At 26.9% G+C, this 119,134-nt stretch overlaps 14 protein-coding genes across 32 annotated transcripts; 10 read left to right on the top strand and 4 right to left on the bottom strand.

Annotated features, from left to right (window-relative positions):
• Window positions 1–5,066: 5,066 nt before the first annotated feature.
• Window positions 5,067–8,552, top strand: LOC122858337 (lysosomal acid glucosylceramidase-like). Of its 2 annotated transcripts, XM_044161166.1 has the most exons (6): window positions 5,067–5,232; window positions 6,518–6,620; window positions 6,719–7,034; window positions 7,119–7,896; window positions 7,969–8,246; window positions 8,323–8,534. In XM_044161166.1, the coding sequence occupies exons 2-6, from the start codon at window positions 6,572–6,574 to the stop codon at window positions 8,426–8,428; spliced, it is 1,527 nt and encodes a 508-aa protein (XP_044017101.1). In that variant the 5' UTR covers window positions 5,067–5,232; window positions 6,518–6,571; the 3' UTR covers window positions 8,429–8,534. The 2 variants fall into 2 exon arrangements, with proteins under 2 accessions (XP_044017101.1, XP_044017111.1); XM_044161176.1 differs by lacking the exon at window positions 5,067–5,232 and having other exon boundaries at window positions 6,527–6,620; window positions 8,323–8,552.
• A 1,025-nt stretch (window positions 8,553–9,577) lies between these two features.
• On the top strand, window positions 9,578–11,484 carry LOC122861124 (lysosomal acid glucosylceramidase-like). Its single transcript, XM_044165310.1, has 4 exons — window positions 9,578–9,912; window positions 10,054–10,834; window positions 10,902–11,176; window positions 11,478–11,484. The coding sequence occupies exons 1-4, from the start codon at window positions 9,578–9,580 to the stop codon at window positions 11,482–11,484; spliced, it is 1,398 nt and encodes a 465-aa protein (XP_044021245.1).
• On the bottom strand, window positions 11,406–13,491 carry LOC122858329 (28S ribosomal protein S30, mitochondrial). The gene is made up of 4 exons (XM_044161154.1): window positions 12,929–13,491; window positions 12,253–12,845; window positions 11,769–12,162; window positions 11,406–11,697 (listed from the first exon to the last, which is right to left on the bottom strand). The coding sequence occupies exons 1-4, from the start codon at window positions 13,384–13,386 to the stop codon at window positions 11,490–11,492; spliced, it is 1,653 nt and encodes a 550-aa protein (XP_044017089.1). The 5' UTR covers window positions 13,387–13,491; the 3' UTR covers window positions 11,406–11,489.
• A 1,347-nt stretch (window positions 13,492–14,838) lies between these two features.
• Window positions 14,839–17,605, top strand: LOC122858321 (glucose-6-phosphate isomerase). The gene is made up of 5 exons (XM_044161140.1): window positions 14,839–15,117; window positions 15,311–16,433; window positions 16,495–16,723; window positions 16,801–16,867; window positions 16,946–17,605. The coding sequence occupies exons 1-5, from the start codon at window positions 14,987–14,989 to the stop codon at window positions 17,067–17,069; spliced, it is 1,674 nt and encodes a 557-aa protein (XP_044017075.1). The 5' UTR covers window positions 14,839–14,986; the 3' UTR covers window positions 17,070–17,605.
• Window positions 17,606–17,666: 61 nt separating this feature from the next.
• LOC122858348 (dolichol kinase) lies at window positions 17,667–21,060 on the top strand. Its single transcript, XM_044161189.1, has 5 exons — window positions 17,667–17,859; window positions 18,065–18,318; window positions 18,439–18,848; window positions 18,920–19,129; window positions 19,191–21,060. The coding sequence occupies exons 1-5, from the start codon at window positions 17,780–17,782 to the stop codon at window positions 19,650–19,652; spliced, it is 1,416 nt and encodes a 471-aa protein (XP_044017124.1). The 5' UTR covers window positions 17,667–17,779; the 3' UTR covers window positions 19,653–21,060.
• On the bottom strand, window positions 20,200–24,552 carry LOC122858357 (synaptotagmin-4). Its single transcript, XM_044161202.1, has 5 exons — window positions 23,981–24,552; window positions 22,804–23,507; window positions 22,545–22,703; window positions 22,169–22,486; window positions 20,200–22,086 (listed from the first exon to the last, which is right to left on the bottom strand). The coding sequence occupies exons 1-5, from the start codon at window positions 24,042–24,044 to the stop codon at window positions 21,967–21,969; spliced, it is 1,365 nt and encodes a 454-aa protein (XP_044017137.1). The 5' UTR covers window positions 24,045–24,552; the 3' UTR covers window positions 20,200–21,966.
• A 243-nt stretch (window positions 24,553–24,795) lies between these two features.
• LOC122858363 (arrestin domain-containing protein 17-like) lies at window positions 24,796–27,771 on the top strand. 4 transcript variants are annotated; one of them, XM_044161242.1, is made up of 8 exons: window positions 24,797–25,014; window positions 25,117–25,278; window positions 25,867–26,022; window positions 26,108–26,319; window positions 26,401–26,583; window positions 26,681–26,895; window positions 26,961–27,106; window positions 27,321–27,672. In XM_044161242.1, exons 2-8 carry the CDS (start codon window positions 25,164–25,166, stop codon window positions 27,446–27,448), a joined length of 1,155 nt encoding a protein of 384 aa, XP_044017177.1. In that variant the 5' UTR covers window positions 24,797–25,014; window positions 25,117–25,163; the 3' UTR covers window positions 27,449–27,672. The 4 variants fall into 4 exon arrangements, with proteins under 4 accessions (XP_044017159.1, XP_044017177.1, XP_044017167.1 ...); XM_044161214.1 differs by having other exon boundaries at window positions 24,799–25,014; window positions 26,961–27,253; window positions 27,321–27,467; XM_044161224.1 differs by having other exon boundaries at window positions 24,796–25,278; window positions 26,681–26,892; window positions 26,961–27,253; window positions 27,321–27,771.
• Window positions 27,772–29,185: 1,414 nt separating this feature from the next.
• Window positions 29,186–31,403, top strand: LOC122858299 (arrestin domain-containing protein 17-like). Its single transcript, XM_044161103.1, has 7 exons — window positions 29,186–29,610; window positions 29,702–29,842; window positions 30,005–30,216; window positions 30,308–30,490; window positions 30,569–30,777; window positions 30,865–31,004; window positions 31,092–31,403. The coding sequence occupies exons 1-7, from the start codon at window positions 29,496–29,498 to the stop codon at window positions 31,223–31,225; spliced, it is 1,134 nt and encodes a 377-aa protein (XP_044017038.1). The 5' UTR covers window positions 29,186–29,495; the 3' UTR covers window positions 31,226–31,403.
• A 6,889-nt stretch (window positions 31,404–38,292) lies between these two features.
• LOC122858285 (T-complex protein 1 subunit gamma) lies at window positions 38,293–42,738 on the top strand. Of its 2 annotated transcripts, none has more exons than XM_044161089.1 (4): window positions 38,293–38,433; window positions 38,594–38,655; window positions 40,787–41,924; window positions 42,012–42,738. In XM_044161089.1, exons 1-4 carry the CDS (start codon window positions 38,400–38,402, stop codon window positions 42,422–42,424), a joined length of 1,647 nt encoding a protein of 548 aa, XP_044017024.1. In that variant the 5' UTR covers window positions 38,293–38,399; the 3' UTR covers window positions 42,425–42,738. The 2 variants fall into 2 exon arrangements, with proteins under 2 accessions (XP_044017024.1, XP_044017016.1); XM_044161081.1 differs by lacking the exons at window positions 38,293–38,433; window positions 38,594–38,655 and adding exons at window positions 39,936–40,104; window positions 40,259–40,320.
• A 279-nt stretch (window positions 42,739–43,017) lies between these two features.
• On the top strand, window positions 43,018–50,465 carry LOC122858263 (death-associated protein kinase 1-like). Of its 4 annotated transcripts, none has more exons than XM_044161060.1 (14): window positions 43,018–43,282; window positions 43,724–43,819; window positions 44,024–44,102; window positions 44,212–44,324; window positions 44,451–44,611; window positions 44,689–44,809; window positions 44,892–45,192; window positions 45,274–45,322; window positions 45,797–45,913; window positions 46,024–46,786; window positions 46,862–47,106; window positions 47,901–47,990; window positions 48,409–49,592; window positions 49,676–50,465. In XM_044161060.1, the coding sequence occupies exons 2-14, from the start codon at window positions 43,777–43,779 to the stop codon at window positions 49,836–49,838; spliced, it is 3,429 nt and encodes a 1,142-aa protein (XP_044016995.1). In that variant the 5' UTR covers window positions 43,018–43,282; window positions 43,724–43,776; the 3' UTR covers window positions 49,839–50,465. The 4 variants fall into 4 exon arrangements, with proteins under 4 accessions (XP_044016995.1, XP_044016987.1, XP_044016978.1 ...); XM_044161052.1 differs by having other exon boundaries at window positions 43,521–43,819; XM_044161043.1 differs by having other exon boundaries at window positions 43,390–43,819.
• A 1,096-nt stretch (window positions 50,466–51,561) lies between these two features.
• LOC122858240 (tropomyosin-2-like) lies at window positions 51,562–53,298 on the top strand. 2 transcript variants are annotated; one of them, XM_044161019.1, is made up of 6 exons: window positions 51,562–51,779; window positions 52,030–52,349; window positions 52,428–52,750; window positions 52,822–52,897; window positions 52,970–53,102; window positions 53,205–53,298. In XM_044161019.1, the coding sequence occupies exons 2-6, from the start codon at window positions 52,110–52,112 to the stop codon at window positions 53,285–53,287; spliced, it is 855 nt and encodes a 284-aa protein (XP_044016954.1). In that variant the 5' UTR covers window positions 51,562–51,779; window positions 52,030–52,109; the 3' UTR covers window positions 53,288–53,298. The 2 variants fall into 2 exon arrangements, with proteins under 2 accessions (XP_044016954.1, XP_044016946.1); XM_044161011.1 differs by having other exon boundaries at window positions 52,006–52,349.
• Window positions 53,299–54,141: 843 nt separating this feature from the next.
• LOC122858254 (tropomyosin-2-like) lies at window positions 54,142–55,729 on the top strand. Its single transcript, XM_044161032.1, has 4 exons — window positions 54,142–54,503; window positions 54,613–54,935; window positions 55,016–55,224; window positions 55,301–55,729. The coding sequence occupies exons 1-4, from the start codon at window positions 54,264–54,266 to the stop codon at window positions 55,381–55,383; spliced, it is 855 nt and encodes a 284-aa protein (XP_044016967.1). The 5' UTR covers window positions 54,142–54,263; the 3' UTR covers window positions 55,384–55,729.
• Window positions 55,730–55,972: 243 nt separating this feature from the next.
• LOC122858192 (Down syndrome cell adhesion molecule-like protein Dscam2) lies at window positions 55,973–109,763 on the bottom strand. 10 transcript variants are annotated; one of them, XM_044160929.1, is made up of 30 exons: window positions 109,440–109,731; window positions 109,312–109,366; window positions 80,254–80,604; window positions 76,979–77,143; window positions 74,626–74,772; window positions 74,428–74,545; window positions 71,946–72,107; window positions 71,430–71,710; window positions 68,786–68,930; window positions 67,858–68,009; window positions 67,493–67,765; window positions 66,996–67,280; window positions 65,203–65,502; window positions 62,432–62,551; window positions 62,144–62,317; window positions 61,864–62,014; window positions 61,633–61,781; window positions 61,087–61,519; window positions 60,655–60,833; window positions 60,404–60,573; window positions 60,158–60,296; window positions 59,914–60,031; window positions 59,366–59,817; window positions 59,100–59,281; window positions 58,620–59,013; window positions 58,245–58,532; window positions 57,831–58,039; window positions 57,607–57,757; window positions 57,427–57,529; window positions 55,973–57,242 (listed from the first exon to the last, which is right to left on the bottom strand). In XM_044160929.1, exons 2-30 carry the CDS (start codon window positions 109,337–109,339, stop codon window positions 56,999–57,001), a joined length of 6,063 nt encoding a protein of 2,020 aa, XP_044016864.1. In that variant the 5' UTR covers window positions 109,340–109,366; window positions 109,440–109,731; the 3' UTR covers window positions 55,973–56,998. The 10 variants fall into 10 exon arrangements, 9 of the variants coding, with proteins under 9 accessions (XP_044016864.1, XP_044016872.1, XP_044016880.1 ...); XM_044160937.1 differs by having other exon boundaries at window positions 109,312–109,763; XM_044160945.1 differs by having other exon boundaries at window positions 55,973–57,227; window positions 109,312–109,737.
• Window positions 109,764–117,779: 8,016 nt separating this feature from the next.
• LOC122858181 (transcription elongation factor SPT6 homolog) lies at window positions 117,780–118,800 on the bottom strand. Its single transcript, XM_044160917.1, has 4 exons — window positions 118,713–118,800; window positions 118,522–118,567; window positions 118,026–118,430; window positions 117,780–117,864 (listed from the first exon to the last, which is right to left on the bottom strand). Exons 1-4 carry the CDS (start codon window positions 118,716–118,718, stop codon window positions 117,854–117,856), a joined length of 468 nt encoding a protein of 155 aa, XP_044016852.1. The 5' UTR covers window positions 118,719–118,800; the 3' UTR covers window positions 117,780–117,853.
• Between the last annotated feature and the right edge of the window lie 334 nt (window positions 118,801–119,134).

Here is a 119,134-nt window from a genome sequence, read left to right as displayed (position 1 = left end):
GAAAATATATTTTCACTAAATAAATGGTTTTTTATTTATCACCCAAAATCCAAATAAACATATCAGAATAAAAAAAAAATTAAAGGACTAAAAATAAATGGCAATTGATGTTCATTAAAAAAATTCTCATGAGTAAATAACGTAACAATTAATTTGTAATTAATTATTATAATAACTAGTTATTAATTGATTTAATAGTGTTATCTTGACAATAATGAAAATTAATGAAAATGTATAGGAGCTGTGTGAGAGAGTATACAGTCATGTTGTATATTCATTTTAATCAGGAATAACATGAAAATGTGATTCAATGAAATAAATCAGTCAACTCAAAGTCTGTTGCTCATTGGTATTTACTGTTGAGTGAAAACCGCCAATCCATCTGTTTCATCCTCTCATTCGCTTTTCAGCGTCACAGTCTTTATATTCATTTATTTATTTATCTATATTGCACATAGAGGCTACTTGGCATTACATAACATCTAACTTTGATAAACTTTGATGAATAATAATTTATAAAATAAATGTGAATGTCATTGAGACTTCATCTTGATTTTCAATTGGTAATTATTGGAAAGTCATGTAATTTAGTATACAGGATAAACGTTTCCGTTGGTTTCAAAAAGCCAAATCTTCTATCGAAGTGTATAACACCCTCGTAAATCATGAGAAAAAAAAAAATACTTTCAAGATCCTCTTGAACAACGAAAGAAAATTTACAAGAAATAATAAAATTTTTTATCAATTAAAAGTAATTTATATATTTTTTTTTTTACCATTTTTCAATAAAAAGAAAAAATATATATATTTAATTGATTTTTAATTATACTCTTATTATTTATTTGAAATTTGAAAAATATAAAGGGATTTAAATTTAATGGTAATAATTTATTTAATGAATTCGTAAAATTTGAATGATAATTAAAATATTATTGTAATTTGATAGATATTTTTTAAGTATACCAGTGTGATTGATGAAATTAATTGATGATTTTACAATGAGCATTAATTTAATAAACAAAGTTAATTATATTGAAGTATATAATTGTTTATATGCATGTTAAAATGATCAATTCAATTTTCTACAATACTTGATTTACAATAATTTATTACGTATATAGTTTGTCTATTTTCTGTTTGATTCCATTATTGATCTACACACACACACACGGTATATATACCCACAAATATTTGTCAACGGAATTCCCAAGTTTTGCTTCCTAAATTTCAATTAAAGCCATAAGTTTTCATTAGTCTTTAATCAAATATCCTTGTCATAAATTTTGATATCCTTGAAAATTTTTAAACTAATTAAATAGTGATTAAAATATTTTTTTTTAAATCAATAATATCTTTTAAAAAAATTTTCCAGTGTATATTTTATTTTTATTTTGTTTTACGAAAAAATGATATTGATTTAAATATAGATGTTTCGAAGGTACTGTCATCTGTCAACTTGTCATTTACGATTTTTAAATTTTTCTTGATTTTTTATTTTTTCTTTCAAAGAGCAATGTGATATCTGTTGAGAAACATATCCAGGCAAGTGTTGAATACTACATTTGTACGAAAAAAAAAAAATACAAAAATACACGAAGAGAAAAAACACTTTAGATTTTCGAAGACCCTTGTTCGCTGTATCCTTCCTTTCAGGCACATCCATTTCTCCATTCCACTAGCTTGTTTTTTTTATTTTTTTATTATTTTCATCCTACAAATGCTGTCTTCGTAATGGAACGTCAGCATGAATCGTCTATATAGTACGTAAGGCAAGGTGTTATTGGTTGTCAGGCCATCAGACGTGCATGACTTTGAATATATTTTTTTCACTGATATAACTCCAAGCTCGTACACGTCCAAAGCTTTTCACTTAAATTTTTTGTGTCATTTTCGTTTTTTTTTTTTTTTTTCGGCTTCGTTTTTTTTTATACATGACATTTTTTGATAAGTTAATTATAACAAGGTGGTTATTCACACATAATACGAAAGCATAGCTGCGGTTAAAAAAAATATCTTTCAATTTTTTCCTACGTTTAAAAAAAACCATGTTACCATGAACCAGGAAAACCGAAAAAAAAAAGAACTGGGTCTTTTGACAAGTGAAAAAAAGCTTAATAATATTTTAGAAAAAAAAATGATTAGTAAACGAAAGATATAAAATAACTTGGCTTTATTACAAGCGTGAGAAAATAGCAAAAGATAACGACATAATATTAAAAAAAAAAAAAATAGCAATATAATAATAAATAAAAAATAAAAAATAAGCATAAAAGTATAAAGAGCCTTCAAACTTCTATAGCCAGTGTTTTTTTTTTTTTTTTGTTTTATTCACTAAGGTGTTATTAAAAATTCTCAATTTTTTTTCATCAATATCTTTCTTTTAGTTTCATTCTCATACCATTTAATTTTTCTTACTCGTAATTTAAAATACTCTGAAGAATTGAAAATAAAATTAAAAAATATTGTTGAATGTAAAAAACGAGGAAATAAAAAATTTATGGATATGAGATTCCAATGAAGAAATAATAACCGGAAAATATTAATTTGTTATTTTATTCGTTTTTATACAACAAAACGTAATATCCTGTACCACAGATATTGAAAAATTTTTTAACATTGTAGATCGAAAAATAATACAACAATGAAAATAAATTTTATATAAAAATCATCAAGTTAAAAAAATAAATACCAGTGTTTTAAATCAAGAAAGAAAAAATACTAATCAAAATGAAAACAAGATACGAAAATAAAAAATAATATTGAGGTATAAAATTTTGGCGACAGCACCGATTTCTCGTAGTGCCAAGTGTGCTGGAGAGTCTCGAGTATAATGCTCAAGTGAAATGGTAGAAAATGGAGTAAAAAAAAAAAAACGAGAAAATAGAGGTAATAGGGGTAAAGACATCGAGGAGATGGCTGAGTGGAAAAAGGCGAAACCCTTGGCTTCAAGAGTAGCAGTTGGTAAAACGAGAGGCAGTTTTGTGGAAAAATAAAATAATAAAAATACCAGATATGTAAAACAGACGCTCCAGTAACTGACTGAATCTTCAATGTTTCAGGTTTATTCAGCCTTGGCTTCTACAAGTATTCAATTACTATTTTTTAAGCTCTTGAAATTGTTTTATTTTTTTTTTTTTTTATTTTAACTTTAAATTATAAATTTATATATACTAACTAAATTCATTTATTTTTATTTTTAACTTTTATTTATTTACATAAAAATATAAATAAAATATATATAACTTTATTTTTTACAAGTTATACTTCTAACCCCCCAACTTTATATTCAGTAAAATCAGCAGTAATCAGTGCATATATTCCTAATTGCGGCTAAACACTTTGTCATGTACAGCACGAAATTGTCGCATTGTTGACCACGAATTGTAGCTTGTGTATGCTTGTTTATATTTGAATTTATCCTTTCTCTTTACCTCTGTCTCTCTTTCTCTGTACTTTGTCACCTCAACTTTCTATCGAATCAATATACACGCACGAATATTATTTAACTAATAATATAAAATCATTTAATGTTTAACAATGAAAATTAAATTTATACTCTGACATTTATGTGTGTAATATATATATACTGTTTTATATCGTTGTTTTTATTATTTTGTTTTCATTCAGTGCACTTGATATTCAATGCTAAAACGTCTCAAGTAAAAAAAAAAATATCGTGGGTTCTTGTACAAGGTGACATTAATGGGAGCCTTTCAGCGAAAAAAAAAGGTCATATATTTTTTTTCTATACATAAAAATCCGTATCTGAAGGTTTAAAAACGATCTAGCTATTGATGACGAGTACTTTTCTTAAAAACGAAAAAATATAAAAATTTCGAAACCAGAAAAACTGCGTAATAAATAAAAGAAAACTTTATGTCATAAAAAGCTCTACAATCGATATACTTTTTTTTTTTTTCTTAAATTTGTAATTAAAAAAAATAATACCTTTTTTTTGTAGTCTGGTATTATTAAAAAATTCTAGGTTTTTTTGTTGTTAAAAAACAATGTAAATCTATTTGTACATGAAGTTTAGATAATTTAAAAAAAAAAAAAGAAATTACTGGCTTTAAAAGTGATTTCGGTAAAGCTTAAAACACAAGTTTCAACCTCTTTTATTTCCTCCGGTAAAAAATAAAAAACAAAAAAAAAAAAATAGTGATGAGTCGTAAATTCGTTTTTTAAGTTTTTTATTTTTTACAAAAAAAAACACCACAAAGGTTTTTCACTCTCGGGCTCAACGTTTTTCCGGAAAAAGATACGAGTATATTTATTTTCAAGTTGTATGTATACGTTTGTATTGTATACAAAGGTTGACAAAATATAAGTGAAAATAGGGAAAATGTTACTAGTGAAAAACATGAAAATTAAATTCAAACTCGACAAAAAGTCAGTCACTTGATAAGAATACAAGGACTTTCATTATTTTCTACAAAATTTAATATATTCCCTTTTCATTGTAATTTAACCTAAATATATTTTCTTCATATTCAACAAAATAACAGTCACATATTGGCTAGAAAAAAAATACAATTAAATTTAAATTTCATATTATTCGTCAACCGGAAATTTAATTTCACAATCCTTCAAAAAAAAAATAATAATATATGTCTTTAGCCTATCTTTTTATACTCGTTTAATATATTTTTTTTTTTTAATTTCAGAAATATAAAAGAAAAACATGTGTGTAGCTGTTGAATCAAAATATTATGTAAATAAAAAAAAGAAAAAAAAATATAGGAAATGGAAAAAGTTTGAAGGATAATATACCGAGCTGAAGGTAATCATAAGAAACCAAAAATATAAAACGAATTTTTGCATCTCGCTCTTGTTACTTTTTTAAAAATTTTTTCTTTTTTGTTGGTCTAGAATATAAGAATGTGACAAAACGCATATGTTTATGTATTTACAAGTAAAGGAGAGATACATTCAACAGACCAATAAAATTTTCTCTTACAAAATTCAGTAGAATATACAAACTAACACACTATATATATTTCCCCCTTCTTGTTTGCTCTAGATGACAACACCGGCTGCCAGTTTCTATACCGCATTACATTATTCCCCTGTGCAATGTAGTTTTATCGTGTCACTGAGTTTTCGTACTATATCAAAATGTATTTAACTTGCTTAAATTTTAAATAACGTAGTTTTGATTATTTGAACTCAGTTATAAATACACACAATACATGACCCATAAATTCATTGTCAAAAATATTTAATAAAAATAAGGTATATGTTTTTTATTTTTTACTCTAATCAATTGTAACTTTTATAAAAATTGTACAAAAATGATATCGATAAATTCAATATATACGTGAAGTAAAAATAAACTTCCAACACTATTATTTCATGAAAAATTAATCTGTCAAATGAAAGAGTGATTTTCTGTAGAGTTTCCATGATTCAGGAAGAAAAAATATAAAGAAAGAATATTAAAAAAAAAAAAACAATTTAGAGTAATGGTAGTACTATTGTTTCGATCGATGAGTATCATTATATTTAATGGAAAAAGAAAAGATTTTTCAATGACGAATTGATAAAAGTGGTGAGCTTGAAAAAAAATAAAAGTATATTAATCAAAATGATGATGAGGGTGTACAAAAAGAAGCAACTGAATTGTTACATTTTTAGTTGAGCGACGAGGGGATTATTATTCACGGTGGTGAAAGTAAAACTGGTTAAAAATTATACAGCACTTGCTTTCTTATTTTCTCATGTGTTGTCGATAATATAATAATATTTAATATAAATTTATTACATTAATATCAAACTAGTAAGAAATTTTTAAAATGTTTTTTATTTTATTTTCATAATGTTATGATGAAAAATTTAATTTATCAGTTAAAAAAAAAAAAACATGTTACGTTTGAGATAATTTTAAAAATTTAATATTGAGTTTGTTAAATTTATACTCGTGTTTATTTTTTAACAATACTTTAATTTGTTGATAAATTTAGCTCGTTGATTGTAATTATATAAAGTGGGTGCTACATGTCACTCAGCATTTAAATAATATTTCAATCAATTAACCCAAAGTTAAAAGTAGCATACTAAAAATAAATTGTTGATTGTCCAGCAAGTTGAGATTGTTTGTGAACATTAATTATTCCTAACGTTGTGTAAACTTTCAAAGATAAGAATAGTTCTTACGAATTTTATAAAAAAAAAAAACTTTATCAAGTAAACAATAATAATTTATTGAAAAACATGAGTTTTCATAAACTTTTATTTTATTATGTAATAAAAAAAATATTCCTCGATTAAATTATGTATTATATTGTTTATGTGTTGAATATTTAATTTTGATGTTGTCATAGTGAGCATTATCACCATGATGAATCATAAATGAATCAGCTTATTTAAAATTTATAAGTCTGATACAATCTGGACGTATTAAAAAAAAAAAAAAAAATATTAATACATATTCAAATGACTAATGTGACGGAATAGATAACGAAGATTTTGTTAATCTTTTAATTTACATTTAAAATTTAATATTTAATATTTTTTTAAGGTAAAATTCATAGCAACGTATTGACGAAAACAGTTCATTTTATTTCAATCATTTATGATGGATGTTTTGCTGCTCATTTCGATTTTCTGCATCATTGAATTTAGTGAGTATATAAACATATTGAAAAAAAAAAGAAAATTGAATTCTTTTAAAAAAAAAAAATATAAATTTTAAACGATAAAATGCATTATTTATTTTCAGGCAAAGCTGACGACTGTATACCTCGAAAATTTCCAAATGGAATAGTTTGTGTTTGTAACTCGACATACTGCGATTCCATAGAAATTGATGTACCACCAAAAGAAAAATTTCGAAGCTATATATCGAGTAAAGATGGCAAACGATTTGAGGTTGAAGATGGTGATTTTAGCACTGAGATAACAAATGATAGAATTGTATTTAGTTTAAGTTCAACAAGAACTTATCAGACAATCAACGGATTTGGTGGTGCATTTACCGACTCAACAGGAATTAATATCAATAAACTAAGTAATGCTACTCGAGAACAATTATTACAGTGAGTTATAATAAATTAAAAATAATTAAAATTATATTTTTAAAAACCATAACAACACTGTAGCTATTTTTTTTTTTATTTCAGAACATATTTTAGTAAAAAAGGAAGTTCATATTCACTTTGTCGAGTTCCAATTGGTGGTACAGATTTTTCAACACGACCATATACACTGGATGACTCACCAGATGATTATAAACTTGAAAAATTTTCTCTCACAAATGAAGACCATGAATACAAAATACCATATATGAAAAAAGGATTAGAAATAAATCCACAATTAAAATTTGTTTCTGCTTCATGGTCAGCTCCAGCTTGGATGAAAACAAATAATAATATTCGTGGGTTTCTTGGAAAACTTCAAAGCCAGTATTATCAAATATATGCCAATTATTTAATTAAATTTTTAGAAGCTTATAAAAATCAAAATTTACCCATGTGGGCAATATCAACAGGCAATGAACCACTAAATGCAGCTATTCCATTTATTTCAATAAACGATATGCTATGGACTCCAGCAAGTGTTACCGATTGGGTAGTAAATAATTTTGGACCAACACTTGAACACTCAAATTCTAATGAAACAATTATTCTAGCACTTGATGATCAACGTTTTCTTTTACCATGGGTAATAGATCAAATGTATAGAACAAATAAAAATATAGATAAATATATTTCTGGTATCGCAGTACATTGGTACGGTGATATGATATCAAGTGTCAATGTTTTTGATGAAACTCATGAAAAATATCCAAATAAATTTCTACTAATGACTGAAGCTTGTTCTGGTTCTTTTCCACAACGTAAAGGTGTTTTATTAGGATCATGGGAACGAGGAGAAAATTATATTAAATCAATCATTGAAGTAATTTATCAATTGACTAAATTAATATTAAAATTAATTATTATGAAGATTATTTTTTTTTTTTTTTTTTAGGACATGAATCATTGGATCACCGGTTGGATCGATTGGAATTTGGTTCTTGACAGAAATGGTGGTCCAACTTGGGTAAATAATAATGTGGATTCTCCAATTATTGTTAATCCTGAGACTGACGAATTTTTTAAACAACCAATGTACTATGCTCTTGCTCACGTTAGTAAATTTGTACCACCTGGTTCTGTTAGAATAAAAATTGATGGACTTAGTTTATGGGTTCAAGCAACAGCATTTAAAACACCTGACAATAATATTGTCATTTTACTTCATAATCCGTAAGTCAATTTATAAATTATGTTTAATAATTATTGATAAAAAAAATTCTAAATTATTTAATTTAATGTTTTCCAGAACTAATCAAAAGAAAAAATTGAATATTATTGATAAAGATGAAAATAAAATTATTGACATTGAAATGGATCAACGATCAATACGTACAATTATTTATAAAAAATAATTTTTTCAATAAAAGTACTAAATGAGTTATTTAAAAAATTAAAAAAATGTTTTTTCTTGTTTGTTATCTTAATTTATAATTGCACAATAAAATGTTGAACTATTAATTACATTTAAAAAAATTATTTAATCATCTTTCATAATTTTAATTGATAATTTTAATCAAAATATATATAGACACATTTTGTCATTTAATTTACTTGACTGTATAGACCACAAAACAAATGGTTTTCGTCTATTTTATATTCGAGCATTAAGTACAAAAAAATATAGGAAAAAACGAAACCATTCCTCTTCAAATGATTAAATACATTATTTATAAACATTTAAGTCACTGCGCAAGACTGTCTACTTTTGCAATTCGAAATACTGCGACTCAATTGAAGTAAATATATTTTCAAGAGAAAAAAAAGAAAAAAGAATTGATGAAATATTCAAAGCAACATATTTTAAAAATTCAACACACAGTATAGAAAATAATTTTTGCAAACGTTATACACTGAGAAGCAATACAAAAAAAAAAAAACTTTGAATACGAACAAAATTCAAGCACTTTATTCGTACAATTGAATGAGATTTTTTAATAATTTTCAAATGATTAAAAAATCTAAATAAAAAGTCTCTAATGTCATTGATTTTAGATAAAAAAAATAATGTGTATATTTAATGAGAATATTTAAATTGCTACAAATTTAAATAAAATAAAAATTATTATTCTATGACCGAGTGTGAATATGTTTATAAAAAAAATCATATGCAAATGTTAATATTTGTTTTATTACTGATTTTATTTTTTAATGTATATTTTACCTATTGAAAAATCAATAAAAAATAATATCTGTTATTTAAAAAAAAAAAAAGCTATTATTGATTTATCAACAGAATAATTTAGATAATTTATTAAACAATTTGAAAAACAATTAATTTAAAAGAAAAATAATTTAGATAAGCCTATTTATTATTTGCTTTAAAAGAAAATGTTATACTTCAAGAAAGTTAGTGTCAATTTGAATCTACCAGCAGAATTTTTACACAACATTTTAACTTCCATACAATGAAAATCGTTGTACTCATTTTTTTCTTTTGCATGATTGGATTGAGTGAGTATTTTATATATTTATTTAAAAAAAAATTTATTTACTTTGATAAAATGCATGATTTATTTTCAGGTACAGAAAATGAATGTATTCCGAGAAAATTTCCAGATGGAATAGTTTGTGTTTGTAACTCGACATATTGTGATTCAATAGGAGTTGATGTGCCACCAAAAGGAAAATTTCGTAGTTATATATCAAGTGAAGATGGAAAAAGATTTAAAATTGAAGATGGTGATTTTAACAATGATACAAGTGATAATGAAATTATATTAAATTTGAATTCAACAAAAATTTATCAAACAATCAAAGGATTTGGTGGTGCATTTACTGACTCAGCAGGCATTAATATTAACTCATTAAGTAGTCTCACTCAGGAACAATTACTACAGTGAGTTTTAAAAAAAAAATACTACCATTTAAATGGACATAATTTTTTTAATTGAAATAAAAGTAATATCAATTTTAAAATTTTAAAAATTCATTAAATTACGTTGATGAATAATTTATAAATTAATTTTTTTTTTTTCAGATCATATTTTAGTAAAACAGGTAGTGCATATTCAATTGTTCGTGTTCCAATTGGTGGCAGTGATTTTTCAATAAGACCCTACACCCTAGACGACACTCCAAATGATATTGAACTTTTAAATTTTAATTTAACTATCGAAGATAATGATTATAAAATACCATATATAAAACGATCACTCGAAATAAATCCACAATTAAAATTTTTTGCAACATCTTGGTCAGCACCAGCTTGGATGAAAACAAATAATAATCTTCGTGGATTTTTAGGAAGATTAAAAAAAAAATACTATCAATTATATGCTGAATATCTTGTTAAATTTTTAGAAAGCTATCAAGATCAAGGTCTATTTATTTGGGGTATTTCAACAGGCAATGAACCAACAAGTGCACTTATACCCTATCCAACAATTAATACCATGTACTGGACACCAAAAGATGTTACAAAATGGATAATTAATAATTTAGGACCAACAATTGAAAAATCAAATTCAAATGAGACAATTATTCTAGCTCTTGATGATCAAAGATATCTTTTACCAGATTGGATTGATGAAATGTACGAAAATAATAATTTAATTGATAAATATTTATCTGGTATTGCAGTACACTGGTATGGAGATTCATTTTCAAATGTCAATGTTATTGATCAAACTCACGAAAAATATTCTAATAAATTCATACTAATGACTGAGGCATGCTCAGCTGATTTATCTTCAACAACATCAAAAGTAAAACTGGGCTCTTGGGAACGCGGTGAAGCTTACATCAAGTCAATTATTGAGGTAATTTAATTATTAACTCGCTTTGTCGTTACTCAATATATCGTAATAACATTATGTATTTTTTAAGGATATGAATCACTGGGTCACCGGTTGGATCGATTGGAATTTAGTACTTGATAAATACGGTGGGCCAACTTGGGTTGGTAATAACGTTGATTCACCAATAATCATAAATTCTGATTATGATGAATTTTTTAAACAACCAATGTATTATGCACTTGCTCATGTTAGTAAATTTGTTCCACCAAATTCACTCAAAATTCAACTTGATAATAACAACACTGATAATCAAATTCATGCAACTGCGTTTAAAAGACCTGACGACAATATTATTATATTATTGTATAATGAGTAAGTATTTATAAAAATAAAAATATTATTTCATTTAAAAAATAAATAAAATTAATTAAAATTAATTTTTCTTAGAAATGACCAAGAAAAAAAAATTAAAATTGTTGATGAAAATGGACAGGCGATTAATATCAATATGTATTCACGTTCTATGCAAACAATAATTTTTAAATAATCATGGATCATTTGTTAATGATAAAAATTAAGTACCACAATTTGACAAGTAATAAATTCTTATTATTTATTCTCAAATACATTTTTTTAATTTCCATTTTATTTAACATACTTACAGCAATTAATGTAATTATTGAGGATAGAAAGTATCTTCCCATTTTTTTCTGTAAGCACCTGGTTTTCGTTTGGCTTTTGGTATGTACGCTGGAATATGTTGATTGAGTCGACGAAGGAATGGATTGACACCAAAGTCCCATGGTGTTCGTTTTTTTTCCATTGGCATTGTTTTGAATTGATGCTTGTAAATTAATTCCCAATGATATAATTCTGGCATCAATCTAAAATTAAATAAATAAATTAATAATTGATAATTAATAAATATTTATAATTATATTAAATATAAACTTACAATTTTCTGGGTCGATTTGATACAAGCATCTTGTAACGATCTTCTAGCCAATTTCTTTTTTCATCATTTTGAATATCTGCTATTACTTTTTCATCCTCACCAAGATAAGGTTTCATATTAACACCAACACGTTCTTCAGGTGCATTTGAATATAATTTTATTAAATTTTTAATGACTTCATCATTGAAACCAATTAATTTATTTCCCTCAATAGATTCATATAATTTCATTGGTTCAGGCATCCAACAAAGATTACGTTTTGGATTTTCATCATGATGCCAAGTGTTAACAAGTGTTGTATTTAATTGATAAACACAAAAAGACCACCATTGACCATTTGTAATAATAGCTTGATTAACTAGTGGATACGTAACATCATTAAATGTTGTAAAACCTAAAAAAAAAAAATAAATTATAAATTATTAATTTCAATATAATACAAATATTTTTTTAGCTTTAAAAAATTAATAAATAAATTATTTACCAAGATTACATGCTTGTGCTAAAAGCCAGCCATAATTAGCAAAAATTGCTTGAGCTTTAAGAGCATCAGAATCATCATTAAAAGTTCTATCAATCATATAACCACGTTTGTGATATGACATAAAGCCAAATTCACTTTGTGCACCAGGCCAAAAACCAGGTATATTAGTCATGTGTCGTCTTTTTAATGCATGACCAACAGTTCTTGGATCAAATTTATATTTTGGAACATCAAAATCTGGATTATCACATTCTGATAATGGTATTATTTCTTTTAATGGATGAATATGTCTCAATTGTAATGATGGTTTTCCAATAAACTGAAATGGTCTATCAGCTGGTTCATGTAATACATCATTCCAAAATCTTGCTTTTCTACCTCTAATAATATGTTCATGTAATTCAATTCCACCAGCAAACCAACCAGCCTCAATTCGTGGCTCATAATCAATTTCCATTTCATTAAGATGTTGATTATATTCAGCTAAGTAACCAAGCATTATTCTGTTGACTGATTTAGCAACAGCAGAACAAATTATATCTTCCACTGCTCTTGGTGCATCAAGAATATTTTTAGGCAACTCTTGAAGTTTTCTAGGAATATAAATAAATAAATTAATAAACAAATCATTAATTCAAATGTTATTACTGAATTTGTAATGAATCAAAGAACTTACTTTCTCTGATCAACTTCAAATACAATTGCATCTTCAATGGATCCTTTAATTTCTTGTGTTAATGAGTCAAGTGTTTCAGATGATACAAGATTATCATAATATGATGGAAGTTTTGGCTCTTTCATAACGTGTGTTAGTGTTATGTATTGGGCATGTGGTAATTCATTGTAAAAAATTTTATCTTCTTCATACATCATACATTTAAAACCCCAAAAACGAGGCATATTTATTTTAATCATTTTTTCCTCAACTGTTTTGACTTTCTTAACTTGTTCATGCCAATCTTCTTGATATCTTCTAAATTTTCCAGGAAAACTAACATCTTGAATTGGAGGATATTCAACATAGTCTGTAAATTTATTATCACTTGCAGTAACTGCACTACTTGATGCACGTATTTTTTGTAACAACGGTATACGCTTTATACAAAAGCACGTATTTGCTTTTGTTAATAACATTTTTAAAAAACTTTGTTTATGTCTACTTATTTAACATGTAGAAAAATAATTAAATAAATGAGGTTACGTCGTACACCTCACGCCGCCATGTTCCCGGTGGACAAGATCACCAACAATCACCAAGATCATCTTGTCAAGATGACGAAAAAATAAACAGCTAGTGTATCTTGTGTTGATAAAAGTGATGGCACACTTTCAACCAAAAAAATATATTCGAATTTATAAGCAGCCAATTTTCTCAAGACGCTTTGTAAAAAATTAAAAATTAAATTTCATATATTGCGCTCTAAGCAGCAACGAATGAAAAAAAATATTAACATAAATAGAAAAAAAATAAAAAATCATAAATAATATTAATTATTAATGTATTAAAGAATTAAAAAAAAACTCAACAAATTATTATTATCAAAAATAATAAATGCTGTCACATTATTTAAAGTTTTAATATTGTTAAATTTTTTTTTTTTATAAAAAAAAATTATTGTCAAATTCATCAATTGTTGTTCAAAATAGAATTTGAATTCGTTGCTAGAATGGCGCGCTTTTTGACCGAAGATGGCGGCCTGGCCATCTATCGAGAAAAGTTTGCAACGTACATTATTTGTGAGCATTTTTGTGGGGGCAGGTGGGGGAAAAAAAATAACGAAAATGATGCTGATAAATGCTGATGAATAAATAATGATAAAAAAATAAATAAAAACCAACGAAATATATAATACCATCGCAATAATTTTATAAATGATTTTTTTTTTTTCATGAAAAATAAATAAAATCACCGAAAAACATAATGCGCAATTAGTCGAATGTGGTGGGGAGAGAAAAAAAAAAAATGACGCCGGTAGACGCCGGCAAAAAAAAAAATGCCATTGTCACGGTTCCGCCAACAATAAATTCATCCGACTTTCATTATAAATTAAAAAATAAAATAAAAATGATAAAACAAAATAATAAATAAAACGGGATTAATAATGAATTATAATAGTAAAAAAAAAAATGAAATAAAAAAATAAATTTTCAACGCATTAGACGGTCGGCCATTTTGAGAGCGTCCATACAACGCAAAAAAAAATATTGTAAAATAAAAAATGATAAATAAAAAATTGTTGAAAATTTATTTTTATGATGAATAAAATAATAAAATGAAATGAAAAATGCACTGTACCAGAAAATCAGCTAAGCGGGAAACAGAAGCTCAGTGTTTTAGTTTCAGATAGAAAAATAATGAATAATGAAATGATACGTGAAAAAATAATAATTGATGACGGGTTAAACACAGTTAGACACACAACATGACGTCCTTCGGCTTCAAGTTCACAAACACAACTGAATTTCATTTCCCCGCAGCCCCAAAGTTCTCGATTCATCCAGTGGCGCCACTGCAACAATATGGCCGCACATTGAAGCTATAAATCTGGAGGGGAGATAATAATAATATACCGACTGTATTATTACTATTATTATTATTATTATTAATTTTTTTTTTTTTTTATCTTGAAGGACAAACCAGGGACATATCTGGACATATCAGGCACATCAACGAAAGGCCTCATCTAGTCGTGATCGTAAAATTTTTTTTGTGTATACATTTTTGTTATAAATCATGGCACAAAAAGCTAGACTAACTGACGAATCTGCCTGGAAACAGCTGGATGATTATTTTAACACAACTGGATCAAAAATAAACATTGCAAATTTATTTCAACAAGATGCAAATCGTTTTAATAAATTTAGGTAAGTTTGTAAGGGTTAGAGATATTTCATCATGACCTTGAGGTGACCTTCAAAATGACATTTGATCTATCACATGTGTTAATCAATTCAATAATAAATAACAAGTTTTAATTTAACATTTAATTTTTTATTTTTTGTTTGTTTTTAATTTTAAAAAATCAATATCTAATTATATATTTTTGTTGATTTTTAGCTTGAATATTGATACTCCAAATGATGGACCAATTCTTTTGGATTACTCCAAAAATCGTCTTGATGAAAAAACCATGTCTCTTTTGCTTGAATTAGCAAAAGCAAGAAATATTGAAAAAGCACGTGATGCAATGTTTGCTGGTGAAAAAATTAATTTCACTGAAAATCGTGCTGTATTACATACTGCTCTTCGTAATCGTGCAAATACACCAATTTTAGTTGATGGTAAAGATGTTATGCCAGATGTAAATAGTGTATTACAACACATGAAAGAATTTACAAATCAAGTTATTAAAAAAGAATGGAAAGGTTTTACTGGTAAACCAATTGAAGATGTTATTAATATTGGAATTGGTGGATCTGATTTAGGTCCATTAATGGTAACTGAAGCATTAAAACCATATCATATTGGTCCAAAAGTACATTTTGTAAGTAACATTGATGGTACACATATTGCTGAAATATTAAAAAAACTTAATCCTGAAACAGCATTATTTATAATTGCATCAAAAACATTTACAACACAAGAAACAATAACAAATGCAACATCAGCAAAATTATGGTTACTTGAAAATTTGAAAAATGATGCTGCTGTTGCATCACATTTTGTTGCATTATCAACAAATAATGAAAAAGTTAAAGAATTTGGTATTGATGAAAAAAATATGTTTGGTTTTTGGGATTGGGTTGGTGGACGTTATTCATTATGGTCAGCAATTGGTTTATCAATATCATTATCAATTGGTTTTGATAATTTTGAAAAATTATTAAGTGGTGCATATTTTATGGATCAACATTTTCGTACAGCACCATTGGATAAAAATGCACCAGTTATACTTGCATTATTAGGTGTATGGTATTCAAATTTTTTTAAATCTGAAACACATGCATTATTACCATATGATCAATATCTACACAGATTTGCAGCATATTTCCAACAGGGTGATATGGAAAGTAATGGTAAATACGTTACAAAAACTGGATCAAGTGTTAATTATTCAACTGGTCCAATTGTTTGGGGTGAACCTGGTACAAATGGACAGCATGCATTTTATCAACTTATTCATCAAGGAACAAGACTTATCCCAGCTGATTTTATTGCACCTGTATTATCTCACAATAAGGTAATTTATTTTATAGAATAAATTTGTTTTTTCATATTTTTAATTCAACTATCATCAACAGGTTCAAGGTAATTTGCATCATAAAATTTTGCTCTCTAATTTCCTTGCTCAAACTGAGGCATTGATGAAAGGAAAATCATCAGAACAAGCTAAAGCTGAATTAGTCAAATCTGGATTAAATGATGAGCAAGTTAAACTTTTATTACCTCATAAAGTTTTTGAAGGAAATCGTCCAACAAATAGTATTCTTGTCAAGGGTGTTACACCATTTACTCTTGGAGCTTTAATTGGTAATTGTTAATGCTACTTAGCCAGTATTGTAATTTTTATTTATAATTAATGTAATTTTTTTTTTTTTATTCGATAGCAATGTACGAGCATAAAATATTCGTCCAAGGAATCATTTGGGATATTAATTCATTTGATCAATGGGGGTAAGTTTGAATATTCATCAATTGCTTATTGATTATATGTTGTTTTAATTGTATGCTAATTAAATTATTTTTCCACAGAGTTGAATTGGGAAAACAACTGGCAAAGGCTATCGAGCCTGAATTAAATAATGCTGATAAAATAACCAGCCATGATTCATCAACAAATGGCTTAATTAATTTTATAAAAACCCACAGTTCTTAAATACATCACTATAATCTATTTTATTATTCTTTTTCATAGAGTACGAAAGAGAATGATACCTCAATTGAAAATACAAAAATTTCAACAATGGCCTAATTTTATTAATTAAAAGCCTAAAATTTTTAGATAAAAAATAATGTTTCAATTGTTATTTAAACAAAATAAATAAAAAAATAATTACCATTTTAAATTTGATCCTAAAATGAAGCAATTGTTTTAATAAATTTTTATTTTACAACAAAAAGGTAGCTTCTTTTATCATTCCTCAGGTGAACTACCAATAAATTTAATTTAAAAAAAAAAAGTAATAAGTTTAAATGTATATTCAATAGTTAAAAAATATATTACGTTTGTTTGATCAAACTTTTAATAATAATAAAAAAATGTACTAATTATGACGTAGACAAATGTTGACTTGATATAAACAAAAATATTTTACAAAGTAAAATGGCATAAATAAATGTAGTTTTAAAATGACAACTTGTCACTTGTTTTTTTTCTTAATTATAATATAATAAATAGTTAATGTTGATATTAATTTAATTACTGATGAAACACGTCATGAATTTATAATCATTTAGTATGGGGAGAGGAATCTGCGACACAAAATATCATCAACAACATTGGTGATTGTTAAGTGGGGGAAAGTACATGACGAAGTTATTTGGTGTGAAAGGCGGTTGTTTTTCTTTGTTGTTTAAAGAAAAAAAATGGAGATGATCACAACAACGTATGATAGTGTTGATAAAAAAATATTAAAATCATTGGATAATAACAAAGTATTACACAGGTAATTATTTAAACAATTAAATTTATTTTATCCTTATTTAAAAATAAACATATAACCCTACTTTCATCATCAATTTGTCATGATTTTTTTGTTTTTTTTTTTCCTCATAATGAATCTAATCAAAGGTTACACATTGATTTCATAATAATTTATTATTTTTTGTAATTATGTGAGATGATGTATTTTAAAATTGTCGTATTTTCAGGCCAAATGCAAGTGCAGGATTATGGCTGATGCCATTAGTAGGTATCAGTGCATTAGCAACAATACTCAGAGAAGATAATAGTTATTCAGAAATATGTCTTCTCATTGGAATAACAGGAGTTGGTCTAGTCCTAAGTTCAATATGTCTTATTGCTCAATTGACAATTGATAAATCATCGATTAAAGATTTTCAAATAATTTATTTTTTACCAGCAACAATTACCTCAATGTTATATCTTCTATGGGCAAGCAAAGGTATGTTTGTCAATCATTTATTTATTGTACAAAACAGGTCCAGTCTATCTATGATAAATTGATACAACTGGACCTTGTTAAACAACTTACAAAGAATATATTTTATTAAATCAAGTGCAGGACTACTTGTTAGTGTAAGCTGGGGACTAAGTGTTGGTTCAATTGGTACTTGGGGTGTTCTTCAATTGATGTCATTATGCCCAAAATGTTTTACACTTGGTGAAGCAACAACAGTCACTCATGGAATAATTTTATTTTTATTATCAACTTGTACAAATCTTCCTCAACGATATCATCTTCCTCCACTACATGATGATGATATTGCTACAATTATTTTACAAGTTGGTATTATTTTTGTTGGGCTTGTTTGTGCTTTATGCATGATAATTCCTAAAATTCGGGAAACAAAATATTTTTATATAACAACATTTGGCATACTGATAATTGGAGTTGTTCCTTTACTTCATATTTTGTTGGATCAAAGTCCATTGCTCTGGATGATATATTTTATTTTTGGTGATCTTCAAAGAGTGAGTCTTAAATGAAATATAATTAAACAATTGATAAAAAAACAAATATATAAATAAACATTTTGTTACAGATGACATTTATTATTTATGCAGCAACATGTTTACTTGTTGGCTCTGGTTTTTTGATGAATCAAATTTCATCTGATACACATGCAGGAACTGCTGGTAGAAAAATATTTCATTTATTAGCAGTGCTTGTTTACATTCCAGGCTTAATGTTTGAGCCAACTTTGCTTTATTTAGCTAGTGGTATAATCATGGGTATTTTTATGATGCTTGAGGTATAAAATTTGACTATATAATTTAATATATAATGCTATAATTTATTTATTTATTTTTCAGCTGCTTAGATTTTTAAATATACCACCATTTGGTAAATTTCTACAGCTTGGATTTTCAGTATTTGCTGATGAAAAAGATTCATTAATTTCACTAACACCAATTTATTTATTAATTGGTATGTCATTTCCTCTCTGGATGCCAACAACAAATCTTGATTTACTTACACTTTTAAGTGGTGTTTTGACAATTGGTATTGGTGATGCATCAGCAAGTTTAGTTGGAAGTAAATGGGGAAAAACAAAATGGAATGGTTGTGAAAAATCAATTGAAGGTACAGTTGCTTGTATATTAAGTCAATTAATTGTAATTTATTTATTAGCTGCATCAGGATTTATTTATAACTTGTTTAGTCTTATCAGAATAACTCTTGTTGTTATTGGCGTATCATTTATTGAAGCACGTACTGATCAAGTTGACAACTTAATATTACCATTGATATTTTATATTTGTCTGATTATTTAATAACATTCGTTAAATTATTTAAAGTCTGATTAATAATGATTAAGGTTTTTTTTTTCATTTATTTATCAAACTTCAAATATATGACTATTATTTTTTATCCAAGATAATAATTTTGAAAAAAAAAGAAAAAAAATATATATACGTTTCCAAATGTACTACTAAAAATACAGCATTTAGCTGTTGACTTTATTTTTTTTTTTTTTTAAATTTAAGTTAATATTTGCATATCGTTGATACGATATTTATAATTAAGAATAATATTTTCCATATTAAATATAACTAACGGGATAATAATATATAAGTTATTTTTTCTAATCGTTAAAAATATATGTACATGAATTGTTGAAGTATATACTTGTCGTTGATATTGTCGTTGAAATGGGATTATATAGAATTTTTTTTTCATTTTTGTTTTTGCATTCCCAAGTAAGTTTTTGAGGTCTTTTTTTACTTGAAATGTATATTGAGACTAAAAATATTTAAATAAATGTATTTTTCTACGTGTATAAAAACAATAACATTTTTTTCTAAATAATAGACATTTAAATTCATTTTTAAACATTTTTATTGACTGCACAGCCTTTAAATATTTTACATCCACTGCAACCACTGCGTCGTCATTGAAATACGTATATATAATGTCACCGTCTTCATCAAAAATATATTAATTATACACACAAATTAGTTAAACATACAATATATTTTTTATTATTCTTCAAATAATAAATAATAAAATAATCAATCAAGGAAAGACAAAGACACAGCCAATCAAATGAATAACGTAATTACGTACAACTTTTCTTACAAATAGACAACGAATTTAATCGATGACGGTGCATTTATTTAATAAAAAAAAAAAAAGTCTTAATTATATTATCAAGAATTTATATATTATATTACACGTTGAATTTCTTATTTCCATTTATATATATATTTTTTTTGTTATAATCGATGAAAACAAGTGACATAATAATAAGCATTAAAAATTTTTTTGCAACGCGATTAACTATTTTATAATTATTTCTTTTTTTTTTTTTGATAATTCATTATTTATTTATTATGATAGTTTAAGAAATAATCAGACACTCTTGGCTACAATGTCATTCTGATTAGATCAAATTATCTAATGATAGATTTTTTTTTTTTTATATATTGTTTTTTGCTGTTGATTTTTTTTATTAATAATAATTTATTATTTCTTTTATCAATGAGTGTAATCAATAAGTCTTGATGATATATATTAATATATGTTGAGTGTATTTAATTTTACGTTTCAATTACTTTCAATTCAAATATTTCAGTTGTCCAGCTAATTTTTGCAATCACATGTGTTAAAATTAATCAAAATTTGTTTTTTTAAAATCCTTGTTTATTGACTTGCGTAATGATCGGTATTGTTAATAATATCTGTTCTAAAAAATTGCATCGTTGCATTGATTTACGTGTGAGCTAAAAGTTTTTATTTGTTTTATTGATTATAAAATCAACAATTTACTATTGTAAATAAATTATTATATCGTAATAATAAAAAACAAAAAAACAAAATTAAATAACAATTTAAAAAAATAATAAATATTTTCTCAGTGAGATATTTACAATTGCTTACAAAGAGATTGACCCTCAAATTTAAATACTGTTTTTCTTTTTTTTAAATAAATAAATTTAATAACTTATTTTTAATTAATTAGAGTAACAGGTGCATTATGAGTGTAATGTCAAAGAAAAAATTTATCTTTTCATGCTGATAATATATTCACCATCGTGTTCCATCCAGTCAGGCAAATCTTCACATCTATATTATAATATTTTCTTTTTTTTTCTTTTTAATCATTTCGATTTGTCAAAAGAAAAAAAAAAAAAAAAAAGATTTTGAAGCATCACAATTCTGCTTTTTTATTTTTTCAATAATATTATTTACGAGACAAGTTATCGAGTTATATGAGGTCGCGAAAAAAAATAAAAATAAAATAATAATAACAATATAAACAAAAAATGAAGAAAATTTTTTATATTATATCTACTTTTTTCCTCGATTTTTTTTCTTATACCTTGTCTGATTAAATTTCAAATATCTTTTTTATTTTGTTTTTTTTTTTTTTTATTTTTTATAAAATTGATAATCTCATCTTACAGTTGTTCGATCCATCTTGTCTCGTGGTTCCACGTAGCTGGATATTTAACGATGAAATAATATACTGTTCATCTTAATTTTTTTGAGGATACCTTTTATGGATCCAGATTAAATTGGGTCTGGGGTTTGTTAGTCTGTTTTTTTTTTAGTTTAAATTAATATTTAAATTTAAAATTAAAGATGTTACTCTCGAAGTTTATGCCAATCGGCAATTTGTCGACGTGGTGAACTACATACTTCATTCCAATGATTTAGCGCTGAACCTTGACACTTGGCACCACCAAGTTCAAGTCGTCCAATCACCTAAATCATAAATACAATCATTATATACCTGTTTGAATATTTTTTCTATTTAATAAATATTAATTTAAGCAATAAATAATACCTCATTTTTTGTTACACGATCCCAATCAAGAAGCATAAATTCAAGACTTACATTCGTAAGACCATCAGTACCATTTGGTATTTCAAATACAAATGATTCATTAAATACTGGACTTAATGTACGTTTTTTAACATGAGTTTTTTTTTTAGCAATACGTTGAGAATTATAAAGCAAATAAATCTTAACATATGGATCAGCAAGACCAGTTACATCCATTTTTGGTAAATTTCTTGCTTTTAATACAACAACAGTTAGTCTATTTGCTGCTGGTTGCCAACAAAGTGATACCAATAATTCACCTCTACCTTGTGCTTGAATCTAAAATACATTATCATAATTAAATAAATTATAAAATTATATAATTAGATAATTTTACCTTGAGACTTCGTGGACAAATTTCTCGACACAATGATAATTGTTGATTATCAGCATTTTCAATATTAGCAACTGATGACAATGGACAAATAACTTCACCAATCATATCATCTCTCGAGTATCTATCAAAACTCAATACAACAAAGTGTAAGCTGATTTTCTAAAAAATATATTAATTCATATTATTAATTGTTTTTGAATATTTAAAATTTATTTTCAATCTAAAAATATTAATAAAAATACTTAATATATTTATTTACCTGCAGCTGTGATTGTGATATACCAAAAAATGTAAAATCTTCATCATAAATTGGATCTCTTGTGTTTCTTAATACACGAGTTTTAACACGATCCTGTTTATCTGGTAATAATTGAAGTTTAACATAAGGATCACTAGTTGCATTTCCTTGACCTCGTGCTGGTAAACCCTTGCATTTAACAACAGTAACAACAAGTGCATTTTGATCACATTGATAACGTAATTTAAATACCAATTGTCCAAGTCCATCATAATTTGTATTTCCATTGACAATAGTAGCACGTTCAATTTTTTCACTTGTTTCCATATCAGCTTTATCTTTTTCATTTTCAATATTAAATGTAACATCAATTGATGGTGTTTGTGCTGGTGTACCATTTTTAATTGGTGATTTAATTTGTGTTATAATATTATTTGAATTTGGTGATGATGGCTGTAAACCAGTTGGACTTGGTGTTAAACCACCAGAACCTGGTGGACTTTTAGCTGGACCAGTTGGACTTGGACTTTTTTTTAAATAATGACCAGTACTTCCTGGACTTTTAACTGCTGTTGGTTTACGATGAGGTGGTCTAAATGCCAATGATTTATCCATACTTAATTTAACATGTTCTCTACGTCGTTGACACAGCCACCATATCAAAGCGGCGGCGCATCCCAAAGCTGCTGCTCCGACGCATATTTCAATGATGTTGCTTGTCCATACTAAATTAAAAATTATTATTTATTTTTTTTTTTTATCAATTTTAAATTTTAATATCATATAAAATTAAACATTTTATTGATTTTATCAAAAGTTCTATTTATAAAAAAAATGAAACGAAATGAAACAATCGAAACGATTCATCAATTATTATTACTATTATTATTATTATTATTATTTAAAATTATATGTTGAGCCACAAAGAACAATATACAATCGTCACGATTCATACAATAATGTACGCAGTATTAAATTTTAATATGAAAAATAATAATTAAGTATTAAATTATAATTAAAAATTTCAAGGAATACGTCATATGGATCGATGCACTTTGATAAAAACTATTTTTGTAAAATTAAAATTAACAAAATAATTGATAAATATTGCATTGAAGAAATAATGCTGTAAAATTGATAAACGAAAAAAATAAAAGTAAAATATAATTAAAAATAATGAATAATAAAATAAACTCACCGGTATTCATATGTGTTACCAATGGTCCATCATCAAAATCACTTTCACTGACCATTTTGGCCATTTTTGATATTTTATTTTTTAAATTAATAAATTCAAAAATTTGTCTTATTAAACTGTATAATTAAAATTTAATTTTTTGGTAATTAAATTTTATAATTTTTGAATGATGGATAAAAAATAAAATAGGGCGTTATTTACGATGTGCAACCGTGCACCTAGTGCCTTATGTTAAGAAACACCAACTGGAATATGGATCAATAGCTTGAACGAAGGCGAGACTTGCGCTGAAAGCTTTTTATTTTATATACATTTAGAAAAATAAAATAATAATAAAAAAATACATATAGGATAAAGAGCTTTTTTTACATTAAATAAATGTTCACGTATTGAGGGCTAACTTCTAAAAGCTATAACATCAAGAAGCATCAAAGATTCACGTTTAATGATACAAAAATTCAATTTTAAATACGCAATACCATAATGACTTTTTAATGATAGTTAGCTTTTTAAAAAATATGGGTCATCTCTGGATTTTATTATTTTATTTTCTGATATCAACGATCGATCATAAATTACATATTATTAAAATTTAAATCTACACAGTAGTAGAAAAAAAAAAATTATTTTTTTCTTGATAAATCATTCAACACACATACGTGTTAAAAATAATTATAAAAAAAAAAATTTCTAAATAATATATTCAATCAATAATTAATTGTTTATATTTATTTTGATTAATTATTTATTTTTTATAAATGATTTATTATTATATAAAATTCAATTCATTATACAAAATTTTAAAATGAAAATTATCTTAATTTAATATTTAAAATTTGTTTATTAAATGTGGTAATAAAAATTGATACTATGACATCATTTATCATCGTATTCATAATTGCAAGACATGCGCAATCGTAATACATAAAATCGAATGAAATAAAAATTGTATATATAAAATAATAATAGTAAAAGTAAGTAAGAACTAAGAAGGGGAAGATGAGTTTACAACGAGTGGCTGAATATAGAAACAAGTAAGATATTTGTTGGTGAATAAAAATAAAAACCATACATGAAAATTCTTAGTGTACAATGTACATAGTTAATTAACTGTCTTATAATTATTATTACAACAGTGATTAAATTTACAATTTACTTGAGATAAACAAGTACATACGTTAACATGGGTTTGGATGATTTTAAAATTATATTTGACAATCCATGGAGCACGTATTACCCTGGTCAAACAGTAACCGGGCGTGTTGTCATCAAAATTAATTCAGCCAAAAAAATACGCGGTAAGTTTATTTATTTTTTCAGTAAATTAAGTGTTGATAAATTGTATAATTGTTGGTAGTAATAATGATGGAGTAAATGGAATGTTTATCAATTTATTTTATATATTATTTTTATTAAATTCAAGGCTTTGTAAAGTTGTTAAATTTCCAAGTGTAATGGTGTATCAAGTCTATATATATGTACACTAATAAAATATGTTGAAAGTGTGCAAATCGAAAAAAATACCGAGGTCAAGACTTCCGGAAATTTTTATCCACCCACAGTAAATTAATATAAAAATCGAAAAAAAAAAAAAAAAAAATTTACCTTCTTGATTTATATGAGAAAAAATAATAAAATAAATAAGTAATTTATTTTTATAAAAATATGAAATATATTTAACTTTAAACAAGTGTAAAAACAAGTTCTTTGTAAAATTTAGTAGAGTATAATTTTAGATTAAAAATAGCTTCATAAAATATAAGTTAAAAAAAAATAAATACACCCTCGTATATTTAGTGTTGTTGAAAAATCTTTTGTTTTTAAAACTTATTGTACACTTGGCCTTGATTAAATTTTACTTAATGAATATATATATTTTTTTCTAGGTATAAATTGTAAAATAAAGGGTGAAGCAAATACATGTTGGGCAACTGACAGACAAGAGCAAAATCATGAAGGAAGATATGAAAATGAATCACAAACAGTTACTGGCCATGAAGAATATTTTAACATGCAGTATTATCTTCTTGGATCTGCAAATGGTAAATGAGACATGACAATAAAACACTTGTACTAATTTTTTAAAACCTTGAAAGACATATTAAAATAATGAAATTTTTTTTTCAGCCAGTGAAATGGAATTACCACCAGGTGAACATGTTTATCCATTTACATTTTCATTACCACATAGCTTGCCAAGTTCATTTGAGCATGATTATGGACACATAAGATACACAGTCAAAGCAATTATTGATCGTCCATGGAAATTCGATCAAGAAACCAAAGCAGCTTTTAGCATTGTGGCTAACTTGGATCTCAATTGTGAAGGACGAGCAATGGTTAATAAATTTATTTAATTATTTATTTGTTTACGTTTAATATTATTTAATATCTAAATCATATTTGTTTACAACATAAAGGAGCCACTTCATCAAGAATTAAGCAAGACATTTTGTTGTTTATGCTGTGGTTCAGCACCATTAAGAGTCAATGTAACTATGCCTGTGAGAGGATACGTACCAGGTCAAGCAATGTCAATACGTGTTAATGTTGATAATCAATCGGGTGTGATTATTGAAGTTGTTAAATTAATTCTAAGAAAGGTATATATTAATTTTAATGAAATAAAAATTAATAAATTATTTAAATTACTATAATTTAAATTCATGAATAATAATATGACATTAATAAATTTTCTAGATTGTTACATTTAAAGCAAATAATCCAAGAATATGTTCACGACGTGAAAAAATTGTCATAGCTGAAGTAAGCAAGGGTCCAGTTGAAGCTGGTGGAACATCTGATTATGAACAAACATTAGATATACCAGCATTACCACCATCAAATCTTACAAATTGTGGTTTAATTGATTTGGAATATAATTTAAAAGTTGAAGCAGTAGCTCAAGGATGGTGGTAAATTAATGATTATTTTTTTGTATTTAATTATAAATTTATTTGTGTATTATTTATTTGTACAGGCATAGAAATTTAAAAGGCAATAATTTGGTATTCATTGGTACAGTACCATTGGCAAATTATCAATCCAGTATTATACCACCAGTTAATAAAATTGATCAACAAAAAGGAAATGATTATCAAGACAAATTGGCTGATCCAACATACGGTGGGTATCCGAGTGGATACCCTGCCTTTACAAACACAACTGATGGTAGCTATCCATCAGTCCCTCCAACAGCACCACCTCCACCCCTTGATAATAACACTGGCAATCCAACTACTCAACCATCCCTTAATATTTATCCTAACATGCGTGAGTACCTAAATGTCATTTAAATATTAATACAAATAATGATTAAATTTTTTATTTATTTAAATAGCTCCACCATCATATGAAGAAGCTGGATGGGCTGTACGAAGCCTTCGTGAAAATAATGAAAATTTTCATGTCATTGGAAATAATAATCATTTTGCACCACGTTATCCAGTCTATAAATTTTCATCGTAAACATCATGTGTCTCAATTAAAATATATATTTATTTACGCACAATATTAATAAATTATTCAAGTCAATATTTTAATAAATACGCTTTTTAAAAAATATTATTATCATTTTATGTTTGATGTATTTTTGAATTATATATATATCTATATTTTTTTGTCAATATTTGTTGTTTTAAAATTTTATTTTATATATCTACAAAATAATAATAAAATTAAATATTTAATCATTTGTATTTTTAACGATTTTTATTTTAAATATATTATTATTGTTTAGTTATTTTTATTTATTTTCATTATGAATAATCAAGTAGTTATATTTATAAAAATATTATTTTTATCTTTGATTATTGTGTCATCTTCAACCTTCCAATAAATAGGAATCCCATCACTTTTTTTTTTTTTTTTCTAAACCTGTTTAGAAAAAGATGGGGATTAGTAAATTCCTTGACCCATTTTGAATTTTCTATCTCGGCATAATTTTGGTAAATTGATAAACAAATTGAAATATTTTTTTTTTTTTTGTTTAAATAATAGTTTAAAGAAAAATTAATGTTGATGATTATGGATATCAATTTTATATATTTTTTTTAAAGGTCTTGTTATTAAAATATCACCTGGTGATATTTATAGCCATTTTCATGTGATGTTTAACAAACTACGCAGCAAATTTAGTAAATAGTAATTTAAAAATCAAAAACAACCTTCACTATCGTATCTAATGTTGACCTCATCCAAAAATCGAGAGTATTGGTATTTAAAAAAAAAATCTTATTTATTTCTATCATGTCGAAATTTTATATTTTATTTATCAAAATATTATTTTTCTTTATAACATAAATACAAAAATTTGATGAACAATAATTTAGTAAAACTTTTAATATGTTTTACAATAATAATCTGCAATTAATTCTTTTTTTTTTTATCATTTGCTTCGGGCTAAATAGTATTAATCAGATTTTTCGTTGACAATCAATTAGTCATTTTTATTCGACAAATTCAATTTACATTTTACAAATAAAAAAATAATAGAATTAATTTAGATTTATTTAAAATTTGATACTGAGAAAAAATTAGTATTTATACTATTTTAAAAACTAAAATAGTCATTCAATAATCCTATTTTTATTATAATATTTATAAATTAATTATTAATTTTTAAATATAGATATTTGAATGTTAAATAGAACACACCAATTTAAATTTAGAGAAAAATATTCCCTTTGTTAATTTTATGTAGACAAACGAACAAAAAAAAAACCAAAACCAAGTGATAATTTTTCAGGTAAAATCAGAAATAAATTGATTCCATCAACACCTCCAATTACTTAAAAATAATTATCAAAAAATTACATCATCAAAAATTAATTTTACTTTTGAATTGAATTTAAATTTATAAAAAAAAAAAAAAAAATTAAGTTTTAAATAATACAAAGAAAAATAAATAATTATAAATAAATTTCTATAAAAAGTTTGGCCACAAAAAAATAAAAATTATCTTATCAGTTATCACTAAAATAAAAATAAAATATACAAATAATTTTGTTACTAAGTTGAAATAAAAATAATAATAAAACTAATAATAATATATATATATATAAAAATAAATATTTCGAATAATATAAAAATAAAGAAGTCATTAGAAAAAAAATAATATTTTTTCAAAAGCATTGTGTAAGTTAAATTTTATCAGTGACGATGTTATTATCATCATCATTTTCTATTCCTACTCCAGTAAGTTATTGAAAGTCAACTTGAAACAAATATATAACTAAAACGTCTATTATTGGTTTAAACTAGCCTATTATGTTGAAGATTCTCCCACTAAATTTTGCCAATTAGATGTTAGGTTTAGTGGACTTAGTTCTCTAGCAGGTATACAGGTGTTCTCGTGCACTCGTGTGCCCACGTGCATCAATAATCATCAACTATTTCTTCTAGAAAATTGTGAAAAATCTTGCAAGGTTATATCGTTGATTTTCATTTAAAATATACTTGAAAAAAATTAATATATAGTTTAATTATTTATTTAAAAAAAAACATAATCATCAAAATGGGTTTGACAAAATTTAAAATTGTATTTGATAATCCACAAAATACATATTATCCAGGACAAACAGTAACTGGCCAAATTTTATTCAGTGTTAATTCAACAAGAAAAGTGCATGGTAATATTATTATTATTTTAAATAAATCAATCAATTGGTTATTTGATTATTTTACATATATATTAATTATTATTATTTTTTATTATTTAAGGTATTAAATTAACAGTAAAAGGTGATGCTATCACAACGTGGGCAGTTTATGAAAGTGGTGGTACCATGAGTCGAGCAGTCACCCTCACTGGTCAAGAACAATATATGCATTATAAATATTATATTCTTGGTTCAGCATTTGGTAATTATTATTTATTAAATAATTTTTTCTATATAATTTTAAGAATAATAATAATTAAGATGGATAATTTTTTTGTCCCATCATTTTATAATTAATATTTTATTGGCTTTTTTCAAAGTTAAATTATAAAATTAAATATTTATATATTTAATTATTTTTTAGGTCCAACTATTGAATTTTCAGCTGATGATTATTCTTATCCATTTACATTTGAACTTCCAAATAAATTGCCCAGTTCATTTGAACACAAATGGGGTCGTGTACGTTACACTGTTAGTGCAACTCTTGATCATGGATTAAAATTTGATCAAGAAGTCAAAGCAGCATTTACAATTTTATCAGATTATAATTTAAATACAGATCAAAAAGCATTGGTAAAATATCTAAATAATATTTAATCTATCATTGTTATTTATCATCCATTTTGAATGACAATAATATTTGTATTTTCTTTTCAATAATTAGGAACCTGTTGATCAACTATTAAGCAAAACATTTGGCTATTTTTGCTATGGATCAAAACCAATGAGAGTTAATATTAAAATGCCAGTCAAAGGATACGTACCAGGTCAAACAATACCAATTAGAATTAATATTGATAATGATACTGGTGTTATCATTGAAAGAATAAAATTAAGTTTGGTAAAAGTAAGTGTAAAATTTTTTAAAGCATCATAAATATTATTTGTTTAATTATTAATAATTGTTGTTTAATTTTTGTTTTAGAAAGTTACTTTTCGTGTTAGAAATCCAAAAAAAGAAATTCGACATGATAAAATTGTTGTTGCTGAGACTGACATTAGTCCAATTGAACGAGGTGAAAATACATATGAAGAAAAAATTCTTGTTCCACCAATACCTCCATCAAATCTTACAAATTGTAGCTTGATTGATATTGAATATTATGTTAAACTTGAAGCATGTGCTCATGGATTGTAAGTTGACAATTTTAAAATTAATTTATATATAGTATTTTTAATTTTCAATTGTATTAAATTTAATTTAATATTTTTACTTAACAGGCATGCAAATTTGATGAATAATACTCCAGTAATTATTGGCACAATACCTTTGGAAAAATTTCATTCAAAAATTTTACCAGTCTCAAATACAAATGATGCATCACCATTGTTTCCAGCATCTGATAATTATCCAAATTTACGTGAGTATTAAAACAATTAATATTTATTATTTTACAATAATAAACAAGTGTAATTGGTGCTAATTGATTTGTTATTTTATTCAACAGCTAAACCATCATACGATGAAACAATATGTATTGTTAGAAAAAGTTTCAAAGAAGCTGGAGATGGTGAACATGTTATAGAAAATGATCAACATTTTGCACCAAGATATCCAGTATATAAATTTAAAAAATCTTAAAAAATAATATTTGATGGTAAAAAAATTATATTGTATATTCTAAAAATAATCTATCTTTTTTTTCGATTTTTTTTTCTTTTTTTTTTTTTGTTCAATTATAAATAGTGTTTATTTAAAAAAAAAAAAAAAAAAAAAATTATCATTGAAGTTTATCACCAATAAATATATTCATTTCAACTTTTTGTTTGTATATTTTTCTCAATTTATTTATCACTAGCTGTTATCTTGTTTTTTTTAGTTTTTATTTAAAATAACGTTTGTTATTTAACGCATCACGTTATGAGTGGCCTTGATTTAAAAGTGTTTCTTATGAAAATTAATTGGTCAATCAATGGATGATTCTAACGCTTGCGGCTATTGTCAGTACATACAATTAATTCATATGATGATTACTTAAACTTTTTAAAAATATTTTTATCATCCACACTTTAATAAAATAGGAAATTATTTTCTTTTTTTTATTTTTTGACTGCATGGTAATTGTTCAATTAAATAAAAGTAATTTTTAATATAATTTCGTCAATAGTCAATCTTGGTGTTCTATAATAATTTTTTTTTTGATTTCTCGAATATCAAGAAAACAGGAATGACTGGGGGTGATTTATGAAATAGATAAAATAAACCTTGCATTATTTTACTCTCTCCCCTATTTTTTTTCTAATTGATTTCACGAAAATAAAATTTATTTTTGAAATATCAGGAGAACAAGTAAGGGGAGAGGTAAACTGGAAATGAAATAAAATACCCCTTTGCCTGTTCTGTAGTCCTGTGAAAAAATTAATCTGCCCCTTATTTTTTTTCTAATTGATTTAACAAACCCGTATGCGGTGACATAGGAAATCCGTACAGTGTATCAAGAGTATACTGTATAGAACATGCAAGAAAGCCAAGAAAGTATCATGCACAATTTATATAAAGAAATAAATTGGGTATCACAACTTTCATAAATGTTTTAACCTAGACTACATTGTTAACCGTTGATAGAGTTGATGGTACATTTAATTTTTGAATTAATTTGATGCGTGATGATCCGTGGCTGCTCAGAGTAAAGTTATCCATCATTAAGTACACTTAAAAAATGAAAAATAAAATAAAAAAATGATCACGTGGTATAAATTTGAATGAGAATAAAGAAGAGTCATGTATTTTATCTAAGTAAATTTGTTTTCTTTATTAAAAATACAGTTTATTATTAAACAGTTGGTAAATTATTTTCATTGTTAAAAGTAAATTTCATTATTAATTAATTTAATTTTATTGTTATTCATAATTTAGGCTCAATTTATTATTGAATAGCTATTTCAAAAAATCAATAGCTATCTTAATTTATGAAAGAACATAAATAATATATTTTTTATGAATTTCAAGGAATTTTTTTAGATTTTTTTTTATTCTAATATCTACTTGTGATTTGAATTTAAAAAAAATATGTACAAAGTATACTCGTATTTTATTTGATGTATTAATAATAATTTGTATAATTAAAATAATTTTATTTTTCAAATTTATAAAGAGAAAAAGAATTTAAGAAGATGTTTTTGCACATGGTTTTTTTTTTTATCTGAAGGTTGTGCTGTTTAAAATTTTTATCTTTTACATATGGACAGAATGTTGTGCAAAGCATATGTTTTCCAAATTTTACCTGTCTCATAGAAACTCATAGCGACCTCTAGCAATCCTAGACAAGTCAGTTCGTCTTTGGTCTTTGCGGGGTAAACGTTCTTTAAGAATTCATTCGTCCGGAATTTTACGGTTTGGTTAGAATCATTTAACATTATCGCGTACAGACAACCTCGTGGTTTTCACTGTAAAAAAAAAAGTACAAGTATTTAATTAAATTTGTTGGTTGGAAAAAGTTTATAAAATATAATTTAATTAGTTGATTTATTTTATTTGATCTTAAATTTCGTGTATGCAAAGTGTTTTTATATCTTCTAAAAATTTTCAGTTCGTTAAAATAGCTTAGTTAAAAATTTTTAAAATTGCCATGTGAAACTTCTTCGCGATTTTCCATTATAAAAAAAAAAAAGTGAACGTGTTAAATTAATACTTGTTGGTCGGAAAAAATTTACGAAATATATTTTGATAAGTTAATTTATTTTATTTGCGATTTTAAATGTAATAGTGAATAAGTGTGTATAATTTTACTTTTAAAATTAAAAAAGAAAACGCGTTTCAGAAATTTATTTTCCACGCGGTTTTTTTTTTTTTTCACTTGGACATTTTGCGGTGTTAACTTTTTCTTTGTCATTTGCACGTCAGCAGATGAGTCATAGAAAATAGCGACCTCTAGTCATCGTATAAAGTCGACAGTCCTAGACAAGTTTCGTCAGTCAGTCGACAGTCTTTGCGGAGTGAATAGCACAAAGTTTGGTTATTCCGTATACTACTGCACGTGCAGCCTCGTGGTTTATCGGTAGAAAAAAAAATTGCGGTTATTAAATAATTGTAAATGATTTCTTCGGTAGATTAAAATAAATAAAAGTTTAATTAATATAATTTTAAAAGTGTAGCCTCGTGGTTTTTTTATCATTAATAAATTTTTTTTTGGTGAATTAAAATATCTTTTAAATAATATTCGAAACGTGCACGGTATTTCGTCATAAAATTTTTCTTGATTTTCTAAGTTTTTCATCCGGTAAAATAATTTAATAAACTTCGTTAAAAATATTTTAAAATACTACTTGTTTTTTCGTGATAAAAAAAAAAAATTTTCATTTTTTTTTACTCAAATTTTAAATAATTAATTTAGTCATTTTAGCCTCGTGGTTTTTAATATCAACCGATTCGTATTTTTAAGGTGTAATTTATTTTATCGAAAAACTTAAACATACGGAGTACAATTTAAAAAGTACATATCAACTATGAAGGAGCTTCACACGGTGTATCCTGGATAATGCCAGGAAAATTGTACACATTTTTTTTTCCGTTATGGGTATCACAATGAATGAGTTTTTAAACGTTTTACAAGGAGAGCAAGATGATGAATTCGATGACATAAAGGCGCCTATGTCATTTAATTCATGATTTTGCTCTTCATGTAAAACGCTTCTAAACTCATTCATTGTGATACAAATTTCTGAAACGACAATGTGTACAATCTTCTTGACATTACCCAGGATACACCGTGTGGAGCTCCTTCATAGTTGATGTGTACTTTTTAAATTGTAAATCGTATGTTTTAGGTTTTTTTATAAAATAAATTACTCCCTACAAATACACATCAGTTGGAATTTTTTAAATTTGTCATATAAATAGAGTTTTAATTTTTCAATTAATAGCTGAGCTTTTTTTTTGTTTTTTTTATCATGAAATAACAAGTAGTATTTTAAAAGATTTTTAATCAAATTTTTTTTTTTTTTTAAACGTCGTTTATTCCGGGTTAAACTGAGATATTCGTTCAATCGTTCGGGTGATCATCGGGATATAGTGAGTTCGGTTGAAAATCATGAAAGTGTGATTAATGAATTAGTGAATATAAGTGTTTATTGTGAAAAAGTGTATGAGTGTAAAGATAGTGGTAAAGAGAAGAGTTCCTGCTGCTGTTTTTTGGGATTATCGGTGCATGGATCATCATCTTCATGGCTATTTGCTGAGAGGATCATCAACCAGGCTGGGATCGGATTATTGCGGAGACTACCTTGACAACTTCTTCATGGATTTGCTGAGTGGATCATTATAACTAGATTGGAATTGGGTATTGGAGACTACTTTGACAATTTCTTCATGGCTATGCTGAGAGGATTATTGGAGACTACCTTGCTGTTTTTTTGATGATTTTGCTGTTGCTGTTTGCTGTCATAAAGTAAGTTCCTCTAGATCACAATACTGACTAGTTGTAATTTTTAACCTATCCCGGAAAAGTGCTTCGATATCCTTGAGGTTTCAAAAAAATGTATGCTATATTTTTTTGAAGCTTCTTGTCGTTCCAACATATTATTTGATTTGTGTTGTTTAGATTTATTTTGACTTATTTTTTTATTAAATATATTTCATTTTTTTGAGCCAAATTAAAGGGCAGTAGTGTAACAGTCAAAATGAATCGACCCTGTCTTGCTCAAACCGAGTAGATAGGGGTGATTAGGATTTATTATTATCTATCGTGATAATTTATAATAGATAAATTATCACCCTATTTTCCATTTGCGATGTATTTTTTTTATTTGATATCGAATGCACGTTTCCAAAAAAAATAATAATAAAATTTTCAAGTATGTTTTAGGTTTTTTTTTTGTTTCAGGATTTTATTTTTTTTCAGAGTTTAGTGTTTTCCAGGTTCATAAGGTTGTCCGGATTAAATATTTTGCAGAATTTTAATATTTTCATGATTTTATTATTTTCAGGATTATTGTGTTTTTCAGATTTTTATAATTGTCAGCATTTTATTATTTTTACGTTTTTAATATTTACAGGATTTTTTTATTTCAAGTGACCCAGTGAAAGCGGAAAATAATCATCGTGCGTGATAGTGGCATAGTGAATTAAGTTTATAAAATGCCCTATCAAATTAAATAATTATATTTTAAATATAAGTGTATGCATGTGTGAAAAGTATGTGTGTGTATATATATATATATATATATATTTAGTCGACTATTATTGGATACAAGGATCACTGGATACTGACCTAGGATCATCGGATTTTCATTGACATCGTTATGCTGACAAAAGACTACAGGGTGATTGCTGCTTTTCAAGATCTCAAGATATTTTATATTTTCAAGACTTGGTCGTTTGTTGTTTTCTGTGGGTCATATTCTTTTCGTCGACGTGCGTATGCTGATGGAAGATTGCCTGGACAACTTTTTCTCGTGATTTCCGCTTTTCAAGACCTCAAGATATTTCAAGATTTTCAAGACTTTGTTGTTTCCAGCTGTCGTTGAGCAAGAGGATCATCGGGTTTTCATCGATACTTGCTGATGGAAGACTGGCTGGACAACTTCTTGGTGGGATTGCTGCTTCTTTTATAACATTTTTTTTTTACTTATATTTATTAAAACTATCTGTTTAGTTTTAAAAAACATCAATATCATGGGGATAAGAGCAAGTTTTTGCCATTTTTCATTAATTTATAACTGTAGTTTTTTTTTACGTTAAATTATATTCGCCGAGTCGAGAGACGGTAACTTAGTACTAGGTTCATCAATACTGAAGGCTGTTGGGGACAGGACCGAGTTTTCGCGTAGAGTTCGTCACCCGTGGAAGTTACGATTTCAGGCATTGCCGTCACTTCGTCTAGCTTGCGGGGAGTCGGAGCAGAGTTGACGAGGTTATTTCAGTATTGCTTGTTCAATTTTACTTTGTTATTGTTTGCCGATAAAGTTTTGAATTACACGCTATTGAAATGATTTATTTTACTGTTGGTTCGAGTACTATCATTTAGACCGTAATGAATAAACAATCGATGTTAATAGTTATATTTCATAGTAAATAGCGTTTTTTCACGGTAGTAGCTTCAACGGTAATCATTTTTCAAGGGGCGATTAGGAAAAAAATTTTCTTTTTATATTTTTAATTACGTATATTGACTTTGGCAAAACTATCCGCATGATGTTTTATATCTATAATAAATAAAAATTTATAAAATGAAGAGGGACTACTTCTTGAAGGAACATCTACGTCACTATGCTGGCTGAAGAATACCTGGACAACTTCTCTGTCGTTTGCTGTTTTTTGAAGGTCAATTTTTGGATACAAGAGGATCAACTATTTGGAGCTATTGGATTTTCATCTACTTCAAGATTTTTCAAGATTTTCAACAATTCATCGTTTGCAGTTTTCCCAGACTTCAAGATATTTTCGGATTTGCAAGACTCAAGATATACCTCAAGATACCTCAAGATACTTCAAGCCTAATATTTTCAGGAATTTTTTATTTTCAGCATTTTAAAATTTTCAGCACTTCAAGATTATCAAGACTCAAGATTCCTCAAGATTCCTCAAGATACTTCAAGCCTAATATTTTCAGGAATTTTTTATTTTCAGCATTTTAAAATTTTCAGCACTACAAGATTATATCAAGACTCAGGATACCTCAGGATATATCTCAGACAGGATATACCTCAAGACACTTCAAGACATTTCAAGACTTTAATATTTTCAAGATTTTATAGTATAAGCGTGACACAGTGAATCAAAATTAGAAATGTCCTATCACAGCAAGTGATAGTGACATAGTGAATTAGGCTAAGAAATGTTTCATGAATAGATAAGTATATATATATATTTTTTTTTTTTTACGTAAGCGTCGACTGATCAGTACTTGCTGCCATAATGAGCGCAATCGAAACGAATAATTCTAGCTGCAGTTAGATAGCGTGCGGAAAACGAGCGAAATGAAAAGCGTAAGCGTGCGAAGACGAGCGAAAAGCGTAAGCGTGAATAGAGTGGATTAGGTCTACCGGAGAAACCACTGAAAAAAAAACGAGCCAAAAATGTCTTACCTCTTGGGTGGCTGGGAAAAGACACGTGTATTAATGACATTAATTATTTATTTATCTCTTTATAGTTGGACTCTGATTTAATAATACTCATTATATTTTTTTGCTTATAACTAATACATTTTCATTTAAAAATTTAAAAACTTGAGAATTTCTTTTGTCTCTGTTTTTTGCCTTTTTTTTTCATTTTTTTCTATTTGTTTTTGACAGTTTTTGAAGAAATAAGATTTTTTTTTTGGAATTTCTGAAATACCAGGAAAACAGGAATGATTGGAGGGGATCTATGAATTAAGTAAAATAGCTTTTGCATTGTTTTACATTCCTGATCAAAAAGAAAGATTTTTTTTTATTTTATTTTCTCTATTTGTTTTTGGAGAAACAAATTTTTTTTTTAGTTTCTGAAATATCTTGTATAATACTTTTTAAATTTAAACGGATATTTTCATTATCAACATCATGTCGATAAAAAAATGTTCGTGTAAGTATCACATCTGGACGCTAGATTTGCTGATATCATTATAAGCATTATACATACCCACTCTATATGATATGCCAGTTCTGTCTCAATTTTGGAAAACCATTTTCTTATTCAAAGAGTCTTCTGACTTCTGACTTCTCTGGACTTCTCTCTGTGTCTCTCTGTTCACATCCATAAAAAGTCATCAAAAAATTATTTGCATTTATTGCAGTATTAATTTCCTTTTAATATTCATTGAAATCATTCAATAAACGAAATGCACAGAGGAGGCTCAAACATTATTGTGCTGAGTGAGTTATTTTTTTAATGTTTTAACTTTTTAATTAAAAAATGCCAAACAACTTAAGACAAAAAGAAATTTTTATGTCGTTTTTTTAATCACGAGTTGTTTGTTAATTTTATTTATTTTTGTGTCATTATTAAATCTAATATCTATTATTTTAATTACAGGCCAGAACACCAAACGTGAATCCGGTAGAAAAGTCCAGAAGGAAAATATTCAAGCAGCAAAGGTAAAATTTCTTATATTACTACAAGTTTTAACACGTGTTTTGTAGAAAAATTTTACCTTATATGGCGTCAAACCGGTGACGCCCACGTGTAAAAAGCTATTTTAATTGAATAATATAATTTTTTTATTAAAAAATTATTGAGGTAACAATTTTCTGCTCCAAAATTGAAGCTAGGTTATGTGGGGGGTCATTAATGGCTTTTTCCCAAGATAAATGCCTAATCTTTAATATTTTTGGTTAGAATCAACACTAATTAGTTTTTGTTCATTAATCAAATGATTAATCATTCATAAGATTAACCGGTTCAATTTGTTTTATATTTTTTCGTCAGTTTGACAGCTATGTATGACATACTTACTTGTCATATATGTATGAATCGTTCAAGCACCATCTTGATAAATTAATAAAAATAAAAAACCTTAATCAATTGTTTTTATTAATAATGACAATTTTTAATCTTGTCTAGAACGTTGCTGATGTCGTCAGAACAAGCATGGGCCCAATGGCCATGTTGAAGATGTTGATGGACCAATGGGAGGAATCGTCATGACAAATGATGAAAAAAAAACGAGCCAAAGATGTCTTACCTCTTGGGTGGCTGGGAAAAGACACGTGTATTAATGACATTAATTATTTACTTATCTCTTTATAGTTGGACTCTGATTTAATAATACTCATTATATTTTTTTGCTTATAACTAATACATTTTCATTTAAAAATTTAAAAACTTGAGAATTTCTTTTGTCTCTGTTTTTTGCCTTTTTTTTTCATTATTTCTATTTGTTATTGGAGAAATAAATTTTTTTTCTTTAATTTCTGCAATATCAGGAAAACAGGAATGACTGAAGGTGATCTATAAATTAGATAAAATAGCTCTTGCATTGTTTTACTCTCCTGATGGAAAAGAAATTTTTTTTTTTTTATTATTTCTATTTGTTTTTGACAGTTTTTGAAGAAATAAGATTTTTTTTTTGGAGTTTCTGAAATACCAGGAAAACAGGAATGATTGGAGGGGGCCTATGAAACAAGTAAAATAGCTTTTGCATTGTTTTACATTCCTGATCAAAAAGAAAAATTTTTTTTTTTATTTCCTCTATTTGTTTTTTGAAAAACAAATTTTTTTTATTAGTTTCTGAAATATCTTGTATTACTTTTTAAATTTAAACGGATATTTTCATTATCAACATCATGTCGATAAAAAAATGTTCGTGTAAGTATCACATCTGGACGCTACATGCGCTGATATCATTATAAGCATTATACATACCCACTCTATATGATATGCCAGTTCTGTCTCAATTTTGGGAAACCATTTTCTTATTCACATCCATAAAAAGTCATCAAAAAATTATTTGCATTTATTGCAGTATTAATTTCCATTTAATATTCATTGAAATCATTCAATAAACAAAATGTACGGAGGAGGCTCCGGCCCTATTGTTGTGCTGAGTGAGTTATTTTTTTAATGTTTTAACTTTTTAATTAAAAAATGCCAAACAACTTAAGACAAAAAGAAATTTTTAGTCGTTTTTTTAATCACGAGTTGTTTGTTAGTTTATTTTTGTGTCATTATTAAATCTAATATCTATTATTTTAATTACAGGCCAGAACACAAAACGTGAATCCGGTAGAAAAGTCCAGAAGGAAAATATTCAAGCAGCAAAGGTAAAATTATTTATATTACTACAAGTTTTAACACGTGTTTTGCATAAAAATTTTACCTTATATGGCGTCAAACCGGTGACGCCCACGTGTAAAAAGCTATTTTAATTGAATAATATAATTTTTTTATTAAAAAATTATTAAGGTAACAATTTTCTGCTCCATAATTGAAGCTAGGTTATGTGGGGGGTCATCAATGGCTTTTTCCCAAGATAAATGCCTAATCTTTAATATGTTTGGTTAGAATCAACACTAATTAGTTTTTGTTAATTGATAAAATGATTAATCATTCATAAGATTAACCGGTTCAATTTGTTTTATATTTCTTTGTCAGTTTGACAGCTATGTATGACATACTTGTCATATCTATATGTATGAATTGTTCAAGCACCATCTTGACAAATGAATAAAAATAAAAAACCTTAATCAATTGTTATTATTAATAATAACAACTTATAATCTTGTCTAGAATGTTGCTGATGTCGTCAGAACAAGCATGGGCCCAATGGCCATGTTGAAGATGTTGATGGATCCAATGGGAGGAATCGTCATGACAAATGATGGTAATGCAATTCTTCGTGAAATAACTGTTCAACATCCAGCTGGTAAAACAATGATTGAAATAGCAAGAACTCAAGATGAAGAAGTTGGTGATGGTACAACATCAGTTATTGTTCTTGCTGGTGAAATATTAGCAATTTCTGAACAATTTATTGAACAAAATATGCATCCAACTGTTATAATTCGTGCTTATAGACAAGCACTTGAAGATATTGTTGAAATATTGGAAAAATATGTAAGCATTGAGCTTGATGTTAAAGATCGTAACAAACTTATTGAAGTTGTTAAATCTTGTGTTGGTACAAAATTCATTGGACGTTGGTCTGAATTAGCTTGTCAAATTGCTCTTGATGCTGTTGAAACAGTAACACTTGAAGAAAATGGTCGTCGTGAAATTGATATTAAACGTTATGCCAAGGTTGAAAAAATACCAGGTGGTAGTATTGAAGAAAGTCATGTTTTAAAAGGTGTTATGTTAAATAAAGATGTAACACATCCAAAAATGAAACGTCTTATTAAAAATCCAAGAATTGTATTATTAGATTGTACATTGGAATATAAAAAAGGTGAATCACAAACAAATGTTGAAATTATGAAAGAGACTGATTTTACAAGAATATTAGAACTTGAAGAAGAACATGTTAAAAAAATATGTGATGAAATAATATCTGTTAAGCCAGATGTTGTTATAACAGAAAAAGGTGTTGCTGATTTAGCATCACATTATTTTTTGAAAGCTGGAATTTCAGTTGTTCGTCGTGTACGTAAATCAGATAATAATCGTATTGCCAGAGCTTGTGGTGCAACTGTTGTCAATAGAACTGATGAATTACGTGAAGAAGATGTTGGTACTGGTGCTGGATTATTTGAAGTTAAAAAATTGGGTGATGAATACTTTTGTTATATTACTGATTGTAAAGATCCAAAAGCTTGTACAATTGTTCTTCGTGGTGCTAGCAAAGATGTATTGAATGAAACTGAAAGAAATCTTCAAGATGCATTACATGTTGCTAGAAATCTTCTCATTGAACCAAAACTTGTACCAGGTATGACAACAAAAAAAAAAACAAACATTATTACTGTTATAATTTTCTATAATTTATATATAATTTTCATACTAATTATTTTTTTAGGTGGTGGAGCTGTTGAAATGGCTGTATCAAGACAATTAAGTGAAAAAGCCAATACAATTGCTGGTGTTGAACAGTGGCCTTATAAAGAACTTGCCAAAGCTCTTGATATCATACCAAAAACACTTGCACAAAATTGTGGTGCCAACATAATTCGTACCCTAACTGCTCTTCGTGCTAAACATGCAACTGGTGGTAATACATGGGGTATTGATGGTGAAACTGGTGTACTTGTTGACATGAATGTTCGTAATATTTGGGAACCATTATCAGTTAAAATGCAAACATACAAGACAGCAATTGAAACAGCAATTTTATTGTTGAGAATTGATGACATTGTTTCTGGTAGCAAGAAAAAGAGTGATGGAAATGAAAATTCTGGAGCTGGACCAACAGCTGAATCTATGATGGAATAAGTTCTATTATTATTTTTTTTTTTTTTTCTTTGTGTAATAGAAATATCGTCCTGATATTTTTATACATTAAATAATACTTAACATAATGAACAAAATAGGAAGATTCTCATGGTTAAAAAAAAAGTAATAAATAAAACTCTTGATTAACGAATTATATAAATAATTTAAAAGAAAAAAAAAAACTTTTGTTTAAATAATGAATTAAACAAATGCAATACTCATTTCAGAGTCAAGTTTTTTTTGTTTTTTTCTTTAAACATGAGAATATTCTGTTAATTTTGATCAAAATATTTTTAACCCATTGCTTCTTATTACATTTATTTTTTAATTTTATCAAGCATTTCTGTAATCTTGACATTTTTACGTAATAAATAAAATAAATTTATAAAAATCAATGATAACATTCAAGTGTCAAAATTACGTTATTTTAAATAACTATTTTAATAAAATGAATAAAATAAAAATAAAAAAAAATAATAAAACTTCCTGTTTATTGTATGGTAATAATATAATTAGTAAAACATTGATGACTGATGGGCAAACAGTCGTAATATTATTATAAAATTAATTTTAGCTGAGTTTTAAAACCGTTGGAATTTATTTATATTTATTCCATTATTTAACACTGACTTTATTGTTTAAAGTGAAAGGAAAATAATATTAATTTTTTCAAAACTAAGCTCAATCTTCCCACGCATTTGGGAAAGGCGAATAAACGAGTTTCTATGGGAAGATGAGTTTTATAGAAACTGATAGAAACAATTGGCCTCGAGTCAGCATCGAGTGTGGATATCACTTGCTTATCAATTATACATCTATTTTTTAAATCTAAACATCAACAACAATTAAGCAAACCAGGTAAAATGATTAAAAAAAAAAAAAACTTAACTGGAATTAAAAAATTATTGTTTGTCAATTTGTCATAAACATTGTAAATATAAATTTTCCTTTTTTAAAAAACTAAGGTGTGTGAAGTTATCAGGTAGCTCAAGGTGGCGTCGTGTATATTGATTCCCACGACTATGTGTATTAATTTTTATTAATTTTTTTTCTATTTTTTTTTCCTACTGTTTTTGCTTCCTCCAACACAAAAAAGCTGACAGCTCAAGATATACTAGTCGTCTGTATGTGTGTGTCAAAGTTAATCATTATATAGTGTGATATCACTTATCAGTGTGGAGACACAGAAAGAGAGAGAAACACCGGCGTGGTTCTGAAAATCATAATAATATTTTACAAATGCTAAACAAATATATTTGTTAATAATAATAATAATATATCTATTTTTTTATATAAAAGTGTAGTGTCTATAAAATGTTCAATTAATTTGGTAAACACAAAATGTGCGGGAGATGATGCCTGGAACTTCACGTCAATTGACAACTTCCAATGGGGGTAATTAAATAAACAAATTATTTTTTATATAATTTATAGTTTTGTTATTGTTTAAAACATCTCGATTATCATTATTATTTGACACAACATTGAAATACATTGACAGATACTTTGTTTGTTTGTTTGTTGACAAATTTATATTATTTTTTTTTGTTTATCATATTGTTTGTTGATGGTTAATAATTGTGTTGTGTTTTGTGACAGGTCCTGAATACGACACCTTGATGGAGGTACATCACGAGGATATTGAAAAGAATTATGATCTACTTGAAGAAATTGGCAAGTACGTAGAATGTGGTATTTATTTATTAATATGTGACGTGATCACAACTGATTTGTTATACATATATGCGCTGATTAAATTATTAACAATAATTATTTAAATATTGTAGAGGTCAATTTGCTGTTGTACGAAAATGCGTGGAACTCAAAACAGGTTCTGTTTACGCAGCAAAAATTATGAGAAAAAGGCGAGTTGCCAGGGGTGTTGCTGCAGCTGACATAGGTATGAATAAACAACTCAACTATTTCATCATAAATGAATGTACTTAGATGAAAAAATAAAACAGCTAATATCCTGTTTTGAAATGATTATTATTATATATTTAATTTTTTTTTTAAATTTATTTAGCTCGTGAGGCAGGTCTATTGGCACGTCTACGACATCCAAATATTGTATCACTATACAAAGTTATTGATACAGGTAAAACAGTTGTTCTTTTATTGGAATTAATATCTGATGGTGAATTATTTCATTGGACTCCATCGAGTGAAGCTGAAGCTGCCCATGTTGTTAGTATTATTCAATTAAAATTTATATATGATATTTATTGATTATTTTATATATTAATTTTAAATTACCACAAAAGGTCAGGCAAGTTTTGATGGCTCTAAGTCATTTACACTCTCATCAAGTTGCTCATCTTGACATTAAACCAGAAAATATTTTATTATCATCACCTCCACCTATGCCAAGCATTAAATTAATAGGTAAATATATTTTATTTAATAATTACTATTTAGTGAATTAATGATTATCTTTATTTTTTTTATATTTAAATATTCTTTTTAGATTTAGGATTATCTCATCGTTTGGTGCCTGGTTCTGATTTACGTGCATTATTTGGTACACCAGAATTTGTTGCACCTGAAATTGTTAATTATGAACCATTGAGTTTAGGAACTGATCTTTGGGCTGTTGGAGTATTGACATATATATTATTAAGTGGTGCATCACCATTTCTTGGTGAAGATAAACAAGAAACATATGCTAATGTTGCAGCTTGTCAATATCAATTTGATGATGAATTTTTTGGTAATGTCAGTGAAGTTGCCAAGGATTTTATACATTCATTATTGGTTAAAGATCCAAAGTAAGCTTTTTTTAATTATCACTAATTTGTTTATCGTTTATTTATGCATTTACTTGAATGTTTTTTTTTTTTTTATTTTAGGGAACGAGGAAGTGCTGATTCGTGCCTTAAACATCCTTGGATCCTCACGGTGTGTCCAAGTCTCAATTAATAAATTATTATTATTTAATTTATTATTATTTATGATACTTGAAACATTCTACAAACAAATAATTTTTTTTTTTTGTTACTCGTTTTGTTTGGTTGTATATTATTTTACTATACATAATTATTGACTGAATAATATATCATTACGTTTTTTTTTTTTTTTTTTTTTTTTTTTCTATTTACGTATGAGATATTTTTTTGTACAGACCTACATTCCTAAGTATTTAAAAAAAATTTCCTTGTTTATTTTTTTTTTTTCCTTATTAATTAACAATATATACATGGTTTTTTCAAGACAACAGTTAATTATTATTTTGTTTTCAACACCTTCACAACGTTCCTATAAGACAATTTATTATTTTGTATTATTTTTTAGTTGCATTATATTGTAGGTGATAGATAAAAATTATTATAGGGTTGTTAAATGTAAACAAGCATTGTGTTTGTTTTTGACTAGGATACTGAATCTTCTCAGGATCTTAGTGGAGCAATGATGAGTGCTGTAAAACGTGGCTGTATTCAAGCAGTATCGCAATTATTACGTCAAGGTGCATCATTGGATATCAAGGACTCTGTAAGTTTTTAATTTAAAAAATAATAAAAACTGACTATCTAATTGTTTATTCAATTTATCACGTTTTCATTATTCATATATGCATACTTGTGTGTTTTTTTTTACTCTAGAAAGAAGATAGTCTATTGCATATATCATGTGCATCAGGTGACGAATCAATGACATCATTGCTCATTGAAAATGGTGTAGATCTTGATATATCAAATGAAAAAGGACAAACACCACTTCATATTGCTGCAAGATATGGTCATATTAATATTGTACGTTTACTATGTTTATCTGGCTGTGATGTTGATAAAACAAATCGTGGAATTCGTGCTGATGTTACAGCAATAAAATATGGTCATATTGATATTGCAAATTTACTTGATAGACTTAGAAATATTAATCAACGTGATAATTATATAAAACAATTACAACCAAGTCATAAAATTATTGATCGTTTACATATACGTTTATTGGGACATTGTGCAAGTGGTAAAACATCATTAATAAATTCATTAAAAACAGGTATATTTAATTTTGGATTTTTTCGAAGATCAAAAAGTCAAAATTATACATGTAAAAGAGAACCAAGTATTGAGCTTGATGTTACAAATAAACATGGATCATTAAGTTTTGAATATAGTGATAATGAGTATGAGGGTACTGTTGGTGTTGAATGGAGTCGTGGTAATGTTGGTGGTGAATGTGTATTTTGGGAATTATGTGGTAGAGAAGATTTTCTTGCATCTTATCATCATGTTTTAACATTTAATTTACCAGCTGTACATTTAATAACAATTAGTCTGAGAGAACCATTGACTGTACAACTACAGCAAGCACGTTTTTGGCTACGTTTTATTATGGATAGAATACCACCAAAAAACATTGGTATATTTTTTAAGATTTAATAATTTTTTTAACATTATTTAAAAAAATATTAATAATATTATTAAATACTTACAGGTTTTGCTGGTAAATGTCAAGATATTAAAGTTATACTTGTTGGTACATATGCACCAGAACCACAAAATCCAAATTTAAATAGTAATTCAAATTTTCTTGCTCCATTATTACCATTTTTAAAACAATTTACACCAATTCTTGGTGATGAGCCACAAATGGTTGCACTTGATGCAACAAATTCAGCTAATCCTGGAGTTAAACAACTGAGATCTTTATTGACAAATGCACGTACTGAATTTCTTGAGGTAAACAAATTTATTTTATTTTTTTATTTAAATAATAATTTAATTAATCCCATGGTAATTAATATATAATATTGTCCTGAGTGTTTTATTTATTTTTATTTTTATTATTAACGTTGTTTACTTTGGCCCAAAATTCTTAAGTCGAGTTTTTTTTTATTAATTATTCAAATAATAAGAAAATATATCAAATTAAAATATTAAAAATATATGCTAGAGATCGCACGAAATCATAGCATGCTATGAAAATAATAAAAAAGAAAATATTTATATATAAAAACAGCTGATTTCAATATTTAAAAAAATATTGTTTTTAGACTTTTTATAATAAATAAATTTAAGAAAAATAATTAATTAAATTTTTTCATTCAATTTACAATTTTTTATTATAAATTTATAAATAATAATTTTAATCATAAAGATGTCCCGCATGGTTTGGCCTCCAAAAAAAAAAAAGAAAAATTACATACTATTATCCATATTCAATGTCAATGCATGTTCACATAAAATATCATGTGTGTAAAGATAAAAAAAAACCCAACAAAAGTATATTATCATATTATCATCGAAAAAATAAAAACCAAAAATAACAATTCCTCGAGTATTACGAATTAATTTATAATACTCGAAGATTGTTTAGTAGACAATAATCAAGGTAATTTATTTAACATAAATTTATTTCATGTATAGATTGATTTGTGAAATAATAATTATAAAATTGCCTTGAGTGTCAAATTTGGTCCCATTATTTCTTAACCAGAGCAGTGCCTTATAATGCATGAAACGCATGATAATAGGACGGAGCCGATGTAGCAGAAACTTTTCTCCATCGTGACATGCCGAAAACTGCGGCTACGTACGTGCCACTGGCGAATCATGATAACCAGGTCGATCCATTTATCATTTTTAATTTTTCATATATTTTTTTTTTATTTAAAAATCAAACATATTATTTGCTTTATTTATTTAATCACTGAGTATTTTTGTTATTTAAATAAATTCAAAACTAATTCCTTGCTTGTGTTCACAAAAAAAAAAGAAAAAAGATAAGAAAAAAAACAAAACATTTATTGCACAATAATGCCTTGAGTAATTTTTAAATAAAACAAAAAAAAAAAAAAGCTTTTTTTCTGTAAAAGTCAATTTTTTGTTTATTTTTTTTTTTCAATTTTTTATAAACGTTTATTTATTTATTAATTTATATTTGTTTATGTATATTTTGTTGATGTTTTATTGTATAAAATTATATAACAATGGTGAGTGAACTTAGATATCTTGTTGAAGAATTAAAAAAATATTTTTTAGGGTGCAATTATGTGGACACCATTATTAGAATCATGGAGAAGTCATGTACAAGGAATTGAAGATCCACCAGTTTTAATGACAATTGATGAATTATTAAATGAAGTTCGAAGATATTTAAATCCTTTAGTAACAATGGAACATATAATATATTTGGCACAACAACTTCAAGCACTTGGTGAATCAATATTACTTAATGATAATTTAATTGTATTAAGTCCAGAATGGCTTTGGCGTGATGTTATAAGTTGGCAATTAAATCCAGAACAACGTGGTAGATTAGGTGGTCGTACAACTGGTGTATATGGAATTGAAGATTTTCAATCAAGATGTCCATGTCCAGCAAGTCAAGCATTACAAGTATTACAAGCAACAAATTTTTGTATACCTTGTGAAGTTGATATTGATGAAATTGAATATGAAATACCATGTTTAAATTTAGTTGAACGTTTACAAGGTTTATGGGAACCATGGAAACAATGTCAAGTTAATTTACCACATTGTGGTTTACGTTTATTTACTGAAGAAGCATCAATGTATCATTTAACACCAATATTTCCACATTTACAAATACAATTACGTAAAATAACACAAACATGGGATCCACGTGATTCAGATTTATATCAATGGTGGAGAGGATCAAAATTATGTATTGGTCCATGTGAAAGTATAATAACACTTGAAGAAGAAGATCAAGGATATATTGAAATACGTGTAAGAGGACCAAAAGGAACTGGAGGACAATGTTTTGAATTATTAAGTGTTATATTTGATGCTATTGATACAACTATTGATCAAGTTGCACCTGCTTTACTTCTTGAAAAACATTGGCTAAGTCCAAGTCAATTAGCTGATTATGATGATATTATACATTCTTGGAAACCATCACAGTTACTTACAGCACTTATTGATCAAGGATTTGATGAAGTTAAATTTAAAAATCCTTTCAATGGACGTTTAGAGAGTGTTTGGGATATTGTTGGTTGTGGAGCAACTGTTATGGAAAATTGTATTACTGGAACATTACAACCAGTTAAACTTATCAAGCCAGGAGTTAAAAGAAGACTTGCTCAAATGCTTGATCCACCTGATCCACATGGTAAAGATTGGTGTTTATTGGCTGTTAGACTTGGATTAGGAGATCGTGTTGCTAATCTTGATAGTACTATTGATAGTCCAACTTTAAGGTAAAAAATTTCTACGTAAATATTAAATTAAATTATTTTTGACATTTAAAATTATATAAATTTATTTATTTTTATATGAAAAGATTATTGTCTTGTGCCGGATCTGGATGTACAGTTGGCTCACTTGTGAAGCAACTTCGTGCACTTGGTCGTGACGATGCCGTCCATTTGTTGCTATCACATACTTCTGTTTTTTTATTGTCAGTGTCAATTGATTCAGAAACTGGCTCACATTTATCAAGATGACGATGCTGTAATCATCGACGATGGATAAATACTTTTTAAATATAAAAATTCAGCTAAACAGGGTGATTGATTTGTAAATATTTTGTTTATCTGGTTCATATATTTTTTTTTTTTGTCTAGTTTATTAGTTACATTATTTTTTTTTAATTGACAATGAATTTTAACACCAATTATTTATGCCACAAAGTACTTATCAGTTTTATTTCTAATTATTGTTAAGGTATCAAAAGTATACAATCGAACATTTAAACAAAAAAAAAAATAATTACCAACATGCGTTAAATAATGTTTTTAAATGAAATCTAAAGACTGCATGAACCAATTAATTATTGTGTTATATTTTAAATTATTTATATGAGTGAGCATTATAACAAAAAAAAAAAACAAAAATATTCACTTGCCATTTACCAATTTCGAAAAAAAAAAAAACAATTTTTCAATATAAAAAAAAAAGCAAAAAAAAAAAACAAATAAATGTTTTTTTATAAAATATATATTTAATTGTAGAATTTGCACATTTTACGCTTATGAGCTTTTAAACACCGAGTGATTATTTTAATCTTTTTGTGAACGAAAAAAAAAAAAACAGCGTTCGATAAAAATATTTAGATAAAATTATTATTTATTGGATTGTGGATCAAATTTTAAGTCATATTAATAGAAAAAAAATTTCTAAAACAAAAAATACAAAGCTAAACTAGTCTTGATTGAAAATTTTTAATTTTAAGATACAAATTTGGTTGTGCTACAAGGAAAGAAAATAATTAAAGCAAATCTTATTGATACAAAAATTGCTCCTCAAGCAAAACAACGAAACAACAAAATAAAAAATTTAGCCTTGTTTAAAAAATTTGTACTTAAATAATCAATCATTAGGTACATAGAAAATTAAATTTTTACCTTAAGAGTAAATTAAATAAACGAAATATAATATAAATAAAATTATTCTGAATACTGATTCTACAGTAAAAGTCTGAAGCGTCCATTAAATAAAATATAGAAATAATAATAATATAGATAATTAATATTTGGCTCAATAATTAAAGACACACGTTTGATATAGCTTGGAATATTTTACACATATTCCATTTTTCTTTTTGAAATTTAAATTTATCACGCCATAAAAAACAAATGGAATTGAAAAAATTATAAAATAGATTAAAACATTTTTAAAAATCTCTTTAAAACCAAACAAAATAATATTTAATAATATAATTACTTACCTGCAGTGCGTAATTTATTTTTATTTAGATTTATTAATTATAATTCATCACAATTTATTATAAACAAAAAAAGAAATAATTTATTTTACATGTTACAATAATTTACATTTTATTTATTATCATTATAAATATTTAACTGTATTATTATTTATGTCATTCGGTCAATCATCAATCAAGATAAAAAAAAAAGAAACAACTTATCAAAAGAAACTCGAAAATAAAATGTTAATTTTGCGCCAAAAAAAAATAAGAAAAGAAAAAAAATAACAAATACAAACAAACAAACAAAAAATCCACTGGAGTATTTATTATTTAATTTGTTTAAAAATAAATTGAAATAAGAATAAATAAATAATAGTACATTATTGTATTTAATTTTATGAATTAATGACCATTGAAATTTTCGAAACAATGGTTGAATTAAGTTACGTGTTACGATATAAAAACCAGGATTGAAATTCTTTATAATCCTAAGAATAGCATGGGAAGGTGGAGATCGCATTTCGGCCAGAGTCAGTGCAGTGACGGGGATTGATCAGTAAAGAGCCAAAGTGTAGAAAAAACGGGACGATAGCCAAAGTTTGAAAAGCAATTATAGCTATTGAATTTTCAATTGAAATCTTTCTAGGAGATTTAAGCATCGAACATTTAGTTTTATTTTGGCTCATCGTTCAAACGGTATCCAGTCGTGACACCACATCATCTTCTCCACCCTTGAGTGAGTAGTCCTTTTATTTTTGTTTATTCAATTTTTTTTTTTTCTTGTAGTAAAAAAAAAAAGAAAAAAAAGAAAATGTAAATAACTACAAAAAAAAAAAAAAAAAAGGAAAAGACAGGAAAAAAAAAACATAATACGTCAAGTTTGAATATGTCGTGTTAATTTATGAGTCAGTGTTTATGTTGTGATTGGTATTTTTATTTTATTAATTTGTTTAATTAAATAGCTTTTAATTTTTATTTTGGACAAGACGCTTCGATTTTTTGTTGGGACAAGTAGAGTGTCCTTAAATTTGTTGACAAGGACAATAACAACAAACTACTTGTCATCATGGAGGCAATAAAAAAGAAAATCGCAGCGTTGAAGATGGAGATGGATAGAGCTAATGAAACTGTTGAAACTAATGAAACAAAAGCTAGACAGGAAAATTTACGTGCTGATTTAATTTATGATGAGGTACGTGATTTAACAAAAAAACTTACAACAATTGAACATGATTATGAAGTAGCAAAGGCAAATCTTGAATCACAATCAGCTGCTCTTGATGTTTGTGAAAAATCATTTACAAAGGTATTAAATATAATTTATTATATTTCATTTTATATTTATTTAATTTACTAATAAATTTTTTATAAAAATAACATATAGGCAGAGCAAGATAGAACGATACTTACAAAACGTGTTCAAGATATTGAAATATCATTAACAAAAAAAGAGGAACTTCGTTTATTAGCACAATCAAAATTAGAAAAAGCAACAGAGCTTGCTGATGATGCAAAAAGAATGTGCAAAGTATTGGAAGAAAGAAGTCGACTTAATGAAGAAAGTGTTGAAAAATTAACACTTGAATTAAAAGAAGCAAGACTCATTGCTGAAGATGCAGATACAAAATCCGATGAAATTGCACAAAAATTATCATTTGTTGAGGAGGAACTTGAAGCTGCTGAAGAAAGAGTAAAAAATAGCGAAGCGTTAGTATTTAATTTTTTTTTTCACTCATTTTTAATTTAAAAAAATATTATATGTTTTTTTTTGTACATAGGAAAATTGTTGAACGTGAGGACGAGCTTTTTATTGTCCAAAATATCGTTAAAAGTTTAGAAGTATCGGAGCAAAAGGTAAATAATTTATAAACCATAAAAAAAACGAAAAAAAAAGTAAATAATGTATTTTTTGAATTATAATTTTAGGCAAATAATAGAGTAGAACAATCAAAGCTTCAATTGAAAGAATTAAAAGGACAATTAAAAGCTGCTGAAAGACGTGCAATTCATGCTGAAAAAACAGTTAAATTATTGCAAAAAGAAATTGATACCAAAGAGGGTAATGTCACAATTTAAAATATTGATAATGAAAAAAAAAAAAAAAGAAAAGAGCAAAACAATAATAAACAAATATTAATGAAATATAAATTTATATTTTCAGATGAGCTCAGAGAAGAAAAAGAGAAATTCAGGGCGATTTGCGATGACATGGATATAACATTTGCTGAAATGTCTGGATTTTAAAAAAATAAATGCAAAAAAAATAATCAAAACAAACAATATTGGAACCCACCAAAGAACACATAAAAGTGCTGATAAATTTTTATTTTCTATAAGCTTCAATTGGCTATATAAAAAGAAAAATATAACAAAAAAAAAAATACAAAGCTTTGTGCTTTATTTTAGTTGCGGCCTATTGGCTTTAATCGAGTGCACGCAATCTAACGTGGAATACTTTTAATTCGGCCTTTTAACACTTTTAAAAATAACCGACATGCGTAACCCTTTCGAATTGACTGAGTGAGGATTGCGTACTATAATGCTTATTAAAAAAAAAGAAACACTTTATTTATTTTAATTGATTTTTTTTTTTTCTTTTATTGCATGCCAACTATGCAATTTAAAAAGTAATCATAAAAAACAATTATAAAAAACAAACAAACAAACGAGGTTTGAGAAAATTTATCTTTGTCTATGATATATTTTATTTTATTTTCAGAAAAAAAAAAAAAAAATGCTGATCGAATTCATTATTTATTGGTAGATTTTTCTCTGCTATCATTTCATTTTTTTTTTCTTTTCATTTATCATTATCATTATAATGTATAATATGAAGTCATTTGTTTTCAATAAATGGTCACCAAATAAATATTATTGTTACTTTAATTGCAAAAAAAAAAAAATCCTCATACTATTTTTTTTATTTTTATACAGCAGAGTATATTAGTTTGCTGTTCTCGATTTAAAATTCTCAATTCGATTTGAGAAAGAATTTCTTTGAGCCTAACTCAAGACAGTTTTAAAATGTTTTAAGCTATTTTTTTTTTAACTTTTTTTTTTTTTTTCAACTTGGCACGGTATAAAACGAATGTCGATGTACGATCGTGGTTACAGTCACTCGTGAACACTGGATTTCGAAGGTTCTTCAAGTTATACTGAGAAGTGTTTTAAATAAATTTTAATTAACTTGTGATTTTAATAGTGAATAGACAATTAAATAATGAATGCAATAAAAAAAAGATTGCAAACATTAAAAATTGAAAAAGATATTGCAATTGATCGTGCTGATGTTTGTGATCAACAAGCAAGAGAAGCAAATAAACGTGAAGAATTATTGAGAGATGAAGTCCTGGAATTGGGAAAAAAATTATCACAAATGCAACATGATTTAAAAATAAGTCGTGATAATTTGAAAAAATCAAATATGAGTCTTGAGGGAAAAGAACATGCTTTATTAATTGCAAGTATTTTTTTTTTTTTAATTTATTATTAAAACAATAAATAATTCGAATACTATTTTATTTTGTTTCACTTATTTGTATATTTTTTTTTTTCGTTTGAATAATTAGACTCAATCAGAATTGGCAATTCTAAATAGAAAAATGCAGACGTGTATGGCAAATTTAGAAAAAACTGAGGAACGTCGTGTAGTTGCACAGACAAAACTTGCACAAGCATCAGAAACAGCTGATGATGCTAAAAGAATTTGTAAAGTTTTAGATAATAGAAGAAAAGCTGATGAAGATAAATTAGATCAGTTAACAAAACAATTAAAAGAAGCTCGTGTTATTGCCGAAGATGCAGATACAAAATCCGATGAAATATCAAGAAAATTAGCATTTGTTGAGGATGAACTTGAAGCTGCTGAAGATCGTGTTAAAGCTAGCGAGTCGTAAATTAAATATTTCTGAAATTAAATATCATTTATAATATTAATAATTATATTATTAATTTTAAATATTTTATTTTTAGTAAAATTGCTGAAAGAGAAGATGAATTATTTATTGTTGGTAATTTTTGTCGGTCTCTTGAAGTTTCTGAGGAAAAAGCAAATCAACGAGTTGAAGAATTCAAATTACAGCTTAAAGAATTAAAGGTAAAATTTAAAGATGCTGAAAGACGTTGTGGTGTTGCTGATTTTCAAATGAAAACACTTCAAAAAGAACTGGATCGACGTGAAGGTAAACTATATTATAATAAAAAATAATAATTAAATTATAAAACAATGATTAATAATTTGGACATTTTTTTTTTTAGATAAACTATTTAGAGAAAAAGAAAAATGCAAATATATTTGTGACGATTTGGATTCAACTTTTGCTGAACTTACTGGTTACTAATTAAGATGATATTGTTTTTTTTTTTTTTAAATAACATTAATTATTTTATTCTTTTTTTTTTTACATTATATCAATTTATTTCATTTTGACTTTGTTGATACAATGGATTTAAATGACTGTCCTCAGATTAACTTGAGGCCGTTGCATTTATTATTTTTCTTATTACATAGACCATTGAAAAACACGTTTGAACATCATTTAACATGCCTCGGTTTATTTTTATTATATATATATTTTTTTTTTCCTTACATTAATATTTTTTTTTCTGGTTTAATGTACATCATAATAAATTATCGTTCATTTGATTAGTGACCCTTCTCGTCCATTATAAAAAATAATCAATAAATTCAATAATAAATTTTCACGAAAATTAAAAAAAAAAAACAAAAATCTTTTTACACTTGTTTTACACATGTGCGTATTGAATTGATAATTAATTTTTTTTCCACAAGTAAATACAACAAAAAAAAATATATTATTTATATATAAATATAAAAGTTTTTAATGTACAAAAAATTTAAATTCTTTTTATTTTTAAATGGACATTTTCGAAGGGACTTTCATTCAAAATATAATAATGAATAAAGTGTTTTTTTTTTGTCAATGATTATTCATTTATTATTATTAGTAAAAATTATAAATTAAAAACGTTTGATTGACGTTGCTTCTACCTATCATATATACATCATATCGTGGCCAAATGCAGGCGCAGTTCTCACTTACGTCTACAATTATATAACACGCATTTAATCATATTTTAATTTTTTTAAAAGTCTTAATGTAATAACGTACTTAAATTAATTAACGTTTATTCGTACGTTTATTATTTCTTTTATTTTTTTTCTTTATATATATAAACTTTACAATGCAACAGAGCCCAGCGTATACGCATCAAGCAATACGACTGAAAAATGCCTATCGAATTTTAATTTTTTTTTCATTAAAATTTTAATAAAATCTAGTTAAATCAATATTCATTTAATTTTTTTAATTTTTCAAGACGCTGAAGCACTCGTAATTTTTTTTTTTTTTTTTTTGGAATATAAGTCTTTTGGTCTCGGATGGGTCGTCCGCTGTAGTTTTATCTTCAGCGGTCTGAGCAAATTGTCGTTTTGGCACGCATCAATTTATTGTATTATTATTATTATTATTTTAAATTATATTCCACGCATTTGACTAGATGCATTCAATTGATCACAGCCATGCGTACACATTTATTCATGCAGTCTCGTCGTAATGAGCAAATTAAAAAAAATATATTAATTAGATATTTAGTTGGTTTTTTATTTTCTTTTCGAAATCCCTTGGAGATGGTTTTTTTTAACAAGCTGGCAGTGAAGTATGCAAAGTGTGTAAAATATTAAAGTTCAGTAAAAAGGAAGACACTGGTTTTTGCAGTCGTTATTATTAATATAATTTTTTATTCAAGACTTTCATTTTGTGATGAAAAAATAAACTAGAAAAAAATGTATCTCCAAGGGATTTTTAAAATAATGATAAATAAAAAAATGAGAAAAATAAATAAATAAATAAATCACCCACGACGAGCGTTTTTGGATTAAATTTTGTTTTTTTTTTTTTTTTGTTAATCTAGCAATGATCCAGCTAGATAAATTTAAACTGCAATTGAGTAGTCTGATGATGGATTATTTTGAGCACCTGGTCTTGTCCACAATGTACTTTTAAGTCCTAATTTTGGCTTCTTCAGTGATCCAATATCGCACTCGGCTTCACTAAGTTCAGGTCGTTCATTTCTATCATTTCCTGACACGCTTCCTTGAGTACTAACAAATGCTGTTTCTGCAATTGACATTGGTGGCAGCAACATCCTCAGAGAACTCCTGCTGGGAACGTGCCATCTTCATAGATAACCGAATTTTGGTTTTTTTTTCGTTTAGAATTTGCCACTTTTTTTCTGTTTCAATTTTTTTTTGGAGTTTTTTTTTTTGTTGTTTGTTTTATTAAAAATTAAGGGAATTTTTTTGTTTTTTTTTTTTTTTTTTAATTTTTCGCTGGCAATTATTTATAAAAAATTAATCTTACCTGGAACGTCCTCGTCTTGGTAGTGATTTTTGTTCGCACATTGGTGAAATGTCGGAAGATGTGCTCGACGTTCCGTGATAAATAAAGTCTGAGACTGCTCGAACTTGATAAATAATAAAATTTGAAATAAATTAATTCAATACTTTAATTAAAAAATAATAATAAAAAAAAAACACATACTGTGCTTGAGTTTCCCCGCATCCAATTGATTCGCTGATTCTGTTCTCGAACGAGTATGCTGATCTGGATCAGACTCACTCTCGTCGCTGTCGTCTCCGGGAGTATGTTGCTTCCTCTGCTGACGCCTCCTCGATGATACACTCTTCATACTCTAATAATTAAAAAAATTATCAGCATACTCTTTAAATAGTTAAATATTAAAAGTTCTAAGCAAAAAAAAGTACCGATGCCATCGGTGGGGGACTCGCACATCCCTCTGTCATCGCATGCTCGTGATACATGAAACTGTGAAGCAGAGTATTGTTCGGATGAAGACCCGCAGCCGAGGCCTCTGCCATTCCTAGACTGCCCAATCCTCCCAGCCCTGCCAGGCCTCCCCCTCCCCCCTCCGAAAGCTGGAACGTAGCGTACGGGCTGATATCTTCGCTGTTCTCTAGAATCAGAATAGGAAACCTGTAACCCACCTAAAAAAACCACCCATTTTTGTCATTTTTATTTTATGAGACAAATTCTCCAGCGTCATTTTCTGAATATGACATTTGTTGGCAAATACCACTGATTGATTACTAGTTTTTTAAATTTAAGCTTATAAATTATATTAAATTTTCAAGTATTAAACGATTGTGTTATATATTCACCTGGAATCTTGTCCGTATCTCCGGCAGCTTGTGAGAATGCGACTTTGTGAATAGTCGCGTAATACCGTTCCCTCTGTGTCTCCGCGTTCTGTTGATTCTCCTGTGTTTCTTTCATTGGTCGCGCGTTCCGGTCCCCCAAATGTTGATTTTTCCATCGCATTATAACAACAGAAAAAACCGCAAACAATGCAAATGCTGCGACAATAATTGGTAACATTATTTTCATATCAGCATAGAATGGTAATACTGATATGATGCCACGTTCAGATAATTCTGGAGGTGGTGCTTCTAAAAAAAAAAATTAAATTATTATTATTTAAATAATAATACAATTATTTTTATTCAAAATTAATTATACATATAATATATTCTTACCACCATCTTTTGTTAGAGTGACAAAACTAAATTCAGCTTGATTATTTCCAGCAATATTGTATGCTTCAATTTTCAATTGGTAAACAGTACTTGGTGATAAATTTGTGACTAAGAATCTTCGTTGCATTTTAACATTATTAGAAACAAGAGTCCAGTGATATTCATTTATCGGACGATATTCAATGACAAAATATACAATTGGACATCCATTGTCTGGCCACATGTGTAAGCGAAGAGCTAGAGTTGTTGAGTTTGGTGATAGGAATGTAGAAGCTGCAGGAATTCCTGGTGGTTGACCCTGGGTTCTAACTGAAAGTACTGGGGATGGTGGGCTACTACCAATTTTATTGTGCGAGGTCAGGTACAGCTGATACATGTTGCCACATAGTAGATTCTGTCAATCAATATATTACACAATTAAAAATTTAATATTTAACAAATCATTTTATTCATGTATTATTATTGAGTAAAAATATTTACTTTTAATTCGTGATTTGTTGCTCGTCGGGGCAGTTGAAGTTCATCCAAGTTTCCATGAGTAGTTTTATAATGCAAACTGTATCCAGTAAGTGGTGTACCTCCATTATATCCTGATTTCCAGTGAAGCAAAACACTGCTAGATGTTGAGCTCGTAACATAAAGTACAGGAGCATTTGGTGGAACTAGAAAATGGTAGATCAAAGTAAACAAATAAATAACAGCACAATAATAAAAAATTACAAAACACATAGTCAAAGTGGTATTACCTTGTACAGTTAAAGTGTAATGTAATCTATCACTTCCTAAGGCATTTTCAACTTGACATGTATAATTTCCACCATCTTGTAGCTGTAGATTTGATAAAATAAGTTCTCCAGTTGGTAAAATTTGTATATTTCTAGCGGAATCACTGTGAATTTGATCAGAAAGACCTTTGAACCATTCTCGAGTTGGTTCACCAACAGCATGACATGCCATTGTTATTGTTCCACGCCATGGCATTACAGTATGACCACCAAATGATGTTATTTTAGCTGCAACATGATTTTTTGGCATTGCAGCAGCAACTGTTGAACTTTGTCCTTCACCACTACGAGTACTTGCTGTTACCCAAAACTGATATTCAACGTGTTGTTGAAGACCAGTTACTTCAAAAAATAAATTTGTCGCTGGTAAAACTCGTTTTCCATGATTTAATTCTTCTCGACCATCCATTATTCTAATATATTACAAAAAAAAAAAAATTAATTTAAATATTTATTCTAGAAATAATATTGGAAGCAAAAAAAAAAATTTAATAAATTTAATTAGTCACCTTGAGTAAAGATTGTATTTTGTAATATCGCCATTGGGCTCTAGTGGTGGTAGCCATGATATAAAAAGTGCTTGAGGCGAACTCACGACAACTTTAATATCCGCTGGACTTCCAGGCACTAAATTAATATTGTTGTTTTTAATTAAAACTTAAATATATACCTTTCAAGTTTAACAAATCAAAAACTTGATAATATTATATTATAACTATTATTATTATTTTTCAAATTTAAAATTTAATTTACCGTCTTCTTTTGTACGACAGTACATTGTTCTTGTTGGTACACCATCACCAACACGTGTATATGCAAGTATTTGAATACTATAATTTGTATATTTTCTCAGTCCAGCAAGTGTCATTGTCATACTTCCAGTTTTACGAGTCTATAAATAATATAAATAAATAAAAAGAATGAAAAAAATTCCAAAAATATCAAATAATAATTTCCCTCATAAACATTAATGAAAAAAAAAAAAAGAATAAAACTCACTTCCATTTCATCACTACCACTCCAAGAATCTGGTAAGACAGGTTCGTAATTTAATTTGTATCCCTGTATATTGCCATTGGTGTAAGCAGCCGGAGGCGTTTTCCAAGATATTTGTAGTGATTGCGATGTTAGTGGTGCACAACGAACATCTTCCGGTGGTCTACTAGGTACTAATGTAAATAAATAAAAAAATAAATATTTAATTTTACCTGACAAAATAAATAAAAACATTTAAAAAATGATAAGCTTACCATCTTCAAGTGTTTGTGTAGGAAGAGGCTCAGACAATGGTCCAGATCCAACTTGATTGTAAGCTTGAACAACAATAGTATATCTTGTATAAGGTCTGAGCCCCATGAGATGTAGATCACCGCCTCCTTCTTCACCATCTCCCGGGACTGAAGTAAAATTGTACGATGGATTTCCACCACTATGAATAAAAAATAAATGAAAAAAAAAAAAAAAATCAATAAAGTAGGTAATCTCTTTGTGTTATTGATTACGTTGGGAATAAAATGATAAGTCAATGCCCCAGACGATTACTTAAATAATTGAGCTGAATATGATATTTTAAATTTAAACTACGAGTTAATAATGTTCAATCATTTGATTAAATAATTAAAATAATATAGCAAATATTTAATGAGATAAAAAAAAAAAAGTAATGGAATTAATTAAATTACCTAGATTCTCTAAATCCAACGTTGAAGCCTTGAACATCACCATGACGAAGTTCAGGTAGTGGTGGTGACCAAGTTATAATAATTTCATTTGGTGATATTGGCTTTGCTGAAATATTAATTGGTGGCCCAGCAGGTCTTTGTGGTTCTGTTTTAACAATTAATTCAGCTGATGGTGATGATCGTCCAGCAGCACCTTCAGCAATAATTCTTATTGTATATTTTGTTGCTGGTTTTAAATCATCAATAAGTGCAGCATATGGTAATGGTGGTCCAGTTAATTCTTGTTGTTGCCACATACCACTTTCACCCTCTTTCCATTGTAATATATATTTTGATACTTCACTTGTATCTTGTCCTCTGTGTTGCCATTTAACATTAATACTACGGGCTGCAATCATTGCTGTCTCTAGGGTATGGGGTGGTTGTGGTGGTTCTGTAACACACAAATTAATCCAATAGAATAATAATATAAATAATTAAAACAAGGGTCAAAAGTTTTATTGGTATTTAGTGTTAAATATTTTATATGTGCGTGTAATTAAATACCTTGAACTAAAAGTTGAACCAACTGTTGATCTCTACCATAGAGATTACTTGCTTGACAAAAGTAGCCAGCACTGTCAGATGCTTCCGCTGAGGATATCTGCAACTGTGCTTCTACACCGTCTGGTATAATTTCTGTTTGTACAGTAACTCTGTTGACAATTTATTAACAAAATTATTATATTTAAAAGACAAAAACAATATTGTTAAATTATTTTTTTATTTTCTTTTTACCTGTAATTTGTTGAAGGATTCAACTCAATTTTTCCACCTTTTAACCAAGTTACAGTTATTGGCTGGTCACCATGAACCTCACAGTGAAGTGTTGCAGTATCATCTTTTTTTACTGTGACAAGTCTTGATGGTGCAGCAAAGTAAGGTGAAGCTGAAAAATTTAAAAGATATTGAAAATTTTATATTTATTTGTGTTTTTTTTTTATATCAAGGAATTTGTTTTTATTTTTATTTATTTTTTTAATTTAAAAGTATTGACGACAGTTGTAATTTTACTTACAATTAACACGAAGTTGAACGACCTTACCAATGCCAGTACCAATACCATTACTGGCTTGACAGAGATAGTAACCTTCCCTGTCTTCCTTGACATGTTGAAGTACTAAAGTACCATTGTTCAGTAATTTTGTATACGAACTTTCTCGCATTTCTTCGTATTCACCCGATTTACTGCCTGATCAACAACAATACGAATTTATTTTTGTTAATTAAATTTAATTTGTCGATTGAATGACATGTTGCAAGGTTTCGTTAAAAATAAATCCTATATGTGTATAAATTGTTGTACCTGTTCCCTTTTTCCAAACAATGACTGGTGGTGGAACACCCTGTGCTTGACAATGAAATGATACATGTCGATTTCTTTCGACACTTGTGTCCATTGGTTCAACTAGCCAATGAGGTGGTACTGAAAAATTTATAAACAATATATATTTTTTTATCCAAGTGTTCATCAACTACATAAATATTTAAGTATAAATATATAAATAGATAATAGTATATATAATTAAAAAAGTCGAATAATAAAACTGACTTTATATATCGTTAAATGAAAATTTTAATAATTTTCACGCGAACGAATAACCGACGTTGTATCAAGAAGCGATTTAATAATAATAATAATAATAATATCAATAATAAAATTAAATAAAAATTAAATAAAGAAGAAAAAAATAGACACCACGATTAAAATAGTTATTATAGTTATTATAAATTTAAATAAATATAAGATATAAAAAAAAATAATAAATAAATAAAAATTATGAATATATATGATGATAAAATATTAAAAGTAAAAGTTTATAAACTTTGATACAAGTTGTAAAAGTTTTATAATAATAATATTATTATTAAATTTAAAATATAACAAGTAAACTAACCGGATATAACTAATTAATATTTGAGGTGATAATGAATATGAACAGGATAGTTTGTGAGTGGTTATAGTTTGTTGAATGATGAGTTTAGGTGAGATCATTGTTATTGGATTAGAATGGCAGATTGGGGTTGCAATCGAGTCTCACATGGGACGTCTCACAAAGAAATCCTTTTATTTCCCCCGGGGGAATGAGACTAGGTTCATCCTTCTGCCTCAGGGACTAAAAATATAGGAAGCATATATACAAGCTCAAAAGAAGAAGAGAAAAAAGTAAAAAAAAAATAAAAGTTCGATGAACCCATCTCAAATTTTGTATCTTTGCTACCAACATCCCATTTTGTTTAGTCTCGAAAGCCCAATTTTTAAAGAGGAATTTTATTTTTATTTTTAGTTTATTTAATATATTTTTTTTACTTATTTGTTTTCAAAAAAACAATAAGGTGTTTTAGGTTCTACTATTACGATTGTGATATATATATAATAAAATAAACAAAACGCTGCACAAGCGAAAAATACTGTGAGGTGGAATATCCAATTTATTATATATACGAAACGGCGCAAATGCGTCACGTTCGAATAATAATACAATAAATAAAATACATAATAATATAATATTTACTTCGTTTTATTTACTTTGCGTGAATGTACCGAATAAATATATATATAATACTCGCGTGAAGGCAATTCAACATAAGAATAATATACCAAATAACAAAAATAAATAATATTATTTAAATACGTGATTTATAAATAATAATAACAATAATAAAATGGCAGGTGATGCCCACGGGCATAATATTAAAAATAATAAATTATAAAAGCCAATATGGGACTTTTTTATTACAGCCGAAATAATATTTATAATAATAAAATAATATTATATTTACTCGCTTCTAAACGTCTAGTCAGATATTATACAAACTTATAATTATTAATAAAAAATTAAATATAAACTACTAGCCTATGATTTACTTAAAATAAATTTTTAAAAACGTGAACAAGACTTGGGGTATTTATTTATTTATTCATCTTTAAGTAAATAAAATTTAAAATGTCCAGTTAATATTTATAAAAATTGATTTTTATTTAAACCCCATTTGGTATTTGTTCACGTTTTTTTTTTTATATTAAAAAAAGAGTTGTGTTTTATTAATAATAGATTATCGTGAAAAAATTGTGAAATATAAATATTAAAAAAATATTAAAGAAGATAATAAAAAATAGTATACACATAGAAATTGTTATTTAAAAATAATCATGCAAAAATATTGTGATAATAAAAATTGTGTATATATAGTAGGTTTTAAACCTAAAAATATTAACAATAAATTTTTAACACATTTACAATATCTAGAGGCACAACTAGTACATAAATATTATTTAATTAAAACATAGATATATGAAAAATTGAAAGGAAACAAAACAAAACATGCTAAAAAAAATAATTACTTTTATTACCACACACACGCACGCATCAGGTAAAAAGATTATTACTATTGTATATTTTTTTTTTAAATTTTGGATTATTATAAAAATGATATTGTTAATTTTATTAATGTGGAAATAAAAGGAGGGTTCAACTGTTACCTTTGTTATTATATCAGTCAAGTCAAGCAAACCTTGGGGGATCCATGAGATATACCGACGCATTCCCAGAGAGCCAAAGCAACGTAAATGTATAATACACACTGTGTTTTATGTGGATATGATGGATTTTGTAAGGATTATTATTATATATCATTTAAATTTATCAATTGTCAATATATAAATGTTGTCTAATGTTATGTATACAGATGTTAATTATCATAAAGCTGTTTTGGAAATTTTTTAATTCTGTAATTAAACTATATGTTTATATGATATTATGATGATTAGGATTATCTAATATTTGGAAATAACTAGGAAATATTTTTATGTTTTAAATGAATGTAAAAAAAAATATTGTGCTTCAATGAGGATTGATGATTTGATTAGGAATATAAATCAATTGTCAAAATGAATTTATCAGGATTAAATAAAAAGGAAATTTCCGACCCCGAGTATTAATCAATATTTTCAATAAATTAAATTTTTTTTATCTATATAAATATTAAAAAAAAAAAAAAAACAATATTACTCGGAGCCGGTAAGAATTATTCATCTTTTAATTTTTTGGGTTGTTGCGCCAATCAGCTAGTTACCTTTTACCTGAAGCTTGGCCGTGTACCTGACCTCGGCGGCGGGGTTCGCGGCGATGCATTCCCATAACCCAGAGTGCTCAGCCGCGAGATTTGATATACTTAGTAGACTTGAGTAAGGATCCAGCTGGGAGATGTTTGTATCAGACGTTGATTTTTGGGATAAAAGAAAAGGAGAATGACCATCTTTAAGCCAGGATATTGTTAAGGGTGGATCACCCGCCGCGACCCCGCACACCGTCCGCGTCCTCATCCCCTCGGAAAGTCCCTCTTGGAAGTTAAATGGCTCAATAATAGGGGGTACTGGAAAAGGTCAAGAGAGAAGAAAGAACCATACGTGAGAGTAAGAAAAAGATGTTTTATAAAAAATGACAGAAAAAAAAAAAAAAATAAATAATTCTTTTAAATTTAGACAAACGAAATAAAAAATTAATTAATTAATTAAAAGATATACAAATATACGTAGATAATTAATATTTATAATTTTAATAGCTTTATGCTTGAATAATAATAATAATTGAATTTATAATTTGTACGTATATGTGTATAGCTAGTAATAATATTAATGAAAAAATAATGCAATATGAGACAGTAGTAGTACGTACATGTACTTATAAATATATATATATAATAAAAATATAGAATAATAATAATATTGATGATATGTATAATACGCATGTACAGTAGAGGCAGTAACGTAGCAATTTATAGAGGACAGACAGAAAAAGGCGATACAGAGCTTCAGGCTCCATTGTTGATTATCAGATCACCACTCCTGCCGCCCAAAATGAACTGCATTTATAATTATTTTTCAACTTTTACTTGGCTTGGATTATTCTTGCGTTATTCCTCACTCATTCCCCACTTATTTATAATTTTTTTTTTGTTCCAAAAAAACATAAAGAAGAGATATATATATATAAATATAGAATAATATTTTATTGAGTCATCGTAAAACACTGTCACTCGACGCAAGAGACGTGCATATCGTCATAGCATTCATTGACATCTCGAGCTCTATTCAAAATGTCTTTTTTATTTATTTATTTTTTTTTTGCTTAGTTTCTCTAGAGTTAGTATACTAATGACTCAATTAGACTTTTGCTGAGTGGCAAATTATTTAGCTCAAAAAAAAAAAGAAAATAAAAAATAAAAAAAAAAGTCTGGTGCATGCAAAACCTCGAGACTTGTTGAAAAATATTCTTGAGACATTGTGAATAGTCGAGATAGTCTTTATCATGTTAAATGAAGTTTAAATATTTCATGAAATATTTTGATGAATATCATGCAAATGGATTTTAATCCGATGCGACAGAGTTTGGACGAATGACGGATTTCTACGCATCTAAAGACGTCCAGAAACTCTGTTGTCATTAGTCAAAATTATTATTATTTTTTTATTTTTAAAAGAAAATTAATTAAACAATTTTAAGCATTAATTATAAAACTATCTAAATAAATGAATAAATAGATTAAAATAAAATTAGATTCAAATAATAATTTTGACTGATGACGTCGGTGGAAAAATAAATTCCTGGGAAATGAAAGAATGTTTTATAGAAAAAAATGTAATATTAAGAGGCATAAAAACAAGCACACGCATAACGCACCCACTCGAAAAGAGTTATAATATTTATATAATTATATAATAATAATATAAATATAGGGCAATCAGGGAGAAGTAAATCCTTTTTATAAAAATAAAGAAAAAAATCAAAAGCGATATATTTATCGTTCGTCTTATGATTTATTTTCTTTTTTTTTTTTTTTTTCCCGAGACCTAGATGAAGGATTACCATGAACCACAAGTGTTGCTGAATAACTAGTTGAGCCAGCATTGTTTGCTACAAGGCAAGAAATGTTTCCATTGTGATCTGGAGATAAACTTTCAATCATCAGCATACTATTGTACTGATCAACATTGGTGATTGAAACACGCTCAGATGGTCCAAGTGCTCTTCCATCCTTGAGCCATGTTATTCTTATTGGCTGATCACCACGTGTCACTGAACATGTTAAACTTGTACGTTCACCAAGATGTAGATCACGATTTGCGAAGAACGGGCTAATTTTTGGGGGAACTGTAATGAAATAATAAATACGAAATATGTGAGCGTAATATGTGTATTAAGTTGTCCAATCTGTCACTGTTATTATCTGAAAATATTAGAATTTTTCACGTAATTGTGTACAGTTGATCCTTCTGCACTTCGGTACTTGTAAAAAACAATATAATAAAATGACTGAAAAGAGAAAAAAATATATGAAAAAATTGGAAGCAAAGAGACCTTACCAATTACAGTTACATCTCCAGATCTTCTTGCACTGTGACCTTGTTTATTTCGTGCCCAGCATGTATATGTTCCAGTGTCTGATTCTTTTTGTACACTCAACACAATCAACGTTCCATCATCCATGACTTTTTGACGTAAATTGTCCGGCAATTCACGACCACCACGTTCCCATTTTATTTCATCAATTGGATAACCAGCAACTGGACATTTTAAACGTAATGTTTCACCAGCTACTGCTGTTACTTTTGGAATTATTCTGATGTATGGTAAACCTTAAATATAACATTTAATTGCTTTATCAATTAAATAAAAATAAAATAAATAAATTATTTTAATATATAAATTAATAAATCATTCAAAATACCATAAACATTGAGACGTGCATTGTGTGTTACTTTTCCAGCTCTATTTTCAGCTGTACAAGAATATTCACCACCATCCTCTACCATCACTTGACTGATATTAACATGTGATATTACATCACCATGAACAGTGACATACTGACCAATAACAAATCTAAAAAAATAAAAAAAAAAAACAATAAAATATATAACCCAATTTAATTTTACTATCATTAATTTTAAAACTCATACACGCGCATACGAGGAAGATACCCTATGTACAAATGTGAAAAAAAAAAATGTATTTTTTATTATACTTTCTGGAAACGACACTAGCATCCCCAACACTAGCAAAAACAACGCTAGCACTCGGCTAGGATAGCAAAACGTTTTGCACAAAATTTATTTGCCGCACTTGGTTTGTACCCCATACCTATTTTCTCCTGGCATATGGGACAAGGGGAGCTGAGAGACGGAGTAGGACGATATACCTCGTAGAGACAGAGAAAAATATCATAAAAAAAGCATTCACAGTGGAAAAGCGAGAGGATACGAGGACCAATGCAGTGAGTAGAATTGGATTTTTTTTTTCTTGTTATTTTATAATTTTTTTTGTGTATATATATATTTTTTTTTTGTTTTGTATGGGTCGTTTGGAACCGAGCGAAACGTTCGTTGTGCTCATATGCACAAGAGTACCCTCATTCAGGCATATACACTTGCAGCAATATATTTTCACGTATATATATTTGAGAGGTATCTCTTCGTTCTCTTCTCATTCTCTTGTATTTTTTTTTATACCATTTGTAAATATTCATTTTCTTGTGGCTAGTTTTTCCGTAAAGTTTGATTAAATATAAAAATTAAATAAATGAAAAATATCGATTACGTAGCTGAAATGGATAACTTTTTTTTTCTTTTTGTTTATCATTTGAAAATTAAATAAAATACCTTGTGATTGTTGGCAGAGAGAATCCATCCAAGGCCCATGTAACTTGGGGAGTTGGATTACCAGCTGCTGAGCATTTAAGTGAAACTGCTGGACCTGGTTGAAGTGTCTGTTCGATGAAGGAGTAGAGAAGAACTGGAGGAGCATCTATAAAATTAAAATTATTATTAAAATATAATTATATTCAGAGTGATAACATAGTCTGCTGAATAATTAAAAATAATTTTAAAAAATGATTGATGCAAAAATATCTGAAAAATAAGGAGGTCATAAAGTAACACTTTTCTGTTGAAGAATATTGTCACGACATTTATAAACAATGAGTGCAGCCAGACAAAAACGAACTTGGGGTGATTTTTTTCCTTTTTTTTTTTATAATTTGTCGTGAATAACACCAACAGTGAGAGAAAATAAAAATGGTAATGGAGAAACGAAAGAAAATATATAAAGAAAAAAAAGCCAGGTTACTGCGAGAAAAAAAAAATTGAGAACATTCAGTAATTAAAAGAGTCGATTTGGTTTCTCTATGAAAGGCGTACATATATAAAAAGTAAATGAGAACAGAAGAAATTGGAACGCAAAGTCCAACAAAAGCAATAACTTTGAAAAAAAAATTTTTTATTCCATTTCAATTTTCATCGGTATACTATATATATCTGTATCCAACTCGTGGATATAATTTTGCAATTAATAAGTTTTATTTCAATTATTTGACTTTTACTGAGAAAATTTTTTTCCTTTCTATAAAATGAGATTTTTTTATTTTTAAAGTTTTAAAAAAATAAAAAAATAAATAAAAAATGATTATTATAAAAGTTTTGAAATTTCAAGAACGATAATTGACGTAGTGATTAATATTTAAAAAGAAGAAAAAAAATAAAATAAATAAAAAAAAATATAATATAGAAACTGGTTTCTAGAGGAAACATCAAGTAGAAAAAAGCTGGATAATTAAAAATGTCGATCTTCCGTCATTATAAGTAATACTACTAGAACTCATCAGTTGGAAAAAAAAAAATCTCAGATTATTTTTTATTATCTGACAAGAAATAATGATTCGTTGATTTTTTTTTTTTTTTAATTATTATTAATGCTGCAAAAAATTTGTAGCTCATGTGAATTATCCTACTGTTGGTGTTTTTTTTTTATTTATTTATATATCCATCAGTTTATTTTTAAAATGTTTTTTTTTTTTTTTTTGTTTTAGTGTTATTCGATTAAACTGCAATTTAAAAGTGATCATCACACATACAAGATGGTTCTTCAAAGTGGAAATTAAATGTTTCCTGACCGGCTTTAATAGACACGCTTTATCTATCTTTTCGTTTTTCATTCGTTTTTCTATTCATCTCACTTACATAACGTAGCCACGATAACCACTATTGCACGTATAAATTTATACATATAGTGTTGCATATGTATAGACAGATAAAGAGATAAATATACATGTATGTAATGTACTGAGCATGCTCCCTTTGACGTAAAATTTTATGTATTACCATAGCTGACGAGCAAGACACTAACTTCATTGTTTCAAAAGGGGGTCACCACCCCTGGTTGTTTAACACTACCTTGATGGTCTATATCAGATAAATTCGACGAACAAAAACTGAAGGAGTCATGGATAAAATATATGGGCACATGAAGGGCTTACTTTAAGCTAAGAAGAAACACGATGCTTATACGTAAAAGAAGCATTACTTGGTAAATGTGTTGAAAGAAAAGTACCCATCCATAAACTACCCTTCTTGACATCAAAGTAAATCTAACCGACCTCTTCAATGTGTGCATTGAGTGTTCAGATACTGATAGTCTTGATGGAATGAGAATTTCTAGATGAAGATCAAGTAAATCTAATCATGACTAAATTTCACTCTAGTTTATATATGCTTTAAATTATCTACTAAATGAATTTAATTCATCAACAAAAACTATTAAAAATAAAACCCTTCTATTTTAACTTTTTATAACTAATTATTTTCTAATAAATTGAAATAATATTATTAAAAATTTTAGATATATATATGCGAGTTGGCAAGATAAACTTTTGCCAAGAGAAAAAAAAATAAATATATATTAAAATGAAATATACACAAATAACATCAACAATTAAATGACCTCGAATAAAACTAGCACGAAGTTAATATGTACAGTATACAACTGATGTATACGTTGTACAAAAAAAAAATAAAAAAAATACAGAAGTTTTATATCAACTGTACAGTGGTAAAGAACGAAAACTCGTCGACAAAACATCTGTGGCTGTGGTCTGCTCAGAGCAGGTCGTTACTACAGTAGTACATACATATATATCCCATCCCCCACTATGCATTGCAGCCACAATGTACGGTAATATCACTCGAGTGCAGTCCAACTATGGATATAACCACTTGGCTCACAGGCATATAGATAAGTCTCGAGGTTAAAACGTAGTTACATATAATATGCATGTGGCTTGATACATTTTCAAACTAAAACTTTAAATAATATATTCGTCAAGTGTTTTGAATATTTTATGAGATATTAGTAATTAAATTACAAAAAAAAAAATTAATCATAACAGAAAATACGGAAATACATAACGAAATTATCAAATAGATAAAATTAATAATGAATGATTAGTTGGATTTTTTCGTTTAAACTTACCTCCAAGTTGAAGTTCAGCAGATGCTTGAGCTGTATCATCACCACGTCTGACAATACATTGATACATTCCCCTGTCCTCTCGACCAATTCCATTGAGTGTCAATGTTTCAGATTGTCGTCCAGCACCAGGAAGCTGTCTACCATCTTTATACCAAGTTATAACATGTTGTCCTGTTTGTGAAGTTGATCCAACAACACATTGAAATTCTGCATTACCACCAAGATGTACACTTAATAATGATGGTGATACTTCAACATTTAGAGGTGCAGTAACTACAAGTCTAAAAATAATAAATTATCATCAATTTATATTAAACTTTTTGTTAATAAATTAAATTTTAATTAAAGACATAACAATTGTCAAGTAAATTAAATAGCAATTGTCTGTTTGATTGAAAATCAGTATCGTGACAATTTTGTATTTGCAACCTCAGTTGTGGAAATATTGGTTTTCTAGTCTATGATTAACAATACTTGTATCAAACGTATAATAGTATAGAATTTCATTGTGCATACCTGAGTTCAGCACTAGTTTCACCACCGAGATTGGATGCTAGACATTGGTAGATACCACTGTCTGTCAGTGTGACAGCTTCAATCGCCAACACTGGACCGAGCAATCTCGTACGAGGTCCTGATAATACTGGCATTTGTTCAGCACCAGTCTGAGCATACCATCTGTAATATATAAATTATAATTATACAATTAATCATTGTTTTAAATCTAATTTTATTATTCCAATTTATATACTAATTTTTTAATAATGTTATACTTAGTTGAGAGTTTGATCAACTTGCTTTAGTACAAAAAAAAAAAACAGAGATAAAAAATACAAATAGAAATAAAAGAAAAATCACAAAAGGAAGGAAGGAAGGAAAGGATTCCTGATTAATTCCGTACGTGAGAAAGAAAAACTAAAAAAAAGAAAAACCAACATTTTCTTGATTCAGCAGAGATTAGAAGAATCAAAAAGTTAAAGAAGCAAAAATAAACTTGATTTCTTTCTCTTGATCTTTTTCACTTTGCTAGAAAACTTCAGCAATTGTACAATTGAGAATTGCACGTTTCTCAAATGGGAATTGATTTTAATTTTGTTTTATCTATTTTTTTTTGTTTTAATTTTATTTTCTTTATTTTACTACTTTGTCTTCTTGTAACTTTATTGATTAATAGTATTTTGTTTTTGTTGTTTTTTCAAATTGCAAAAGGTACATCTCACTCAATAAAATAAAATACGTAATAGAGTTAGAAAGATTCACCAAGTATTCTACCACTTTATTATTACGATTTATTCTTTGGAGTTTGCTATGAAACAAATAAAAAAGTATTTTTTTTATCCTAAAAGTTGAGCCTTAGATTAAGTTAAAGGGTGTAAAACTGTGCAAGCTAAGTCAACAAAAAATGATAAATATATATTTTTCAAAAATAAATAGATAAATAATAATAATAATAATTTTTTTCAACAAAAAAAAAAAAAAAAAAAAAAAAGGAGATAGTAAAGTGATAGCAATGTATGATCGCTTGGGGAATACCTTTCCCAGTGGATTTTAGGGAATATCGGCTCTCAGTGCTCCTGGGTATCGTTGTATATCGACAAATTTTCAAAGCAATCTTTCAATATATCTATACAAAAATACTCTATGAAATATTCGATAGACAAACAGATGATACACAGATAGAGCTGTAACACTGTATTGCAAGTGGGCTAAGAGCCAGTGAGAATCATCCAGAGAATTGCTGAGTTTTTAGTCACCCACCATTCCTTGGTCTCTTTGCCAAAACTCCAAATGAATCAGACACAAAAAAATATATAAAAAAAATAACAAGAGTACTATAAATTTGGCTGAATATGTAAACACAATTATGATTATGTTTATTTTATTTTTTTTTTCTTTAGCAACAATGAATATGCATGAACTTTGCTGAAATTTATTATACGTTTTTATATTATAAAGCACTGTTTTTTTTTTTTGTTTTTTTAATTTTTTTTTTTACTATTCATTGAGTCAAATTCTACTGATATATATTCGAATGCTATTTTTGGAACTTTATTGTAGACTGGTTAGGCTGTTTCAACTACCAACGCCAATATACTGTTCCACTTTTTAATTTGTTTTTATTTTTTTTCCATTTCATTTCATATTTATTTTTTATTAAACTTTGAACAATTATTATTATAAAATTGTTTCAACGTCACTTTCAGGTAGAGGCAATATTGGTGTTTTTTTTAATTTTTTTTTATTTGTTTGAATGTCGAAATATCTAGCATGAATAATATTCAACTGTGGTTATTCGAGGTAAGTCAAAATTAATAATTTGATTTTTTTTTTTTTTAAGATTCTGGCTGTATAATAATAAAAGAAAAATCAATAATCGAAAAAGTTCGTGTTAAAAAAAGAAAAAAAAAAACAAAAAATTGTAGAAAATGATGAGAAGAACGAAGGAAAGGCTTTGATTGAAGAAGGTGAAAAAGACGAGTTAATGGTAAAATCTTTCGTTGAATAGGTACAATCAGGAAACTCCTCATTGTCACGAGTGATTCGAATCTATAGTCAACGATTGTTTCCACTTCAATAAATAGGTGAGTACAACACTAGAATGTGTTTCATAAGAAATAAAAAATTTTATAAAATTTTTATTATTATATAAAATTAAAAAATACAACAAAGTTTATATATTATTTACCGATTTACTTTTTTTTTTCGTTTATTTAATCCGGATGTTACTATTTTATGCTGCTCGAGAATATACAATACGAGAAAATAAATACTCTTGGTATAAAAAATTTCATATTTTCCGGCTTTACGTAGACTAAAAATTGCAGTTTCATTACCTTACTTATTATTTTTTGCTTGAATAAATCCTGACCATATTTTTTTAAAACTCTCTGATTCTCACGTACTTTAATTATTTATTTATTTTTTTTTAATTTTAATGACCTTGGGTTATTATAACTGCAAGAGGAATATGCCAAAAAGAAATTAATATTATTTTTACCTGTATTCAGGAGTTGGACATGCTTTTGAAAGACAAACGAGAGATGCAGACTCATCTTGACCAACGTATATGGTACCAGAATGATCTAAAATTGATGGTGGTACAACTCCTCGATGATCTAAACAGTAAAATGATAAAGGTAATTATTCCAACTGCTATTTATAAATTAAAGTTCCAAACAAATAAATAATTAAATACCTGCTATTCTTATATTTGCTGATGAACTAACAACTACCTGTCTCGTAAGTCTGTGCATTGTTCTACATCTGTAGCTGAGAAATTGATCACTAAATTCCAATCCATGAACCAAAAGTTCACCAGTTGGTAAAAGATGAAATTTACCATCTGAAATTAAAATTAAATAAATAAATAAAATTAATAATAGTTATAATAATAATAATGTAAATAGGTCAGATAAATTATATATAAATCAGTGAATCTCATTCAAGTGAGTTTAAAGATGATGGTAGTAACCAAAAGCCCGGTGAGATAAGCGTAAGCACGAAGCGGTTAGTAGTTATCCTAAATGGCTACAACCTCGACCACGTCGACAACGACTGAGTACCCAAGCACGAACCGCTTTTAATGCATTTCTACTCCCTTTAACCACCCCTTATACTTTCACCTCTCCTTATCCACCGCGAATTCACCATTAAACTCATCTCTTGAAAATGCTTTTCCTGCCAGTGCATTACAAAATGCTTGCATGTTACCTATTTTCACTACTTTTAGTCACTAAATGACGTCACTTAAATTTTATTTTATCTTTATTTTTGTCTTTTTTTTTATTATTACTTTTTAAATCGTTAAAATATAGCTACAGATACAGATAGTATATAAATAATATTTTAAATGTATTATCATATCTAATTATATAATATGAACAAGTTGATAATAAATTTAGTTTAAAATAAATGCAAGTCAAGAGATATCCCACGAGTGAATAACAGAAATGATGAGGCCAGACAGTTGTGATTGTTGAAGGTAAATCTGATGTTGGTAGCTTTATCATACATGAGAAAAGACAAGAGGCTTGGAATGGATGAATAGCTCAAGTCAAATGTGTGCTTGAAAATTTCAACTCAACTACGAATAGAAATTCATGTTATATACTATGGTATTACGTTTTCAAGAGTAGAACAATAATCATAATAAGAAAAAAAATTATATAGAAAATTTATTTTCTCTTTCTTTCTACATCAAACTCAATCGTGCTAACGAGCCCATATACTCTTTTCATTCGTTTTACCCTCGCTTCATCCATTGTCTTTATTATTTTTTTTTTTTTTCAGTCTCAAGATCTCTTTTTTTTTCTTTCTAGTTTTATATCTCTATTTTTTACATGCCTGAAAATGGTACTTGCACAATTTTATTTTATATTGAACAACTATAATCATACTTGTTTTCTTCTTATCGTAAATTTTTTTTTTTTCTTTTGATTTTTTTGTCAATTTAAACAATCAAAAGAATTTTTAAAATATTTATTTTTAAATTTTTTAATATAAAAGAATTTAAAATAAAATTTATTGATTTTTATATTGGTGTTGGTAACCTCTGGACCACGTGGTACTCACGAATAATTTATCGATTCACTTTACTATTTTACTCCAAGTTCCAATTTTATCTGAATTAATATATAAAATGAAAATAAAAATTTTAATATTAAATTATAGAAAGAAAATCAATAACCACTTTATCAAATAGTCAATAAAAAAAAAAAATGCACTTATTGTTTAAAAAAAAAAAAATGCTTGTAATAATAATGGTTGAATAATTTTGAACTGAATTATCAATTTAATTCTTTAAATATGTTCTTAAAAAGTATTTTCAATCCTAGCAATAATACAATTTTTCTTTTACGATTTTTTTTTTAAAATAAAAAAACAAAATATGAAATGTTTATTGTAGCAATAACAAACCACTTGACATTTAATAGATTTTTTTTTTACAAGTATAACACTTGATGTTTCTTTTTTTTTTTTTATGTAACATTTATATGAATTATTTTTTTTTATTTTTTCACTTTATTGTGTGCAAGTAACGCATTTTTCAAGTTTCCATTTATTACCTACCTCAATTTGATCTCCCCCAAGTAACGAATGACATTTAATATTATTTTTCTTTTATTTTATTTCCCTTTTTATTTTATTTAGTTTATTCTTGTGAGTTTCAATGTGATGGTAATACAAAGCCAACGATAAAAATATAAAAATAAATAAATTATTACGAATAATAATCATTGGATAATGGCATTTTCATGTTGACTATCATAGGAAAAAAAATTATATCGAGTATACTAAAGAAAAGATGAAGAACATGTTGAAAAATTGGCAGTCAGCAATTTCAACAAAACGATACGAACGAAGAGCTCTTTTTAAAATCATTTTATCACTTGATTTTTCCTTGCTTATAATCAATAACTTATATACAATAAAAGTCTTGTGGCTTCTTGGTATATGTTTTTCATCATCATCAACTCAAGATGGCATATACTTGAGACTGATAAAACTCTAATAAATTTTTATAATTTTTATTGAAGCTTTAAACTCACCTCCTTGAAGTGATGGATAAATATGAAATGATGGCTCCTGAAGCCAAGACACAACTCGTACAAGATCCTTAACATGACTCTCAACAATACAACGTAATATTGCTGTACATCCTCTTGATACACCTTCAACAATTTCAACTCTTACTGTATATCCCTGTGTCACAACTGAAAATAATAATAAACAATTATTAATACAGCTATTTAAATATAATCTATCATTATTTGTTAAATAAAAAATCAATATTTAGTTATATTATTATCAATGTAATAATTTTTCTATCAATAACAAAATTAGTGGAGTTAGTAAGTGGTAAAAAATATCATGTGATATTGTTGACATGTCATTGTTCGACGTACCGTAAATTCCAGGGTGTTAGATATTGTGTCATCAGTATTTTACCATGGATGATAAGACCTGGTGCTACGACAGCTATTGGAAAGAGGTATATAATAATGCCTCATCGTCTTCGACATACCCTGGATTTTCTCGTCACTCGTCTTATTCATATTGCACCTTAATATTCACTTGATGTATCCATTTACGTAAAAATATACCGAGCACATCTTGTCATGATATTATACAACATGACAACGACATTTTTTAATATAATGATTTTGATTTTTTACTCTGATATAAATTATTGTAAATAAAAAAAAATATTTATTATTGGATGACGCCATTCCGTGTGTTTTTTATTGCGTATTAATTATTTATTTTAAAGTTTGGTAATATTACCGATAGACTGCGCTGGGTTAATCTTGTTTTTTTTTTTTTTATGGGCCCCGTGATTCGCCGATAGCTCAGCGGGTGGTGGGGAAGACAGTGCGTGAGGAATTTGCGAATTTGTGTTTTTTTTACGCAGTTGCGTCAGTGTCGCACTCGTGAATACATGGGGAGATGTAGTCCGTTGATAGAAAATTTTTTTTTGTCCAATTTTTACATAAAAAAAATCGAATTATTGCTTTATTTATCAAAAAAAGAAGAGCCATTGTCCTGAATAGCTGATTAGAGTAATTGGGTATGAGTTTTTTTATAATAAATTGACTTTATTTTGCAAAAATAAAAACCGACGCTATCCGTGATTATTTTTTTTTAATGACCGCCATATTGTGCACACGACACGACTGTGCTAATATTTCTCCTCGAAAAATTAAATCGGGCTTGTATTCTGTATTGTTTTTATTATTATTATTTTATTTGATTATTAATTTATTTTGTTGATATTTTTTAGATTGAAAATGCTCAATTGAGATCGTCGATATAAAAAAAAAAAAAAAAAACAAAAATGAGCAACAAATATTGTTGGAGGGGAAATTGTTCGTTGCTGCTTATGTTGTTGAAAAACAAAAAAAAAAAAAACGACTATCTGATGTTTGTATGCCTGAAAAAGCCCCTGAATTTCATCGTTGATCCTGTGATATTATTTGGGTATGAATTTTATTTTTATTTTTCGTTTTGTTTTTACAAAAAAAAAAAATACATCGAGCTTCATGTTCGCTGGTTTTGCGTACCCGTTTTACAAATGACGACAAATTAATTTATTTTCGGCATCTTTATAAAATTTTATTACTCCAAATTAATAATCAGACTTGTTTTTATTTTTTTTTAAATTTTATTTGATTATTATAATTTATGGAGTATTAAAATGATCCCCATCCCCATTGTCGTTGTGGAGTAAAAAAAAAAAAAGAAAAAAATTGAACGTTTTCGGGTGGTGGTATTGGAGGAGAGGAGAACTGTTGGCTGATGAAAAAAAAAATCTCATGTTGTTTTGTTTTTTACAAAAAAAAATATCGGGCTTCATGTTCGCTGTGCGTACCCCGTTTATAAATAATAACGAATTTATTTATTTACCGAATCTTTATTAAATTTTTTTACTCCAAATTAATAATCAGATTTGTTTTTTTTTATTTTATTTGATTATTATAATTTATAGAGCATCGTTGTTGCGAAGAAAAACAAAAAAAAAAAAATTGAACGCATTCGAGTGGGGGTATTGGGGGTAATATTGTTGGAGAGGGAACTGTTGCTTGATGCTTATGCTTGATTATATTATGCTCAAAAAAAAAAAAGTCTATCTCATGTCTTGTTTTATTTTCCGTTTTATTTATTTTTTATTAATTTCGTATTTTGTTTTTTAGAAAAAAAAAATATCGAACTTCATGTTCGCTGTGCGTACCCGGTTTATAAATAATAACGAATTAATTTATTTACCGGATCTTAATTAAATTTTTTTACTCCAAATTGCCGTTGTGGAGTAAAAAAAAAAAAAAAAACTGATCGTATTCGGGTGGGGGTAGACCATCTCTGGGTTGGTATTTACGAATCATTAATTATGATTTGAAAATTAACAAATCAATGGCGATATATTATTTTAAAAATAATTAATGTCATTAATGACGAGATATTAATTTTTTTAAATAATATTACGAGTTAATTTTAATTTATTATTTTATTAAAATCGATGCTTGGCTGTTATTGGTGCGCCATTACAGTCAATTATATTTTATTTTCGCGGCAAATTTTCAAACATTTTTTGATGTTATTTTACAATTAATTATTTTTAAAAATTAATATTCACTCTATTAATTTTTATTTTCTTTTATGCGAATTTTATTGATTAAATAGTGAATCGTATTAATTATTTTAGAGCATCCTTGCTTAAAAAAAATGAATAATTTAAAAATAATATTTTTAGCAAGAAACTGTGTCATTATTTTTTATGCTCATTCTTTAAAGCTTTTTAAAATATATGCATTTTCACAAAAAATATTCAACTCAGCTATTTGATAATAAAAATAAAATATAAAATTTAAATTCAAGAAAATAAAAAAAATAGATTTTTAAATTGTAGATGAATTATTTTTGCCAAAAGCAGTCATCACTTTTTATCTGAAGTAAAAAAATTTTAACTATATATAATTTATAAATCAAATTTATTTGACTTTTAATTATTAATAATATGCTAGAGATTTTGACTTTAATGTCTACAATCAGTGTTGCGTTGGCACAACTGACCATTTGCTTTTTCTAAATTTGCATTGAAATTGCATTTTTATTTTTTTCTCTCGTCAACGAAAGTAATTATACCACCGGGTTGTTCATGCTTTCGTTACCTTTGCGTATACGTTGACTTAGCCGTTGCTATTTTAAAATTTCCCAGTGAATAATTAAAAAATAAAAAGTTTAAAAAAACAAAATTTACACAAAGAAAAAAAAATAAATAAAAGAATAGGCGTGTAGAATATCATTTTATATTTTTTTTTAAACTCACCTGCTCTGACTTGTACGTCACGACTGAGAATTCTACCGACTGAATTACTAGCAGCACATTTATAGACAGCACTGTGAACATCCTGTCGAAATGTCGCAGCTTGAAATGGTAATAAAACGAGAGTACCATTTCTAAGAACTCTTCTGACGCCGGGTACATCACCGATCGGATGTCCGTCAGGCGTTGTCCAGTCAATATTTGGAGGTGGTGTACCGGATGCCGCACAGTCAAGCCAGGCACCACTTGAATTTGAAAATTCAATTCTTGATGGTGGCTCTATAATAAAACTTGGTCCACGCAAGTGTGCATCAAAACCATGACCACTAGCTGAATCGACTACTCCAACAGTCCCTAAAAAAAAATCAAATAATACAAAAAATAAATTTAAAATATTCTCTCAAAAATACTTTTTACAAACATAAAGTAATAATAACAATAATAATAAGTTGCTGAAATATTTTTAGAATATTCTTTACAAAAATTTTACAGTAAAATTCCATCTTATTCATATTTTTTTTTTCAATGAATATCATTGTGCTTGTTCTTTTAAAATACGATGCTCTGCAATTCAAGTTTGCTGAAGAATATCTTTCGAATTTTCATTCCAATGAACATTCTTCAACCGTCCGATGGATAAAAATAATAATAATAATATTTAAAAAAAAAAAAAATAGAAAAGAGATGTACATTGGGATTGCGAGATATCTCAACAGATTTATATTTCATCAAGTCCAACAGACATTTTCTTGAAAAAACTATTTCAAGAATTTTCAACTTTATCACACTTCTCTCTCTTTTATATGACATTTATTTTTTTCTCTTAAATTTTTTGGTATAACAATAATTTTTTTATTTTTATATATAAAAAAAAACAACAGATTTTTAAAAATAAATAATTTTTTAATTATTTATATAAATAATATTTAATAATTTCTTTTTTTAATTTTTTTTAAAAATATAATTAGTTAGTGATTAGATATTATTATTTACGTTTTAACATTTCTTTTTTTTTTTTATCAAACAAAGTAATTTTTATTCAATTGTTATGTTCAACGAGCGTTGCAATCAGTCGACAATAATTTATAGTGGTCTTAGTCACGTTCCTCGTCTAGACAATCGTTCTTGTCTACTTCAGTCTCAAATTGTGTCTGTATTTGTCTCCTTGAGCGATATAGCACAAGCTTTGAAATTATTAGAAAAAAAGAATGAATGAAATCTCCGATAAATTCGAATCGGATTGGGTCCAGCAGCACAATTCGTCTTCTTTTATATAATACGTGTGGAAAAGGTTTTGTCCGAGTGGAAAATAGAGACAGCACACGATAACTGAGAATTGAACGTTTTACAGTGATATATAGTTCATTTTTAAACAAGAAAAATAGCGTAAAAGATTTCTTTAAGAATGAAAAATTTAGAAATTCAAGTTTGAAAAAATATTCTTTGATGATTTTTAGTTTGAAGTTTGTTATCCTCGTGCGTTTGATTGAATTAATTAGAATAGTTTTTGAATTTGCGAGGCTACAAATAATTTCTACATCAAATGGTTCAAATGAGCAATATAATCGATAGCTTTGTACATGTCAAACGACAACATATTTCACTTGTAATCCTCTTGTATTATGCAACTTTGAACCGCACCATTATTACAAACCATATGTATTACACATACTCTATGGATTCTAGTTTTTTGAGTTGTAATTTCAACAGTCCAGTATGAGTTTACTCGTATTTTCCAGTGAATAGTTATCCAAGCTTTAAATTATTTCGTTGAATTTAAATTATATTTCATTCGTTCGACAGTTTAATATTTTATTTAAATATAATCCATCAAACAAAATCTATATTTATTTTTTTTTTATTTTATTTTTATTAGTATTTTTTAAATATTTATACAAGAAAATATAGCTTTATTTTATTTTATATTTTTATTAATAAATCATTTGCTTATTTTTTTTATTTTTAAAATATAAAAAATAATAATAACAATGAAATAGAACAAAAAAAAAAAAAAAAGGTTCCATTGATTTATCGAGGCAAATGAGATTTCAGAGAGTCATCCGAGAATATTCAATAGTCGCAACAGTATATCTATTCTCTTTTCTTTTCCATACAATCGTGTATAAATAAAATAAATAAAAAATAATACGAAGGAAAATTTTTGTATGTTGGTACGTTTGCATGTACATGGTAGAAAATTTTTTTCAATGTAACATTATTCTCGAGTGAAACGAAAAACGTGTGGATGAGGATACATAGAGGCAACAAACTGGGTCGCCCACGTATCAAAAAAAAAAAAAAAATAAAAGCAAAGGGCGTTGACGTTGAATGATTGAATCGTGCATTTGAAATTCTGCTATCTCGTGAAGAAAAATAATAAAAATATTCATCATGATAATAGTAATAAAAAAGAAACGTGTAGAAACGGTATTGTTAGTGTTAAATGTAGACAAAAAAAATAATATATATGTTCAAAAAAATTCAACATACGGACAAATTCAAATGTCTATAAGTTTCTCAAGAGTTCAGGAGAATAGTTGTTTGTTTGGCCAGACGATCAAGACCACAATTATTCGATCCGGCTATGCTTCAAGTCGGAAAATATAAAAAAAAAAAAAACAAGAGTTGAGTGAACTGTTAGAAGAATCTTACTAGGAAAAGTGTTCAGTCATCGATACTGCTGCTTTTTGAATTCTTTTTTTTTTTCTTCTTTGTCCTCTTGAATCCACTTCGGATTCGCTTCTATGCTTTCATTTTCCTGTATTTTCTCGTTGGTTTCTTTGTGAATGGACCATTAGAGTTTTCTTTTCTTATATGCTTTATCTTCTTTCCTTCATCCTTGAAGCTCTGGTAACGTCAATTTTTTTAGATACATTCAAGACTAATGGACCAGTTGTTTTTTTCATCAGATACACTGATTATTTATTTATTTTTTATTTAATAGCGCTTATTTTAATATACAAGCGGTACTGTCTCAAGGATTTAGCAGACAAAATTTGCATAATCATTTCAGCTTCTTAGACATCACTTGTTACGTGTAAATTATTCACCCTCTTTTATCTTGAGAAAAAAAAAAAATAATAATCTTTGACATGCAACCCTTGTGTGTATTAAACTGATCTTTTTTTAATGTCAAAGATTTTATGCTCAAGAGGGCTCATATATGCATAGAGATAAATTTAAATGTAATTGAGTATTTTCAAATATAAAAGTCATGCACATGCGGCAACGGTGGCAAAGGCAAATATATATAAAAAATGTTTGCGAGTAAATTGAGAAGGTTGAGGCAACAAGTACAGAGAGACATTTAGTTGCGCTTTGACCGTAGAGAAGAAAATGTTTTGGGAACTATATCAGAGTTGATGTTCTTGACTACCAACTTTATCGCCCTCGATACAATATACTTTTTGAGTTAAAAAATGGAATGAGGAAAAGCTAACTCACCAGGCGAGGCAACAAGTTGAGAAAGTTATTTAGTTGTGAGGGCTGAGAAATAATAATAATAATAATAAATCAAAAAATAGATAAAGGAAGAATAAAGTTTGAACTTTGAGTATTTCTTATTCTAGAACGTTTTAAAAAAGTTTGAGCTGGATTTTTCAAAATGAAAAAAAAAAACATAAAATAAATCCGCTAGTGTATTGAACGGGCAATTTGCTTTTTTGTTGAACAAAACCACTACAATACTTAGTTTACATTGTGAAAATTGAAAAAAAAACTACGTAAAATTTTTAAGCTTAGTTTTTTTATTTTTCAAAGTTTTTGCATGAATGAAATAAGTCGACTATATATTGATTTTATTTTTTTGTTGTTTTATCTTTGAACGTAAAGTATTCAATTTTTATAAATATAAAAAATCAATATTTTCTATTTCCAACAGTATTTTATATAGTTCACGATTTGTTTCTGTTATTTGATTTTTATTCATTTCAATTTCGTAAAAAAAAAAAAAAATCATCAATAGTAATGGTAGAAATGTACCGAAGCAAGGGTTCTTATTTCGGAAATTGACTTCTACAGTTGACTAGTTTTTTGTAATTTTTTTTATTCATATTATTATTATTTTATTTATTTTTTTCATCGATGGAAATGGCTTTTGTACACTGTCTCAGGTCGTCCATGAATAATCGACCGGCGGACACAACGACGCTGTCGGGATTCATCTTCGGTAAAGGGGCAGGTCGCCTAAGGGCACCAGCCTCGCCCGGGAAATAACACACTCATTTTCTGATAGACAAGAAATATGATAAAAAAAAAAAACAAAATTAAAACAAAAATAAAGATTTTTTTTTCTTTCCATCATACACTATTTCAAAAAACTTTTCTTATATACAGAATATTCATTTTTTATTTTTGAGCTTTTATAGATTATTCATAATTTTTTCGAAAAGTAATTTAAAAAATACGTGAATTTAACCAAAAAAAAAGCTACTATCAAAAGCAGTATTAAATTTTATCACTCAAGTGGTAAATTAAATTTTTTTTAAAATAAATTAGTAATTAACAAATTTCGAAAAAAATTGAGTCAGGTTGTCGCGCGCGTATACATGTATGATAGTATCAAATAAAATGTGAATGGAGAGAGATAAAGTATATTGGTGACATGAGAACAATGAACGCAATCAATGCAATGTGGTGATGGCAATGGGCAACCCTTCGACGTCAATCAATCGGCCAGTGTACATATATATAAACGCATCACACGAGTAGCCTGTTAGCCTTGATAGCCTTTTGTCATACATTGACACCACAACTCGTAGTAGCCGTTTTGCGTTATCGTTATATATATTGATGCATTTACATATATATTCACGTGGGACCCATACGCAAAATAATATTCATTTATATAAGCTACCTACATATACCAAATGAATTTTCGTCTATAGGTCATCATAATGAACGAACAAATGAATAAAAAAAAAAAAGTATTATCATTAGATTGTTCGAACCCTTCTCCTTTTCATTCTTCTCTTTTTTTTTATATTTCTCTTTCAGTTTCATCCTGAGGGACAAATTCCCTTTGAATATCTAAACCAACTGGGCTTACTCTCATTTCGTTGAACGACCCAATTTCAACGCTCTTCTATCACAATTTGATCATATACCTATATACATATTTCACAGTGAGTATCTACTCTGATTCTGTGTCACATCGTTTCTCATTTGTGAGCATATCTCATATGGCATATTGCTAATCGTACTTGCCTACTACTGAATCACCAAAATTTGTAGTACTTTGAACAAATTAGGAAAATCAATTTGCTCAATATTATAACAAGTAAATTTATGCCATTAGAAAATATTGCCTTTGAAATGTTAAAAATAATTATCATTAACAATTGTTAAATTATAATTTATGATTATTATAAATCGTTTTATATAATTGAAAATGAAATGGTTTAATAGCTTCAAGTCACGATAACGATTCATCATTGTTTGTCGAGTTTTGTCTGAGTAGCTTGCTTCCCTTTAACTGAATACTCTGGGGGATTAAAATCGATTCATGTCGAATTGGGTGCATGCAATACGGATTACAATGTTAATTGTCATTACGTATTTGCAAACTGATCCTTCTCTTGTTAAACTTGCGTCATACAATACCATATCATGTCAAATACAATTTTTTTTTTTTTATTTTTATTTTTATTCTACGTAATATGATTAATTGCTGGAGGCTTTTTTTTTTGTTATCTGTCTGTCAAATTGTTGAAAAAAAAATGTTATATATTTATTTTTTTTTTGCACGTATGATTGATTTATTTTCTATTTATTGTAAACTTTTTTTTTTTTTGAGTTGAAATTGTAAAGTAGTGGTACAATTCCGGATTCATAAAAAATTTATATTAGTTTTACTTTTATTTATTGTTTCGTTTGTTGCTATTGTTTTTAGTTATGTACTACGGAAGTTGAATAATAACTAAAGCATAGCATCATATAAAGCATTTTCGTGTGTGGCTGTGTGTTTAGTTCAATTGATAGTAAATATATGTATATGTTCAAGTGACTATTAAAGTCCAGCATCAACAGTGGAATGTATGAATTAACAATGTAGTTTCAATTGTGTGTCAGAAACTCTTAGTTCCGTATACAATTGAAATTCTTGAAATTCCGAAAATTCAATCCTCTATCTCACTATCAACATCTCTTTTTTTATCTCATCACCATTTTATCTTCAACTTTACAATATAAGATCTCTCTATTGCATAGAAAAAAAAGGAAAATATAACTCCAATAAAGTTAGCAGTAAAATTCACTAGAAAATTATATAACGTTTTATTTAATGTAACTGTATATTTTTATGGAATAATATTTTCAAAACAATGAAATAATAAAACAGACAGTAACGAGGAAAAAAAAAAAAAACCCAAAGCTTTTATTATAAATAAGTTAGAGCTATATTATTTTTAAAAAAATTGCCATAGAGTTTTTTAAAAAAATAATATTAATAATTTATAAATGTTTATGGAGAAAATGTTATATTGTTGTTGAGTTAACGATTCGCGAGAGATGCATCGAGGTGTGTTACTTGTCTGTTTGTATTATAGAAAACGTCGACGTTGAGGCGTCGACGACTATACGACAAAACGAAGAGACGGTTATATTAGTCGAGACGCCTTGGCGTCGGCTGTTGGAGCTTTGGGAATCGAAAAGGACACCTATGATTTCCCAAGAGACTAACGTCTACTTCGTCTTTCCATCCAATACTAAATCTTTGTTGTAACATCTCTCTCACCTTTTATTAAAGCTCTACCAAGTATTTCATGTGCGCACATTTTATTCAGTATATAGAGCACTAAATTCCTAAAAAATTTCAATTTTAAATTCAAATAAATTCATAATTTAAATTCAATATATATATTTTTTTATTCAGCATAGCTATCCTCATGTGTACTCATCATATAAAAAATTTATAATTTTCAATCAGACATTTATCAAAATTTAAACTTAATGTATTTTTATTTGATGAATTTATACAGCTTGTTGAACAATTATAAATTCGTTGAATTATGATTATTGGGGTGTGAGAAAGATCGATTTGTAGTCCCGTTAGTAATTGAGACCCCGAGGGCGAAATTTGAAACAGTTGACACAGGCTAGTCTGGGCTATTAATGAAATTAATTTCATGGGCAGGTGTTGGCGACTCACTTGTGTATATATATAAACATGGGTATAAATTTCACGTCGATTTTTGATGATGGGAATGAGAAGTAAAAGCATTATGTATATAAATAAATTGGTTGAAAGTCAGTGTGAGTTGATACGGAGGGTAAATGTAAAAGGACTGTCTAAGGATGCGTGAAATGAGATTGGTTCAGGTGAATAAATTTGTCCGACAAACTATCCATAATTATACTTATAATTTTAATCTAGCTTTTAACACTTTATTTTGTTAGTTTTTAAATTATTTAAAATTACCAGCAATTTTAATTTCTATACGAGCTTTCTTTTTTTTTCTTTTAAAGACTAGACTTTTTTTTTTTTTTAAAGCACGTTTATACTGAAATAATAAATATAAAGTTGTAGCATCTTGGATGCTAGGTACTTTTGCACCCTTGTTTGTTGCAATTTGAAATTCTAAAGTCTTGACAGCGTGTGAGAAAACGTGTAGTTTAAAACTGGACCGTAGATTGTAGTTTGCGATAGTCACATTTACGATGTTAACCACCATAATACGAAGACGGTTATCTAGTTTCTTTTTCTTTTACTACCCTCGTTACTTTTCTTTTGTCTTTTATATAGTTGTTGTTTATTTATTTGTATTTTTTTTTTATCATTAAAGCCAGATGACGCTTATCGTTTCACCTTTTCATGGTTAAATACAATTTTTGATTATTATTGCATTGCACAGATGCCTCGAGATATTTTCAAGTATTATTTTGTTGAAATGAACCAAACGATAATATAAAAAAAAAAAAAAATAAAGAATATATATAACGACATAACATAGATAAAAATGCTGCAAGGCTTGTATTGATTTTTAGTTTTGCTTTGTACTTTTAAATAATGACAAAATGGAAATTTAAAGAATTTTTTATTTTCACTAAATAATATACTGCCTTGGGCTTAGCTTTGCTTGATTACATCGATACATTTTTATTGATAATCAACAGAAATAAAAATAGATATTTTAAATAGCTAGAAAATATAAACATCAAGTCAATTAAAATTTAAATAATTATTTTGATTTTAATTTGTTTTGATTTTTTATTTTAAACATAAAAAATAACTTGAATTATTTGGCAATGGAAATGTAAATTTAATCGAGCGTAACTCAATGGGGATTAATAGTCTTGGGGTCGATGTCATCAATGGTTAAAGAAAACAATATGTTAATCTGGTTTTCAGTGTTGCCAATCAAAGCACGCGCCACTTGGCTCGTGCCACTAACGATGCAATTTCGTCTAGAATACAATACGTCTATAGCTATCATATACACAAGTATTTACATTCAGCGACCGATTTAATTTACATGTAGTAAGGCAATAAAAATTTATCTACCATTTTGATATAGTTGTCTTTATCAAATTCTTCTATTTCATACAAAAGAAAAAATAGTGTCAGTTGATTTGAAAAATAATTTTTTTTTGTTTCTTTCACCTGGCAAGTTTTTTCTTCAACTCGTTGGAATAAGATAAAATTAAAGAAAGCGTTGAAATAAATTTCGTGGCTAACGAAGTGCAAGTCTTGAAGATTCTAAGCAAAAAAAAAAAAAATATATGAACCCGTAGAAATTGGGATGAATTTGTCGAGGTGGAAAAAAGAGTGAAATATATTATTTCACAGTTACTATTATATATACAATTCAGAGAAGAAAATAAAGTTATAAAAAAATAGCGATGAAAAGAAAATAAAAATATTCAACTTAATGATTTACATTATTTTCTTTTCACGAGATAATAATTTATAGTTGTATCGTTAAAATTTATTCCTACTTATTCTAAAATTGAAATTTAACTTTTTATATTAAACTGATTTTTAAAGGCAAATATTTTTGAGTACTTTGAGTTGTAGTTATTTTTTTTTCTACCAGGTATAAAGGCAACTAGCTTAAACTAATTATTTATACGCAATGTAAATTATAACTAACAATAAAAACGTGATACCAATGACAAAATACAATGAATAATTCAATACGGGACATTTCAATTTTCCAATTCAGATTGAATTTATATTTTTAATATATATCTATGTCGTACATTCACGATTGTGCATATGATTCATTCGTTTTGCTATTGCTATAATGAGAATTTATTAAACAAAAAATAATGAGTCTATATAAAATAATTTATAAAAAATATATATTATGTGTGCAATTATTTTTTACACTGTTTTGTAAAATATCATTTTTTTATGTTTCATTTTTAAAATTACTTTTACATACACATTTTATTTCATTTTTTCTTTCGCTTATAATGACTTTTTATTTTGCTCTCGTAATTTCATAATAGATGCTAGGGAGTTTCAAACTTGGTGCTTGTATACATGTAGCTATATAGCTCGACTTGAATTTATCTTGGTGGTGGAAAATAAAAATCATTTCATACCTGTAGTCCTTAACGAGCTATTGTCATGAAAATTTTGTGTTGAAAAAGATTACCATTATGCCATTCTTAAAAAAAAAAAATCATAAAAAATAATGTTTACAATAGAAAAACATAAAAAAAAAAAAGAATTTATTTTTTTTTTTTATTTATTTTATTTTGTCGCTGAAAATCATGGTATATTTTTATATTTTTTTTCGTATTTTTAGTAAAAGCTTATTATTATTGCTGTAAAGTAGAAATACATTTTCCCAGGTGAAAATTCTTTATCACTTGAATAAAATGAGAAAAAATTCAATAGTCTGACTGAAAAATAAAATATATTTCTTAGTATATATGTTTGTTTGTGGTTGCAAGTAAAAATTGCGATCCTTGCTCATTTCATAGAGTCAAATCTTTTGCCTTTTTTATTTAACATTTAATATAAATATATATAGTTTGTCCTCCGTCTTTTTTTCGTATTTTTACAAGACCCTTATTCGTTTTCTTCATTTATATTTTCATCCTTTCTAATGAATATACAACCTTTTTCGTATTTTTTTTTTATCTCATCTTTCAATACGCTTCACTGAATTTTCTTTCGTCTTATCAGACTCATCCAGGTGCATCAAAATAATCCACACCGTATAATCGTTCAGGAAAATTTGTATCATGAAAATTTCAAGTTTTCTCTTATACAAAATTCGAGAGGATATTTTTTTTTTTATTCGTGACCTTTTCAAAAATAAATTCTAAAGTGAATTTATGCTTGGTTTATTGCAACAGAAAATTTACGAGTTTTTATATTATAAGTACATATTTTATTCTTTATTTTTTCATTATCCTGCCTACCACTCTATCATGCAATACGCTAATCTACGCGGACGATGTCAAATTATTTCTTCCAGTCACATCAATAGTTGATTGCCAATTTTTACAATCAAACATTAATAAATTTATAAACTGGTGTGTTGTAAATAAACTAGAGGTAAATATCAGTAAATGTAGTGTAATGTCATACAGCAAGTCTAAAGTACCAATAATGTATGACTATCATATGCATGGTCATGTATTAATTAGACCAAATACAATAACTGACCTTGGGGTAACATTTGACAACAAGTTGTTGTTTGATTGTCAGATTGAAAGACTTGTCAAATCGGCTATGACAGCTCTTGGATGTGTAATGAGACTATCTCAAGAGTTTAAAAATCCAATATCTATCAAGACACTGTACTATGCATTTGTACAAGCTAGGATGGATTATTGCTTATGTATTTATCAACCGCGTAATAAAAAACAAACTAAATTATTCAACAAGGTAATTAGATCATTTCAAAAATTTTTAATTTATAAATACATACTAGGGGTACAGATGATGATACTTTGTGTCAACGGGCGTGTATGAATAATATAAAGTATAGGCGTGAGGCAGCATTAATAAATTATTTTCTTAAATTATTATATGGTACTGTTGATAGCATTGATTTACTCGACAATATACGTCTCAACACACTGTGCAACAATCTTCGTACGATATCCCCTTTCACTATATTATCAACTAATAATGGTAAAACATTAGAAACACCAATTGGTAGGATGGTAAATACTACTAATAAGGTATGCAGGAAGACCATATTATTTAATAGAATTATCGAATTTAAGAAAATATCACCTGGATTTGTTGCTGAGTGTGTTGAGGCCTCAAAAAGATAATATATGTTGTAGTACAATGCTATGTATTTTGATAAATTTTTTATAAATTCTTATGGTACTTAATAATAAGCTAGACATAATATTAATATTAATATATTTTGTAAAAATTATAAAGAGAGGTTGTTGCTCTCTTTTATTTATGAATTAAAAGAAAACAAATGTATAATACTGTAGCCCTTTTCATCGGTCTAAGCACTGCTGGGCTTATGGACCAATTAAATAAATAAATAAATAAATTAAATTATGAATATTATTTTAAAAAATATCCATACACATACACAGACGTTTTCATTAATATTCTGTCTAATACCACAGGCAATGTTAAAAAATTCTAGATAATAATAATAACTATAATAAATTTACATGAATCCCAAGTGCATGTTGCACATGCCTTTCATTCTGAAGTCTATATACAGAACATGACTACAAAGAAAAAAATAAATTATGTAAAACAAAAATAATGTTATTACATATAAAGGTTGAAAAAGAATAAAAATAATGCACCCACACGTACTAGACCATATACATATATATTTATTTATCTATTCTCTTTTATTTTAATTTTTTTTTATTGTCTGTGACTAGTCAACGAGAATGCCAAATATATATATGTACAAGAGGTTGCGGAATGGATGACGACGAGTATATGTAGATTTACAAACAATGCTAGTGCAGGAAATAGAAAAAAAAAAAAAAATACAAAACAAAAAAAAAGATGTAAGGCTGAATGAAGGTGAAGAGTATGAGTGAAATTTTATGTTGAGTAAAAAATAAAATAGGAACAAAGAAAGAAAGTATAGAGTTGTATATGTGCCAGGTTGAGAAGCTACAAAAATTGTTTAACATAAAAGGATGAAAAAAAAAAAAAAACTTGAAAATACAAGTTGATAGGTCATGTAGGAAAAAATAAAATGAAACTTTGGGATGCGTGGTTTGTCAACGACGATACATTGTAAAAACGCAGACGCATTCAAATGCAGAAAAGGTTGTTGGAAAAAATATATATATCATGTGGAAAATATTTTGCAGTATTGAGCGTAAATCCAACGCCTGGCTAGCTGTTTTTTTTCTCTCCATTTTTTTTTTTTTTCTATCTACATTTTTTCGAATTTTTTGACATAAAAATTTTCATTTTATATTTTTTCTTCTCTTTTGACAACTGTATAGGTTACAGACCCCTGATGGCAGTTACCCGGAAAAAACTGTCGGAACATACAATCCATTCCTCATACTATTTCGTGTGGAAGAGAAAATGTTGAATGTCTTTTGAGAGCTTTTTAGTTTTTTTATTTTATTTTTATTTATATTTTTTTTTTTTCATATATACACAAAGATATTTTTTTTTCGATTGATGTTGTGTATGAATAAATGTGTAATGTGCTGATTTATATAGTTGATGAAATTGTTTAAATTTACTTTATATCTTGGTTAAATTTTAGTGGTATCGGGTCTGTGACCACTAATTTCCGACCGCCTGCGGGTAGTAGATAAGGTCAAGCTGTGATCAGCCAGATGACAGCAACTCGTAATGTACGGCTTACAATCTTCTCTCATGTAGTTTTTCCATTTCACATGACAATCGGAAATTATATTTTTTCGATTACTATCACACCATCAATTTTGTTTTTTTTTTTTTTTTTATCAAACAATAATAAACATTATTTTTTAAAGTAGCAAATTTTTAAAACGAAAAAAAAAAAAAAAATCTTACGTTTATTGTAGTTTTATTGATTTAATATTATTGTTGTTCAAATATATTAATATTAAAAAAAAGTCGGAGTATTTAGAAAGATAATAAAAATCGTATATACAATAAACCATCTTGAAAATAAAAATAAAAAAAAAACAAGAAGTTAGTGTAATCGTTTGTAGCAAATTTTGTGCCCGTGTGTATAGTTTGAAATAACCGCACACAACATTCAAGTATTTTCTACATTTACTTGTATGAACGACCCTCCTGTGACCCAGCAATTCCAAGAGACTCGAGTGTATACACCATACGAGTTGCAGTTTAAATGGCCCCCGCGATATTAAACGTAACGTTGCTGTTTTTGGCCTCTTGGGTAGAAGACACAACAAATTTTATCTTTTTAAAAATACTAATAATAAAACATTAGCTATTAAATGCACCAGGCAAGTTATCGTATTTTACCGAGAAAATCCTTGTTAATTCGATCCAATTTATTTATTTATTTATCAAGTAAATTTATACTCTTAAAAATACAAGATAATACAATTATTTTTTTTAATCATCAATTAACTCGCCAATCAAGTTAGAATTATTTCGACTGATAATTAATACATTAAATACATTTGATGATAAAATAATAAGCAAAAAAAATATTTTACCTGATAAATTGAGTTACATAAAATTAACCAGTGTAATTGTTTACATTTCCTTAATTAAACGTTCAATCTAACAAATAAATTTATATAATAAAATAATATTAGGGTAAATAAATTATGATATATTTTTCATTTAAATTATTTCATACTATTTCATGCAAATAAAGATGAAAATTTTAAACTATATATCAATCATAAAGTTAATTTAATTTTTGTGTGATATATTGAATATGATAAATTAGCGTCAGTATAAAGCAACATAATAAAACCTCCATAGCCAGAATATAATAACATAAATTTAAGCAGTTGAATTTTTTTCAAATATTTCATAATACCAATAATTTAATTTTTTTATTTTTCAATTCAATAAAATATAATTTCAATTGAATTTATTATATATAATAACGTTGCACTTTATACTTTTCCGAGTGCTTGTGTGATTATTCAACTGAATAATTTTATTTTTTTTTATTAAAATTTTTATATTTTTATTTTAACGAGTGGGTGTGCCAGCAGGATGTACCGGGTAATCAACAATATATTACCCGCACTTTGTGCCTTTTGTGTCTTTTCTCTTATATTTTTATTTCTTGTCCATCTAATGTTAATTTTTTATTTTTTTTTCTACCCTCATTTCATTCAGCTTTATGATTACTATTTTATTTTTTTATTTCATTTCAACATTTACATTTTTATTTTCATCACGAAAAAATGTACCATGAATTTTTAGTCTTTTGTCGTTTTTTTTTTTGTGACATTTTTTTCTCGAGATTTATGGGGCTAGGAAAAATACTCTATTTTTTTTTGTCAACTCTTTTTTTTTTTTTAGGCATAAAAAAAAAAATGAAATTGAACGAGGTGTTGTTTAAAGTGTCCTACTGTATATTCGTTAGGATAATGCATAGTTTGCAAAATTTCTAGGGCAGGACAAGAGTGAGAGAGAATGAGTGCAAGTTGATGTTGTAATACGACTAAAACAGGCGACACGTTGCCACGCGTTCACCACAGTCAACGTGCAGGCACCCAAAATTTACTGCTAATTGTTTTAACCTTTATCGTGTAAAATTTATACATATATTTTTGGTGTATACATTTATATACCCTATATGCGAATTTAGTTATTGTTGACTGAAAAACAAAAAATATAAAAAACACTAAAATGAAACGCTTTTCATTTATTTACTATCATAACGAATCCGATTGCAAAAATTGTATCATCATCGACAAAAATATTATGGTATAGCTTTATTAAAAAGGACATATATATAATAATTAAATAATAATTGGTTTTTGTTGAAAATTAAATTTATTTCCTTTGATGTAAAATGATATACGAAAAAAAAATTTAATATTTTGTAATTTTGTATACTTGGGAAATTTTTTAATATCAATTATATTTATAAAAGGGAATTTTTATTTTTATAAAAATATATTAATGCTATTTTTTTTATGAAAAAGTATATTTGTCTTTGTTTAAAATGAATGCTCTTTTTCATTAGTATATAGCGTTGTTAGAATTTAATATTTATCACGTTAATATTTGATTTTCTTTGAACACTCCCGTTGGTCGCTTGTTACAACACCCAAAGTCCCACGCATGTACATCAAATAGCGTTTATATATGATAATCCTCACGAATGAGCTTTTTGTTTTTTGAAAAAAAGAGTTATACTAATAGTGGCACTATTTAAAATAAATGATTTGCATTCATTTTGTTGAATTGTTTTATTGTATACGTTATTGATCAGATATATATTTTGAACTCTCAGCAAAGTGTCGTTGACTCATTGGTTTTATATATATAGTGGGGTAGATAAATATATCAAACATTTCAAATCGTTAGAATTGAAAATGTATCAGTTGGTCGTGTCAATGAAAATGTCATCACCAAGTTGCCACTAAAGTTTATTCAAAGTATAAATAAATTTATTATTGTATGCCTATATCTTGACACTCAGCATGAAGCAACTAGGTCATCAACACTTTGCATTTATTTACTTATCGTAAATAGAAAATTCACAAGCTCGCTTCATACTTGTATAAACTTCACGACACAGCATATTATACAGAATTCCGGTTATTCTCATGAACCTGTTCACCATTACTAACATCCAGCTTGAAATTCTTGAATTACCCTTAATGATTCAAGCACCCACTCCAGTCATGTTAGTCCTTTTTTTGTAAGCATTTCATAAAACTTTTAATATCATGCTAATTTTGTAATGTACAATTTTTTTTTCTTTTTCCACATTTAATTACATTTAAGTTTAATTTTATAAGTTTGAGATCACTCAAATATAATATTTTTTCAGTTATAAAAATCACGAAAAAATAAATATACAAACAAATTTAGTCTTTTGATATTATTATTATTTTTTAAATTTAAAATATTTAACCGATAAAAAATTATTAAAATATTTCAAATATATTTCAATATAAAAAAAGAATGATAAAAAAACAATTTAATGAAAAAAGAATTTAAAAGAATCATGAAAAATTAAATATTAATAATAAAAAAAAATAATAGGTTGACAATCAGGCGAGCTTTATTGATTTCCCAGGCTTGAAAATGCACCTTTTTTAAATTGTTTCAGAGTCACACCCACTCTTTGCTTTTTCGCACCTTGCATTCGCGAACTTTCTACTTCTCCCCTCAACTTGCTAATTAAGGAATGAAGCTCAAAATTCTGACTTGCCTATCAAATTCCCAAGGAAATATAAATTCAGCCGGGAATTAACTGGGTTCTATTTAGAACACAATTGACGGCTTTTCTCTCTAGCTATCTTTCTTTCTCTTTAACTATAAAAGTAAACGTATGTGTTTTATGTATGCAAATATATAGCATTGCTTCTCAACTCACATTGAAGAGGCTTCAAAATTATCCAATTAGTAATATGGTTACACCTGCACCTACACAAAACGTTAATTCAACCCTTACATAAAAAGAAACATAATACTTGGAAAAAAAAAAAAATGAAAACTATATAGCGTACATATATGCTTAAATTAAATTTTAAAAGATTATGGAAAATATTAATTAGAAAGTCATATTGGCTTGTAAAAAAATTTATTTTAAAACTATACGTGCTTCAGGAAATTAAGTGGTTATTCATATTCACAAGTTGCAATGCTGTGTGTGTCCAATATGAAACGGGTGAACCAAAAGGACCCTGGTGTACGTGTCATCGATTAATTACCACTGATATATCTCAAATGTCCAAGTGCTGCAACCCACCTATCCTTTTGTTTGACGAGTTGAATCTCTTTCAAAGTTGTGATGATAAAATGTGCATATAAATTGAGTGAAAAAAAAATTTAAAAAAAACAAAATGCATCATGGTTATTATTATTTTTTTAACTATCGTAGGGTTCTATGGTAAAATGTTCCAAAGGTTTTCTATGGCAAAAAACATGGCCTCGTCAACTTACTAATAAGCGTCTAAAAGAAAATAAAACTTTGCTTTCTTTATTCTCTTTTTTTTTTTTTCTTTTTCATCGTACATATACCCTCGTCAAACCCCAGGCTATATTCCAATATCAAGTTCTTTATTTTAACTAGCGCTCAGCGATTTTCTCTTCATAGAGCAAAGAAAATTTGAAGGAAAAAATAAAAATAATAAACGTAACAGGGACGAAAAATGAAAGATTAAAACCAACGAGAAACTTGACGATCGATGGAATGAAAAATTAACAAGATTGTTATTATTTTTTTTTTTTTCCTAATTTTATGGTTAAATTAAAATTTCATTAATTAGTTGAAAAAAATGTAATTAATTTTAAATGTTAATTATTATATTAAAACACGAGAGATTTATATCAATTAAAATAATAATTTATTATTTAAAAATTTTGAAATATTATATGGGAATATAAATATGCATGTAATCAAAAATTTAATGAAAGTACCAGTCATGTCAGGATAATTACGACTGAACAATGTTAATTTAAAGTAGTTGTAAAAAAATGATTTATTTAAAATCTGTTCAGGTACAGCTTGTTGTATTACTTTTTTTTTTTTTGCGTATTGATAATGAAAAGAAATGAGAGATTACATTTTAAAGAGGACAGTAGGTCTAACGAGTTTCGTTATGAAAAGGTAGATGATGATAATGATGATGAGAAAGAGGAAAGCGTTGAGATATATATATATAATTGGAAATTAAATAAAGACAAAAAGAGGTTGGGTTTTAGTCAGAATGATGGTATATAGAAAAACTTGAGAAGGATGTTGGTAAAATGAGGTGGACGCCAGAGGGTAGCCATTGCTTTTTGCATCTATCTTCTTCGTGGCATCGTATGGCTCCTCCGTATTTTCGATATTCAAGGTATATATTTTAGCTATGTACCTATTTTATCAGTACATATATGTATATAGCTACCACTGAGTCGATAATTAGCTAGATTGAGCAAAAAGTTTTGTGTTGAAAGTTCAGCTTGAAGAGTAAATAATTAAATGCAAAATTTTATTTCGATGCTATTTTTTTTTAAATATATATTATTAAAAAGTTAAAAAGAAAAATAATCATTACTTTATTTGTTTTGATTATTATTGCTTTTATTTGAAAGGAAATTGCTTCCTTTGAGATCAAGCTGGGGGAGTAGAATGAAAAATGAGGAAGGAAGAGTGTGTCTGTTCGATAATTATAAACTTAAGTACGCTGGAAACTTGTTCAGCCACAAAAAAAAATAGAAAAATAAAAAAATATATATATCTTCAAGACGTTGGTGGCTTTTAATGTCTTCTATCATCTTGACCTCTGGACTTTAAGCCTTTCGGCTTTTCTACAAAGTCTACTTTAATATAAAATATGATAAATTAAAAATTCCATTTTTTTTTTTTCAATTTTTATATTTATAACTAGCGGTTTAAATTTCTCCCAAGAGAACGCATCAGTAGATATTGTTTAAATTTGTCCAGCAGTAAGAGACAGGCTCAGACTATTTCAAAGAAAATTCTTGTAAGCATTATTTATTGAAAAATAAATTTTTAAATTTTGAACAATGCAATTTGCGTTGAAAATATGTTAAGCCACAACAACTTGAATTATTATTTTTCATCATAATAATATTTGTATATAGACGAAAGAAAAAAAATAGTAAATAGATAAAAGAAAAGTTTTTTTTTTTTAATTCATTTTTTCTCTGTGATATATATAACAATGAGATCTTTGAGAACAATTACCTTGTGTAGCAGTAGTGGTAACCTCGCGAAACACGGGGTATCATGAGCACAGTTCATTGCCGTTGTCTCATTGAAGAGAAAGCCCGCATGGTACAATGTATTCCCGAGGACAATACCAGTGTCAGACGGAAATGACGTCATGAGGACACACCGTGCAACCTGTACTTACTATTGGTTGTATGTGGTGGTAGTTTACATCACATTTTGCCATGACAGTTTGGTATGGTTTGTATCGAATTGCCGAGTCACTTTTACTTGTCATCATGACACGATTGTGTTTATGTGTATATAGATACTGGTAGATACACGATAACAGGCACTACATGTATACTTACATTCGCACACATACATGCTTCAGTTTACACATTGGGTGTCTACATCTTGTCATTTACTAAAATCCACAATAAGATGTATATATACTTTATTTTCACGTATAATTACCACAAACTCGTCTTTATCATCATCTTTCATCTATACAAGTATTAAACTTGACAAGTTTTTTAATTAAATAAAATTTAATACTATGAATTGTATAAACTTTTACTTCTTTGTTAAATTTTTAAAATTTAATTTAATTAATAATTCATTTTATATTGAATTTTTTAATTTTTCGAGAAAAACTATTTTTTTTTCTGTCATATTCTGGTGCCAGTTGAATCGTTACTTGAATTGCATGTGTTACAGTATAATTTTTTTTTTTTTGTTCGCCTCGTATTGTCGACGAATTGCCTGAGAAATGAAGAATAAAAGATAATATAAAAAAAATAAAGAAATTGGATTCACCATGCTTTTGGCACGAACAACCAATATCATTTGTTGCCAGGTGCTCAATATATATATTTATTTTTTTATTTTTCTCTTACTAATAAAATTTTCAATTTCTTCAATTTTTTTATATCATCTCTATATATACAAGGTTTATAATTGCACATTCAATCATTTGGATTTTTCAGTAAAAGAAAAGTGAAAAAAAAAAACAAAAATAAATAAATAAAGAAAATGTAATTACAAGTTAGCTGTCTGGATAAAGATCGAAGATGTAATTATGTATTTTAAATTGTTGAAAAAAAAAGGGTTATTATTTTTTATTTTATTTTTATCACTCGTTTTCGAAGGATTAAAGAGTCGTTGAACTATCACAAGTGGGTGTAAAAAAGTTGGTTGGTCCACTAGGCCAATAAATTGCGACAAATTGCTTTCCAAGATCCTGAAAAACCGACAAAATTAAAGATAAATTTTTTTTCTTTATTTTATCTTTCTATAACTATTATTATCTTTTTTAATTATAATTTTTTTTCACAGTTGTCATTTTATTTTCGACTAATCAATACGTGATATGATATATTTTTTAAAATTTTATTCATGTCTGTTAGATTGTCGCATTCAATTTAAAAAATGGTTAAAAAATAAAATGCCATTAACAGTTTGAGCCTTTTGTTATTATAAATACCATATTTAGCACTTGGATCCGTGTGTTACTTTAACGAGGATAATAGATGCTTTTGATTCTAAGATAAAAAAAAGTTCCAACAGATTAAAACTCGTTGGTTTTTAAAAAAGCTCAAATAATTTACAACGTCAGTGAATATGAGTCTATCAGAATATATGATCGTCATTATGATGATAAATAAAGAGGGTGAAAATGAATGCAGCCTTGTGTTTAGCCTTTTTTTTCTTCTTTTAATTTTTTTTTTTTTTTAAATATCTTTTTCGTTTCTTTTCAATATGTCTATGTCAGAGAGAAGACTTGAAGAGGCACCAACTCATCGTGTTGAGTATGCATGCTCTCTCAGAGGGCCAACATGGACAATCGTTGCTTTAAGCTTTTCATGTGCGTCTTCATATATATTCAATTCGTTTCACCCGGGCTTCTTTGTGTAAATATAATAGAACAAAAAAATATTTGCCTAATCGTCGACACGATGTTTTGTAAATATATCTTTGTTCATTTTATACAACTGAATTTTACACTAGTTTTAATAAAAATCATTTTTTAAATTTATAAAATGAAAATTGTTTTTAAAAAATTCAAAATAATGATAAATTTTTATTTTATATCAAACAATTTAGTCAATATAAAAATGATAGTAAATGTAAATTAAATTTATTCAAACATTTTCATATCAAATATATATATTTTTTCATTTTTTTTTGAAAAATAATATTTTATAAATGAAAAAAGACATTTTTCCTGGAATATTCTATATAAGATTTGATGGATATTTTTTTTTTTTTCACAATAAAATATTTAAAAAATAGATATCAAAATAAAACTTTAAAATTTATTGAACAATTTTTATGTTCATGAAGAAAAATTTTTGCATCGTTGAAAAAGTCAAATGTAACTTTTTTGACATTGAGTTAAAATATAAAGACCACCTTCAGGCAAAACTGTATGTTACGATCAAAAACGTAAAATTCCCTCGGGTAAATGTTTACAAATGCAAACGGCATTGCCATCGTCACTGCAACACTTGGAAAAATATATGGAAATATTGTCACATACGGAAATGACATGTACACATAAACACATCCACACATAAGCAATGTTTTTATATTTTTTCACAAGTACATATTTTTTATTTCAACTTTCTCGAGTCATATAGTACAAGTATTACGTATATTTTTCCCCTTGTGTGTCAGTATCTTGGGGCTTCTTTTCTTGCTACTTCGCGCCCATTTTATTCTGTCGTCAGTCTCGTGTCTTGTTGTCTGGTGAGCACCAAGAATAGAAAAAAAAAAATAAAATAAAAATGAAAAAAGAACATTGAAGCAAAATACTAGCAAAGTATAAAAAAAAAAAGGGAAGATAGCATGATGAGAAAAGAAAAATGGAACGTTTTTGCAGACGTGCGACGCTCGTTTCGTGTCATATCGAATTTGTGTCTCAGCTATTCGAGTTTCTCGACACCTTTTTCCCCTTTGCCAACAATTTTTGACGTTGAAAACACGCGAGAATATATATTCTACTTTTTTTTTTTTCCTCTTTCCATATAATAATATAATAAAAATTTATTTAATATTATTATTTTTCTTTTTTTCAGAAGACAATGGGTGAAAATTTAAATAAATAAAATACATAAAAAGAGGAAAAGAAAAAACCAGCGAGGAGGATCAGGTGAGTGTGTGTGTGGGTTTTTTTAAATTTATTTTTATGAGAAATTTTATTTATTCGAATGAATTGTGAATGGCTTTGATTCAAATTTAAATTGAAAATTGGAAAATTGGTTAACGAGTGCTTGAAAGCTATAAATGATGCTGAGATTTCTGGCAAGCAATTGGACAAATAAAACAAGGACTAGAAAAAAAAAAAAATAAAAAAAACTGAGAGGTGACTAAAGATGCTTTAAACGAATTTACCAGCACTCTCAGATTTTTTTTTTTTTTATTTAATTTTTCTTTTTTTTATCTTGAATTTTATATTTTTTTTGTTCTTTGTTATTTCTTTAGTTTTTTTTTTTATTTTTTTTTAATCCGTTTTGAGGCTGTTTCCTATCTTTCACACTTGGAACGTGCTTAACGTCGTTTTCAAGAGACTACTACGAGTATTTTCCATCGTACATAGTGAACTGCACGTAGAGACACAAGACTCAAATCGTTTTTTACTCGGTCGTCCACCTCTTTGATAACTTATTTTATTTTCACTTTAACATTGTTTTTTTTTTTTTTTTATATTGAAAATCAATTTTTTCCATTTTCTTTGCTCCATTGTATTAACATAACGGATTTTTTATTCTATGGATATATCGTTTACATTTTTTTTTGTTTTTTTTTCAACTCTTTTTTATTTTTCACTTTGATATTTTCATTACGTTTTTTTATTTTCCAAGGTACATAAGAATGAAAAATTGCACGGAAAAACAAAATAACTTTTTTTATAAAATGTATAAAAATTTTTTTTTCATTACATAATAAAAAAAAAAGAGTAGACTAAAGAATTAAAAATGCATTTGATAGTGAGTTATGAGTTTATTACTTGATGAAAGCATCGACTCAAAAATACTTTTATCCTTGCATATATGTATGTAGACTGTGATGCATAAGAGAGAGTATATATATCGAAAAGATAGAAGCATCTTGATGGGTATGAGAGTATCGTTTCTCAGGAAATGTGAGGAAATGAGTGTGTATAGACACCTCGTATATTATCATACATATATATATATAGATATCTAGGTAAACTCTATTTGAAGTACACGACCCTCTTTGGCATCAGCAAAGTCGCACATCACCTCGGGGTTCATGTTGGCAAACACCTCTATCCCTTGCTTCATATCTCTTTTTACTCCTGAAAACCTGTCTCACCACTTCTGTCACATAACTATCCTTCTTCTTGAATTTTCAATATTTTACCACAAAACATATTTCACTTACTAAATACCCTATATATATTTCATTTATTAATCATTTTTAATTAATTTAATTGAAAATTATAAACTAAAAAGTTTATAAAAAAATATTAAACAAGTAATTTTTGTTGTATATTATATTTCAAGTTGTGGTGTACAATATTTTAAATTGATTGAGTAAAATAGAAAATGTCAAAGTTCACTGAGCTTAAATACTGTCTCATATATATTTAGGTGCTTGTATTATGCGTCTTTATATCAGAGTGAATTTTGATCAAAGATCACTGCTTTAATGACTATTTAATGAACTATTTATCAACAAAAAAAAAAAAAAACTTTGACCTATTTTAAAACTGATCATCATACATTTTTATCTTCTTTACATGTTAATAAAACGATTTTTTTTTTTATTTAATATCTAAAATTGAAAATATATATTTAAAAAATTAAGATTGATATTTTTATGCTAATAATAATAAGTCGAGTTTAATGATTAAATATTAAATTATGATGGATCGATGTATGCACAAAAATCACTGTCATTATTAAAATATAAATTCCTACTTGACCTGAAAGTATTTATTTTTTCTTGCTTTTGGATCGATACGTTATCCCGTTTGTACAACGAATTTGCATCTCGTATGCTTTAAAGCTCTATATATAATATATGATCCTGAATTTCACTGCTACCGTATAGATATTTTACGAAAATAAAAACATAAAAAAATAATAGAGTATGTGCTTAAAATATCTCAACGTGTGTGTGTCTACATCAAATACATGTATAAATTTTACAATTTATATATACGTGACGTGAGAAGAGAACTTAATTGACGTCGAAATTCAATAGAGTACTTTTGTGGTTCACATCAATTTTCTTCTAGAATTCACGCGATTCGATATATTGATTCTTCTCGGTGTCATTGTTTCTTTAGATTTTTTTTTTATTAATTTTTATTTGTGAATGTATTTTTTGTGCTTTTTTTTTTTATTATTCGAGTATTCGTATTTGCCATGGAAAAAAAAAAAACAAATCGTATTGTTGGTCGAAATAAATACGTGATAGTGTATTTATGTGGAATATAGAATATAAATGTAACACACGTTTTGATCACAGAAAAAAAAAACATAGCCATCCTCAGAGTCACGTTCTTTTTTTTGTGAAAAAAAAAAAAAAAACAAACGTGCAAGATGAACAAGAAAAATATACTAAGACGTGGAATACGACCCTGACCTTCTGTCATTTTTGTTCGTTTACTTTTTGGGTTTTTCTATTCACTTTATTTTACTATTATCTTTATTTTTCTTTTCGAAAAGCCATCGAGTGATTTTTTTCTCTACTTTTTTTTCTATACATAATATATTTTAAGAAATAATAAAGTGAATCGTATTATACATTATGGAGTATATAGCATTGTATTATTATTTCTGATATATTTTTTTATTTGTTTTGTAATTCGACACGTGACAATTGGCGAATACCCTTTTATACTTTAAATAATATGTGTATTTGTAGATGTTTTGTTGTACATGTTGCCACGTGTTTTACATAACATTCAGTATACTTTGTTGTTGAGTTTTTGTGAACGTATATACTCAATCCACTTTATCCCTTGCCTCTAGTACTCAGAGTACTTCATTCTATGTACTGTTTTCTCCCCGACGCGTTTTTCTTCTTTAGTTATTTTCTTTTTTTTTTTTATTCCGGCATTTTACAAAGGCTCGAGAGCATCGATTAAAAGCAATCTCGACGAGTGTAATATAAACGTCGTGGTTGGTGCTGCTCGATTTATATATATATTTTTTTTTTCGTGTACATTTATTTTATTTTTCTTTCTTTTCACTGTTTTTTATTATTATTTATTATTATATATATTATTTTTTATTATTATATCAGGGTTTGATGAAATTGGGTTGCTTGTATTTTCAGTGTTGAACCCGGTAAATTCAAGAGTCATTTATTACAATTGTCGTTATACTTGTCAAATAAAATGAAAAATAAAAAAATTTGATATATTTTTATTTTTTATTTGTCTCTGTCTTTGTCTTACTTTATGATTTTGATTTTATGAGATATTTGCGATAAAGTTTTTAGATTTAACGATCGATAAAGTTACTGATGGTAAAAATTAATGTTTCTGAATTTTCGTTCAAACTTCAAGTGACATTCTTTCGTCGCCACAATTGCCTCTCTTTGCCTGTTAGAAATTAGTAGCTTTTTTTTATCTTTATTTTCGACTTTTTGGATAGTTTTATCGCGCATTACAGTGAACGTGAAAATGAGTTCCTGGGGTGTCTTAATTTATGAGCTACCATAAGTCGTTGCGACGATTTGTAAAGAAGAAAATCTCACACGGCCAAAAGTGTTAACAAAGCAGTCAACTTGGAATTTTTTTTTTCCCTTTTATATATATATTTTTTTTTCTTTTCTCACTTTATCCATTTATCTTTTATCTTTTTCATTCAAGTAAATTATGATTCTGCAAAGTATCATGATATATTTCACAAATTTTATTTGTTTTTATTATATTTGGAATTTTTTCGCATAAAAATTATCCTTTGCGTGATTAGAAAATTACTTTTCATTAAACATATGAAGAATTTCCATGTGAATAAATTATTCAAAGTAAATTTACAAACGTTTCTATCATAAGATTAAGACGTGTATTTTAGAAGACAGTGAAAAGAGACACATCACGTTAGTATGCACAAAATTATCGTAATCGAAAAACGTGCTGCTATTATTTTAATCATATAAAAAGTTCCAATAAAGTTGGTATATTATTTAATAGACACCCAAAAAAAAAATAAACAAAACTTTGAATTATACGATGTCGTATTCGATTTCATTTCCTTATTTGTATATTTGTTTTTATTTCTTCCCTCTTTTATTATTATTATCTATGATATAAACAATAGTTTACGTATTGTAGACAAAACGACTCGCTTGCTAAAGCGTATTTGACGCTAGATGACAAAGATATAGATGCCTAACCACTTATCTCTAATTTCACGCGTTTGTTAAGGAAATGTTGTGATTAAGGGTCCTCGTTTAGTCATTAAAATATTCCATTAACGCTTCGTGAGAGCTTTTCATGTTTATATACTTTGGTCGATCAATAAAGAACACTCTGATATCAAAAATTTCTCTACAGCTTATTAAATTAATTTTTTTTATTATAAAATGAATAAAAAAAATATGTATATAATGGAAAATCTTTATGGTAAATTTTAATTTAAAAAAAAAAAAAATCATAATAATATCCCTCAGGTGTTTGGCAAAAAGATTTTTTTCTTTCTTCGCAATTAGTACATCTTCTAAAGTATAAAGATTTTGCGCAGAGTACTCAAGAGGGGTGAGTGAGTGTGCCAAGGGATAAAGTGAAAAAAAAAAAAAAAAAAATCATTAAAGAAAAAATGACATTTTTAAGAGAATAGAAGTAGAGAGTTTTTAAAGTCAATAGACTTGAGGCAAAAGAGGACCAGTGAGTTGGCTATTAAAATTATAAATCGTCAACCTTACATCTCCGCTCTACCCCCCTTTCTCTGTGTTGCTTCTCAATTTTTTTTTCATCTTTTTTAACCGCACTACCCTTCTTGTTTTTATATTTTTAATTTATATCCTGCAGCGTTTAATATTAATCTTGGCAAGCAGCTAATTAACTCGAGGCCATGATTTTCACTCAAGTTACCGAAAGTGTATTGATTTCATTAAAATATAAGCCTGTGTATATTTAAACTATGTCAGAAAAAAAAAAATGCCCCATTTTAATAATAAATATATATTTTATCAACATTATGATGATAGATTAATAATTTAAAGATAATTATATTATTTATTTTTTATTTTTAAATATGTATTCAAAAATATTTCTTGTCTGGTTTTTTTTTTTTCTTCATGTCTTTTGAAATTTTTCTTTTTTCGTGATTATTATTTTTTCTTATGTATTTTTTCTTTTGTTTTTTTTTTTTTCTTTCTTTTATGCAAGGAGTAATATCCTCGGGTGTATTTTTTTTCTTTGGGTCGCCTTGGGATGTCGTTAACCTTACCACTGAGATTAAAGAGGCTTCAGCATCATTATGGTTTCTATCTGCAATTAGTGAAACTCGTGAAGATTTTCCATAAAACCTTTGTTTATTCATTTTTTGTAGTTTTATAAAATTTTCATCTATCTTAAAATAATAATATTAATACACAACAGTATAAAATATTTTTTGATCTAGATTTAATTTTTTTTTTTTCAAATATAATGATAATCCGAATTAAAGTAGGAATATAAGATTAAAAAAAGCTTTCATTTATATAAATTTTTTACTTTTATATTTAATATTTTGTCTACACTGTAGAAAAGTTTTTATCTGAATTTTAGTGAAACAGAAAAGAGGCGGACATTGTAGAAATATTATCACAAATGCATACACATGCGCACGAAATTTGTGCTTGAAATGTCACTGTTGACACTCATAGCATTTTAAATTATACTTTTATTTTAAATAAATTAAATAAATAGAATAAATTAAATTCCACATTATCACCTCGCATTGAAAAATAAAAAACACCCTTCAGCATTGATAAATTTTTAAAGACAACGAAAAAAATAAAGTAATCTGAAAATTTCTACAATACGTTTCTTTGTCGATCTAAAATCCTATTAGTAAATTAGTAGTGTAGCTAATGAAATTGTAAAAAAATATAGTTGTTAAAGAGTCATCTTTTATTGAAAAGTATACACAGCAATTGAAAAGCCCTTTAAAACGTATGTCTGACTACTGCTTGAGTATGACTACTTAAATTTTTCAATCGATAATTAAAATACATATATTTCAAAAATTATTATATATAAATAGTTGATTAAAAATATATTGAAAAAGAGATAATTATGAATAATAATAATAATGATAATAATAATAATAATAAAATAATTACAGTAATAATTTTGTCAAATGAATTCTATTGAAAATATGATCTATACTTGATTATTCAAATGATGTCATCATCTGGCGTATACGATAATCGATAAATTTCAATATCCTGGTGAGTTATAGAGGGTTGTAAGGGGGGTGGTAGATGATGGGTTTGTATTTGCAACAGTGTATAGATATATATATGGGTCCAGGCCATAACCGTACTCACGAGTAATCGAAAATGCACAGAATATTCCATGAATCGTTGATATATAGAATGATAATGTAAATTACTATTGCTTCGTTGGTATGACTGAAGGATAATTCTCTCATGAGAATTATCATTTTTTTTTTATTTTTCATATTTATACTGATTCTTAGATCAATTTCAAAATATAAAATTGTTATAAGATAAAAGTTTTTTTTTACTATAAATCTCATGATTATCATACAACTCGGAAATAATACTTTCAAAATCTCTACGTTTCATTTTTTTTTTTTCAATTCTTTTATTTTGCCTCTCATATTCTTTCATTTTAATATTTTTTTCTATTTTATTTTTCATAAAATCCCCCCTTTGAATCCATAGTCATATATAACTATGTATTATTTCAACGGTGTACTCTTTTCTCCGCTTTACCTATTTTTTTTTTTTTTCTCTACGATATACTTTCGTTCCGGATTTTTTTAAAACTTCTTTTTTATATTTTTTTTCATACCGCGCGTTCGTTATCCGTGCATCCGAGCTCGAGAGTTAAAAAAACGCCTGTGAAACGTGAAAAGCTTAAAGTGGAACTCTCGTGACAGACAGGTGAATATATACAATGTATATTTAAACGTCATATTTGTAACTAAAAAATACCCTTAGGTTATAAATTTACGATATATTTAAAAATATATATTTATACACGGATATTTTTATTTAATCGAAAAAAAGAATTCCTGAATTTAAATGAATATAACGAATAAAATATTTATTTTTATGAAAAAAAAAAGTTTTAAGTTTGTTTTTTAATTATTCTATAACTTTTTTAACTTACCAATAATAAGAAGACAGCTGGCAAGCATCCTCGATGCCGGTTATATTATCTTTTGCTTTACAAAAAATAAAAAAAACTGTCACTTTTTAAATTAAAATAATAAATAAAATAATAATATAAAATATCACCAGGTATTTATTATCAGTCTTGAAACACGCGTGTTATAATTACATAAAAATTTGAATAATAATTTCACAAGTATAAAAATTTTAAATTCAATTAAAATTTGCGATAAAAACTTTTAAAATAAAATTACAACTAAATTTAAATTTTATTTATAAATAATTTAGTATTTATTTATTTATTTTTTGTCAAAAATTTGTATATTGAAAAAAAATTCATTTAATCTCGTCGCGTATGTGAATATGTTTTTTTGGCGCGAGATTATTGCCGGTGTGGTTAGAATTGTTTCCCGGCGCCCACCGGCCACGACTGCTAGAATTTGCTAAACCTCGGGATCGGCCGCGCAGTCGCTAGAGTACTATGCCACCACCATGCTGGATAAATTTGTAGACACGCGCACCCCATACAACTTAAGCCCGCCATCAAGGTGGGAGAAATATAACCAAAGAGAGTATAGGACAGGTAATATAAGAAAATGAAAAAGTGAGGCAAAGAATATTCAAGGGGTTGAAATTTTAAGAGGGGTAAAAAATAAGCGAGCACTAACTGAGATTCTTGAGTGAGTTTACAAAATCATTATTTCTTCTTTAAGAAATATACAGCAAAAAAAATAAAACAACACAAATCATGATATATTTTTTATTTTTTACTTTGACAAGCATAAACTGAAAGAAATACAAAAAAATGTATATTAAATTTTTTAGAAAATAACTTTTATTTAAATATTATATTATCAAGAAAATTCAGGCAAGCGTTGTATAATTTTAAATCGAGATAAAATAAAAAATATAATATTCATGAAAATAGTTTCATGTATTTTCTTGATAGTTTTATGGGATCCTTTGACCGATCAATTTCCACATCAGTTTCTTTCCAATATATGTTTGGTGAAAGGTTACAAAAAGAAACAAAAAAAAAAAGACAAAAAGAATGAGATGGAAAATAAAAAAAAATTAAAAAAAGAAAGTGTTTGCCGATTGAATGGGATTTATTTCGCGAGAGGATTGAATAAAGATTTCAATGTTGGATTGAAAAATTTTCTAGCAAGGTGTATCATGAAATATCCTATATTTTTTCTATATCTATGTGTGCTCTTATCTGTTATGTAACACGATTGAATCTACTCTTCCTATATCCCCCGAAAAAAAAATAAAAAAAAAACGAAATCCAGTCTGATCCTGACACTTGTATATACATGTAATTTTGTGATACACACACTTTACAGCCTTATCGATATCTAAAAACGACGTGCGAAAATTCTCTTATCATGTTTTCTTCATAAACGCCTCGGGGAATATATAAGCTCCTATTAATTTTTATAATATAACAGGAGTGAGAAGAAAAAAAAATTGAAAAAAAGAAGGGAAAGAAAATGGGTTAAAAAATGATAAAAAAAAATAAAATCAACTTCATATATTAAACTGTGTTAAAACTTTTACAACACATACTTGCGAGTTTGTAAATTTCCAGGTGACTTGATTTTTATTTTATTTGTTTTTCATTCCCCGGGGTATATAAAAATAAATATATATATATGAAAAAGAAAAAAAAAATAAATAAATAAGCACATAGTCAGTTTTATATATATAAACCAAAAGGGAGGAAAAATAAATGATATTATACGTGTATAATATATTTCACAACAACTATAACAACAAATTGCCAAGTTGAGTAAGTAGTGTATCCGCTTACGAAGGGTTTCCCTCATCAGTGAGTCGAATTTTTCTTTTCTGAAAAAGCACTCAATTACTCTGCCAATTTTCTCAAACTCATTTTCAACGTGATATTTTTCATCTCATAATTTTCTTTCGTATATTATTGTCGTTTTTTTTTTTTTCGACGTTATTTTATTCATTTTTATTTTCTTTTTGCTTTCCGGAAACAAATCCGAAACTGAAAAATTGATAACCCCGAGTTTGTTGTGTCTCACCGAGTGCAAGCCAAGCAAACATATTGCCCACTAGAAAACTATATATATTTTTTTTATCCTTTTTTTTTATCTTTTAGGCACGTATAACACACACGAGTGAAAATATATTTTATTTTACACATAGATTTTTACAAAAAATAACAAATAAAATAAAATAACAAATATCAAATAAAAAAATCTGAATGAAAAAAATATTGAAAACAAAAATCTGGGTAAAAAAAAAAAAAAAGGTGTAGTGGATAAAAAAAATTGTTTTTTTTTTTAATCTGAGGATAAAAAAGCAGAAAAAAAAAATAAAAAAATGAGTTAGCTAGCCAAGGGAGTTATAAAAGAGAGCGGCCAGTGAGTGAGAAAAAATTTTAGAAGAGGATAAATAAAGAGGGAATGAAGAAGGGAGTAGAGGGCAAAATGCAGCCACTGTGTCCGAGCACGTCGTTAAAATCCGACCCGAGGCTACGGAATCCCCGGGTCTTTTTCCAACATTATAGCATCCTCTTGACGTTCCCCTATAAATTTCCCATCCCCTTTTATAATTCCTCCCCCTAAACTTACCCTTTTCTATTTTATTTTTATTTTTTTTTTTACTCAACAATTGTGCAATGCTTTACACTGCAAGTCTCTCGTCTCTATCACTATACTCGCTATACGACTATTGTTTCGTCAAGTGCGAGGTAAAAGACTCGAAGATATTTTCTTCAACGGCCTTCAACCCTATATTCTTAAAAACCTATACATCCTTAATCTTCATTACTTATTTAAAATATTTTATTTTGAAATTTTTAATAACTATCTACTCTAATAATAATTTTTCATGTAATTATTATTATTTTTCTTTCTTTTATTTTAATTTTTTAATTAGATTAAAAAAATTCGGGAAAAAAAGTTGATACACTCTGGTATGTATTTGCTAGATGATGATGACAACACGAGCCAATCCCCAAGCAAATTGATCGAGTAATCGATGGCACACCCCTTTGCTCTTACTCATCTAAATACTACCTACTGTACTATATCCTCCTTCTCTGTGTTCGGTCTTTGAATTCCAATCTATCATGATACGTGTAACGTTTAATTAGTCATCCAACAAAATTGAGCAATTCTAAATCTCCATATTATTACAAACTCACAACTACTCGTCTATTTTTTTTAGCTTAAAATAATAATTTTAACAAAAAAAAAAAATCATCAATTGATATCTAATTTTACTATAATAGATACATGATAATAATATACATGTTTAGAGCATGTATTTAGATTTCGAATTTAGATTTTCAAAATGCATTTGGTATTTTACGTGGGTGATTATATTTAATTCATATATGTAATCTGAGTGTATCTATACTGTTTACTATATGGTTGTAATAACAGTTTCATTAAAATTTATTGAAAAAAATTTTAATTGATCAAGATTAAATATATAAACTAGTCTATTGGATATAAAATATATTTTTGTTTTTTTTATTCATTCAAATATCGAGTAAAATTAAATAAATATAAGAGATTTACTACTCAGGAAAAATGCAAATAGCAGATAGGATTTACGCTCATTGCGTAAGTTAATTGAAGTAGTTTAATTACCTCGGACTTTGAAGGGTATAGAAAATATAAATAGAATTTAAACAAATAAAGAATGACAAAATAATTAAAATAAGAAAATTCGGTATTAATTTAAATAACTATATATCAAAAATAATAAATAACAAGTGTCAATAAAGAAATTATTTTTTTATTATTATTATTATTTTTCAATTACGTGGAAAGTCATAATTAAATTCAAATTTTTTAAAAGTAATATTCAAGAAAGTAGCTGAATAAATAGAAAAATAAAAAACCAATTAAAACACAGTAAAATATCTGAAATTGAAAAAGAAAAATCATGACAATTCTATGGGTTTAAATATTAAAAAAAAAAACCATTTAATTAAAACGAAAAAAATAAAATTAAATGTAATTTTTTTAAGCTTTTTTTATAAAAAGTATTTGCTCAAGTACTTGGTAAAAATTGATATATATTATGTAATTGGTAATTGAATTGAAATTAGAAACTTCAAAGTGAGGAGTCGCTTAAATGGTGGAGAGGCAATTGACATAGTAAAAAAAATTATCAAGTAAAGAAGTAGACAAAAAAAATATCTGAAAAAATAAATGTATATCTTGCAAATATTCTCTCAGAGTTGCCACGTTAGTCTTCGTTTTAGAAAAAGAGCTTGGAAAAGATGGTTTATGTGTAGAGGTAAAAAAAAAAAAAAAAGGGATGAAAATTTATGGGAGAATGTGAAACTCGAGCTTTTCAAGTCGAAGTTGGAGAACTTTGTGAATGCCACTCGGTTGCCACTTTGACACGTTCCGGTCTTTCATATATATATATTTTTATATATTTGTCCCTTTTTGTTTTTTTTTTTTTTTAAAACCACTGTCAACCTCTTTTTTCATCAAAATAACTTCCTTTTTCTTTCGAATAGATTTTCTGATGTCTCTCTCCTTAATCATTCTCTCCTCATTTTTATTTAAAAAAAAATTTTCTTCATGCTTTTCTCCATCAACTCGTGGTGACGTAAAAAAAAAAAAAGATACATACAAAAATTCTCACAAAGAAATTCACAAATGCAAGTGCATAGTTAATTTTAAAATTGAGCTTTTTTTCTGTAAATTTGTGAATATATATTATGTACTTGGATAGTGAATAGAAGGAGAAGTTTAGATATTAAAAAAATTACACGATAAATATTTTAAAAATATATATTAAATATACTTTGATAATATTGTTTTTAAAAATCAAAAAAAAAGTTACAAAGATGCAAATACATAAAGGTTAAATAAAAAAAGAAAACAGACTTTGAATTTTTTTATATTAATTTGCTTTATTATACATAAAGCAATATTAAAATATGCATTGTTTTTTTTTTTTTTTGTTTTTTAAACTTTTTGTATATATTTATAACAATTCGTAATTGAAAATACCTTGAAGGGATTTTTGTAGAGGATAAAACTGACTTTACAATTATGTACGAAGTCTCATTTTAAAATGAGAAGAACCATCCAGACATCCTGACATTGTAATCAGCAATTTTAGTCTTCCCTAAAGCTCTCTACAAAGTAGAAGAAGCAATCGGAACGAATAAGATACGAGAATATAAAAGATAAGAAAGGGAAAGGGAAATGCAAAAGAATAACAAAGATTGTGAGTTTTTGATATGGCAAAATATGTACGCAGGCTTTTTGGCATATACAAGCAATGATATTTGTTGAAAAAAAAATATATTAAAAATAAAAAAGTAGATAGGGTGAAAATAAAAAAAAAAAAAAAAAACGATGATGAGCGATGTATATAAGCACAGTGCAATGTACAAATAAAGATTTTTATAATTTTTTTTTCTTTTTTCTTTCGAATCAAAGCGACGATTCATGAAACTCATTTCTGACTCGACTCTTGGTTTTCCATCTCCATTGAGATCCTACTGTGTGGATTGATGTTATCACCACACCAAAACCATCATGTGAATATACACATAAATTTTTTATATTTTTCAGATATACATATATATCTTTATACTAAAAATATAAACGAGAAAAATAAAAACCGCATAAATTAAAAGAGAAATAAAAAAAAATTGTATAGATATATATTTTCCCTGGAAAAAAAAAATAAAGTATTTGTAATAATTTTGATTCATTAAATGCATGGTAAACAATTAATTTTGCTGACTTTTTAATATTTTTTTTGAATAGCATAAAAATATTATTTAATGCAAATTTTCAGAGCATTGTTCTCACTAAATTTATTTTTTTTATATATAAAAATAATAATAGTCAAAAATATATAAAGTTAAAATTGAGTGGAAACTAAACTGCTGACTGTTAAAATTTTTTCCTCAATACACAGCAAGAAAAATATAAACGTGTGCATGTGAATATAACTGTATAGATTTTTGCTTTTTACCTCTGTAAAATAATTTTTTTTTTATGTTTATTTTATCACATTTTTTACTATTTCATTATGTCACCTTTTTTTTTATTTGTTTTATTTTATTCACATTTTCTTTTATATAAATGACTTTTTTTTTATTTTTTATTTTTTTGCTCGCACTGCTGCTGCTGTTGCTTTTGTCAGTGCAGTTGTGTGTTGCTCATAACACGTGCCGAATAATAAATTATTATCAACGTTATACATTTTGCGCACTGAAGATGAAAATTTTATTTTTTTACTCTGAAATACATACTCTGTGTCAATTTATTTATTTATATTTTGTTTTTTTATTTTTATTCTCTGCATGCACAAAATTACAATGGACAAAATTTTCATCGTATACGTCTGTATGATAAAGCTATACATTTTGGCCCAAGTCATCATCGTTAAAAAAAATATTTCCAAGCAAAAATTTCAAGTAATTATGCTTTTCGTAATTAAGCTATACCAAAAAATACAACTGTCTTGAAAAGAAAAAAAAAATTAATACGTTAAAAGTTTAATATATATATAAATAATAAAAAGTTTAGTGCTTATGGGGGGTGATGGAAAAGGTGATGAATGGGTAGAGAAAGAGAAGGCACAGTGTGTTTCTAATTGGGGGCGATTTGTAATCAAGCGTTCAACAGCAATGGCTTCGTACTTGCCAATAGTGTAAATGTTAGGGCGATGATAAAAGCCGATTGGGGTTGAAGGTAGTGGTGTTTAAATTGAAGACAAATAAGTGTAATAATATACACATATAGATATATATTATAAATTTTCTTCTTTATCAATTTTCATATAAAAATCTTTGAAATTTTATTCAGCGAAATTTTATAAGCAAAATATGAAAAATAAAAAAAACAAAAAACAATAACAGTAATAATAATTATAATAACGATAACGCTTCCATCGTTTTTTTTTATTGATAAAATTGTTAATTGAAATATTCATCATCATTATATTTATTCTTCTTGAATTTATATAGAGTCTGATATGGAAAATAGTGGATATCAAATTCGTCGTATCAACGTGAATATCGTTTTTTTTTTTTTTATAATTTTTTTTATCATGATGTTGAAGTTGTGCGGTACCTTTTATATTCCTCAACTCGCGTATATATCCAAGGGTCCAATTAGCACTGAGCTCTCGACAGAGTTTTCATTCGATTTTTTATTACTATTTTTTATTTTTTCATTTCTGTCTTTCTCAACGTTTTCTACACCAGATTTTATGAAAAACTGATTTTTTTAAAAAAAAATTGTAAAAATAGAGAGAAAAAAAAAAAATAAACTGAATAAATGAAACGATTGACGAAAAATAAAAAAATGAATCTAGGTAAAACGAGATTCAATCAATACACAAGGTCTCGATTGCTTTAAATAAAAAAATAAAAAAGCTATGTATTCATTACTAAATTTTTTTTCGTATTGAAATTATTCAACGAAATTTTAATTTTTCAGTTGTGTATGAATTAATAAAATTGAATAAATTTTACATATCTATTTGTAAATAAACAAAAGGAACAATAAATATTAAGAGCGATAAATTAATTTCGAAAAAAATGAAAAATTTATCTCACGATTAATTAGAAACTGTGAATTTATAATTTTTAAAATGCAATTGTTTTATGATTTTTTTTTTTGGCTTGTTTTTTTTGTCATGTATTTGACTGTGTTATGATTGAGGTGTCAATGTGTGAGCACAATGAGAAATATATAGTAGTAGAGAAAAATTGGAAAGGGAAAATTCACGCACGTCATTTATCACTCCCCACAACATCGATTAACGTCATCCGTTAATTTCATATTCCAAAATCGATTCTCGTAATATCGATGCTATTGTACAATCATTTCCGTTATCATGTTTTCAATAATAACACAACAAAACCACGGTCCATATACTGCTCATTTTTTTACTATTTATCTTTATTGAATAAAGTGTAATTTTTGTGTGTGAGTAAGGGTTGAATTGGTACACTTGTCGGAAGTCATTCTCGTCTATCCTTTAATGCCAACCAAAGTTTCGAATTGCCGGAGTTTTAGCTACATCCGGTTACTAGAAATTTTTTTTTTCAATGCTCCAACTTTAACATCACTTTACAGAGATAAAAAAGGATACTTTTAAAAATCAAACAAACAATGAAACAATGTATTGCCAAGAAAAAAATACAACGAAAAATAAAACTAGCTAAAAAAAATTGAAAGGAAGTGTACGTAGAAATAATATTGACATTTTGACAATATCTTGGCTTGCATGTGTATCTTTATTTATTTTTTTAAATGTTTATATGTATATATTTTTTTTGGGTTTATTTTTAATTTTCAAAGAACACAGATAATAGTATAAAAAAATATAAATTTGAAATACTCATGGTAGATAGTTAATTTTTTATTTTAACTGTCGATTTTTTTTTTTTTTTTTGTTTGCTTAACGACATTAGTGATATTGTATATCACATTTGTGTGTGGTTAATCGACGTTGATAATATAATTAAATCTCGATTATTTTGTGGGTAAAATGCTAACTCCACAAAACTCCTACCAACCAGCTGCAACAGATAAATTAATGACATTAATAGAATGAATTAAATTTACATTTATCAATTGACAAGAATTTGATTTACAATTTGATTTTATCAAATGAATTATTAATTTTATAATTATTTTTATTTATTGTATTGATAAATTATATAATTATATTGACACATACCACTGACACCACTTGACCATCCAGAGCTACTTGGTTTCCAACCACTTGACCATCCACTTGGTTTCCATCCTACACTTGGAGCTTTCCAACCAAGACTGCTGCTGGGCTTCCAAGCATTAGAACTTGAGTAGCTTGGCCATACAGAACTGCTTGATTTCCAACCACTACTTTGTGGTGCTGACCAACCTGAGCTTGTGCTTGGCCATGCTGAAGCACCAGAACTTTGCCAACCAGAACTTGGCCAAGCACTGTCATCACTGACTGTTACTATTTTTATAATTTTATTGCCACCATTTTTCCATCCACCACCACCTCCATAATTCCAGCCTGATCCAACACTACTTGATGGCCATCCACTGCTTGATGATGATGGCCATCCACTGCTTGATGATGGCCATACTGACGCTATTTAAATATTTTTATTTTATTTATTTTTAATTTTGTTTCATCATTTTAATTAAAAATATTCATTATTATTATTATTATTATTATTTACCGTATGCTGAAGCAGCGATGGTGAATAAAATGACAAGCCCGAATGCCTGAAATTATTATTAAAAATATATTTTAAAAAACACATCGTGATTTTTTTTATTTTTTTTTTTTTCACAACACTTGAACAAATTGTTTAAAAAATTATTACAAAACATTAATTGAGATAATGTGCAATACGAGAGTGGTACTCACCTTCATGTTTTCAAACTGAATTATGATGCTTCAACGTCTGACCACAGTCTCTTTATATACTACACCTGAAGCCTTTCTTCATCGTATTAATCCCCGCCTTTTTTTTTATTTTATTTTTTTTTATTATTTTTCCAACTATTGCACCTTGTCTAGTTTTATCAAACTTTTTATTTATTTCTGGCCTCCCTGTTTTTCTCCCACACACACACTGCATCTTTTGAGATTAGTAATTTCACGCTATTGTCTTCAAAATCCTCACAAATTTTCCAACAAACTTTATCATATAATAATCTCAAACAATCTCAACACACAAGTTGTATTATAATTTTAATTTATTTTAAGATAAAATATTATGAAATTTATTTTTCTTTAAAACATATATATAATTTGTTTTCTTTATTTGATCGATGTTATAATCGATT

The sequence above is a fragment of the Aphidius gifuensis genome, linkage group LG1 (genome assembly GCF_014905175.1).
Source record: "Aphidius gifuensis isolate YNYX2018 linkage group LG1, ASM1490517v1, whole genome shotgun sequence".
NCBI classification, from domain to species: domain Eukaryota; kingdom Metazoa; phylum Arthropoda; class Insecta; order Hymenoptera; family Braconidae; genus Aphidius; species Aphidius gifuensis.
The sequence above is the reverse complement of the archived record's forward strand: the minus strand, read 5'-3'. Positions and strand labels throughout refer to the sequence as shown.

Coding starts and splice junctions, on each gene's coding strand:
- LOC122858285 (XM_044161081.1), top strand. CDS start 40,068: ATGTACGGAGGAGGCTCCGGCCCTATTGTTGTGCTGA. Junction 40,105..40,258: donor CGGCCCTATTGTTGTGCTGA/GTGAGTTATTTT, acceptor TTTTAATTACAG/GCCAGAACACAAAACGTGAA. Junction 40,321..40,786: donor AAAATATTCAAGCAGCAAAG/GTAAAATTATTT, acceptor AATCTTGTCTAG/AATGTTGCTGATGTCGTCAG.
- LOC122858329 (XM_044161154.1), bottom strand. CDS start 13,386: ATGTTATTAACAAAAGCAAATACGTGCTTTTGTATAAAGCGTATACCG. Junction 12,846..12,928: donor TTTGAAGTTGATCAGAGAAA/GTAAGTTCTTTG, acceptor TTATATTCCTAG/AAAACTTCAAGAGTTGCCTA. Junction 11,698..11,768: donor TCAAATCGACCCAGAAAATT/GTAAGTTTATAT, acceptor ATTTAATTTTAG/ATTGATGCCAGAATTATATC.
- LOC122858363 (XM_044161214.1), top strand. CDS start 25,164: ATGGGTTTGGATGATTTTAAAATTATATTTGACAATCCATGGAGCACG. Junction 25,279..25,866: donor TTCAGCCAAAAAAATACGCG/GTAAGTTTATTT, acceptor ATTTTTTTCTAG/GTATAAATTGTAAAATAAAG. Junction 26,896..26,960: donor GCAGTAGCTCAAGGATGGTG/GTAAATTAATGA, acceptor TTATTTGTACAG/GCATAGAAATTTAAAAGGCA.
- LOC122858263 (XM_044161060.1), top strand. CDS start 43,777: ATGATGCCTGGAACTTCACGTCAATTGACAACTTCCAATGGGG. Junction 45,323..45,796: donor AACATCCTTGGATCCTCACG/GTGTGTCCAAGT, acceptor GTTTTTGACTAG/GATACTGAATCTTCTCAGGA. Junction 46,787..46,861: donor AATACCACCAAAAAACATTG/GTATATTTTTTA, acceptor AAATACTTACAG/GTTTTGCTGGTAAATGTCAA.
- LOC122858299 (XM_044161103.1), top strand. CDS start 29,496: ATGGGTTTGACAAAATTTAAAATTGTATTTGATAATCCACAAAATACA. Junction 30,217..30,307: donor ATACAGATCAAAAAGCATTG/GTAAAATATCTA, acceptor TTCAATAATTAG/GAACCTGTTGATCAACTATT. Junction 30,778..30,864: donor GAAGCATGTGCTCATGGATT/GTAAGTTGACAA, acceptor TTTACTTAACAG/GCATGCAAATTTGATGAATA.
- LOC122858337 (XM_044161176.1), top strand. CDS start 6,572: ATGATGGATGTTTTGCTGCTCATTTCGATTTTCTGCATCATTGAATTT. Junction 7,897..7,968: donor ATATTAAATCAATCATTGAA/GTAATTTATCAA, acceptor TTTTTTTTTTAG/GACATGAATCATTGGATCAC. Junction 8,247..8,322: donor GTCATTTTACTTCATAATCC/GTAAGTCAATTT, acceptor AATGTTTTCCAG/AACTAATCAAAAGAAAAAAT.
- LOC122861124 (XM_044165310.1), top strand. CDS start 9,578: ATGCATGATTTATTTTCAGGTACAGAAAATGAATGTATTCCGAGAAAA. Junction 9,913..10,053: donor ACTCAGGAACAATTACTACA/GTGAGTTTTAAA, acceptor TTTTTTTTTCAG/ATCATATTTTAGTAAAACAG. Junction 10,835..10,901: donor ACATCAAGTCAATTATTGAG/GTAATTTAATTA, acceptor GTATTTTTTAAG/GATATGAATCACTGGGTCAC.
- LOC122858348 (XM_044161189.1), top strand. CDS start 17,780: ATGGAGATGATCACAACAACGTATGATAGTGTTGATAAAAAAATATTA. Junction 17,860..18,064: donor AATAACAAAGTATTACACAG/GTAATTATTTAA, acceptor TCGTATTTTCAG/GCCAAATGCAAGTGCAGGAT. Junction 18,319..18,438: donor TCTTCTATGGGCAAGCAAAG/GTATGTTTGTCA, acceptor AATCAAGTGCAG/GACTACTTGTTAGTGTAAGC.
- LOC122858321 (XM_044161140.1), top strand. CDS start 14,987: ATGGCACAAAAAGCTAGACTAACTGACGAATCTGCCTGGAAACAGCTG. Junction 16,724..16,800: donor TACTCTTGGAGCTTTAATTG/GTAATTGTTAAT, acceptor TTTATTCGATAG/CAATGTACGAGCATAAAATA. Junction 16,868..16,945: donor AATTCATTTGATCAATGGGG/GTAAGTTTGAAT, acceptor ATTTTTCCACAG/AGTTGAATTGGGAAAACAAC.
- LOC122858254 (XM_044161032.1), top strand. CDS start 54,264: ATGAATGCAATAAAAAAAAGATTGCAAACATTAAAAATTGAAAAAGAT. Junction 54,936..55,015: donor CGTGTTAAAGCTAGCGAGTC/GTAAATTAAATA, acceptor TTTTATTTTTAG/TAAAATTGCTGAAAGAGAAG. Junction 55,225..55,300: donor AGAACTGGATCGACGTGAAG/GTAAACTATATT, acceptor TTTTTTTTTTAG/ATAAACTATTTAGAGAAAAA.
- LOC122858192 (XM_044160937.1), bottom strand. CDS start 109,339: ATGCTTGCCAGCTGTCTTCTTATTATTG. Junction 80,605..109,311: donor CAGCTGTCTTCTTATTATTG/GTAAGTTAAAAA, acceptor ATTTTTTTTTAG/GGACTGTTGGAGTAGTCGAT. Junction 74,773..76,978: donor TTATCCATCACTTCAAGGAG/GTGAGTTTAAAG, acceptor TTTTAATTTCAG/ATGGTAAATTTCATCTTTTA.
- LOC122858240 (XM_044161019.1), top strand. CDS start 52,110: ATGGAGGCAATAAAAAAGAAAATCGCAGCGTTGAAGATGGAGATGGAT. Junction 52,898..52,969: donor TAGAAGTATCGGAGCAAAAG/GTAAATAATTTA, acceptor TTATAATTTTAG/GCAAATAATAGAGTAGAACA. Junction 53,103..53,204: donor AGAAATTGATACCAAAGAGG/GTAATGTCACAA, acceptor TTATATTTTCAG/ATGAGCTCAGAGAAGAAAAA.
- LOC122858181 (XM_044160917.1), bottom strand. Junction 118,431..118,521: donor CATCGCTGCTTCAGCATACG/GTAAATAATAAT, acceptor ATATTTAAATAG/CGTCAGTATGGCCATCATCA.
- LOC122858357 (XM_044161202.1), bottom strand. CDS start 24,044: ATGGCCAAAATGGTCAGTGAAAGTGATTTTGATGATGGACCATTGGTA. Junction 23,508..23,980: donor GGTAACACATATGAATACCG/GTGAGTTTATTT, acceptor TTTTTAATTTAG/TATGGACAAGCAACATCATT. Junction 22,704..22,803: donor TATCACAATCACAGCTGCAG/GTAAATAAATAT, acceptor TATATTTTTTAG/AAAATCAGCTTACACTTTGT.